Source organism: Microcaecilia unicolor, chromosome 2 (assembly GCF_901765095.1).
Source record: "Microcaecilia unicolor chromosome 2, aMicUni1.1, whole genome shotgun sequence".
In the NCBI taxonomy this organism is placed as follows: Eukaryota; Metazoa; Chordata; class Amphibia; order Gymnophiona; family Siphonopidae; genus Microcaecilia; species Microcaecilia unicolor.
Genome location: NC_044032.1, coordinates 24,461,902 through 24,606,080, shown reverse-complemented (window position 1 = coordinate 24,606,080; position 144,179 = coordinate 24,461,902). Strand labels below are relative to the sequence as shown.

General features: G+C 46.2%; 2 protein-coding genes across 3 annotated transcripts; one reads left to right on the top strand and one right to left on the bottom strand.

The window, feature by feature from the left end:
* Positions 1-50,615: 50,615 nt before the first annotated feature.
* On the bottom strand, positions 50,616-77,103 carry SIGMAR1 (sigma non-opioid intracellular receptor 1). Its single transcript, XM_030192838.1, has 4 exons — positions 76,893-77,103; positions 71,288-71,488; positions 52,486-52,578; positions 50,616-51,158 (listed from the first exon to the last, which is right to left on the bottom strand). The coding sequence occupies exons 1-4, from the start codon at positions 77,041-77,043 to the stop codon at positions 50,929-50,931; spliced, it is 675 nt and encodes a 224-aa protein (XP_030048698.1). The 5' UTR covers positions 77,044-77,103; the 3' UTR covers positions 50,616-50,928.
* A 136-nt stretch (positions 77,104-77,239) lies between these two features.
* Positions 77,240-136,244, top strand: GALT (galactose-1-phosphate uridylyltransferase). Of its 2 annotated transcripts, XM_030191882.1 has the most exons (11): positions 77,240-77,302; positions 94,530-94,699; positions 101,304-101,379; positions 102,323-102,371; positions 115,066-115,195; positions 118,766-118,822; positions 122,846-122,968; positions 130,808-130,940; positions 132,294-132,377; positions 134,431-134,585; positions 135,434-136,244. In XM_030191882.1, the coding sequence occupies exons 1-11, from the start codon at positions 77,266-77,268 to the stop codon at positions 135,500-135,502; spliced, it is 1,083 nt and encodes a 360-aa protein (XP_030047742.1). In that variant the 5' UTR covers positions 77,240-77,265; the 3' UTR covers positions 135,503-136,244. The 2 variants fall into 2 exon arrangements, with proteins under 2 accessions (XP_030047742.1, XP_030047743.1); XM_030191883.1 differs by lacking the exons at positions 77,240-77,302; positions 101,304-101,379 and having other exon boundaries at positions 94,577-94,699.
* Positions 136,245-144,179: the final 7,935 nt, after the last annotated feature.

Here is a 144,179-nt window from a genome sequence, read left to right as displayed (position 1 = left end):
GAGAGATGCTGGACACCTACTGTTTAGGAAAAGGAAAGGGAGATGCTGGACACCTGGGGGATTAGGAAAGGGAAGAAAAGATGCTGAATTAGAGGAGGAGGGATGTAGATAAATGGAGATGCTGGACTATGGGGAGTTAAGGGAAGAAGTGGAGGAGTAGCCTAGTGGTTAGTGCAGTGGATTTTGATCCTGGGGAACTGGGTTCGATTCTCACTGCAGCTCCTTGTGACTCTGGGCAAATCACTTAACCCTCCATTGCCCCTGATACAAAATAAGTACCGCTATATATGTAAACTGCTTTGAATGTAGTTGCAAAATACCACAGAAAGGCGGTATATCGTCCCATTTCTATTTCCCTTAGGGAAGTACATAAGTATTGCCATTCTGGGACAGACCAAAGGTCCATCAAGCCCAGCATCCTGTTTCCAATCCAGGTCACAAATACCTGGCAAGATCCCAAAAAAGTACAAAACATTTTATGCTGCTTATCCCAGAAATAAGCAGTAGATTTTCCCCAAGTCCATTTTAGTAATGGTCTATGGACCTTTCCTTTAGGAAGCCAGCCAAATCTTTTTTAAACTCCGCTAAGCTAATCACCTTTACCACATTCTCTGGCAACAAATTCCAGAGTTTAATTACACACTGGATTACAGGGGGAGGGGCATAGGTAAATGGTGATCCAGACTATGTGGGGCACACAGTTGAAGGTTCACCTAGGGTGTCAGACATCCTTGGGTCAGTTCTGGTTCTGGGCAAGACAGCAAGAAATAAGCAGAAATCCTGAAACATAGTAACATAGTAGATGACGGCAGAAAAAGACCTGCACGGTCCATCCAGTCTGCCCAAGAAGATAAATTCATAAGTGCTACTTTTTTTTATTTGTACTGTCCTCTTCAGTGCACAGACCGTATAAGTCTGGCCAGCCCTATCCCCGCCTCCCAACCACCAACCCCGCCTCCCAACCACCAGCTCTGGCACAGACCGTATAAGTCTGCCCAGCACTATCCCCGCCGCCCAACCACCAGCCCCGGCACAGACCGTATAAGTCTGGCCAGCCCTATCCCTGCCTCCCAACCACCAACCCCGCCTCCCAACCACCAGCTCTGGCACAGACCGTATAAGTCTGCCCAGCACTATTTAAACGTAGTCCAAAGACTGTAAAACATTAGTTCTCATCACAATATTATTTTTTGACTCAATCAGCCATTTAGTCACTTACGGGTCCTTTTACTAAGGTGCCCTGAAAAATGGATCTGTGTGTGCCCAAAACCCGCGCCTACACTACCGGCCATTTTTCAGTACACCTTACTAAAAGAACCCTGTGACTTGTCTAAGGTCATAGGGGGCAGCAGTATGAACTGAACCTGGCTTTCCTGGTTCTCACGGACCAGCTAAAAGTTAGAATCCGTAGGGGATCTTTAACGGTTGGTTTTGATTGTGCGCTCACTGGCTACTGCCATCTCGGTGAAGGGACGAGAGGGACTCCAGTGTGCTCTATGTGAAAGGGAGCAGAGGGACCCCAGGAGACCCTACCACTGCAGTGTACTTTCTGTCCTGCCTGCTGCCCGGTTCTCAGTATCACACTTATGGTTACTGCTCGCTTCATCTTTGCAATTCATTATATACTAGAGAAAAAGGTCCGTTTCTGTTAGAAATGAAATGGGCGCTAGCACATTTGTTTGTCTCTGTGTGCGATTATCTTCTCCCCCCTGCCCCCCCTCTCCAGCCACCCATACCCAGCGATTGTCTCCCCTCCCCCTCCAGCCACCCATACCCAGCGATTGTCTTCTCTCCCTTACGTTCCTACCCGTAACCTCCGCTCTCAAGGCAAATCCCTCCTTTCAGTACCCTTCTCCACCACCGCCAACTCCAGGCTCCGCCCTTTCTGCCTCGCCTCACCCCATGCTTGGAATAATCTCCCTGAGCCCATACGCCAGGCCCCCTCCCTGCCCATCTTCAAATCCCTGCTAAAAGCCCATCTCTTCAATGTCGCCTTCGGCACCTAACCACTATTCAAGAAATCCAGACTACCCAACTTGTCATTTCGTCCTTTAGATTGTAAGCTCCTTTGAGCAGGGACTGCCCCCCCTTTTTTTAAAATTGTACAGCGCTGCGTAACCCTAGTAGCGCTATAGAAATGTCAAGTAGTAGTAGTCTCCCCTGCCCCCCCTCCAGCCTCCCATACCCAGCGATTGTCTTCCCTGCCCCCCCTCCAGCCACCCATACCCAGCGATTGTCTCCCCTCCCCCTCCAGCCACCCATACCCAGCGATTGTCTCCCCTCCCCCTCCAGCCACCCATACCCAGCAATTCTCCTCGCTCCCCTGCCCCCCCCCCCCCTCCAGCAACACAGGTTGTTCAGTGGATTCTTCAGGGCAGGCAGGAAAGATCCCCAGTCTTTCCTGCCCGCTGCCAGCACTGACTCTCCCCCGGCGCTACTGCATCGCTCTTCAAAATGGCCGCCGAGACTTCAGTAGAAGTCTCAGCAGCCATTTTTAAAGAGCGATCTGGCAGCAGGGGAGGGTCAGCGCTGGCAGTGGGCAGGCAAGACTGGGAATCTTTCCCGCCTGCCCCGAAGAATCCCGTACACTCTGCAGCACTATTGGGAAGAGGAAGCGAGAGAGAGAGGTACCAAACCCACGGGTAGGGGGGTGAAGGAAGCGATGTCACACCTGCAGATTGGGGGGGGGGAAGGAACAGAGCTATCACTTTGCGCGGGGGGGGGGGGGTTGGAAAGGAGTTGCACCTCCAACGTTCTGAAGCTGTCGGGTGGCGGTTTCCCTGGCAACACGGTGACGTCACCGGAAGGCTTCAGACATTACGAACCGAGAGCTTCAGAACGTCGGAGGTGCTTTTTATTACAGTAGATAGAGAGAAAAGCCACAGTGTGGCTCCCCACTTTCTTCCTGCCACACAGACACTGGCTCCCTGATTACTCTGGAGAACACAGGAGCAGTGGCGTAGGAAGGGGGGGGGCGGTCCGCCCCGGGTGCACGCCGCTGGGGGGTGTTGGCTCCGCGCTGGTGCACTGCCCTCTCTGCCCCGGAACAGGTTACTTCCTGTTCCAGGACAGAGAGAGCAGTGAACCAGCGCAGAGCCGACACACCCCAGCAACGTGCAGTCGGGGCGGATCGGCCCTCCCGCCCGTCCCTCGACGCAGGTATGCGCTCCGGGGGGGGGTATGCGCTCCAGCGGGAGGAGGGTGCGCCGTGCTGCACCCATGGGGGGGGGTGCGCAGCGGCGACCCGCCCCGGGTGTCAGCTCCCCTCGCTACGGCTCTGCACAGGAGTAGTGGTTGACAAACTTGACTTCCAACCTGGGAGTAGTGTTCAGAATATCCTTATTAGATAGCGCTAGAAAAATGACCCGTGCAGCCACCTGCTTCAGGGGTCACAGACAAACGCTCTTTGCAAATGTAGCAATGTAAAAAATAACCTGGTGCAACTGATGGAGATCGACCTCTAACTATAGAAATAACAACAACTCTGTCACATTCTATCCTATGTATTAGAACCATCCCTCCCCTTGTTCCTTTCTCACCCAGTACTTCCCTCGCCCTTAATTGTCTTGCCTGCAAGTATTTTTAGATTGTAAGCTCTATAGAGCAGGGACTGGGGACGTGCTATGGACGTCATCTACTTAGATTTCAGCAAGGCTTTCGACACGGTTCCCCACAGGAGGCTCTTAAATAAACTAGACGGCCTGAAGATAGGACCCGAAGTGGTGAACTGGATTAGGAACTGGTTGACGGACAGACGCCAGAGGGTGGTGGTGAATGGAGTTCGCTCGCAGGAGGGAAAGGTGAGTAGTGGAGTGCCTCAGGGATCGGTGCTGGGGCCGATTCTGTTCAATATATTTGTGAGTGACATTGCCGAGGGGTTACAAGGTAAGGTTTGCCTTTTTGCGGATGACACCAAGATTTCCAACAGAGTGGACACCCCGGCGGGTGTGGAAAACATGAAAAAAGATCTGAAGAAGCTAGAAGAATGGTCTAACGTTTGGCAATTAAAATTCAATGCGAAGAAATGCAAAGTGATGCACTTAGGGAGTAGAAATCCAAGGGAGACGTATGTGTTAGGCGGGGAGAGTCTGATAGGCACGGACGGGGACAGGGATCTTGGGGTGATAGTATCTGAGGACCTGAAGGCGACGAAACAGTGCGACAAGGCGGTGGCAGTAGCTAGAAGATTGCTAGGCTGTATAGAGAGAGGAGTGACCAGCAGAAGAAAGGAGGTTTTAATGCCCCTGTATAAGACGTTGGTGAGGCCCCACCTGGAGTATTGTGTTCAGTTTTGGAGGCCGCATCTTGCGAAGGATGTTAAAAAAATGGAAGCGGTGCAAAGAAAAGCTACGAGAATGGTATGGGATTTACGTTCCAAGACGTATGAAGAGAGGCTTGCTGACCTGAACATGTACACCCTGGAGGAAAGGAGGAACAGGGGTGATATGATACAGACGTTCAAATATTTGAAAGGTATTAATCCGCAAACGAATCTTTTCCGGAGATGGGAAGGCGGTAGAACGAGAGGACATGAAATGAGATTGAAGGGGGGCAGACTCAGGAAAGATGTCAGGAAGTATTTCTTCACGGAGAGGGTGGTGGACGCTTGGAATGCCCTCCCGCGGGAGGTGGTGGAGATGAAAACGGTTACGGAGTTCAAACATGCGTGGGATATGCATAGAGGAATCCTGTGCAGAAGGAATGGATCCTCAGAAGCTTAGCTGAAATTGGGTGGCGGAGCAGTTGGGGGGAAGAGGGGGTGGTGGTTGGGAGGCGAGTATAGGGGAGGGCAGACTTATACGGTCTGTACCAGAGCCGGTGATGGGAGGCGGGACTGGTGGTTGGGAGCCGGGAAATACTGCTGGGCAGACTTATATGGTCTGTGCCCTGAAAAGGACAGGTACAAATTCAAGGTAAGTTATACACATATGAGTTTGTCTTGGGCAGACTGGATGGACCATGCAGGTCTTTTTCTGCCATCATCTACTATGTTACTATATTACTATGACTGTCTCTCTCTGTGTCAGGTGTTTAGCGCTGCGTGCGTCTGGTAGCACTATACAAATGTTAATAATAATAATAACATTCCATGTAGAAGCCCGCCCTTGCAGATGAGCAACGCGGCCGCGCAGGCTTCTGTTTGTCTGACGTCCCGTCAGACTCACAGAAACAGAAGCCTGCGCGGCCGCATTGCCTCTACATGGAATGCTGCCAGTGGAGGAGTAACCTAGTGGTTAGTGCAGTGGAACATGGAATGTTGCTACTATTTGAGATTCTGGAATGTTGCTATTACTTGGGATTCTACATGGAATGTTGCCACTATTTGAGATTCTAGATGGAATGTTTTGGCTCCTAACCACTACTCAATTCCCCTATCCTTGTTCCTTCTCACCCAGTACTTCCCTCGCCCTTAATTGTCTTGCCTGTCTGTATTTTTAGATTGTAAGCTCTATTGAGCAGGCACTGTCTCTCTCTGTGTCAGTTCAGCGCTGCGTGCATCTGGTAGCGCTATACAAATGCTCATAATAATAATAATCAGAAACACGTTATATGATCTGGATTATTAGTGAAATTGTGCGTGTGTGTATATATATATTTTGTTCTATGTAATCAGAAGGCCTTGCCAGTTCTACTTTTGTTATATTGGGAGCCACATTGAACTTGAATCCTATTTGAGATAACGTGGGATATGAATGTCATAAATAAATACTAGTACTACTACTTGACATTTCGTCCTTTAGATTGTAAGCTCCTTTGAGCAGGGACCGTCCTTCTTTGTTAAACTGTACAGCGCTGCGTAACCCTAGTAGCGCTCTAGAAATGTCAAGTAGGGCAGTCAAGATTTCCTGAATAGTGGTGTAGTGGTTAGGTGCCGAAGGCGACATTGAAGAGGTGGGCTTTGAGCAAGGATTTGAAGATGGACGGGGAGGGGGCCTGGCGTATGGGCTTCAGAATAAAAACTGCACTCTATACACGACATGCAGTGGTAGAGAAGTAACTCTGAACACGCCCTTTACCTGCGGGTAGCGTGTTCAGAGTCACTTCTTCTCTATCGCTGCATCTTCAGTTTTTATCCTGAAGTTGATCGCCATCAGTTGCACAAGGCTATTTTTACATTGCTACATTCTCAAACTGGGGCGCAGACAGACTGAGCCGGGCCCGGGGCAAAATCGTCATCGCCGCCCCTCCTCCCTCCCGCCTGCCTGAAGTACTGTGGCTGGCCGCCCCGCCAGCAGCAGGCAGCGCGGCTCCTTCCTCTGCCCAGCGCTGCCTGCCCCTGCGGCTGCTTTCCTCAGGTCGCACATGCTCAGTCTCAAAACTGAGCATGTGCGGCCTGAGGGCCCTGCAGCTGCTAGGCAGGCAATGCAAGGGGGGGGCCCAGCGCCGGAGTTTTCTCTCTCTTGCTCCTGTCAGGACACGATCACCCAGGTCCCATCAGAAGCAGGAGAGAGACCCCTGCGTAGGGCCCAGGGAATTTTGCCCCTCCCCCCTGTCGGCAGCTATGTTGTCAAGGAGTGTTTGTATGTCTGTGACCCCTGAAGCAGGCGGCTGCGCTAGTGGAAACACAGACCTGTGTCAGGTCATTTGTATGACCTTGTGAACACTACTCTCAGGTTGGAAGTCAGTCTGTCAACCTCTACCCCTGTGTTGTTCTCCTTTGAAATCTGGTAGAGGGTTTATCCTGTTCCTGCTTTTTATCTCCCTGATTATCCTATATAATAATTCTCACCTCCAACGTTCTGAAGCTGTCTGGGACCGTGGCTTCCGCCGCAGGTGGTCTGCTTCGTGCAGTAGATAACACTGACGTCACTGGCCTGGAAGCATTGAAGAGCGAGCAGGCTTAGCGAGTGTGCTGCCTTCCCTTCTGTTCGCTCTGAGCTGTGACTCTGGTCCCGCCCTTGCGGAAACAGGAAATGAGGGCGGGACCACAGTCACAGCTCAGAGCGAACAGAAGGGAAGGCAGCACACTCGCTGAGCCTGCTCGGTCTTCAGTGCTGCCGCCGGGACCCCGGTAAGAGAGGGGAAGAGGGGATTGGCGATTTTGGAGGGGGGGCGACGTGCACGTTGGGGGGATGGGGAGGACAGAGTGAAGGACAGTGACAGAGGGAGGGAGGAAGCCATGGAAATCGGAGGGGAGGAAAGGAGGCCGTGGGACTTGGAGGGGACACAGGGAGAGAGTGGGGGGGGGGGAGGAGGAAAACCTTGTTAGCGCCCATTTCCTTTCATACAGAAACGGGCCTTTTTTACTAGTCATTTAAGAAAACAAAGTGTAAAGAACACCTACATAAAGGAGTTTCCTATAATCAATAATAATAATAATTTGTAGCTAGAAAGTGCAATCTGTCAGCCTTTGATGTTACCAAGTTTAACTTGCTTTGGCAATATCATTTTGAAGGGAGGGACGTCAAGGGAAAGGGAAGCAGGATGGGATTTGATATATACTGCCTTTCTGTGGCTGTACCTGGGGCAATGGAGGGTTAAGTGAGCTGCCCAGTCACAAGGAGGCCACTTGCCCTGGTTCTCAGGTCACTGCCTTAGCCATTAGGCTACTTCTTGAGGATCCCCTCAAGGTGAGGGGCGACCAAGTCACTCAAAGGGGAGAGTCGCTTAAGTCTGCCACCGCCATACTAGGAGGTCCGAAACTTTTCCTTTCAGAATCTACGATCAGCACTCTTAGGACTATAAGAGGCACCTGTCTCCAAAGTTTACGACTGTGCTGTGTTTTAAGTGAAATTAGTGAGTTGAGAAGGAGACAGGGAAGTTGATTTCGCTTTATGCATTGCAAGGAGGGACGGCGATTCTGAATAAAACTCCCAACAAGGAACTGAGCAAATGAATTCGCAACCCCCACCACCCCCGGATCGGAGATTTCACTCTCTCTTTGCACTTCTTAACGTTAAGGTTTCCAAAGGCGAAGGGCCACTGCCACCTTGTGAATTTACCTCAGCCTTTCCAGCAGGTCCTTAGTTTTCATCCGAAGGCTGTGCATGTGCAGGTCTTGCAATCGATCTCCTGTTATTACCGTCCTCCCACTTTGAAGCATCCCGCAGAGCTGACTCAGCATGCAAAGCCTGTGCTGTTGCCCTCCGCCACCTCTACCCCCCAAAGGCGGGATAGGGCGACATCTAGTGGCGGCAACTGGAGACTGCCTTCGGGTTAATTCCGTGCAGCAAGCCTGGGACACCGGCCAAGATAAATGCTCTGCAGGAGGAGGAAGGAATCCCCGGGACTGAGCAAAGGGTGCCAAATAGACTGCGAGAGCGAGAGTAATGTGGCGAAAGCTGAGTTCTGCTGCCTCTCTTGGAATCGCAGACACTCTCGAGGCTCCTTGAATCTAAGCTGGCTTCAGATTTGCCTCAATGCAACTTGACTTAAATTTTTCGATTTCTTTAATATATAAACATAAACAATTGGTTTGGGGAGATCTTTAGGACTACTGAGGGTACTTTGGGGTTGTGTGTTTTGTATTGTTTATGTTTATATATTAAAGAAATCGAAAAATTTAAGTAAAGTTGTATTGATTGAACAACAGGGAGTACGTTAGGGTTTGGTTGAGTGTTTGTACTTTGTTTGAAAGTTTTCCCATTATTAGTTAATATTCAGATTTGTCTGACAGGTTGTTGATCTAGTTCTGGGTTTACTCAAGGCTTGCAGTGACTTCTCTTGTTTTTCTGAGAGAATCCAATAGAGAAATCAGATCTACAAGTACACTGCTTTTTGACTCCTAACTTACTCGCTCTGTCCCTTATCCTCACCTCTCTATTCCCTTACCCTTAATTGTTCTGTCTGTGTACTGTCTTATCTAGATTGTAAGCTCTTTGAACAGGGACTGTCTTTTTTTGTGTATGATGTGCGCTGCGTATGCCTTGTAGCGCTATAGAAATGATAAGTAGTAGTAGAAATGTAGAAGCCTGCCCTTGCAGATCAGCAACGCAGCAGCGCAGGCTTCTGTTTCTGTGAGTCTGACGTCCTGCACGTACGTGCAGGACGTCAGACTTACAGAAACAGAAGCCTGCGCGGCTACGTTGCTAATCTACATGGAATGTTGCTAGTGAAGGATTAGCCTAGTGGTTATTGCAGTGGAACATGGAATGTTGTTACTATTTGAGATTCTGGAATGTTGCTATTACTTGAGATTCTACATGGAATGTTGCTACTATTGAGATTCTGTTGCTACTATTAGAGATTCTCCATGGAATGTTGCTATTCCACTAGCAACATTCCATATTTAGATTGTGAGCTCTTTGAGCAGGGACTGTCTTTTTTGTGTATGGTGTACAGCGCTGCGTATGCCTTGTAGCGCTATAGAAATGATAAGTAGTAGTAGTATTGGGGAGGGGGCCTTAAAGAAAGCCTGGATCAACCTGTCACACAACATTTAAGCTAATTGACAATCATAGGTGTAGTATGCCTGCTTGCTTGGGGGGGGGGGGGGGGGGGGGGAGAGAAGACCAAGTCTGAATTTACTCTTGCAGTATCAATGGAAGTGTTTCTAGGGTTATCATATGGCTCCAGCAAAAGGAGGACAGATTGAGCCAATCCGGATTTTACTTCTCCTTGAAAGCAATGGAAGTAAAACCTGGACTGGCTCAATCTATCCTCTTTTTTTTTTTTTTTCTGAAGCCACCCAAGCCTACCCCAAAGGGCTGATGGTTGGGAGGTGGGGATAGTGCTGGGCAGACTTACACGGTCTGTGCCAGAGCCGGTGGTGGGAGGCGGGGCTGGTGGTTGGGAGGCAGGGATAGCGCTGGGCAGACTTAGGTGGTCGGTGGCCCAACTGTTTGGGGAGGCTAAAGGGGGAAGGGTTAGGGGTGGGGTCAGGGGTGGAACTTAAATCCATAATTGTCTGATAACACACAGAAAAAATAAATAAATAAAAATAAAAGTCACAATTAATACCTTTTATTAAATTTAGATATTAGATATGTATCATATGTCAAAGAATAAAGTGGTTGCTCAAAGCATATACTAACCACAATCGCTCAACTGCAAAACACTATGCACAACTTTGTGCAAAAACACACTCAGAACCTTACTGTACCATAAATATTACACTGGGCAGAAACTAATACACCAATATACCACCCATATGGAAAATGCAGACTGTCAACAATATGAAAGAAGAGATCATATCATCACAATTCTCATGTAGAGCCACAAAACACCCTAATTAATGTGGGATAAAATGCCATAAATAAGTAAATAAATATAAACTTTTAATGTTGAGCACCTGATTCTCAAAGTGGACATATTCCAAACACTACAATGAAAATAAAATGATCTTTTCTACCTTTGTTGTCTGGTGACTTTTTCTGATCATGCTGGCCGAGTATCCAATTCTGCTGCTATCTGTCCTCAGTGCAGGTCAGGAAGTCATCCTCGTTAAATATCTCCCTGGCAACCCAGGACACCTCCAGCCAACCCCCCCCCCCCCTCCTCTCCCAGCAGTAAGGTAAACAAACCATAAACCAATTTCTACAACTGATTCACAAGGCTAGAGGGCTTTCACTGCAGCTCCTGCTGTGAGGATGGAGGTAAATCAACAATTTAAACCCCTCAGAGCACAGCAGGGGAGGCTTAGCCTCTCCAAGCCTCTTATACCGGGCGCCTATGTGGGCAGTCTTATACGGTCTGTGCCAGAGCTGGTGGTGGGAGGCGGGGCTGGTGGTTGGGAGGTGGGGATAGTGCTGGGCTGACTTATACGGTCTGTGCCAAAGCCGGTGGTGGGAGGCAGTGCGGGGATAGTGCTGGGCAGACTTATACGGTCTATGCCCTGAAAAAGACAGGTACAAATCAAGGTAAGGTATACACAAAAAATGGCACGTGAGTTTAACTTGTTGGGCAGACTGGGTGGACCGCGCAGGTCTTTTTCTGCCGTCATCTACTATGTTACTATGTATAGCTGGCAACCTTAAGTACAAAGCTTGCATGAAGAACCAAAAGATAGCTGAAGTAGGTTCAGGACATCTGGAATCCACAGGAAATCTTCACTACGGTCCTTCATTCTCATGGAGTGCACATGTCATCTACTACTACTACTACTATTTAGCATTTCTATAGCGCTACAAAGCGTACGCAGTGCTGCACAAACATAGAAGAAAGACAGTCCCTGCTCAAAGAGCTTACAATCTAGTAGACAAAAAATAAAGCAAACAAATCAATTAATGTGTAGAGGAAAGAGAAGAGGAGGGTAGGTGGAGGCGAGTGGATACAAGTGGTTACGAGTCAAAAGCAATGTTAAAGAGGTGGGCTTTCAGTCTAGATTTAAAGGTGGCCAAGGATGGGGCAAGACGTAGGGGCTCAGGAAGTTTATTCCAGGCATAGGGTGCAGTGAGACAGAAGGCGCGAAGTCTGGAGTTGGCAGTAGCGGAGAAGGGAACAGATAAGAAGGATTTATCCAGGGAACGGAGTGCACGGGAAGGGGTGTAGGGGAGGACGAGTGTGGAGAGATACTGGGGAGCAGCAGATCACTACAGTTGTTCATTGTCGTGGAGGATACACGTGCACAGAAGGTGTCCACTACAGCCCCTGCTCAAATCAGTTAACCAGGAGTGCACAAACTCGCTCACTCCTGACAGAAACATATGGGACACTTTTCACCCAATAACAGAGGAGAGCCTTGACAAAATCCTAAGAGACTTTTGACCAACTATCTTCTCCCTGGACCTCTGCCCATCAAAGATAGTGCAGCAGGCAAGTATTGGCCTTACAGAAGGCACCACAAAAATTGTGAACTCCTCTCTTTCTAATGGGCAACTACCAACAGCATTAAAAAGGGCAGTAGTTCACCCTTTGCTGAGGGAAAACAACCTTGACCAGGACAAACTTGAAAATTACCGGCCAGTATCCAACAGCACATTTCTAGGGAAACTTGAGGAACAGTCTGTGTTCAACTGAGTGATTGGCTAGAAGAGAGAAACTGGCTAGATAGCGAAGATACCTGCCTGTAGCAGGTATTCTCCGAGGACAGCAGGCTTCATATTCTCACAAGTGGGTGACACCGATCCACGTCGCCTGGTCCAGCATTTTGCCAAAGGTAAAAGGAGAGCTTTGTGGAGCATGAGCAAGTGCCTTCCCGCCCGTCACACGAACATGGTCTCCTCTCCTCAGTTTAATACTAAAAGTAAAGTAAAAATAACCAAGGATTCAACTCCAAGGGGAAGTAGGAGGGATTGTGAGAATATGAAGCCTGCTGTCCTCAGAGAATACCTGCTGCAGGTAAGTATCTTTGCTTTCTCCGAGGACAAGCAGGCTCCTGTATATTCACAAGTGAGGAATCCCTAGCATCCAGGCTCACTGGCGACCAGAATTGAACACAATACTCAAGGTGCAGTCGCACCACGGAGCAATACAATGGCATTATAACATCCTCACACCGGTTTTCCATATCTTTCCTAATAATACCCAACATTCTATTTGCTTTCTGAGCCGCAGCAGCACACTGAGCAGAAGGCTCCAGTGTATTATCGAAGACGACACCCAGATCCCTTTCTTGGTCCGTAACTCCTAACGTGGAACCTTGCATGACGTAGCTATAATTCGGGTTATTTTTCCCCACAGGCATCACCTTGCACTTGCTCACATTAAACGTCATCTGCCATTTAGCTGCCCAGTCTCCCAGTCTCGTAAGGTCCTCTTGTAATTTTTCACAATCCTGTCGCGAGTTAACGACTTTGAATAACTTTGTGTCATCAGCAAATTTAATTACCTCGCTAGTTGAGGTTGAGGATGAGCCCAGGGCTGAGATGCTCAAGGTCCTGGATTATCCTTCTCCACCTAGAGAGGCTGCAATGGCTCCTTTGCATAATGTACTGAGAGAAGTCCTTATGCGAAACTGGTCATTCCCTCTGTCTAATCCCATGATCCCGAAAAAAGCTAAATCCCAATATCGGATCCACAGTGAACCTGGTTTGATGAGGTCTCAGCTACCTCACAATTCCATGCTGGTGGACTCCGCCCTCAAAAGAGCTAAGAGCACCACTATGCCTTGGCGCCCCCAGGCAGAAAATCTAGAACCTTGGACTCTTTTGGGAGGAAGACGTATCAGGCCGCTATGCTCGCTGCCAAGATCCAGACTTACCAGCTCTTCATGAGAATCCACTTGTGGAACTCGGTGAGGCAACTGTCTAGCTTGGTTGATGCACTCCCTCTGGAGCAGGCCGAGCCTTTTCGCCAGGTGGTCAGGCAGCAGAAGGTGTGTCAAAAATTCTTGGCCAGGGGTATGTTCGACACTTTTGATGTAGCATCCAGGATCGCTGCCCAAGGTATAGTGAAGCGCAGACTCTCATGGCTGTGTGTCTCTGACCTGGATCATTTGGTCCAGCAGCGGATGGCGGATGTTCCTTGCTGGGCCTGGGGGGATAACCTTTTTGGTGAGAAAGTAGAGGATCTAGTTGACCAGACCAAGAAGCACAATGATGCTATGGATTCTCTCTCCTGCCGGGCGTCTTCTGCTACTGCCTCCTCATCTAGGAGGTTTTTTGGAGGGAAGATGAGTGCTCCCTATTCCTATGCTAGATGTAGGTACACTCCTACTTCTCAGCAGCCTGGCCAGGCTCAGTCCCAGCCCGCTTGTTCTCGTCAACAACGTGCGCCTAAGGTCACTGCAGCTCCCCAGCAAAAGCAAGGGACGGGCTTTTGACTGGCTCCAGTTCAGCATAGCCTCAGTAAACGTGTGCGTACTGGATGACTTGCTGGTTGGGGGAGGTTATTGTTTTTTCACCCAAGGTGGCCTCTTATAACCTCCGACCGGTGGGTTCTTCAAATTGTCCGGTTGGGATACACCCTCAATCTGGAATCCAAGCCTCCAAATTGCCCACCAGGAGCTCAGTCCTACAGCTCCTAGCACAAGCAGGTACTTGCAGAGGAACTCTCCACCCTTCTACAGGCCCAAGCAGTCTAACCCGTTCCACCAGGGGAAGAAAGGCTGGGATTCTATTCCAGGTACTTCCTTGTGCAAAAGAAAACAGGGGCGATGCATCCCATCCTAGACCTAAGGGCCCTGAACAAATTTCTTATCCGAGAAAAGTTCAGGATGGTTTCCCAAGGCACCCTTCTTCCCATGATTCAGGAAAATGATTGGCTATGCTCTCTGGAGTTAAAGGATGCTAACACACACATCTCAATACTTCCAGTACTGCCTTTTGGCCTAGCTGTAGTTGCAGCGTCTCTACGCAGACTGGGAGTGCATGTATTTCCTTATCTCGACGATTGGCTGGTGACGAGCACCTCGAAGGAAGGTGCTCTGGAGTCCATGCGAATAACTATTCAGGTGCTGGAGCTACTGGGGTTCGTCATAAATTATCCCAAGTCCCATCTCACCCCAGTCCAAAAATTGGAATTAATTGGAGCTCTGCTGAACACTCAGTCAGCTCGAGCTTATCTCCCCGAGGCAAGGGCGGACAACCTTCTGTCCCTGGTGTCCATGGTTTGAGCGTCTCAGCAGGTCACGGCTCGGCAGATGCTGAGACTTCTGGGGCACATGGCCTCCACAGTTCATGTAACGCCCATGGCACGTCTACATATGAGATCAGCTCAGTGGACCCTAGCTTCCCAGTGGTTTCAAGCTGCAGGGGATCTAGAGGATGTAATCCAACTGTCCACCGACTTTCGGAATTCTCTTCAGTGGTGGACGATTCAATCCAATTTGACTTTGGGGCGACCATTCCAAGTTCCTCAGCCACGAAAAGTGCTGACGGATGCACCTCTCCTGGGGTGGGGAGCTCATGTAGATGGGCTCCACACTCAGGAAGCCTGGTCCTTTCAGGAAAAAGGTCTACAGATCAGTCTCCTGGAATTAAGAGCAATCTGGAACGAGCCTGCAAATAGGTTGGAAAATGTGGGATACAAGTGAAATAAATAATAATAATAATAAAAGCTTTCAGAGATCGGCTGTCCAACCGAGTAATCTTAATTCAGACAATCAGGTTGCCATGTTTTATACCAACAAGCAGGGGGGCACTGGATCTCGCCCTCTGTGTCAGGAAGCCATCAAGATGTGACTTTGGGCTCGCCATCACGGCATGTTTCTCCAAGCCACTTATCTGGCAGGCGTAAACAACAGTCTGGCCGACAGGTTGAGCAGGATAATGCAACCTCACAAGTGGTCACTGAACATGGACGTAGTCTGTAAGACCTTCCAAGCATGGGGCACCCCCTCGGTGGATCTTTTTGCCACTCAGATCAATCACAAGGTCCCTCAGTTCTGTTCCAGGCTTTAGGCCCACATCAGACTAGTGTCAGATGCCTTTCTCCTACATTGGGGGACAGGCCTTCTGTATGCGTATCCTCCCATACCTCTAGTAGGGAAGACTTTACTGAAACTCAAGCAAGACCGCGGAACAATGATCCTGATTGCACCCTTCTGGCCGCGTCAGATTTGGTTCCCTCTTCTTCTGGAGTTGTCCTCCAAAGAACTGTGGAGATTGGAGTGTTTTCCAACCTTCATCTCTCAGAACGAGGGGTCGCTTCTGCATCCCAACCTCCAGTCTCTAGCTCTCACGGCCTGGATGTTGAGAGCTTAGAATTCACCTCCTTGGGTCTTTCAGAGGGTGTCTCCCGAGTCTTGCTTGCTTCCAGAAAAGATTCCAAAAAGAGGTGTTACTCTTTCAAATGGAGGAAGTTTGCCGTCTGGTGTGACAGCAAGGCCCTAGATCCTCTTTCTTGTCCTACACAGACCCTGCTTGAATACCTTCTACACTTTTCAGAGTCTGGTCTCAAGACCAACTCCGTAAGAGTTCACCTTAGTGCGATTAATGCTTTTCATCACTGTGTAGAGTGTAAGCCTATCTCTGGACAGCCTTTAGTTGTTCGCTTCATGAGAGGTTTGATTTTGTCAAAACCCCCTTTCAAACCTCCACCAGTGTCATGGGATCTCAACGTCGTTCTCACCCAGCTGATGAAAGCTCCTTTTGAGGCACTGAACTCCTGCCATCTGAAGTACTTGACCTGGAAGGTCATTTTCTTGGTGGCTGTTACTTCAGTTCGTAGGGTCCATGAGCTTCAGGCCTTGGTAGTACATGCAGCTTAGATCAAATTTCATCACAACAGAGTAGTCCTCCGCACGCACCCTAAGTTCCTGCCAAAGGTGGTGTCGGAGTTCCATCTGAACCAGTCAATTGTCTTTCCAACTTTCTTTCCCTGTCCTCATACCAGCCCTGGCGAAAGCAGATTGCATACCTTGGTCTGCAAGAGAGCATTGGCCTTTTACGTGGAGCGGATAAAGCCCTTTAGACAGTCCACCCAGTTGTTTGTTTCTTTCAATCCCAACAGGAGGGGAGTCGCCATCAGAAAACGCAGTATCTCAAATTGGCTAGCAGATTGCATTTCCTTCACTTATGCTCAAGCTGGGCTGACTCTGGAGGGCCATGTCACGGCTCATAATGTAAGAGCCATGGCTGCGTCAGTGGCTCACTTAAAGTCAGCCTCCATTGAGGAGATTTGCAAGGCTGCAACGTGGTCATCAGTCCACACATTCACATCTCTACTGCCTTCAGCAGGATACCCGATGAGACAGTCGGTTTGGGCAGTTGGTGCTGCAGAATCTGTTCGTGGTTTAGAATCCAACTCCACCCCCCTAGACCCATTTTTGTTCTGTTCCAGGCTGCACTCTCAGTTAGTTGTTTATGGTTTCAGGTCAATCTATGTTATGACCTTGCCGTTACGAGGCCCAATTGACCAATGTTCATTGTTTTGAGTGAGCCTGGTTGCTAGGGATACCCCACATGTGAGAACAAGCAGCCTGCTTGTCCTCGGAGAAAGCGAAGATACTTACCTGTAGCAGGTATTCTCCAAGGACAGCAGGCTGCTTGTTCTCACAAACCCGCCCACCTCCCCCTTGGAGCTGTTATTTGCTTCTTTTTATGCTTTTTGATTTAACTGAGGGAACGCATTCACGCGACGGGCGGGAAATCAGTCCGCGCGTGCGCACCAGAAGACTCTGGCAAAACGTTTGTTATATTTTGCTTGCAAAATGCCGATTCCTGGGCCGACACGGACGTCGACCCACATGTGAGAACAATCAGCCTGCTGTCATCGGAGAATACCTGCTACAGGTAAGTATCTTCGCTTTTAATACAGTCTGGTTTAGTATCAAAACTCAAGAATTGTGTTTTATTGGTATTGAGTTTTATCTAATAACTTTATACAAGTATGAACTCTAGAGAGACCACGGTCAACAACTGATTGGAAAGGGATTAGTACCAAGATATCATCAGTATAAATGTATTGAAAAAAAAATGATCTCTAACAGAGAGCCAAGGGATCGTAAAAACACATAGAACAATACAGGGGAAAGGGGGGGACCCTTGTGAGACTCCACAAAGGTTAAGTCACTGGGAAGATAATCTACCATTCCATTTAACCCTTTATGACCTTTTAGTTAGAAAACCATCAACCCATTTTAGAATACAGCCATTAATTCCCATCTCCTGTAGATTTTGTAGGAGAAGAGAATGATCCACCAAATCGAAAGCAGATGATAAGTCGAATTGGAACAATAACACACTTTTCCCTTAACTCATAAATATTCTTATATGATTCAAAAGAGAGCCTATGACTGTTTCAATGCTAAAAGAAGCATGAAATCCAAGTATCGCACCAATTGTGATGTCACCAAGCCTTCCATCAGTTTAGCAAAAAATGGAATTGAAGGCATAGGTCTATAGTTGGACACCAAGGACCTAGATGGTTTTGAGTCCTTTAAAATAGGGGTTATAAGTATTTATGTCATCTTCCACATTTGCTTATTTCCGATCTGACGAAGAAGGGCAACTTTCGAAAGCTAATCAAGAAATGGATTAAGTTATGTCCAATATTTTCTTTTCCATGTTTTATTTTGTTTGATTTCTATTGATTACATGGAAAAGTGGACTAACACAGCTACCACACCTCTCTACTTAAGTATTTCCCCAAGTTTGTCAGGAAAATTGCCCAAGGGTAGTTGTGATTCAACCCAAGATAACAACTGGGCACAAAACGGTGAAGATGCTGATTTCATCCAATAAGGGGAAGCGGTGTCCGACATATAATACAAATGAAACATATTTCTTATATAAACTGGAGAATTAATTTCACTGAACGGTAGAAAAATCACTCCAAACTCGATCAGTAGGTATCCCCTCCTTTAAATGGGAATCATTGGTTGAGTCAACACCACCTGTGCCTGCCTAGTTGTTCGACTGAGGGAAGTTGTTCTGAATCATGAGTTTGGGTAGCAGGAGATTTTATAAGCGAATTCACTAATGAAAATCGTTGTTTTGTATTAAAACAATTCTTAACAATCAATTCAGTATAATATGCCTTTCTGGCTAACGATAGCCTGTTTATAATGGTCAACTGCTTCATGCCAGATATATCTTGAGAGATTGTTTTTATCTTTATGCTCCAATTGTCTTACATAGATGTTGTAGCTTCAATAAATCTGGAGTAAACCACTTAGCACTTTTCCTTCATTGCTAAACTTCTTCAGGTCCCTCTCTCAGGGTAAAGCTAATCTCCTTAGCCCCTTGTACAAAACCCCTATGCTACTGTGCTGAGGCCCCAAGCCCTGGAGATATACATGGATGGTCCTCTTTGCAGAGACCTCAAACTATTAGGCTGAACAAACACTACTACTACTACTACTATTTAGCATTTCTATAGTGCTACGAGGCGTACGCAGCGCTGCACAAACATAGAAGAAGGACAGTCCCTGCTCAAAGAGCTTACAATCTAATAGACAAAAAATAAAGTAAGCAAATCAAATCAATTAATGTGTACAGAAAGGAGGAGAGGAGGGTAGGTGGAGGCGAGTGGTTACAAGTGGTTACGAGTCAAAAGCAATGTTAAAGAGGTGGGCTTTCAGTCTAGATTTAAAGGTGGCCAAGGATGGGGCAAGACGTAGGGGCTCAGGAAGTTTATTCCAGGCGTAGGGTGCAGCGAGACAGAAGGCGCGAAGTCTGGAGTTGGCAGTAGTGGAGAAGGGAACAGATAAGAAGGATTTATCCAAGGAGCGGAGTGCACGGGAAGGGGTGTACGGAAGGACGAGTGTGGAGAGATACCGGGGAGCAGCAGAGTGAGTACATTTATAGGTTAGTAGAAGAAATTTGAACAGGATGTGAAAACGGATAGGGAGCCAGTGAAGCGACTTGAGGAGAGGGGTAGTATGAGTAAAGTGACCCTGGCGGAAGGAGAGGTGTGACCACAGCATGTTTAAAGGCAGTAGAGACAGTTGCAGTGGAAAGTGAGAGGTTGAGAATGTGGCAGATAAAAGGAATAAGAGCAGGTGAGATGGCATTAAGACGGTGGGTGGGAATGGGATCAGAGGAACAGGTGGTACATTTTGAGGAAGAAAGGAGAAGTGTAGTTTCCTCAATAGTAACTTCAGGAAAGGAGAAACAAACAGAATTCAAACTCCCTTATAACTGGTCCGTTTCTTTAATGCAAATAGTCATAATAATTAAGGGGGGGTCTTTTACTAACGATTAGCTTGAGTTATCTGCAGTAGGGCCCATAGGAATAAAATGGGCCCTGTTGTAGATAACTCGAGCTAAGCTTTAGTAAAAGACCCCCTAATAATTTATCACTGCTGCCTCATCTAAGGAGGAGGAAAGACTTCAGTATGACAGAGCTGCTGACTTAGTTTCCTAAGCAGCTACTATATAAACCACCATGAGTCAGAAAACCCATTCCATCCTATTTGTTAAACTCTTTTCTATTTTTCATTATTTTGCAGTACTTATTTCCATTGAAGTATCACAATTGTTGATATCAAGGGGATCACTTATCTTATCTTCACTTTGAAAAGGTCACTCCCAGTCGTACACCAGCGATATTGAAATTCAGCTTTTGATCAGTGGAGCTTCTCCGTTTCACTAAGGTTAAGCTTCTTCAGGAGTTACATCCCGGCTGGCAGCATTCTACGCTCAGACTGACAACTCAAGCTCGTTCCCCTGTCATTATATTCGGAGTCCTTGAATTGCTCTCAGTAGCTCTTCTACTGACAGCCTGACTCAAAGTGATTTATCGCTACCTGTCAAAGTCGAATTCTGTTGCAATTCAGTTGTTATGTAACAATTAAAGTAAAAATTAAATTGAAAATAACGTAATCTCTCCCTCAATTGCATTCCTTTACTTATGCACTATATTCTCTTCAATGAGACTAAGGATGTTCAAGTCTAACTTCCATAAATTAACTTGCGTGCAAAACATTGCATTAAAACAGGAACATCCTAGTCATTGTGGAAGGTTCAAGGCCATGCAGTCAACAACGGCAAGAAGTAGAGTGCTGAAGAAGGTGATCAATCCAAGCAATCAGATCCACCAGCGAAAAAATGTATACAAGTTCCGCTCAACAGCTCTCTGCCCAGCCAAGGAGCCATTTCACAGAAACAGTTTGATCATGAAGTCTAGCTGTTCTTTGCAGAAGATACAATTCCATTTGCAACAGTTGAATGAAGTGGCTACAGAAAGTTTTGTCAGTGACATATGCCTGCTGTCCAATTTCAAGTAGACACAATTTAACACGAAGCTTAAATGAACCATATGACATTCACGAGAACTTCTTTATTAACAGAATTACGACAGGTGGAACATGCTTCTGTAACAACAGATCTTTGGAGCAGCCAGATGTGCAGTTTTCTTGGAATGACTGTTACATAAACAAGGATACGCTATTGCACCAATCCCATGCTTTGGCCGTTTGAAGGTTTAAACATTCCCACACTGGGGAGAAGATTGCTCAAACGATGGCCGATCTGTTCGTGGAATTCCACAAACAACTAAGCTCATCTGCTGCGTTATTGAGAATGCAGCAAATATTACAAGCTTTGCATCTTCTGAATGACATTTGCACTGGTGGCAAATTAAGAGAGTCCAACAGTCAGTCACTTTCTAAGACAGAGAGGTCAAAGCTGTTGATGTTGGGTCTCTTTTTGATGCGATCAAAGATGAATCATGCACTGATGACATTGACTCCAACTGGTTTCACAAGCACAAGAGATGTGCCAATCACGCACTCGATCTTGTAGCAGCTGTTGACAGCCATGAAGCACGAAAAAGATTTGCACTACATGTAAATGTTTGACAGGGTTATGGGGAAAGGTTCTTAGCAATGCAGTAAATTGGAATATCAAACATTCAGATGTTGTTCAAGAGGTGGCTAGTATTACATTCCTCAATCCAACCTACACAAGGTGGGTTTCAGATTACTTAGCCATCAGTTGACCATAGGAGCCAAAAAATGATTGGAGATGCTCAACTCGACACAAATTACCAAGTTAGATCCACCAACTAGAAATAGATCTACCAAATAGATCTACCAACTAGAAACAGACTCAGATCAGCACGATCATACCTAAACCTACATTACCCAAACTGCAAAAGGCTAAAATACAAAACAACTTATGCATCTAGCTTCTCCTACATAAGCACACAACTATGGAATGGACTCCCGCATGCTGTGAAAACAATACATGACCACCTAAACTTCAGGAAGTCACCTTAGTCCACAAAATCATCTACGGCATAATCCCGGGATACATGACAGACCTCATCATAGGCACCCGGTATAAGAGGCTTGGAGAGGCTAAGCCTCCCCTGCTGTGCTCTGAGGGGTTTAAATTGTTGATTTACCTCCATCCTCACAGCAGGAGCTGCAGTGAAAGCCCTCTAGCCTTGTCCTGGTGTAAAAATTGGTTTATGGTTTGTTTACCTTACTGCTGGGAGAGCAGGGGAGGGGGGGGGGGGGGGTTGGCTGGAGGTGTCCTGGGTTGCCAGGGAGATATTTAATGAGGATGACTTCCTGACCTGCACTGAGAACAGATAGCAGCAGATATTGGGCCAGCATGATCAGAAAGTCACCAAACAAAGGTAGAAAAGATCATTTTATTTTCATTATAGTGTTTGGAGTATGTCCACTTTGAGAATCAGGTGCTCAACATTCAAAGTTTATATTTATTTACTTATTTATTGCATTTTATCCCACATTAAACATGAATTAGGGTGTTTTGTGGCTCTACATGAGAATTGTGATGATATGATCCCTTGTTTCATATTGTTGACGGTCTGCATTTTCCGTATGGGTAGTATATTGGTGTATTAGGTTCTGCCCAGTGTAATATTTATGGTACAGTAAGGTTCTGAGTGTGTTTTTGCACAAAGTTGTGCATAGTGTTTTGCAGTTGAGCGATTGTGGTTAGTATATGCTTTCAGCAACCACTTTATTCTTTGACATATGATACATATCTAATATCTAAATTTAATAAAAGATATTGTGACATTTATTTTTTCTGTGTGTTATCAGACAATTATGGATTTAAGCTCCACCCCTGGCCCCACCCCTAACCCCGCCCCTTTAGCATCCCCAAACAGTTGGGCCACCGACCGCCTATGGACCTCATTGATCTCATAATACAAATGACAGACTTCATTGATCTACCAACTAGAAACAGAATTAAAAACCCACCTCTTCAAAAAAGCTTATCCCAACGATCCAACAGAAATCCCCACACCTTGCAATAAAACATAATCAAAGATCGTACTGGACAATTTACTATCCTCTTTCCCTTGACCTATGATGCTTGATTCACCTCTATCTCATCTGACCACAACACAATTTTGTATTTGTTGTCAACCGAAATGGCAAACGCCTTTACGGTACTTTGTAAGCCACATTGAGCCTGCAAATAGGTGGGGAAATGTGGGGTATGAATGTAACAAATAAATAAGTTCATAAAAAATAAAATAAAACATGGTAGGTTGTGAACACAGCTGGCCAGGATGGGATAAACATAAAGGAATCCTGCTCAGAAGGAAGGGATCCCCAGAAGCTTAGCCGGTGGTGGGAGGCGGGGCGGGTGGTTGGGAGGCGGGGATAGTGCTGGGCAGACTTATATGGTCTGTGCCAGAGCCGGTGGTGGGTGGCGGTGCGGGTGGTTGGGAGGTGGGGATAGTGCTGGGCAGACTTATACGGTCTGTGCCAGAGCCGGTAGTTGGGAGGCAGGGCTGGTGGTTGGGAGGCGGGGATAGTGCTGGGCAGACTTATACGGTCTGTGCCCTGAAAAGGACAGGTACAAATCAAGGTAAGGTATACACAAAAAATGGCACATGTGAGTTTATCTTGTTGGGCAGACTGGATGGACCGTGCAGGTCTTTTTCTGCCATCATCTACTATGTTACTATGTTTAAATGTCTTTAAATGTAGAACACAGCAGGTGGTGCACACACGGAGGTCTTATGGACAAAACCTCTCCCTGCTTTAATGTCTTCTTCCTCTTCCTCTAATCTTCTTATGCTTTTCCTTCATTTCTTTCTCCCAATACATAGTAGGGAGATCAACGCATGCATGGCGTTGTGCTTTTGAGCGGCACCATTGCTCCTGCGGCCAGTTGGAAGTTCGCCCTGGCAATGCGGCCAAAAGTACGGTTGAAAAATATAAGGTATGGTAGATTGATTTTAAAAATTGGGAAGTGGGAAAAAGGAGGATTAGAAAAATAGTCAGAGAGTTGTGAGTAATGTTGATCTGCATTTTTTCAATTAAAGCCCCCGATGACACATCTAGCAAAACACAGTCTTGTGTAGGGTTTGACGGCGTTTCAAGCGCTTGGTGATTTAAGAAGCAGATTTGCCTGTGGTTTATGAAGAGAACTGAACCGAGAGAACGGAGGATGGGTAGTTTTTGCACTGAGTACGCTACATGTGAAAAACACCTGGCTACAACGTATGAAGATAATCACAGGGAACGGATTCGCTGCAAGACTGTAATGGAGATACGTGGCTATTGGTAAAATACCTGAAAGACGGACACTTATTAAGAGAGGAATTTTGAAGTCATCCATTATTTATGAAAGAAATGGTGCAGTAAACGTATTTTGAATTATGGTAAAATCTTGTGGAAGTAGGTATTAGAAATGTTTATGGGGGAAAAGTGTGAGGTCAATATTGTATGAAATCTATAATTTGTTATTGATCTATTGTTGAAAGGTTTCAATAAAGAAATGTAAGAAAAAATAAAAACAGCAAGGTAGTTAGTAGATAAATACTAATTGGCACTGTAACTAGATTGAAATGGAGGTAGTCAGGAGGTGATTTGTATGCATATTCATTAGGGATATCCTGAGAACCTGACAGGTCCTAGGACAGGTTTGAGAACCACTGCACTAGGGGGTCCTTTTACTAAGGTGTGCTGAAAAATGGCCTGCGGTAGTGTAGGCGCGGGTTTTGGGTGCATGCAGAATCATTGTACAGCGCTGCGTAACCCTAGTAGCGCTTTAGAAATGTCAAGTAGTAGTAGTAAACAAGGCCTTTTAAAAAAAGTTTTCCGAAAATGGACGTGAGGCAAAATGAAAATAGCCGCATGTCCATTTTGGGTCTGAGTCCTTACCGCCAGCCATTGGCCTAGCAGTAAAGTCTCACGCAGTAATGACTGCACGCCAAATGCCACTTGGGCGGGGCAGAAAATAAAAATTATTTTTCAGTCGTGCGTATCGGACACGCGGCAAAAATGAAATTACAAGAGCCACGCGGTAGCCGTGCGGTAACTCCATTTTGGTGCGCTTTGGGCGCGCGTAGACGCTTAACGCGACTTAGTAAAAGGGCCCCTAAATTACTAGGGATTTATTTAATTTTTATGTTCTGGGCAAGGGGGAGGAAGAGAAGTAGGATCCACTAGTTTACCACCAAGGCTTTTTGTATGTTGGGATAGAAAGAAAGGGGCATCCACTAGACCACCAGGACTTACTTGTGTGTCAGGGGCAGGGGTTTGGGTCGGGTCCAGGAGAGCAAAGAGGGAGCTGCTAGACTACCAGGGTTAATTAGGGGGGGGGGGGGGGAGGAGGGGATGCAGATGTCTCTCATCCTGTCAGTGTGTGAGCCAATCCCTGCTCACATACTGACATGAAGGGGAACATTTTAGCAATGAGCTGCAGATTACTGTGATGTGATATGAGCACTTAGTCCCCTGAAGAAGTTTGATCAAATAGAGAAACGAAGAGCCCCGTTGGGCACAAGAATGAATTGATATCTACTCCAATTTGAGAGATCGAGAGGCCAACCTGTATACGTCAAACTGTTGACCCCTGATGAAGGCTGTTTAGCTGAAACACGGACCGTGTAGGGTCCCAATAAACTTTCAATTGGTGCTTTTACTGCCGTGGTTTCAGAAGTGGTCATTTTTGGACTTGTGGCGTTCTTCCACCCTTGTGTGTGTTTTGATCCTTCTGGTTTGTTTTTGGAAGTATCGAACCCCCGTTTTTCTATTTTGACATTCTACTCTCTTTTTTTTTTACAGCACACACTTTTTAAGGCAGCAGTAATCTGTATCCTCATTGCTTACTGCATTGCGGGGTCCTTTCACTAAGCTGCGTAAGCGTCTACGTGCGCCCAATGTGCGGCAAAATGAGAGTTACCACCCAACTACCGTGTGGCTCTTGTGGTAATTTCATTTTTGGCGCGCGTATGAAAAATATTTTTTTTCTGGCACGCATAGCGGACGCGTGGCCAAGTGGCATCTGATGCACGTAGGTCATTACCGCCCAAATTCTTTACCGCTAGGTCTATGGCTGGCGGTAAGGTCTCAGACCCAAAATGGACGCGCGCGTGTCAATTTTGATTTTGCCGCGCGTCCATTTTCGGCAAAAATATAAAATGGATCGTCATGCGCCCAAAACCCGCGCCAACACTACCGCAAGCCATTTTTCAGCGCGCCTTTGTAAAAGGACCCCTAAATGTCTACAGGAAGCTCATGCTAGAAGCTGTGCACTCAGCCATCAACACACAGCTGTAACATGTGGCTTTCTGTATCAGACTCTCTTTTTCAAACTGCTGATCCTAAATAAATACAAAAGCATATAGACATGAAGTTCTGGTTGTTTTATTCTAATTAACTGCACAAAATAAGACATGGGAAAATCCCCCCACTTATTCCAGTACAAATATGCCCATTAACTCTGCTTTGGGTGAATTTCTTCATAAAGGCAGTAAATAAATCCTAATAAATAAACTACACTGTAATACCCTGGTCAGGTCATCACACACCTTTAGTGAAGCCATCACACCTGGAGCCCATGAGCCAACCAGCATACAATGAACATCCTATATAATCAAACGCACCTCCAACATTCTGAAGCTGACTGCATGGCTGAGGCATTCCTGCTCTCTGTATCCATCTCCTGAATTGACATCACGTACTTCCGGGTTCGTCACAAGCAGAAGTGACCAACCACACGAGGTTTCTCAGCTTCAGAATGTTGGAGGTGCATTCTATTAAATAGGATTGGTCAGTTCCTTTCCTATATAATAAAAGGCACCTCCAACATTCTGAAGCTGACTGCATGGCTGAGGCATTCCTGCTCTCTGTATCCATCTCCTGAATTGACATCACGTACTTCCGGGTTCGTCACAAGCAGAAGTGACCAACCACACGAGGTTTCTCAGCTTCAGAATGTTGGAGGTGCATTCTATTAAATAGGATTGGTCAGTTCCTTTCCTATATAATAAAAGGCACCTCCAACATTCTAAAGCTGACTGCATGGCTGAGGCATTCCTGCTCTCTGTATCCATCTCCTGAATTGACATCACGTACTTCCGGGTTCGTCACAAGCAGAAGTGACCAACCACACGAGGTTTCTCAGCTTCAGAATGTTGGAGGTGCATTCTATTAAATAGGATTGGTCAGTTCCTTTCCTATATAATAAAAGGCACCTCCAACATTCTGAAGCTGACTGCATGGCTGAGGCATTCCTGCTCTCTGTATCCATCTCCTGAATTGACATCACGGACTTCCGGGTTCATCACAAGCAGAAGTGACCAACCACATGAGGTTTCTTGGCTTCAGAATGTTGGAGGTGCATTCTATTAAATAGGATTGGTTAGTTCCTTTCCTATATAATAAAAGGCACCTCCAACATTCTGAAGCTGACTGCATGGCTGAGGCATTCCTGCTCTCTGTATCCATCTCCTGAATTGACATCACGTACTTCCGGGTTCGTCACAAGCAGAAGTGACCAACCACACGAGGTTTCTCGGCTTCAGAATGTTGGAGGTGCATTCTATTAAATAGGATTGGTCAGTTCCTTGAAGCACAGCCAGAGCTCAGTGTCCTGCACAGTAACGCTCAGACACCAGAGAGAGAGAGGGGGGGGGGGGGTTGACACCAGAGAGAGAGAAAGGGGGGGGGCCTGACACCAGAGAGGGGGGAGGGAGGTATCTGTCACACACACACACTCTATCTCTCTCACACACTCTCTCACAGTCAATGTCTTTCTCTCTCTCTCTCTCTCTCACTCTCACCCACTGTCTCTCACTCACTCTGCCTCACACTGTATCACATTCACTCTCTATGTGTCACACAGTCACTCACATACTCTCTTGGTCTCATACACTCAGTCTCACAGAGAGTCTGTGTCTCGCACATACTGTATCTGTGTGAAACACTCTCTCTCTCTCTCTCTCTCACACACTGTGTCTCACATACGCACTTGCACACACTCTCATTCTCACACACACACACTCTCTCTCACAGACACACTCGCACCCAGACTCACACTCTCTCTCTCTCACACACACACACACTCGCACATTCACTCTTTCTCACACACACAGTCACTCTCACATACACTCTCTCAAACATACACACTCCGAGGAAAACCTTGCTAGCGCCCGTTTCATTTGTGTCAGAAACGGGCCTTTTTTATTAGTGTGACATAAGGCACCTCAGATCCTTCAGGATCTGGTACTAGGTTACTAATGCATAAGAAGTCACCAGGAATAAAAGCATAGCAAAACGTTTCAGACCACAATGGTCACCTCCTTCAGAAATAGCTAGGAGAGAGCCAGATAGTCTCAGAAACCTACACGCTTCTGCAGTTTAGGATTACTGTTATGCTGGAACAGCCTGCAAAGAAGCCAGGAGGTCTTTTACTAAAGCTTAGCTCCAGTTAGCTGCAGCAGGGTCAATTTTATTCCTAGGGGTCCTGCTGCAGATAACTTGAGCTAAGCATGGCCGCCGAGAGACTGAACCGGGCCCGGGGCAGGGCTGCTGCTGCCACCCTCCCCCCCATCGCTGCTGCTGCCGCTTTCCCCCCCCCCCCCCCCCCCCCCCCCCCGATTGCTGCCACTCCCCCCATGATCGCTGCCTGAATAGTTTGTCTGGCGAGGATCCCGAGACCTCACCAGCAGAAGATGTCTTCCTCCAGCGTTGACTGCTGCGGCTGGTTTTCCTCTCAGGGCATGCTGGGTTTCAAAACCGAGCGTGCGCGCCTGAGAGGAAAAGCAGCTGCTCAGCAATGGGCAGAAGAGCAGTGCTGGAGGAAGCTCCAGGTCCTCCCCAGCCTCCAAGGGGGGGCCCGGTGCTGGAGTTTTCTCTCTCCTGCTCCTGTCAGGACATGATCACACGGGTCCTGTCAGGAGCAGGAGAGAGAGAGAGACCCCCTGGGAGGCCCAGGCCCATGGAATTTTGCCTCTCCTGCCCCCCCCCCTCTCGATGGCCCTGGAGCTAAGCTTTAGTAAAAGCCCCCCCCCCCCCCCACCAGTATCCTGTGGGCCAAAGAGGGGACCATAGGACAGAGCACTATATCAAAATATGCCAAACAACCACACAGGAAAAGCAGTGCCTTGCTTCCCCTCAGGGAGATGACTCCATATCTACATAAGTAATGCCACACTGGGAAAAGACCAAGGGTCCATAAGCCCATCATCCTGTCCAAGACAGCGGCCAATTCAGGTCAAGTTCACCTGGCAAGCTTCCCAAACGTACAAACATTCTATACATGTTATTCCTGGAATTGTGGATTTTTCCCAAGTCCATTTAGTAGTGGTTTATGGACTTGTCCTTTAGGAAACCGTCTAACCCCTTTTTAAACTCTGCCAAGCTAACCACCTCCACCACGTTCTCCGGCAACGAATTCCAGAGTTTAATTACGGTTCCACAGCGCTGCAGGTACACTGTCTTCTTTCCTCCAGCTACAGAGCACTCCTTTTTCCCTTCCCTTCCTAACTCTCTTCTTACTAGGAGTATCTAACCCTGCCTGACCAAATGAAGCTATCGACGTACAATCCAGAAAACATGTTGGGATTGCTCGTCGCTAATGTCAGCTAGCAGCAATATTTCCGTAATAAAAGAAATCAATAGGGAAGAGAAGAGAGCTGTCCTGGGCTTTTGATTTTCTCATTTTTAATGGAACACTTACTTACTCGCAGCGGTGTGCGGATTGGATTTTCATTATGCTGGAGTTTGCTGTAAGTGGAGCAGTATTGATAGAACTGCTGATGGTTGCAGGACTCCTCTCCATGCAAATCACTCTTTTTTTTTTTTTTTGCATTATTTCCTACCTTGTTTGTTAACTACTCAGAATGTAGGTGGGTGGTCTATACATTTTATTATTTATTTGGATTTTGCTCACACCTTTATCAGTAGTAGCTCAAGGTGAGTTACATTCAGGTACTCTGCATGTTTCTCTGTCCCGGGAGGGCTCACAATCTAAGTTTGTACCTGAGGCAATGGAGGGTTAAGCAACTTGCCCAAGATCACAAGGAGCAGCAGTGGGATTTGAACCAGCCACTTCTGGATTGCAAGACCAGTGCTCTAACCACTAGGCCACTCCTCCACTAGCAACATTCCATCTAGAATCTCAAATAGTAGCAACATTCCAGAATCTCCAAAAGTGGCAACATTCCATGTAGAATCTTCAATAGTAGCAACATTCCATATATTTATTTATTTAGATTTTGCTCATACCTTTTTCAGTAGTAGCTCAAGGTGAGTTACATTCAGGTACTCTGGATATTTCTCTGTCCCAGGAGGGCTCACAATCTAAGTTTGTACCTGAGGCAATGAAGGGTTAAGTGACTTGGCCACGATCACAAGGAGCAGCAGTGGGATTTGAACCGGCCACCTCTGGATTGCAAGACCAAAAAAATTGACTTTACTGGTTGTGGAAGATGCTGAGGGACTTGAAATGTGTTTGCCATAGAGACTTGAAAATATGTTACACAGTCCAACTTTTTTCTACTACTACTACTACTATTTAGCATTTCTATAGCGCTACAAGGCGTACGCAGCGCTGCAGAAACATAGAAGAAAGACAGTCCCTGCTCAAAGAGCTATGTAATAAAAGTGAGCCAAGTATAGGACAATCAAGCCATTGTGACATCACTGATGAGGTTGGCTCTTATTGGTGGCCTGAGGCATTATGACATCACAACATTAGCTCTGGTTACAAGAGACTACTACTACTACTACTATTTAGCATTTCTATAGCGCTACAAGGCGTACGCAGCGCTGCACAAACATAGAAGAAAGACAGTCCCTGCTCAAAGAGCTTACAATCTAATAGACAAAAAAAAAAGTAACCTGTTCCGGGGCAGAGGGAGCACTGAACGAGCGAAGCAGACAGGCGCACGGCACCCCCCCCCCAGAGGCGTGCACCCGGGTGGACCGCCCCCACCGCCCCCCCCGCCCCCCCCTTGGTACGCCACTGGTATCCTATAAACTACACCTTAGGCGCAGTTCATAGAATACGCTTAGTGCCCATCCATGCCACTAAATTTAATCGCAGGTATTTAGGCCAAGTAAAACTTGGTGTAAATGCCAGTGACTAAGTTAGGCACAGAGCGGGTGTGTTCCATATCAGCGGGCATAGATTTTAGAAATGCCCATGACCCGCCCATTCCACACCGATGGCCACGCCCCCTTTTTTGGTTCTGCATCTTAAATTTTACACGCATATAAGCACATATGCACCACCATACTGGGAAAAGACCAAGGGTCCATCAAACCCAGCATCCTGTCTCCGACAGCGGCCAATCCAGGCTTCAAGAACCCGGCAAAACCCAAAAAATGTAATAATGTTCAATGGACTTTTCCTTCAGGAATCTGTCCAAACCCCCCTTAAACTCCGTAAGGCCAGCTGCTGTCACTACATTTTCCGGCAACGAGTTCCAGAGTCCAACTACACGCTGAGTAAAGAAAACCTTTCTCCTATTTGTTTTAAATCTACCATATTCTAGCTTCATCTTGTGTCCCCTGGTTTTGTTGTTGTTTGAAAGTGTAAACAAAAGCTTCACATCTGTCCGCTCTACTCCGCTCATTATCTTGTAGACTTCTATCATATCACCCCTCAGCCGCCTTTTCTCCAAGCTGAAGAGCCCTAACCTTCTTAGTCTTTCCTCATAGGGAAGTCATTCCATCCCTTTTATCATTTTCGTCGCCCTTTTCTGCACCTTCTCCAATTCCTTTATATCTTTTTTGAGATGTGGCGACCAGAATTGGACACAATATTCGAGGTGCGGTCGCACCATGGAGCGATACAACGGCATTATAACATCCTTGTGTTTGTTTTCCATCCCTTTCCTAATAATACCCAACATTCTGTGCGCTTTCTTAGCTGCCGCAGCACACTGAGCAGGTTTTCAACGTCTTATCAACGATGACTCCCAGATCCCTTTCTAGGTCTGTGACTCCTAACGCGGAACCTTGCATGACATAGCTGTAATTCGGGTTCCTCTTACCCACATGCATCACTTTGCACTTGTCAACATTGAACTTCATCTGCCACTTGGACGCCCAATCCTCCAGTCTCGCGAGGTCCTCCTGTAATCTTTCACACTCCTCCTGCGACTTGACGACCCTGAATAACTTTGTGTCATTTGCAAATTTAATTACCTCACTAGTTCCTCCCATCTCTAGGTCATTTATAAATATGTTAAAAAGCAGCAGTCCCAGCACAGACCCCTGAGGGACCCCACTAACTACCCTTCTCCACTGAGAATACTGACCATTCAATCCTACTGAAGGAAAGCTCTGGAACGAGGGGGCATAGGATGAAATTAAGAGGGAATAGGCTTAGGAGTAATCTAAGAAAGTATTATTTCACGGAAAGGGTGATGGAAGCAGGGGCGTATCTGGAATCCGGCGGTAGGGGGGGCCAGAGCCAGAGAGGGGGGGCACATTTTTGCCTCCCCCCCCCCCCCCCCGCCGCCGCCGCCTCTCTCCACCCCCTCCCCGCCGTCAACCCTCCCCCGCTGCTTACTTTTGCTGGCGGGGGGCCCCAACCCCCGCCAGCCGAGGTCCGACCCGCAATCTCCATATTTCGTCTTCCTCCGTGGCCATGTGCTTCCAGGAAGTAACGCTGCAGTGCTGATTCGTTGAATCCAGTTCGGCGTCTGACGTGCTGCGACGTCAGACGCCGAACTGGATTCAACGAATCAGCACTGCAGCGTTACTTCCTGGAAGCACATGGCCACGGAGGAAGACGAAATATGGAGATTGCGGGTCGGACCTCGGCTGGCGGGGGTTGGGGCTCCCCGCCAGCAAAAGTAAGCAGCGGGGGAGGGTTGACGGCGGGGAGGGGGGCCAGGGCGAAATCTGCGGGGGCCCAGGCCCCTGTGGCCCCACGCAGATACGCCCCTGGATGGAAGTGTGAAATGGCCTCCCGGTGGGGGTTGTGGAGTCGAGGACTGTGTCAGAATTTAAAAAGGCATGGGATTAGCATGTGGGATCGCTTAGGAAAAGGAAGGGCTAGGGGTTACAGAGGATGGGCAGACTGGGAGTGGCAGTATGGCCTTTATCTGCCATCATGTTTCTGTTTCTACGTTTGTTGATTCTGATAACAACTTACATCCTTGGCAATCTGGGTTTCGTGAGGGCCATAAGCACCAAAACCATTGTGAGTGTTTTTCTATGGGCCCCTTGTACAAAGCTGTGGTAAAAGAGTCTCTGTAGTAGAATTGGCTTGTGGATTTGCTGCATTCCGAGGCCTCCTTTTACTGCAGCGGGTAAAAGGCTTTTTTTTTTTTAAAAGGAAATGGCCATGCAGTAAGTGAACTACTTGCCACGTGACCATTTCCCAGGAAAGCCCTTACCGCCATCCATTTAGGAGGTGGTAGCAGCTCCTGCACTAATCTGGCAGTACTGGGCAGCGTGCGGGGCTGCCTGATTACCACCGGGTAAGCCCTCAGTGCTAAAAAATAAAAAATATATTTTTTAAGTGCCAGAAATGGCACACGCTGGGGGCAGGCACTACCACCAGACTCCTGCAGCAGCCCGGCGGTAGTATCAAAATGATGTGTGACAAAGCATAAGTACATAAGTATTGCCACACTGGGACAGGCCAAAGGTCCATCAAGCCCAGCATCCTGTTTCCAACAGTGGCCAATCCAGGTCACAAGTACCTGGCAGAAACCCAAAGAGTAGCAAGATTCTAGAATTCTAAAGAATAACAAGATTCCATACAGAATTTCAAAGTGTAGCAACATTCCGTGTAGAACCCCAAAGAGTAGCAAGATTCCACTCAGAATCCCAAGTATATAAGTGTTGCCATTATGGGACAGACCGAAGGTTCATCAAGCCCAGCATCCTGTTTCCAACAGTGGCCAATTCAGGTCACAAGTACCTGGCAGAAACCCAAAGAGTAGCAACATTCCATGTAGAACCCCAAAGAATAGCAAGATTCTAGAATCCTAAAGAGTAACAAGATTCCATGTAGAGCCCCAAAGAATAGCAAGATTCCATTCAGAATCCCAAGTATATAAGTGTTGCCATTATGGGACAGACCGAAGGTCCATCAAGCCCAGCATCCTGTTTCCAACGGTGTCCAATCCAGGTCACAAATACCTGGCGAGATCCCCCAAAAAGTTCAATACATTTTATGCTGCTTATCCCAGAAATAAGCAGTGGATTTTCCCCAAGTCATTTTAATAATAATCCCTTTAGGAAGCCATCCAAACCTTTTTTAAACCCCGCTAAATTAATCGCCTTTACCACATTCTCTGGCAACGAATTCCAGAGTTTAATTACATGTTGAGTGAAAAAACATTTTCTCGGATTTGTATTAAATTTACTACTTTGTAGCTTCATCGTATGCCCACTAGTCTTAGTATTTTTGGAAAGAGTAAACAGACGCTTCACGTCTACCCGTTCTACTCCACTCATTATCTTACAGACCTCTATCATATCTCCCCTCAGCCGTCGTTTCTCCAAGCTGAAGAGCCCTAGCCAATTTAGCCTTTCCTCATAGGGAAGTCGTCCCATCCCCTTTATCATTTTTGTCGCCCTTCTCTGCACCTTTTCTAATTCCACTATATCTTTTTTGTGATGCGGTGACCAAAATTGAACATAATGTTTGAAGTGTGGTCACACCATGGAGTGATACAAAGGCATTATAACGTTCTCATTTTTGTTTTCCATTCCTTTCCTAATAATACCTAATCCTACCCAATAATACCTAATGGTACCCAATACTGAACAGGAGGTAGCCGTATAGTCCCACAAGGGGCACAATTTTACAACCAATTACTAAGGTAGGAGGAATAAACTCTGTTAAAAAGAAACCAAACCAACAAAATCTAACATTAACCTTTTATCTTTCACCATTTATTTATTTATTTATTTATTTATTTATTTATTTATTGTATTTGTATCTCACGTTTTCCCAGCTCTTTGCAGGCTCAATGTGGCTTACAATATATCATGGATAATGGAAATAGCAAGAGATATACATTTGGTTTTACAGAAGGATTTTGGGTTACATGGTCATGAAGTACAAGATAGTGGCATTACAGAAGACATTGACGGACATTAGGAATACGAGATTGTAGTATTACAGAAGACATTGACAGACATTAGGAATAGAATATACTGGTGTAAGAGAGACATTGTGAAACAATGGACGTGTTACGATATTTGTAGGTGTATTTGGAGATATTACATATTTTATTCTTTGTGGTATATCTTTTCAAAGAGATGAGTCTTTAGTAGTTTACGGAAGTTGGTCAGTTCATAGGTCGCCTTCAAGTAGCGTGGTAGCGCGTTCCAGAGTTGCGTGCTCATATATGAGAAGGTGGAGGCGTGTGTTAATTTGTATTTCAGACCTTTGCAGTTGGGGAAATGAAGGATTTTTTTGCATTCCTGGGTGGCAGGTCTATTAGGTCTGACCATCCTACTGAAAGCCTCTTTGCTCTAGTGATTTATAGAAAGTGTTTAAGCAAACTCCTTCTCTGCAATCTTCATCTAAAGAGCTATGAAATACATACCAATGTATGTGTTGGTGACACCCTGCTTCTTTTTCTTCTTATTAATTATTGTTACAGAGATAAGTAATAGTAGTAGTAGTAGTAGATCCAATCTGAGCTCATGTGCCAACTGCACCACCTAGTGGTGACTGTACAGTAGGCTCTCACTTAGCTGTTTTTGCCACTTTGATCATCCTTCTGCGTAATTGTCAATTTGGGCCTCAGAAGCTGCTTAGCTAAGCTAATTTTCAGGATATATACAGTGAATATGCATAGTAACATAGTAAAGATGTCAGATAAATACCTGTGTAGCACATCCAGTCTGCCCAACAAGACAGCCAGAGTTATACTTCGTTATCCTGTTGAAAGTATGAAGGTCATTTAAGCTTTGTTTTGATTCCATCCTCTTTTTATATGGGGATCCTCTGTGTTTAGCCCATGTGTTTTTGAATTCCGTTAGTTTCTGTCCCAACCCATTTATTCAAGCAAGCATATCCAAATGATCCAGATTAATCTTACGAACCATATACCTAACACATAACCCCCATGATAACGACATTGACCCAGACTTCATCTCCCTCCTTACTATGTAAGCCGCATTGAACATGCTTTGAGTGGGAAAGCGTGGGATACAAATGTAATAAATAAATAAATAAATCACCTCCCCTGGGTGAATATTCCAGGCATCCACCACCCTCTCCATGAAAAACTATTTCCTGATGCTACTTCTTAGTCTGCCACCCTGCAGCCTCAATTCCTGTCCTCTGGTTCTACCCAGTGGCATAGCCAGAAGGCAATTTTTGGGTGGGCCAACAGGTTGGATGGGTGGGTACTAGGGTTGCCAACTTTTTGAAAGAGAAAACTCTGCCTCCTAATGCACCCATGCCCTGCTTCACCCCATGCTCCACCCCTACTCTGCTCCCAGTAACTTCAATGAAGGTAGCAGTGCAGGCCACGCTGAGGCTAGGGGAAGTCCAAGAGACTGAACACTTCAGTCCTCATTGAGTCATGGTCCCCCAACACTCATATGCTTCCTCTATATCAGGGCTTGTCAATTCTTTTGTGACCACAGCCCCATATTAGTAGCCAAATAAAATTGTGTGAGCCCCCCTCGGAGGTGCAGAATAATTATGTACCTATGGAGATCTTATTCAAGTCGTGACCCCAAATGTGGGTTTTGTGACCCCCATTTGGGGTCCCGACCCACAGTTTGGGAAGCTCTGTCTTATATGGTTTTGAAGCCAATACATTCTGCATCCACAGAGCCCCCTGGTCCTTCCCCAACAGTGGATGCAGAGCAGAGCTAGGACATTTCCCCATAAAACTCACCATACAAATTTGTCTCTAGTGTGATCTCAATAACAGACATAGGGCCTCTTTTACTAAACTGAGCTAACGATTCCCAGGCGGCAAATGCGAAAGGGGTGCTGCGCATTTGACGCACCAGAAATCGAGGTTTAGTAAAAGAGGCCCATAGTGTAAAGTCACTCAGAACCTAAAATCTATCATGCCAGCACTAAGTTTGAAAACAAGGATTCTACCTATTATATTTTAGGGCTCTAAATATTACAATGATGCACTAAAATATCAATACATCTATTAGGAAAACTGAATGAACAAACTAAAATGCCAAATTATTACAAAATGCTACATAGAAAATTCATACTGATAGACTACCTTGCTCCAACACACAGAACACAAATGCCAAATACAGAATAGGTTACCACAAATACAAACATAAATTAAACCGAAATCCCAAGAAGCCAGACCTTTCATGTAGTACAGCACCAGAGAAATAGAAAGAGATACATTTCCTTCTATACTGTGCAAAAAAGAAAGATGGCATATGCCAGGGATGCTAAGATCTCCTGTCCATTTGACATTTCTTATTTCTCCATGTCCACCATCCATCTTCCATCTCTGTGTCCCTATCTTTCCCCATGTTCAGCATCTCCTCTCTCTGTGATCCTATATTTCCCTGTCCAGCATCTCCCCTGTGCCTATATCCCTGCATCCATCATCATCACTCTATGTCCCTATTCCCTCCCCTTATCCAGCATCATCCCTCTGTGTCCCTATACCCTCCCCTTATCCAGCATCATCCCTCTGTGTCCCTATACCCTCCCCTTATCCAGCATCATCCCTCTGTGTCCCTATACCCTCCCCTTATCCAGCATCATCCCTCTGTGTCCCTATACCCTCCCCTTATCCAGCATCATCCCTCTGTGTCCCTATACCCTCCCCTTATCCAGCATCATCCCTCTGTGTCCCTATACCCTCTATGTCTAGCATCTCCCCTCTATCTCCATATACCCACCTCCCGTGTCTGGCATTGCCCCTCCGTGTCTATATACTATCCCTATATAGAATCTCCCCCTATGTGTCCCTGTCCCTATGTTCTCACCATGGCTATCATCTCCCTTCTGTTTCTATATACCTCCCGGTGTTCAGCTTCTCCTCTCTCTTCCTTCCCCCTACCCAGAGGCAGCATAACATCTTTTCAGTTGGAGGGGCCAAACAAGCCAATATCCAGACCTGCCCCCAAACTCCTTAGCTGTTTGGGCAAAATATTGGTGGAGCCATAGCTACTGTGGCCCACCCTATTCCATGCTTATGCCCACACCTATATGTCTCTGTCCTCTCTGACCCACCCAATCCAGCCCACCCCCCCCCCCCCCCCAGAATCTGGCTTGCCTGCCCTCCCTCCTTTTCTCACTTGTGCTGTGGGTTTAGTATTTCACTCCCTGTTCCTTTATCCCCTTGCTTCAGCATCTCTTTCCCTTCCCTCTCCCCTCCCACAGGTCCAGTACCTCTCTCCCTTCCAGCTCCCTTCCAGCCAGTCATCCTCCCCCTCTAATGAGTCCAGCATCTCTCTCCCTTCTAGCCAGCAAGCCCACAGATCCAGCACCTCTCCTTTCCAGCTAGCCAGTCCTCCTTCCACGGGTCCAGGACCTCTCAGGGCCACCAAGAGAGAGGGCAGGAAGGGAAAAATTCCCCAGGCCTCCAAGGGGGCCTGGCGCTAGGGTCTCTCTCTCCTGCTCCCGACGGGACCCATGTGATCGTGTCCCGACAGGAGAGCAGGAGAAAACTCCAGCACCGGGCCCCCATTGCATTGCCTGCCAAGCAGCTGCTGGGCCCTCAGGCCATGCACGCTCAGTTTTGAAACCAAGCATGCAGGACCTGAGAGGCAGGCAATGCGGCAGCCAGCAGAGGAAAGAACAGTGCTGCCTGGAGGAAGACTTCTGCTGGCGGGGCCTCGGGATCCCCTCCAGCTAAGGTACTTGCAGTTTGGGCAGCAGCAGTCCTGGGGGGGGGGGGGGGTGGCCCTGCCCTGCCCTGCCCCACAGCAGAATCTCAGCAGCCCTGGGACCTCTTTCCCTTCCTTCCAGCCAGCCAGTCCCCCCGAGTCCACCACCTCTCTCCCTTCTAGCCATCCAGCCCCCTACCCACCACAGGTCTAGCATGTCTCTTTCCAGCTAGCTAGCCCTCAACTTCACAGGTCCAGGACCTCTCTCCCTTTCTTCCAGCCAGTCCCCTCCCTGAGGTCCAGCCCCCCTCCCCACAGGTCCAGCACTTCTCTCCCTTGTCTCCTGCGCCTCTGTCTTTCCCCCTCCCTTACTTCTGCCGTGGTGCATCCAATTTACAGTACTGGCGCTACCCGGCAGTGATTCACACACACAGGCCAGCTCCGGGGTCTCTCTTCCACATCCCACCCTAAACAGGAAGTAGCATCGGAGAGGGCAGGACACGGCTTGTGTGTGTAAATCACTGCTGGTTAGCGCCAATGTGGCAGAAGCAAGGAAGGCAAAAACCAGAAGTGCGGGACCTGCAGGATGGGAGTAGGAGCAGCAAGCTAACCAGGGATGCTGGATCACTGGTGGTCAGGGTGCACCATTTCTGGGTGGGCCACGGGCAAAAATGGGTGGGCCTGGGTGTGGCTATGCCCCTGGTTCTACCACTTCCCTGTCTTTGAAAAATATCTGTTTGTATATTAATAAATATCTGCATCATATCTCTCCTATCCCTCCTTTCCTCTAGGGCAGTGATGGCGAACCTTTCAGAAACCGAGTGCCCAAACAGCAACCCAAAATCTAATTATTTATCGCAAAGTGCCATTCCCCCTCCCCTCCCTCTCCCCTTCCCCCTCGTCCCCCCTCCACCTCCCCCTGAGTTCCAGGGTCCCCCTCCCTCCCAGTTCAACAGAATCCCCCCTCCCACAGGGTCCCCTCTCCCAGTTCCAGGATCCCCCCTCCCCTCTCCCTCCCTCCCACCCAGTTCCAGGGTTGTCATGGGAGGAACCACAATGCTGCTCATTCAATGACTCTCTCCTATCAGCATTTTCCTACTACTGTGGTAGCCAATCTTTGTGCCCCACAAACGGAACGGTGTTTTATTTAATCCTGCAGTGCTGTCATAGTGAAAACACACCAGCAACCCTACATGGAGGCTGGTCTGACAAGGAAAACCAATGGCGTCAAAGACCAAAGCTTTTCCAGAGCAGCCCACCCTCCCTCCGTCCGAGTACCAGGGCCCCCCTCTGAAATTTAAAAGTCATACCTGGTCGGGATTAAGGCATCGGCAGCAGCAGTGAAAAGCGTGCTGACTCGGTGCGCCTTCAGCCTTCCCTTCTGTCTCTCAAGCTCTGTGGTCCCGCTCTTGCGGAAACAGGAAATGAGGGTGGGACCAGAGCCTGAGAGACAGAAGGGAAGGCGGAAGGCGTGCCGAGTCAGCACGCTTTTCACTACTGCTGCTGCTGCTGCTGCCGCCGCCTTAACCCCGACCAGGTATGACTTTTAAATTTCGGAGGTGGGCCCTGGTGCTCAGAGGGCGGAGCGGGGGGGGGGGGGGCTGGAACTGGCTGAGGCGACGGCGCGCATGCCAACAGAGAGGGCTCTGCGTGCCCTCTCTGGCACACATTCCATAGGTTCGCCATCACTGCTCTTGAGTATGTATATTTAGGTCTTCAAGTCTCTTCTGATACATTTTTTGGCACAACCCCTCTACCCTTTTTGTTGCCTTTCTCTGAACAGCTTCAAGTCTTTTACATCCTTAGCAAGATATGGTCTCCAAAACTGAACTCAGTACTCCCAGTGGGGTCTTACCAAATGACCTGTACAGGAATTAGCACCTCCTGCTGGACATGCCTCTCTCTATGCAGCCTAATATCCTTCTGATTTGGGCCTTCACTTTGTCAAACTGTTCCGCTACCTTGAGATCCCCAGACACTATCACTTCAAGGTCCCTCGCCTGGTCCATGCATATCAAATTCTTGCCCATCATAACATAGAACTCCTTTTGATTTCTACATCCCAAATGCATCACTCTGCACTTCTTCGCATTAAATTTTAACTGCCAAACACTGGACCATTCCTCTCATTTTTGTAGATCACTTCTCATGTTGTCTGTTCCCTCCAGTGAGGTTTGACTGGGGGCTTGAGTAACAGCAAACCTCTCATAAAGTGGAGGAGTAGCCTAGTGGTTAATGCAGTGGACTTTGATCCTGGGGAACTGGGTTTGATTCCCACTGCAGCTCCTTGTGACTCTGGGCAAGTCACAACCCTCCATTGTCCCAGCTACATGTAAGTACCTGTATATACTATGTAAACCGCTTTGAACATAGTTGCAAACAAAACACAAAGGCAGTATGTCAAGTCCCATTCCCTTTCCCCCCTAAAGTGACTGACAAGAGGCTATACAGAGATAGGCTTACCTACATGTTGATAGTAAGTGTCACTTGAAGTGAACCCTTATAGAATTAGTTTTGAGGCCAGACTCTGGTAAATGTAGAAGGTATTCAAGCAATTTTTCTGTAGCACAATAAAAAGGATCTAGGGCTTTGCCCTCACACAGCAAACCTAAGAACTATAAGCATTTTCATACTGGGTCAGACCACAGGTCCATCAAGCCCAGTATCCCATTCCCAACAGCAGGGCCGGTCTTAGGCAGAGGCGACCAAGGCGGCCGCCTAGGGCCCCGCGCCTAAGGGGGCCCCACACGGCACGCCTGAACTCTGCCTCGCTCGTGCCTCCGCTCCTGCTCGCCTTAGTCGCCTGAGATGATCCCCATTCCCGCGGCTCAGCCGCTCCGCTCCGCTCCCGCCACCACCTGTTTCCGGACGTGAGGGCGGGAGTCACTGAGCGGGAAAACCTGGAGCCTGGTCGGAGGTGGTGAGGACGTGAGGTGAGCCATCGTTGCTGACGCCAACAGTTGTTAACTTATGCGAAATCGAATTCCATGCAGGCAGGAGATCAGGAGAAGTTTCTCTCTCATCTAACGATGCTTGCGGACGGTGCAAGGGTTGGAAATGTCTGCCTCCCTGAGAGGAATTTGGTCCAACAACATTAGTTGCTGGAGAAGCTGAGCAAGTAAGATCTTCTGGCTTGGAAGAGGCTGTTTCTAACATATCTGGGTTATTTTCACATAGATCTGCAGATATTTCTCCTGATAAAAATTTGGATGGCAATAGCAGATTTAGCTAAAACACTGCTTCCAGTAATTAATGATACGACACCTCGAATTAATCATTTGGAAGCTAGACTGCAATCACAGGAAGAAAAGATTGCTAAGCTAAAATCTGAGAATGGAAATCATGAAGTAACAAAATCTGATATAAAGTAGGTACAATCAGTTCAAACTATTTAGTAACTGATGTGGCTACTTGCCTCTCTGGTTTGATGGGTTACAGAGTAATAGGGGAATTTGAAAGTACTGGATCTTTTCTTAATATTTTTTCTTTATTCTCCTTTGTTATGAGAATTGGAACTACTAATTGTAGTGGACTTGAACGGAATAATTTCTGGGGAGGGGAGGTTTCATGATAGCATTGTGCTTATTATTTCAATCAGTTTTTTTGTACAAGTTTAGCTTCATTTTTCTTTATTTGAAATTTCATAAATAACAAAATTTTCTAAAAATGGAATAATCTTATCAATGGGGTGGAGCTAGGGTGGGGGCGGAGCTAGGGTGGGGACCCACCAAATTGGTCTGCATAGGGCCCCGCACTTGCTAAGACCAGCCCTGTCCAACAGTGGCAAATCCAGGGCACAAGACTCTGGCAAGATCCCAAAAGAATAAAAACAGATTTTTTGCTGCTTATCCCAGGAGTAAGCAGTGGATTTCCTAAGTCCATTTTAATAATGGCTTATGGACTTTTCTTGTAGGAACTTGTCCAAACCTTTGAAATTATTGGAATCTTTTCTGGAAGCAAGAAAGACATGGGAGACACCCAAGACATGGAGGGAATCAACTACTTATCTCTCAATATCCAAGCTGTGAGGGCTAGGGCCTGGAGGTTGGGACGCAGAAGAGACCCCTTGCTCTGAGTGATGAGGGTTGGAAAACACTCCAGTCTCCATGGGTCTCTGGAGGCTAGCTCCAAAAGTAAAAGGAACCATATCTGCCTTGACCAGAAGGGAGCAATGAGGATTATGGTCCCCCGTCCTGCTTTAGTTTCTGCAAAGGTTTTGCTATGAGAGATATGGGAAGATATGCATACAGAAGACCTGTCCCCAAGTGAAGGAGCAATCTGGAACAGTACTGAGGAACCTTGTTGTTCAAATGAATGGCAAAGAGATCCTCCAAGGGGTGCCTCATTTTTGGAAGATCTCCTAAGCAATGCCATGTTGAGTGACCACTCGTGTTTCATGCTGCTCAGCCTGTCCGCCAGCTTATTCTTCTTCCTGCTAGATATGTGGTTCAGCAGCCCAAGTGGAGGAGTGGCCTAGTGGTTAGGGTGGTGGACTTTGGTCCTGGGGAACTGAGAAACTGAGTTTGATTCCCACTTCAGGCACAGGCAGCTCCTTGTGACTCTGGGCAAGTCACTTAACCCTCCATTGCCCCATGTAAGCCGCATTGAGCCTGCCATGAGTGGGAAAGCGCGGGGTACAAATGTAACAAAAATAAAATAGATACTATTGGAGATTCTACATGGAATGTTGCTACTATTGGAGATTCTACATGGAATGTTGCTATTCCACTAGCAACATTCCATGTAGAAGGCTGCACAGGCTTCTGTTTCTGTGAGTCTGACGTCCTGCACGTATGTGCAGGACGTCAGACTCACAGAAGCAGAAGCCTGCGCGGCCACATTGGTGATCTGCAAGGGCCGACTTCTACATGGAATAGCAACATTCCATGTAGAATCTCAAATAGTAGCAATAGTGGAGGAGTGGCCTAGTGGTTAGGGTGGTGGACTTTGGTCCTGAGGAACTGAGTTCAATTCCCACTTCAGGCACAGGCAGCTCCTTGTGACTCTGGGCAAGTCACTTAACCCTCCATTGCCCCATGTAAGCCGCATTAAGCCTGCCATGAGTGGGAAAGCGCAGGGTACAAATGTAACAACAACAACAAGTCCACAACCTGACTAATTCCTGACACAGGAAGTATAAGTCCGTGCCTCCCTCCCTGTTGATATAATACATCACAACCTGGATGTCTGTTTGGATGAGAACAATTTTGTGCATAAACCAATCTCTAAAAAGCTTTCAGAGTAGAGGTGTGTATGGGGATATATCTGGTCCCCATCCCCACCTGTCCCCAGTCAATTCTTTTCCATCCCCACCCCATCTTCATCATATTGGTACCATTCCCTCACCATCTTCACAGTTTTCTTTCCTATCCCCATCCCACATTTAAAAGACCTTGTGAATTCAAACAAGACATAATATTGTGTCCTATAACTTGTTAAAAATTTAACACAAAATAGGCATAACTTTGTTAAATGTACAAGAAAAACATATTATTTATTAACATGGACTGAAAAAAAAAAAACCCCAACCAAACAAAAAACAATCACTTCAAATTATATAAAAACTAGTAAAAAAGCCCCGTTTCTGATGCAAATGAAATGGGGGCTAGCAAGGCTTTCTTCTGTGTGCATGTGGGAGTGTGTGTGTCCCTGCCCTCTCTCCCTTCCCCTGTGCTGTCTGTCCTCTCTGTCCCCTCCCCCCTCGGAGTCCTTCACTGTTACAGAGAGAGCGATTTGATTTCCGTGCTTTGCTGTGTTTTCCTTCACTGTTTGTGTTACAGAGAGAGCGAGGGCGGGGCAGACACTCATGGGGAAACCGGATATCTCTGTCCCTGCCCTCTGCCCTCTCTCCCCTCCCCCCTCTGAGTCCTTCACTGTTACAGAGAGAGAGATTTGATTTCCGTGCTTTGCTGTGTTTTCCTTCACTGTTTGTGTTACAGAGAGAGCGAGGGCGGGGCAGACACTCATGGGGAACCCGGATATCTCTCCCCCTTCACACTTCCGGCTGGAGGCTTCATATAGAACGTTGGTGGTGCCTTTTATATATAGAGATAATAAATCATCAGTTCTGTTCTACGTTTATTGAATGTTGGTTCTGCAACCGAAAAAGAACGTTTTGATGAAGTGCTGGTGGCAGCAGTTCCAAGCAGGGGAGCATGCAACATGTGTCAGTTTCGACCATACACTGTCCGAGCTCGATATGTGTGTATCCACTTCATCGATCACTGAAGCTATTTCCTGGCTCTTGAAAAAGTCTCCAAACAAAATCTGCCTCTGCTTCTTCTTGTTTTGATGTTTTATTGGTGGTTCAACGATTGGCTGCACCTCGACAACTGCTTGATCTCCTGTCAGTGTCGATATCTGTTTATGGCATCGTTCTGCCCTTAGACATAGGTGGCTGGAAGGGAGTGGAGGAGTGGCCTAGTGGTTAGGGTGGTGGACTTTGGTCCTGGGGAACTGAGGAACTGAGTTTGATTCCCACTTCAGGCACAGGCAGCTCCTTGTGACTCTGGGCAAGTCACTTAACCCTCCATTGCCCCATGTAAGTCGCATTGAGCCTGCCATGAGTGGGAAAGCGCAGGGTACAAATGTAACAAAAATAAAACAGATACTATTGGAGATTCTACATGGAATGTTGCTACTATTTGAGATTCTACATGGAATATTGCTACTATTGGAGATTCTAGATGGAATGTTGGTACTATTGAGATTCTACATGGAATGTTGCTACTATTGGAGATTCTACATGGAATGTTGCTATTCCACTAGCAACATTCCATGTAGAAGGCTGCGCAGGCTTCTGTTTCTGTGAGTCTGATGTCCTGCACGTACGTGCAGGACGTCAGACTCACAGAAGCAGAAGCCTGCGCGGCCATATTGCTGATCTGCAAGGGCCGACTTCTACATGGAATGTTGCGTGGTGGACTTTGGTCCTGAAGAACTGAGTTCAATTCCCACTTCAGGCACAGGCAGCTCCTTGTGATTCTGGGCAAGTCACCTAACCCTCCATTGCCACATGTAAGCCGCATCGAGCCTGCCATGAGTGGGAAAGCACAGGGTACAAATGTAACAAAAATAAATTAGATCTAAACAACCCTTCAACCTTGGATCCAGCAAGGTTGCTGCCAAGTGCGTTTCTGTAACTGTAAAATAGTGAGTCGGGTGATCTGAAAGATGATAAAGGACGCTATCACACGCTGTCTGAGCTTGCAATTGTCAGGTGACATTTCAACTGATGCTTTCTTGGCACCACCAGATCTAGTGACGGTTTACTTATCTGTTGACAGTTCTATTCTATCTTGGTTTTATATACTGCTCATTTTTCCAAATAGGTTTCTCGGCGGTTTGCAAGCCAGGATTTTGTTTAAATTTTCTTGTTTTGTGTATAAAATTATATGACCTATCCCCACTTTACTTATGAAATCATCTTGTTTTGTTAATAAAACAAGAGTCACCAGGCTTTCAGAACTTTTCACTTTTCTTTCTCTAAAAACTATGAGAACTAGACTAATTGATATTCGATTTTCATAGCAGGCAGTTCATTTGGATAAGGTTATTAAGGATATTTTAATGTCTGAAATCTCTTATAACCAATTCCACAAACAGATTTGAAAATTTGTGCTAAATAACGTTATATAGAGTATGTAGCTCAGGGATGTTCTATTTTTGTTCGGTTATGCTTTGCTATTCCTGGAAACGTCCAGTCTTCTTTCATGTGTGGTCTGTACTGAACCGAAAGGTATATGGCGGAATATAAATTTATTGTTAATGTTAAAAACAAGACAATCCACACAAGGAGGTACTCTGTCAAATGCCGGCTCACATTTATCCACGTTTTTTCACCCCTTCAAAGAAATGTAATAGATTGGTGAGGCAAGATTTCCCTTCACTAAATCCATGTTGGCTTTGTCTCATTAATCCATGCTTTTGAATATGCTCTGCAATTTTGTTCTTTAGAATAATAATAGTCTCTACCATTTTGCTCAGTACCGACGTCAGACTCACCGGTCTATAATTTCCCGGATCTCCTCTGGAACCTTTTTTAAAAATACGGTGTTACATTGGCCAGCCTCCAATCTTCCGGTTTCATGCTCGATTTTAAGGATAAATTACATATGACTAACAATAGCTCCACAAGTTCATTTTTCAGTTCTATCAGTTCGCTGGGATGAATACCATCCGGTCCAGCAGATCTGCTAATCTTCAGTTTGTAGAACTGCCCCATTACATCCTCCAAGTTTATAGAAAATTCATTCAGTTTCTCTGACTCATCAGCTTTGAATGCCATTTCTGGCACCGGTATCCCACCCAAATCTTCCTCGGTGAAGACCAAAGCAAAGAATTCATTTCATCTCTCCGCTATGGCTTCGTCTTCCCTGATCGCCCCTTTTACTCCTTGGTCATCTAGCAGTCCAACCGATTATTTTACCGGCTTCCTGCTTTTAATATACCTAAAAAAAATTTTTACTATGTGTTTTGGCCTCCAATGAAATCTTTTTTTCCGAAGTCCCTCTTTAGTGTTCCTTATCAGAGCTTTGAATTTGACTTGACATTCCTTATGCTGTTTCTTATTATTTTCAGTCAGTTCCTTCTTCCATTTTCTGAAGGATTTTCTAAGTTTTTTTTCACCGTTCTTCTTATTTTATCATAGTCTCCTTTTTTAAAGTTATACGCCAACGTATTTGACTTCCTATGTATACTTACTTTAAAGCTTGAAAAGGTTTTCTGTCAAGAATGTCTAACATTGTAGCTTCTCTTCCTGGAGAAACAGAATGGGATCTTAGACTGAGAGTGCTTTTTAAAGCAGATTCCACAACGAGGGAATGATGGGGTAACTTTTTTCAAACGCAGATTTCTGAATCAATTTTTTGGAGGCTACCTGAACTGTCAGTGGAGTTTCCCATTTTTTGAGTAAAGTATTTTACATAATTGTATGAAGCAGAACAGTGATTCCTTCTCTAGGAGGAGAGTCATAATCCAGAACCTCATCAGTAATTTGAAACGTATGACTTGAAGCATCTCATAGAGAAAGCCAGGAAAGGATATACATTCTGGAGGAGACCTATGTCTCTCCGGTGGCAGAGAAGGATCAGATGGAATGCCATAGGACTCAGCTGAGAGGTTCTGTGGGTCCTGATCAGTCTCCCAAGAGAGGGCTGAGTGACTCTTCAACGTACTGTTCATGGGAAGTATGTGGAAGAGCGTCAGGCTCTGCATTGAGCCAGGCAAAGTTCTGCCATTGTTAACGTATGCATCAGTTGGGTTCATGATGCCCTGGATTGTCGACACTGAGCCGGCATGCATCACCTCTCCTGTGACTGTCTCTCTGATGTATCCACAGGCTGGGCTGAGGCTGGTGCAAGCACCCTGTAAGCCTATATAGACTGCCTCTCCTTGAGCATAGCCCAGGTTTCCTTATGAAGAGTAGGCATTGGTACCAGCTGAGAAAGTGATGTGGGCACACCCCAAGTTATAGCCTGTGCAGATGTAAGACCTGGAAAACCTCAAAAGACTCTTGATGACAAATAAGTTGGAAAGGAGAGCAGTCACTGCAGCATAGACACTTCCCATGCATCAAGGAAGTCAATGCGGGGGAGATGAAGGCAAACAATAATGGTGATGCTTCATAGGTTTTTTTACGCTGCAGTAGAGAATAACACGGGGATGGAGACCCACAATAACTGCAGGGATGGGGACGGGGGACAGAGCACAGGGACAAACGTTTTATACTTTGAAGCCTGTTAATGAACTTGACTTATTTATGTTTGAGTGACAAAGACCATATTTAGATTTTTTGGAAAAACAAGCTAACATGCTGGCCACAACTAGCAAAGTTTGCATGAGGGATCTTGTACATCCTGCTACCAGCACATCTTCTAAGAAGACCTCTTCTATTGCAGGAAGGACTGTGGAAGCCAGGAGAGCAAGACTGAATCTTGAGATTGTTGATGACTTGTTATTCATTCACAGGTACCAACAGTACTTCATAAGGCATATTTCTCCCCTTTAGGGCATACAGAACCAGGTTGTATTTTATACCCCTGAACATTTTAACAGGGTGGATTAGGATTCCTTGGGGTAGTAGAAATCAGCTATTGTTGGGGTTGGCAGGGTAGGTGGTGGTGAGGAGGATTATTATAGCTGCTCGCTGTTATTATTGTTTTCTATTTGTAATTTATACACAACAGTTGCACAGTATATTGTTCCTTTTTATACTTTAATAAAAAGATTTAAATAATTGTTCGAGGCTTCTGCAGATGAGGACAGAACCCATGGGGATGGAGACAGAACCCACTGGGACAAACTTTGTCCCCGTGTCATTCTCTACGCTTCAGGTTCCTCGATGCACACAGTACCAATGATGAGGAAGAGAAGTCCTTACACACATGCAATACAGAGTCCAATATCGGATATGCTTGATGTTGATTTGGTGCATCCGAAGCAGACACAGATGCAGGTTCTGTTTCGAGTACTGAATCCCCTGCAATGCTCGATGTCAATGCAGAACCAAATGTTTTTCACGCTGGACTCTGCGGGCTTTAAGGGTCCTCGTTTGCATCCACAAGCAGAAGCTACACTGTATGTCTCAGTGCTCTGGATCCAAGCACTGAACACACCAATTACGGGGGCTTGTGCCTGAAATAGTCCAATTTCATTGAGTACACTTCCTAAAGTCACCTTGGCACCCTTGTAGACATGGAGGGAAAAATGACCAACATGAAATCAAAAGGCTCTATGACCCAGGGAGCTCGAGTAGTTGTGTACCTTAAAATGGTTGATGCTTCCCAGGTAAGGCACAAGAGGCCTCAAAAGGCTGAAATTGGAAAAATGACGAACTGAAAAAAGTATAATTTATATAACTTAACACAGACAAAGAATATGAAGAGAAAAAAATCCCAAAAAAAGGCACACAAAAAAAAAACCCCTTTTGAAGCGCTGAGGAAAGATTAAAAAAAAACCCCACCTCTAAGCTCCATGGAAAATGACAGACTACTCGTGCCTCAGGCAGGAAGGCATCCGCTCATACACAGTGGGGGAATGGCCTCAAAGATTTAAAGTGTCCGCACTAGCTCCGTGGATGACATCACCCATATGTGAGAATATTATGCCTGCTTGTCCTTGGAGAATGGTATCTAAGCTAAACAAAATTTGCAAATTAATCAGGCTCTTACACAAATTAGATCGCTCAAGATCTGGTGGGGATATCACGAAAAGCAGTTTTGCTTTGTGACAGAGGATGGGATTGTAGAATCATAGCAATGGCCGATGAACAAACTCATGACAAGATTTGAACCCAATTTGTGGAACCCTAAGGTTCAGACAGGTATTGCATGAGAATACCCCATACTACAGTCGTGTGTGCCTTCTGATCCTTCCCCAGCTTGTGCTGAAAAGAATAAAATCACTTAGCAGTAATGCAAGGTAGGTTTTATTTTACACATCATAAATGAAAATGACACTGCCCCTGTCTTGGGATGGTCACTAATGGCTCCTACACGCAGGTCCATGAATTTGTGGGCCACAGGCCACTGCAGACCACATAGGAAGCAATGAGAGTTTCTCCACAGAAACCTAGAGCTTTCCAGTAACGCTTCATCATGTTTACCCCCCCCCCCCCCCCCCCCCCCGGATGCTAGGCAACTTTTCTAACTTACAAAATCCCTCTTCTGTAAGAAATATTCAGGTTGGCTAAGCCCATATCGTGATTCAAAATGAAAGAAGGCTACAATTCCTGATCAAAACAAAAACCACAGACGCAAGTTACAGAAGACTAAACAACCCCACCAGGAAACATCCGATTCTGTTTTTTTCTTTTGTTTATACAACCGGAGCAGCAATGGCTGGGTGTATACATGTATCTGTGTATATGAATCACTTATATAAACACACAATGGCACAAGATCCCATGCTCACTTCAGAACAGGTTTCTTCAAAATTAAACATTCAATCCTTTCAGCAGAGCACTGAAACATGCAGTGGCGTTCCTTGGTCAGCTGCCACCCGGGGCAGTTCGCTGCTGCGCACCCCACCTCTACCGGGGGCAGCAGGACCCCCCCCCCCCCCCCCCCCAAGGTGTATTCTTCTTACCTGCTGGGAGCAGCTGCATGGCTGTTGGCTCCGCAGGTTCCCGGCTCCCTCTGCTCTGGAACAGGAAGTAACAGCAGAGGGAGCAGGGGAACCAGCAGAGCAAACAGCCGCGCGGCTGCTCCCTGCGCCCCCCTCCTGCAGCGTGCACCCGGGGCGGACTGCCCCTACCGCCCTGCCCTCGGTACGCCACTGGAAACATGTACACCTACGGTAAATGTGAATATACAGTATATTCCCCACAATACATAAATATACTATACAGTATTTGTATAAAACAGTCTGCATTTTTGTATTGCTTTTCTTTGATGATGCTTTGTGAAAACAGTCCAGGTTTCACAGGCAGGGGGAGGGGGGGGGACACACAACACAAGCACACAGGTTCCACTGTCAGCAAACACACAGGCGTAAGGAGACATTGTGAGTTTCACAAGATGTTACATGGTCTGCGCAGGGTGTTTTGATCCCCCTTGGAGAAGAAAATTGATTCAGCATTGGTTGGGAAAAATGACTGCAGTGAATTCAAGCCTGGTAGGTCTCGATGCACACCTAGTGCACAATAGAAGAAGAGGGAGATGATCTTTCTAGCGTACAGCAATAGCAGCTACGTTTCAGAAGAACCCCATCTCCGTGAGGTAAGTGCTGGCTTCAAGAAGCAAGCCCCTTGTATAGACTCGGATGGTGTAGAAGAGAGTCAGGAAGTCCTGAGTACTGAACAGTGTGTCTCCCAGAGCAAATCCCAATGTGGAAGGAATAAATCCACGGCCATACTCCACCATCCACGTGCCAGCAGTCCACTGCACCGCGGTGGCTTCCCCTGCTTTGTGAATTATAGTGTCGCCTGCATACACACAAAAAACAGAAAAAGGCAGGTGTCAAAGGTTAACGACTCTTGGAAGGCAGGTATCATGCTCTCTTGACAAAAGTTTAAATGAAGGAAGTGAAAAATGTGACAATTAATAGCCTCCTACGGACAGGGACTAAAATGCTTCAGGTTGCGGCTCTGCCCCTAACACTAAATGTTATTACCAAAAACACAAGTTGCAGCACAACCCCTCCAACCTTGATTTGCACCTTATTCCCATTTTTTTGGGGCTCCATCAATTTGACCTTTAAAAACAGACATGAGTAAACATTAAAAAAAAAATAAATCTAAGTCTTATTTTCCAAAAGCAAGGGGGGGCAACCATGGTCCTCGAGGGCCACAACCCAGTCAGGTTTTCAAGATAGATCTCATGCATATTCATGCCTTTAAATAGACAGCAAGAATAGGATAATATTTAGGTTGAGCTCAGCAAGTTCAAGATTACATTGAGCCGTTTTGCCTATAATCCGGTGGCAGGGGAAGTTCTGGGCTGCAGCAGTTTCTATTCTTCTCAGCATCCCATGGTGAGTGACTGCTCCTGGCCACAGTGGTCTCATCTCTCACTGGCAACGTTTTCCTGCTAATGCCATAAAAGGCTGCTCATATTAAAGAGCTTGTTTGTGGGGTTCTCCAGGGCTGAATCTGTTCTGAAAGCACTCCCTTATAAACCTACAGGTTCTTTAAACCTCTTTTCTTAACAGCACAGTCAGTATTGTACATCACCTTCCCTGGGAGACATGGACAGGACCTGATCTCACGGGTTTGGTGGATGCTTGGAATGCCCTCCCGTGGGAGGTGGTGGAGATGAAAACGGTAACGGAATTCAAACATGCGTGGGATAAACATGAAGGAATCCTGTTCAGAAGGAAGGGATCCTCAGGAGCTTAACCGAGATTGGATAGCAGAGCCGGTAATGGGAGGCGGGGATAGTGCGGGGCAGACTTATACGGTCTGTGCCAGAGCCAGTGGTGGGAGGCGGGACTGGAGGTTGGGAGGCAGGGATAGTGCTGGGCAGACTTATACGGTCTGTGCCAGAGCCGGCGGTGGGAGGCGGGGATAGTGCTGGGCAGACTTATACAGTCTGTGCCCTAAAGAGCATAGGTACAAATCAAAGTAGGGTATACACAAAAAGTAGCACACGAGTTGTCTTGTTGGGCAGACTGGATGGACCGTGCAGGTCTTTTTCTGCCGTCATCTACTGTGCTACTATGTTACCAAGTTTATGTCAAGAAGAACTGGGCATCAATTACCACCAGCTGGAGCTTTTGTTGAATGGAAATATCAGTATGAAAAGCAGACTCACCTGGATAATAGACATCACTTTTGGTTGTCCCTTCCTTCCACCGCCTGAAGGTCCCTGAAATGACGGTGTCCGAGATCTCCACCCAGTATCGCCCTGTAACAGACATTATCATTGCCATCACTAATACTATAAAAAAAAACATTTAGCTGTGAATGGGAAAATTAGGTTCTTACCTTGGTAATTTTCTTTCCTTTAGTCATAGCAGATGAATCCATTACGAGTGGGTTGCATCCATCAACCAGCAGGGGGAGATAGAGAGCACTGAAAAACCATAGTGCCTCTTGGCCAACTAGCTCCATCTGCCTCTTCAGTATTTGAAGCTTCCAAAGCAGTGTTACACCGCAAAGCATAACAACATGAACTTTCCTCACAGCGGATGAACGCCCCAAAACTGGAGCTATAATTCAAAGGAGGGAATGAACTCATCCTCCTGTAACTGAACAGAAATCCTGAAGACTGTTTTCCAACTTCTCCCAATGAGGAACATATCTACAGGAAAAACTGAACATAAAAGTAACATAAATCACATAATGAACCACCGAGGGAGGGCTCATGGATTCATCTGCTATGACTAAAGGAAAGAAAATTACCAAGGTAAGAACCAAGGTAATTTTCCCTTCCTTGTCATCAAGCAGATGAATCCATTACGAGTGGGATGTATCAAAGCAATCCCTAGATAGGGTGGGAACAAGTCACACCACGCGCCAGCACTTGTGCTCCAAAAAGCGCGTCTCTCCTGGCAGCCACATCCAGCCTGTAATGTTGGGCAAACGAGAGCTTAGAAGCCCAAGTAGCTGCACTACATATCTCTTGAAGAGAGAGTTCTCCAGTTTCAGCCCAAGAGGAGGAAATTGCTCTTGTGGAATGTGCCTTAAAGGCTTCAGGCGGAGGCTGGCCAGATAGCAGATATGCTGAAAAGATAGCTTCTTTGAGGCAACGGGCTATAGTGGCCTTAGACGCTGGAGACCTTCTGCGTGGACCTGACAAAAGAACAAAAAGATAATGCAACAGAGCCCTTCGCACATCCAGAAGGTGTAACTGCCCATAGGCTTCTGGAAACTCCTCTTTAGAAAAGGAGGGCAGGAAAATAGGCTGGTTTAGGTGAAACGATGAAACCACTTTAGGCATGAAGGAAGGCACCGTACGTACCATTACTCCAGACTCTGAGAATTGCAGAAATGGGTCTCGACAAGACAGCGCCTGGAGCTCAGATACCCGTCTCGCCGACGGCCACCAAAAAGACCGTCTTTAAGGTCACATCCTTCTCCGAAGCTCGCCTAAGTGGCTCGAAGGGCGAACACTGAAGGGCCTTTAAAACTAACCCCAGGTTCCAAGCCGGACACAGAGCACGCACGGGAGGACGGAGCCGAAGCACCCCTCTAAGAAACCGTGTCACATCCAGGCAAGCAGCCAGAGAGAGGCCAGCGACCTTCCCTCGAAAACATGCTAAGGCTGCCACTTCAACACGCAGGGAATTATAGGCCAAGCCTTTTTGTAAACCATCCTGCAAAAAGTCAAGTATCGGCGAGACAGAAGCCCGCATGGGTTTAATCGCTTTAGAAGCACACCAAGCCTCAAACGGAAGTGGAATGCTTGCGGACCTGTAGGAGAGTGGAAATGACTTTACTGGAATATCCCTGGTCTCTCAATTGCGCCCTCTCAACAGCCATGCAATAAGACCAAAGCGGCAGGCGTCCTCCATGGTCAACGGGCCCTGTGACAACAGGTTCGGTACCAGAGGTAACGGCAGAGGATCCTCTACCAGCATCTGCCGGAGGTCTGCATACCACGGCCTCCTGGGCCAATCCGGGGCAATGAGAACCACCTCTCCTTGGTGGAGCCGAATCCGCAGGAGTACTCGCCCTATCAAGGGCCACGGAGGGAACACATACAGGAGGCCCTGAGGCCAGGGTTGAGCCAAGGCATCCAACCCTGCCGAGCGAGGATCTCTGCTGTAGAAGCACGGGACTTTGGCATTTGTGCTTGACGCCATAAGATCCATTACGGGCTTTCCCCATTTGGCACATATCTGCAGGAATACTTCGTCTGCAAGTTCCCACTCCGCTGGGTCGATCTGATCCCTGCTCAGATAATCGGCTTGCACGTTGCTCTGACCTGCAATATGAGCTGCTGACAGAAACTGCAGATGAAGCTCGGCCCAGTGGCAAATCTATGCGGCCTGCACTGCTAGTGCTATGCACTGAGTGCCTCCTTGGCGATTTATGTAGGCCACTGCTGTCGTGTTGTCCGACAGAACTCTGACAGCCAATCCTTCCAGGGTCAATTGAAAGGCCAGAAGCACCTGGAAAATCGTTTCCAACTCCAAGCGATTGATGGACCACTCCGACTCCTCAGGAGTCCAAAGACCCTAGGCATGCCTTCCCTGGCCCTTCAGGCTGGCATCTGTTACCAAAAGGCACCAATCGGGGAGCGCCAGTGGCATTCCTCGCCGTAGCATGCTGTCTGAGAGCCACCACTCCATACTGAGCCGGGCCGCAGGGAGCCACGCGAGTCTGCATTGATAATCCTGAGATATTGGAGACCATCGTTGATGCAGGGAACACTGCAGAGGTCTCAGGTGCACACTCGCCCATAGCACCACTTCCAAAGTGGCCGTCATCGACCCCAACAGCTGGACAATGTCCCAAGCTCGTGAGCGAGGCATCCTCAGGAGCAGACGGACCTGGTTCTGAAGCTTGCACCGCCTTTGCTCGGGTAGGAAGACCATCCCCGAGGCTGTGTCGAACCGGACCCCCAAATATTCTAGAGATTGAGAGGGGGGTCAGGTGACTTTTGGCTATATTGACGACCCAGCCCAGAGATTGCAGTACTAAGACCACTGGCTGTAACCTGATGACTCTCTTCTGCAGAGTCTGCTCTGATGAGTCAGTCGTCTAGGTAAGGGACAACCCGGATACCCTCTCGCCTGAGAAAAGCAGCTACTACCACCATTACCTTGGAAAAGGTTCGGGGAGCAGTAGCGAGGCCAAAAGGCAAGGCCCGAAACTGGAAATGTTTTCCCATCACCGCAAAATGCAGAAACCTCTGGTGCGGGGGCCAAATTGGTATGTGCAAGCTTCTTTCAGGTCCAGAGACGTGAGAAACTCTCCTGGCTGTACCGCCGCTATGACGGAACGCAGGATTTCCATGTGAAAATGCCGCACGTTCAGAGACTTGTTGACTTGTTTTAAGTCTAGGATAGGTCAAAAAGACCCTCCTTTTTCCGCACCACGAAGTAAATGGAGTAACGGCCAGAGCGCATTCGGCGGGAGGCACGGGGGAAACCGCCCCAATGTGAATCAAGCCTTGCAAGGTCTCCTCTACCGCTGCCTGTTTGTCGGCAGAACCGCATCGGGACTCCACAAACATGTCTCTTATCGGGGCATGGAATTCTATTCTGTAGCCTTCTCTGATCAGGTCCAAGACCTACTGATCTGAGGTAATCTTGGCCCACTCCTCGAGAAAGAGGGAAAGTCATCCTCCTATCACAGGAATCAAGGAGGGGGCCGGCGCACCATCATTGAGAGGGTCGCCCTTGAACTCCAGGTCTTGAGCCTGCTGCTGCGGAACGTTTGTCCGAGCGAAAGGAGTTCCTCTGCTGAAGACGGGCATGCGAAGTGAACCCAGCAGAACGCTCCGGGCGGTACCTTCTAGCGAGGTCTGTAAGAGGAGGGAACCGCCTGACCCTTGGAAGAAGGCCGCGGCCTATCCTCGGGTAAGCGCTGGGGTTTGGCATCCCCCAGGCCTTTCACAATTTTCTCCAACTCCTTACCAAACAAGAGAAGGCCTTGAAAGGGAACTTCACCAACCTTTGCTTAGAGGCCCATGTCAGCTGCCCAATGCCGTAGCCACAGAAGACGGCGAGCTGCCACAACTACAGCCATCTGTTTAGCCGAAGCTCTGACCAGATCATAAAGGGCGTCAGCCAAAAATGACAAGGCCGACTCCATCCGCGGTGCCACCTCCGTAAGGGGCTCCGCTCCATCTCCGGGCTGTTCCACTGCCTGTTGTAACCAAGCGAGGCAGGCTTGGGCAGCGTAGCAGCTGCATGCAGATAACCGTACGGATAGGCCTGAAATTTCAAAGGACCGTTTCATAGCTGCCTCCAGGCGACGGTCCTGCATGTCCTTCAGGGCAACTCCTCCTTCCACTGGGAAGGTAGTTTTCTTTGTCACAACCGTGACTAGGGCATCCACTTTAGGCACTGGTAGGCGCGCCAAATGCTCCTCACTTAGAGGGTTTAATTGCCCCACAGCCCTGGCGACTTTCAAAAGCCCCTCGGGGTCAGCCCATTGAGCCGTGATAAGCTCTTTGATGGAGTCATGCAAAGGAAAGGCTCGCGCAGGCTTCTTAGTACTTGCCATCCTCGGATTACCGGAGGAGGTCTCAGTACTCCCAGGGTCTTCTATAGAGAGGACCTGCAAGGCATCAGTAATAAGCGCTGGCAGCTCATCACGGTGGAAAATCCTCACCGCGGAAGGATCATCTGGATCCGGTGCCAATCCTGCACCATCTTCTGGCTCTCCAGACCACGAAGGCCTGCCAGACCCCTCAGTCCTCACATTCCGACCACGGGGGAGGGGGGGGGAAGGGGGTGCGCCACTCTCTGAAGGGGAATCCACCCTTCTGCACTTGTCTTGCGGCCATCTGTCAGGGAAAAACGCGCCTGACGGTAATCCAAGGCCAGACTCCACTGGAGGGAATACAGAAAGCAGGGCTGCAGAGGACCCCTGCGGAAGAGCTCTTTTTAACATGTATGCATTATGCAACAATAAAACAAATTCAGGGAAAAATGGCTCACCCTGGCCTCCCGGTTCCAGTCTGGGGGAAACAGCTCTACATGAGGCGCCCCTCCAGGCTCAAACCCTTCCGCCTCAGTGGGGTCGCGGCATGCTGTTCCAAAATGGCGCCCGCTGCCAGCTCCACGGAGCGGGAAGGAACATCGCTCGCCATGCTCGGGCCGGCTCTACCGTCTGAAAAGCACGCCTTACAGAGCCCTGCTGCAGATTTGCGCTTGCCACAAACGGAACAGCGCTTTACTTTCTCAGCAGCCATCGCCAAAAGCGGTGAAAATTCAAAATGGTGGATTCGCGCCAAAATCGTCCCGAACGCGGGCCCTCCCCGGAGGAGCTACAAAATGCTCTTACCTCACCAGACCGAGTCTCCGAGCTCCAGTCATGCTGCACAATCAGAATAAAACCTCTTTTCTGGGATCGCAGCGCCAAAGCGCTACGCGACTTTTTTTTTTTTTTTTTTTTTTAATGCTGTGAGGAAAGTTTGAGGCAACAGCGAAAGAGGCAAATTTCCAACTCCAGCGGATCAGTAGCGTGGGAAAGACAGGGAAAGGGCGAACCTAGGTGCCTGCATCCACAGCGTGGGCAAAGACAGGGACAGAGCTTGCCTATTTGTCTACTTCCACATCGGGGACCGGGTAAGGCAGGGAAAGGGCTAACCTATTTGCCTTTAAAGTGGGCACCATCAGCCACAACACCCCTGCTACAACTGGCAAAAGCACAGGAGCCACCCCAGGCAGATTTTCTGAAGGAGCTTGAACAAGCTGCAACCACCCTGCTGGGGAGATAGAGAATACTGAAGAGGCAGATGGAGCTAGCTGGCCATGAGGCACTATGGTTTTTCAGTGCTCTCTATCTCCCCCTGCTGGTTGATGGACACAACCCACTCGTAATGGATTCATCTGCTAGATGACAAGGAATATAGTGTTTGTATATATGCACTTAATTGCAACAGACCTCGATTCTTCAAATCCATAGCAGACACCCTTTTCAACTAGTACCTAAATCCCTATCATTTTAGGAGGATATTTTAACGTATCCCTTAATCCTCTATTAGACAGACAAATCACCTAGCTCAGCCAAATACTTTGGAGGATTTAGATTTAATATTTAGAGACTATTACATCCTTCTACAAAAGAGTTTACCTTCCATTCTATTCCCCATATTCACAAATAGATTTAATATCAAGCTCCCTTGTTCATATGGTTACAGCAGCTTCAATTCTTCCTACCACTTTCTCAGATCATGCTCCAATATCTTTACATTTAACCTTAAATGGGACCAGTAATTTTCAACCTCCCTCATTTCACAGCACACTTACAAGATGAACAAATTATCAAGGCACACCACTGGAATCTAACCCATACCTGCACGTCCTCACTGAGATCCATTCCAGCCTCACCCATACCTGTAACTGTCAGAAGTATTTCAGTAGCATAATTAAATGAAAAGACAACAATATACCTGCTACTGGGAAACTGGAACAAAAATGGACTGTTACAGATTCCTACACAGACACCACATGCCAGCAGAATCCTTTACCTTAGTTGTAGATGCAGAACATGACTCTTAGCTGATATAAAATAGGGAACTGCAACATGCATGCAGACAAAAACTGAAGGCAGAGATACAGGACTCTGTATGTTATGCAACACCAGAGAAACAGAAAGAAATGCATGTGCTCCTTTTACAGTGCAAAATAAAAGCCAACAAATGTAAATTCTCAACACCGACATAATTCAATCACTAAACTGAAAATAAAATCATTTTCCCTATCTGTGTAGTTGGGTGATTTTATTATTGCACTCATCATGTCCCCAATCTTTGCTTCCGTTTTCCTCTGTCTGTGCTCTTAACTCTATTCCCAGGGCCTCCTTTCCATTTGCAGTTTCTCAGCTCCTGCCCGATGTCTGTTTGGTGTTGATCTTTCATGTTCAGCTTTCTTCAATTTCTTTGCCTCCTTCTCAAATCTACCTAGTCTCCCCTTTTCCCTCCCCTATAGGTGCAGCCAGTCTCCCCCCTTCCTTATATAAGCAGCCTGTCTCCCCTCTACCATGGGTCTAATCCATTGTCCTACTTTCCTCCTTCCACAACTCGGGCCTCTCCCTCCTCTCCGATTCTCCAAACTTTGACTGCTGGCAGCTATTAGAACAGGCCTTCCCCTCTGCTGCAAAAGGAAGTTGCATTAGAAAGACTGACCCCAGGGTTGGCCAGAATGAAGGGCTGTTCTAATACAGTCGAATCATAGCACAGAAACAGTATTAATCACCCTTATGACTAAATTTAAACAAATAATTGCGACTGGCAACAACATACTCCTCCTACAATTTGACATGTCAAGTGCCTTCGATATGGTTGACCACGGAATCCTATTACACATACTCGAATACTTTGGCATTGGAGGAAATGTCCTGAATTGGTTCAAGGGGTTCCTAACCCAACGTTCGTACCAAGTCACATCAAATTCGACCACGTCTAAGGCATGGACACCTGAATGTGGAGTACCACAAGGATCACCTCTTTCACCAACCATTTTCAACCTAATGATGATCCCACTGGCAAAACTCCTATCAAACCATAATCTCAACCCCATATATCTACGCTGATGATGTGACAATATACATCCCTTTCAAACAAGACATTAATGAAATATTCAACGAAATCAATCAAAGCCTACACATCATGAACACATGGGCAGATGCATTTCGTCTGAAATTAAATGCAGAAAAAACTCAATGCCTGATACTCACCTCCCAATACAACACAAAGGAATTTACCACTTTAAACACACCAAACCTAAACCTTCAAATCTCAGAAACGCTAAAAATCCTTGGAGTCACTTTCGACCGCCATCTAACGCTCGAAAATCACGCAAACAACACAACTAAAAAGATGTTTTACTGCATGTGGAAACTGAAAAGGATAAGACCATTCTTCCCAAGATCCGTCTTCCGCAGCCTAGTACAATCCCTCGTACTCAGCCATCTGGATTACTGAAACTCACTTTACGCAGGTTGCAAAGAGCAAACACTGAGGAAACTTCAAACGGCCCAAAATACGGCAGCCAGACTCATCTTTGGAAAGCCAAAATATGAAAGTGCAAAACCACTACGAGAGAAACTGCACTGGCTTCCATTCAAAGAACGCGTCACTTTTAAAGTATGCACATTAGTCCACAAAATCATTCACGGCGAAGCCCCAGCCTACATGTCTGATTTAATAGACTTACCACCCAGAAACACCAAAAGATCATCCCGAACCTTCCTCAACCTCCACTTCCCCAATTGCAAGGGCTTGAAATACAAGACGCTACACGCGTCAACCTTTTCTCATATGAGCACGCAGTTTTGGAATACACTGCCGTGCAACTTAAGAACGATCCACGAGCAAGCTTCCTTCCACAGATTATTGAAGACCCATCTTTTTGAAAAAATTTACGGAAAGAGCCAAAACACAAAGTCCACACTCACTGTTCACTAATGCATCATACATCCACTTCTGAACTCTCATCCCCCGTAATCCTACATCACTCATACCTTTACTCACAGAAATATGCATACCATATGCCTTTATGCCTTATTATCGCCCTTCAAGCTCTCATTGTCTTCTTCCAACGTTTCAATGTTTATGTCCCATTGTTACATTCCTTAACGACACTTCGATTGTCTCGCATAACTCTGCACAATGTAATTCATAACCAATTTGTAACAAATTGTATTTCCATCATTCATCTCATGTTGTAAGCCATACTAAACCCGCAAAAAGGTGGGAAAATGTGGGATACAAATGCAATAAATAAATAAAATACCTGCTGGCAACCGCAAAGTTTGAAAAACAGTGGTAGAGAGGAGAGAGAGACCTGAGGGGTAGGAGGAAGACCGCACGATCCGGAGGAGATTCTTGGACTCCCCTGCTGCACACCTTGGGAGCAGCGGCACACCAGTTGAAAAACACTGGATAGGACATTAACAGGTCCTTTTACTAAGGCGCGCTGAAAAATGGCCTGCGCTGGTATAGGTGTGAGTTTTGGATGAGTGCATGTCCATTTTCCAGCGTGCCTGTAAAAAAAGGCCTTTTTTAGGGGGTGAAAATGAACATGCGTTAAAATAAAAATTGGCACGCATCCATTTTGGGCCTGAGACCTTACCGCCACCCATTGACTGAGCGGTAAGGTCTCACGCGTTAACCTTGCTGGTAAGCGCCAGTGTGCGTACGCTGCCAATTACCACCCAGTTAGCGCCATGCGGTAAAAAATAAAAAATATTTTCCGATGCACGCAAAAAATGGAATTACCGCTCGGGGCACGTGGTAGCTGGGTGGTAGTTCCAAACTGATGCACGTTGAATGCGCATAGGCACCTATGCGCCTTAGTAAAAGGGCCCCTAAATGAAAATAGTATCTGGAGATTTAATACTAAAATGATAGATGAAAAGGGATTTAAAGTACACGTACATAAGGGTATTCAGGATTTGTGTCAATTCAACAAGAGTTATTAATTTATTTTTAGAACATTTATACCCCGCCTTTTGCCACGTGAAGCAGCCCCAAAGCGGCTTACAATGAGCTAAAGAAAATCAATTACAATGACAGAAGAAGGCATAAGGGAAGGGAAGAGAAATACAATACTTAGTTAGGGAAAAGGAAGCAAAAAGAAGAGAAGGGAAGGGAAGGGAAGGGGGAAGAAGTCCAGAATCAAGCAAAGATAAACAATACATCCTTAAATAGTTGGTAGGATGCATTAGGGGAATAATAGGATTCACCATCAAATGGCACAAGGAAAAAAAGAACTACAAAACTTGGAAATGGCGATTAGAAACCTATAACAGATGTATATTAAAATATTGTTCCTACAATTCTTTTCAAAAGTTATGCAAACTAAGGGCCTCTTATCAAACTGTGCTAGTGTCTCTCTGTGCAGTAACGTCAACAAAGCGCATTCACTCTGAATGGGCTCCATCACCACTGCTGCAAGGGAATCGTTGGTGTGGCTTGATAAGAGGCCCTAAGATCAGAATATAATGAAATTCATAGTAAATTGGCATATCAACTGAAAACCCCGGGCGCCAGGTATTATTCACAAAATAATAAAATTGGGAGATTACTTACGAATGATTTAAAAGGGAAAAGGGCAAAGGCCAATGTTGTGTCTCTAAAAAGATGACACTTGTTTCATGAATTGTTTTACTCTTTTGAGCTAAACTTCCCTGATGGATATTGATAATTTTTCATTAGAAGAAATTCACGTAGTTATAAAATCCCTCCCGCTGAACAAAGCTCCTGGTCCTGATGGGCTTTCAGCAGGAGTAATATAAAACGTATTAAAGATTTAACACCCATTTTTCACTTCTTTTATTCTCACATCATTGAACACCAATTTATTACAGGCTCACACTCAAGCAAGAAATGAACATTAGCTACTCTTCATCACTTCCTATTAATAATCTTACTTTAGCCACTATGTTTTCTTTTATACAATTGTCAAAAATTATACCACTTTGAAAGTCTGCCATCAATGACATTGCTATTTGGAACAATGAAGATATCAAGGTGGATGGCAGACCTATTAGTTGGCAGGCATGGGAATCTTGTAATGTTTGGTTTCTAAGTCAACTAATCTCAACTTCATTTTTCAAGAAATTTGCACAACTGCAGCAAGAGTTTGATATCCCCAACTCTGTTTTCTCAGTTTTATCGTTGGTTTCAATTATGTCACACTCTGAAACAAATAAGGGCTCTGTTTACTAAGCCACGCTGTAGGAACATTAACTTTTTAGAGCATACTAAAAAGTTAGTGTGCCTACAGCGCGACTTAGTAAACAGGGCTGTAAAAGAATTGAAACGTCTTGCTCAGTTGATGTCTTTATTAATAAACATGTTTTTTTCGACTCAAAAAAGTTTCGATTTTTTTTTTTTATAAAGCTCTCCAATTACACAAGAGGAACTTTTGTGCTTGTACTCAAGCGGTCTGGGAAAGAGGCAGTAATATCAGCTATCTCAGGAAAAATGGCACAATTTCTGGACCCATGGTCCCAGAGCCCTTATCTTCAATAACTCAATCTATGTACTTTTTTAGAACACCATGCGTTGTGGACTTCCAGGAAATCCAAGCTTAGTGGATCCTCGTCTTCAGATCTTTGTTGGTCTTGCCACAAGGTAACTGAACTGTATGAAAGCGACAATTTTACAACTATACTGGTGGGACATATGGGACAAGATTAAGAAAATATTCAACTTCTCTAAACGCCGCACTATAAAACATATTTGGAAATCACTATCCATTCCTTCTTATCAATAGATAAAGCTTTGACTTTATTATTACAGCACTGAAATTAGTTGTTAATCACTGGAGGGCCAAGGGGTATAAGAGGCCCCCTTGGCCCTCCACAAATTCACAAAAGTAGCCATAACTAGGTTAAACAGGATAGGAGAAAGAAGGGAGCCCTGTGGGACCTCACATAATATCATCCAGTTCTTAAAAACGCCACCATCCTGTTCAACCGAGTATGATCTATCACACAGAAAGCCACAAAACCAGGTAAAAACTGTTCCAGACATACCAATCGAGACTAATATAGCACCAAGTAAGCAGCACTTGATGACCATGAACCAATTCTGTTGGAAACTCAGCCAGCAATGTCCCCAATAAGTTTGCTGTGCTAAAACCCTTCCGGAAAGCTGACTGTGTGGGAGAAAGAATACAGTGATCTTCCAAATAAGCAGACAGCTTTTGGGCTACAAGACTCTGTGATTTTAGCAAACAGAGGAATGTATGCAACAGGTCTATAGTTAGATGGTTCCATGGTGTTCTGGGTAATATCCTTTGGTATTATGTTATTATTATTATTATTTATCGCATTTTTACCCCACTTTTTCCCACAGAATGCGGGCTCAAAGTGGCTTACAGTAGACTGAAAAGGCTAGCGCCCATCCAGTGGTTATACAAATACAATATTTAAATAGACAAATAACTAAAATAGAGAAAGAAAGAGTAGAAACGAATGAGACTAAAATGGTCAATGTAAAGCTGCTAAAGAGCAATGGATTTCACGTGACAGCCAAGACTGAGCTCCAAAGGATGAGAAGGTGTTGACTGGCGACAAAACACGGTAGATAATCTGTACTCTACATCCGTCCACTCCGCCCTCCAAGAATTATATTGCTTAAAGTCAGGTATTTCCTCTCTGAAAACAGTTCAGACAATGAGGAATGTCACCAAGCCACAAACTCTGGAGGAGCACATGCAAACATTCTCCCCGTCTCCTCAGCTCGAAACCTTGGGGTCATCTTTGACTCTTCTCTCTCCTTCTCTGCTCACATCCAGCAGATCACCAAGACCTGTCGTTTCTTTCTTTACAACATCCGTAAAATCCGCCCCTTTCTTTCCGAGCACTCTACCAAAACCCTCATCCACACCCTTGTCACCTCTCGTTTAGACTACTGCAATCTGCTTCTTGCTGGCCTCCCACTTAGTCACCTCTCCCCTCTCCAGTCGGTTCAAAACTCTGCTGCCCGTCTCATCTTCCGCCAGGGTCGCTTTACTCATACTACCCCTCTCCTCAAGACCCTTCACTGGCTCCCTATCCGTTTTCGCATCCTGTTCAAACTTCTTCTACTAACCTATAAATGTACTCACTCTGCTGCTCCCCAGTATCTCTCCACACTCGTCCTTCCCTACACCCCTTCCCGTGCACTCCGCTCCATGGATAAATCCTTCTTATCTGTTCCCTTCTCCACTATTGCCAACTCCAGACTTCGCGCCTTCTGTCTCGCTGCACCCTACACCTGGAATAAACTTCCTGAGCCCCTACGTCTTGCCCCATCCTTGACCACCTTTAAATCTAGACTGAAAGCCCACCTCTTTAACATTGCTTTTGACTCGTAACCACTTGTAACCACTCGCCTCCACCTACCCTCCTCTCCTCCTTCCCGTTCACATTAATTGATTTGATTTGCTTACTTTATTTATTTTTTGTCTATTAGATTGTAAGCTCTTTGAGCAGGGACTGTCTTTCTTCTATGTTTATGCAGCGCTGCGTATGCCTTGTAGCACTATAGAAATGCTAAATAGTAGTAGTAGTAGTAATAAGGAAAACCATTTCAAGAGAGCATCAACTCCTCATAGTTTACTTCGTGGTTCCCAAACCCAGTCCTGGAGGCACCCCAGCCAGTCAGGTTTTAGGATACCCACAATGAATATTCATTGTGGATACATTGAAAACCTAACTGGCTGGGAGGCATCCAGGACCAGGTTTGGGAACCACTTGTTTACCTGAATAATCTTGCTTATTTTTGTTTTGGGGGGGGGGGCCAAAGCTTGGCTGGTAGGACGATTTATACCAGTAGTATCCAGAAGACACTGAGACTTTGAGAGGCCAGTATAAATATTAAACAATTTTTTTTAAAGATCTGGAGTATGGGTTCCTATTTGTTCAGAATACCTCAACCTAGCTTTTTTTTTTTATCCTCTTTAGAAGTCTCCTGGCGGACTATTTTCAAATCTGGATTGTGGGTTTTTTCTCCAGTCTCTCTCATCTTTGACAACTTCTTGAGATACAATAATCCAGAATTAAACCAAGGATTTACCTTCTTTTTAGAAGTGCAACGTTTAGTTAAGGGAGCAATATTGTTCAGAAGTTCATATAACAAGTATGCTAAATTTTACTGCTAGTTAGTTAATTGTTACTTAGATATACTGAAGGCCGCTCCTTTGATGTTTAGGCACCAGCTTTACTTTTGGCTTGAAACATTGCTTCTCAAAAGGGCAGTTCCCATCAGAGCTAGGAATCTGATAGTTCAGATTCCTCGATATTAAGAATTAGTTTCAAATTATTAGCCAGTTGCATCCAATTCTCTGTAAATATTACGGAAGTTACAGTCGCTTCTCAATTAACTCACTACGTAGATCGTTACAATGTTTTGCAATTTCCCCAATCAGATTGCAGATCTAATTTTAATACTGAAACATTGGTAGGGTCAGTGATGGACACGGTTCATTTATGGCTTAGTGAGGATAAAAAAAAAAAAGTGTTTATTCTCCAGTTTGACTTGGTGGATCATGACATCCTTCTGCAGATCTTAGACAGTATTGGGATTTCAGGCCATGTAAACTCTTGACTTCAGGGCTTTTTGAAAACTAGAAGCTATAGGGTCAATATGCAGTCTTCTTGATCAGATGGGTGGAGTAACCCATGCGGAGTTCCTCAGGGTTCGCCACTTTTATTCAACCATTATCTGAATTCTCTCAGTTTTGAATTTGAAAAGAAGGGAAAACATAGTTGTGCAGATGACATAATAGCTCTTATTCCTGTGCCAACCACGGTTGCATCTGAAACTGCAGTATTACATAAAAAATTTTTTTAATTATTTATTTAAATATTCCAATATATCACCACTTAAAGTGAATATGCAATCGGCATTATTTAACATCAGGAAAAAAAATAATAAGTATATATCTTTACAGCCCGTTTGTCCACAAGTTAAAGAAATTTGATTCCAAGATTAAGGAAATTCAAAAAAGAAAGAAAGAAAAAAAAATACAAAAATTATCAATCAATAGATGCTTCCTCTGGTTCAGACCCCAGCCTGCTGATTAGGGAAGGTTTACTATATTCACATCAACTCTTGCATCAATAAACTCTTTCAACTGTTTTGGATCTACAAACTGAAAATGTTTACCCTCAAGCACCACATTACAAAAACAAGGAAATCGCAAAACAAAATTTGCTCCCAATGCCACCACCCTGGGGCGAAGTTCCAAAAAGGCCCTTCGTCTCATCTGTGTAGGCCGTGAGAGATCTGGAAAGATACGGACCTTTGAGCCCAAAAACAGATTTTCTAAATGTCTCAATGAAAGCCGTAGTACGGCATTCCTATCAGGCTCCAGCGCAAAAGTGACAAGCAGAGTTAACCTCTGAGTAACTATTTCTAATGAGCTTTCTAGGAATGAGGTAAGATTCATTCCTTCCCCTATTACGGGGGGAGGGGGGGGGGGTCCTACCACCACTCCAGTACTCCCGATGTAATAAGCCCGTATAATGGGAGTGAGTGAGTCCTTGTCCATTCCCAGGATGTCCACCAAGTATTTTTTAACCATCTCCAAGGGAGAAATTAAGAAACCTAAGGTTAAGTCTTTTAGTCCTATTTTCCAGGTATTCAAGTCGTTTATGTAGGAAATTATTGTCTTTAACCAGAGCTGTTTCTATAGATCCCATTTCTTGAATTTTGATATCCACATGTTCCAATTTCTGGGTTTGCTGTGCAGTCACTTGTGTTTGAAGCAGGGCAGCCTCAGAAAGAACTTCAATATCAGAAGAATTCTGCTTTAAAGTAGTTTGCATAGAGGTTTGGATATTGTAAACCATATCCCATAGTGACTCCAGCGTCACAATTGCTGGTCTAATCACTCCACTAGCCACAGGAGGAGATTGAGATAGACTATCAGCACAAGCTAACTTGGAAACAATAGCTTGAGGCAATACCTTTGAAGCCTGTTGTAGTAATGTTTCCCGAAGTTGAGAATCTATCTCCGTTGCTGCAGTCACACCCTCAGACAGGACCAGCTGAGCCACTTCGGCGTCTGTCTGTTTGAACAGCCAGCAACTCTCCTCCAGGCTGGGGAGGTGCAATTCGCTCCACAGGGCTCAGGGAAGCCCCGTTTCCACTCTCGATCGACTCCGAAGGGCCGAGAGCTGCAGAGGGGGTCGAAGTTCCCTGAGGACCCGGTTGCTGCCTGGGAAATTGCAGGGTTGTGTTTCATCGTTGAGGAGGTCACAGGAACCGAGGGATATTCCTTTACCTTCCCCCTCCGCTTCCTCATCGTTGATGAGGCTACAGAGGCACCGAGGAAAACTCACAAACACAGCAGCCTCCAGGAGCAAACACAGGTGTGTGCCCATTCACAGCGCCATCTTGGAATCATCAGGGTATCTACATAAAATTATTGCTACTTTAGAGCTTTGGATGTTTATGCATAAGTTTAAACTCAGTACTGAAAAGACTAAGCTCTTACTTGTTAATTGTTCCTTTGGCCTGTTGAATCCAGTTAAATAAATCTAAAAGAGTACGATTATTTTGGGTATCATTTTGGATTCCAAATTTTCTTTGCAGCCTCGAGTGAACAGGTTAGTACAAAGAGCTTGTTTTCTTATGTGCAAACTTTGATGCATACCAAAGTATTTTGAAGAAGAGCAGTTTTGTCTTCTAGTACAAGCTTTGCTGTTGTCTTATCAAACATATAAACGGCAAGTGACCGACTCACCTGCAAATGCGCAGTAGAGACTTCCCTCTCTGTCCCGCCCTCGCGTCAAGACGTGATGACGTCAGAGGGCGGAACAGAGAGGGAAAGGGAGTCGGAGTCACTGTCTGTTGGACGCTACCGCCTGGAAACGAACATCGCGCGCACCAACCTCCACCCTCCCCCCCCCCCATCCCCGCCGCCGCTCCCGCCCTCCTCTGTATCTGGCCCCCTGCACTGACCTGACAGCGCCTCTCACCTCTGTGTGGAAGCGCTGCAGGCAGCAGCAGAGCTTCCACATGGAGGTGAGAGGCGCTGTCAGGTCAGTGCAGGGGGCCCGGCACGGAGGGGGGAGGGAGTGGCGGCGGCGAGGAGGGTAGCTGGAAATCTCGCCCGTTTTAATGGGCTTAACGGCTAGTTGCAATATTTATTTGAACTGTCCTGTTTCTGCTGAAAAAACTCCACACAATTCAGAATTCCACTATGCGTTTAAAGTTTCTTTGAAAAAGATCTAATAGAATTTCACTATTTTATATTAAGGTTCCACTGGTTACCAACGTTGGCAAGAATTCTGTTCAAATTTTTTTTTTTGTTATATACATTTTTATATGGCTTTGCTCAATTCTATTTAATTGACTGTTTAAGATTGGTAATCTTAGCTAGATCCTCAAGGTGTATTAATTTGTTTGCCTTCCCTTCTGCAAAGGGTAAGTGGCTTAGGGCCCTGTTTAATAAGGCGTGTTAGCATTTTTTTAACGCGCCTACAACTACTGCGTGCGCTGTGTAGATGCCTACACAGTTAACGCACATACATGGTTAACGCACGTTAAAAACACTTGAGCCTATAACACGGCTTAGTAAACGGAGTCCTTAGTTACTTGGAGCATTTATTAGCGTTTCAAGTGGCAAAGTTTAGTAAGGATCTCTCTCCTATCTTATTAAACGCTAATGGATATTTTGATTTTAAGCATCGGATCAAGTCATATGTCATCAGTTAGTGTACAAATTTTTGCATTAGGCTCTTTTTTTGATTAGCTTTTTCTTTTACCTACCAACACAGCATGACTATGATCGAAAAGGACAACACGCAATCTTCAGCCATTCCAACCCTCCACTTATACCTCATACGATCACTATACAACTTTGTATTTGTTATCCACCGACTGGGCAAACACCTTTGACTGTACTATGTAAGCCACATTGGGCCTGCAAATAGGTGGGAAAATGTGGGGTACAAAGGCAACAAATAAAAATCTAACATATAAAAGGCGAGTGTCGTACTCACTCGCAAATGCGCAGTAGAGACTTCCCTCTCTGCCCCGCCCCTGCATCAATGATGAGGGGGGCGGGACAGAGCGGAAAGTCTCTACTGCGCATGCCGCAGACGTACTCGCAACCGCTCCGCCCTCCTCCCCCCCCGAGGTCACTGCTACCGCTCCCCCCACCCGGAGTCGCCGCCGCCGCCCCTCCACCCGGCCTGAGCACTGTCTTGCTTATTGAACTTACATCGTACCACGCAGACGCAGCAGGCACATCAGCAAAGCTGCTGTCAGGACAGGCTTCCTTCTCTGCCTGTGTCCTGCCCTCGCTGCGTTACGTCAGGAAGCCCGTCCCGATGGCAGCTTTGCTGATGTGCCTGCTGCGTCTGCGTGGTGCGATGTAAGTTCAATAACAGACAGTGCTCGGGCTGGGGGGGGGGGGGCGGAGCAGCGGCGACCTCGGGGGGGAGGGGGCCTCGGAACCCCCCCCCATTCCAAAACTAGCCCGTTTACACGGGCTCAACGGCTAGTAAATAAATAAAATGCTGTCAAAATGATTGTATTTCCTGGTTGTGGCCAGCCTCTATGATTATTAGAGTGGAGGAGTGGCCTAGTGGTTAGGGTGGTGGACTTTGGTCCTGGGGAACTGAGTTCGATTCCCGGCACAGGCAGCTCCTTGTGACTCTGGGCAAGTCACTTAACCCTCCATTGCCCCATGTAAGCCGCATTGAGCCTGCCATGAGTGGGAAAGCGCAGGGTACAAATGTAACAAAAATAAAATAGATACTATTGGAGATTCTACATGGAATGTTGCTGCTATTGGAGATTCTACATGGAATGTTGTTATTCCACTAGCAACATTCCATGTAGAAGGCTGCGCAGGCTCCTGTTTCTGTGAGTCTGACGTCCTGCACGTACGTGCAGGACGTCAGACTCACAGAAGCAGAAGCCTGCACGGCCACATTGGTGATCTGCAAGGGCCGACTTCTACATGGAATGTTGCTAGTGGAATAGCAACATTCCATGTAGAATCTCCAATAGTAGCAACAGTGGAGGAGTGGCCTAGTGGTTACAGTGGTGGACTTTGGTCCTGGGGAACTGAGGAACTGAGTTCGATTCCCACTTCAGGCACAGGCAGCTCCTTGTGACTCTGGGCAAGTCACTTAACCCTCCATTGCCCCATGTAAGCCGCATTGAGCCTGCCATGAGTGGGAAAGTGCGGGGTAAAACTGTAACAAAAATAAAAATAAAATAAAATTATATCTTCACTGAACTACAAGGCTATTGCGGAATATAAAACAAATTATGTTATGTTATGTGGAAGTGTATTTTCAAAGCACTTAGACTTACAAATAAGCCTGTTCTCTTCCACCTGGCTAAAGGGCGGGAAAGGAGTGGCATGCGACTATTGTGCCTAATGGGAATGCCAGCCCTAAGTACAGGCTAATCAAAGAGGACGGTGGGGAGAAGACATGTGGTAGGGAGAGAGAATATGAACCAAATCAATGTCTTTTACCTGAATGTCCCCCAGTGTCGACAGCAGCACCAAACAGCAGCACATATTCTGTAAGCGAGGCATGTAGAAGGCACATGGACCCCATCCACCCCCCGGCATTCACAAACACCCACTGCAAGTTCTCATCCTGCAGTATGTGACCTGGATGCTTCTTTCGTAGCTCTGTAATGATCTTGGAGAAGGCCACCTCATAGTCCAGACCTGAAATGAAATACGGGATTTTCAAAAACCTTTAACCTCCACATTTTCAAAAATTCATGGAGTACCACCACCACAATGATTTAACAAGGTTCTAACTCGCATATGGGAACATTTTTAAAACAATTTTCAGAGGCAGGAGGGGTTGAGTGGAAGCCAGAAGAATTGGCCACGAGCATGACTGCATTTGACCTGAAAATAGGCACCCCACTCTTCTCAAGTTACCATTAGGTGTTGCTGATTAAATGCACACTAGATTGTGAGGCATCAGCCAATCCTGCTACTCCACTTGCTCACAGATCCCACAACCTACCAAGCAACTTTCAGTAAGCAGCAATCTACAGGTAAACGTCTCATAACTTCTCATGAAAACAGTGCACAATCATCAAAACTTCAAGCGAACTTTAAAGATGTGTTTTGCAAGGCCTACCCTACTGATTCTACTTAAAAGCATCAACTCTACAATGCATCTTTACATACATTGCAATGGACATTTTATTTCTTATTTCCTTGTCCCTTATTGTACCCATTTACCCCTACCTTCCCCTTTTTCTAATTGTATTTGTTTAATACCTACCGTATTTGGCGTTCACCATTACGGTATTTTGTAAGCCTGCTAATAAGTGGGAAAATGCGGGATACAAATGTTGCAAAATAAATATAAGCTCTTCTAAAAATTAAAAAAAATGTAATAAAAAATATATATTAAAAAAAAATGTGAAGCTCGCTGAAGTGCGTCACTGCACACAGCTTTAACTCAAAGAAGCATTAGAGAGAGTTATCTAACATGGCAGAAGATGTAATAGCGCCAAATGAGTATGGCAACAGAATTATTTTAACTCCTTATACTCTTATTACTACACTTCATTGTGGCGGGGGGAACAGGGGTTGGTGGTTGAGAGGCTAGGATAGGGGAGGGCAGACTTGTACGGTCTGTACCAGAGCCGGTGATGGGAGGCGGGACTGGTGGTTGGGAGGCGGGAAATACTGCTGGGCAGACTTGTACGGTCTGTGCCCTGAAAAAGACAGGTACAAATCAAGGTAAGGTACAAATCAAGGGCAGACTTATACGGTCTGTGATGGAGATGGGAGGCGGGAAATACTGCTGGGCAGACTTATACGGTCTGTGCCCTGAAAAAGACAGGTACAAATCAAGGTAAGGTACAAATCAAGGGCAGACTTATACGGTCTGTGATGGAGATGGGAGGCGGGGAATACTGCTGGGCAGACTTATACGGTCTGTGCCCTGAACAAGACAGGTACAAATCAAGGGCAGACTTATACGGTCTGTGATGGAGATGGGAGGCGGGACTGGTGGTTGGGAGACGGGGAATACTGCTGGGCAGACTTATACGGTCTGTGCCATGAAAAAGACAGGTACAAATCAAGGTAAGGTATACACATATGAGTTTATCGTGGGCAGACTGGATGGATCGTGCAGGTCTTTTTCTGCCGTCATCTACTATGTTACTATGTATGTTACTAATTGCACCCAATGCACCTCAAGAAACTGACTCACAACCCAGAAAGACAGAACACAAAGCAAATATTATAGAACCCACATTACGGCTCTTTTAGAACCAAGGAGCAGCTTTAGTGAAGATCTACAACCATACCTAAATGTCTTCATCTGCTATAAAAAATGTACTAAGTCTAGGGGGACCCAGAAAACAACAAGGCAGACGATCTGCAAAATCCAACGTGGAAAACAAACCAGCAGATCAGTATAATATCCAAAAAGCTTTATTGAAGCTATCATATATGAACCAATTGCCTGACACAGGCCGTGTTTCGCCCAACAATAGGGCTGCTTCGGGGGCTAAAATGAACAACAAATATATCAAATTATAAAACATAGAGAATTCAAAAAACGCCCGAATTGCACCTCCCAGCCGACAGCGCCGATTTCACAGTCTCCTGAAGAGCTTGAGGAAAACTGCCTTTTTGTTTTTCAAATGTGAGCTTTTCAGCCGACTAAATATCAGGGAGGAAATGGGGGGAGGGACTTGGCCCCCCTGAGTGTAGCACCCCCGAGGTGCTAAGAGACCCCCATGGGCCTCTGCCTCTCAGCAAACAGGGTTTTTTTTTATTTTTAAAAAAGAGGCACAGAACCCAACAAATAGAGCTAGACAAAGAATTCCTTTACAAAAAGAGAAATAAAATATAGAATAGAAAAAGAATGAGACTGAAGGGCTCACCAGCTTCCACCTGCTGGAGACTGAGATTACTGGGTCTTTCTCTAGCTGGCAAGGGCTCTTATTAGCTTGCTAGTCACAGTTTTTTTTCTCAGTCGTGCACAACCTATCAGTCACATTCTGGGCCAGTCCGGAGGGACGCTAAGGAAGAGACTAATACATGTAGGTCAAATCCGCAGTGCTTCTGAGTGCAATAACAACCTGACCATGTACCTTTAATTACAACTATCTGGGCCTTTTAACCCCCTATAGCCCAGCTACTGCATCAATAACCCTCACCCATTAACCTTACTCCCTCTAGAACCCAAAATGCATACATCCTAAGTCTGGTCAGTGGATGTCATGACTGAAGGATGGTTGGGACGACTCTTCCTTGCAAACTGCAAATGCTAGATGTATATATATTTACTAACCTGGTTTGTGCATCCATCAATTAAACGCCCTGCAACAAGAAGGGCCGCACTCCCCCACCCCCCCTGGATCCAGCACTCATTCTCCCCCAAAAGAGCACCTTCATCCTGGATCCAGACGTCATTCACCTCCATAATTGCTGCATCTACCTGGATCCAGCACCCTTTTCACCCCAGAAGAGCTCCTTCACCCTGGATCCAGACTCTGCAGTACCTGAGGTTACTATAACAGGACTGAATTAAAAAGCTAGTATTATCTGCCTGAAGAACAGTTTTAAGCCTTTTGGACCCACTATTCCATATCACCTTGCTGCAGTATCTGCCACTACAGGCACAATGAACAGCTGGGAAAATGGAACTAGTAAAACTTGACTTGGGGGGGGGGGGGGGGGGGGGGAGAAAGCAAGAGACCACGTACCAGACATTGGGAACTATGGCCCTTTTTGGTGTTATTAAAGTATAACCACTAGTTAATAAAGTGGAGGAGTGGCCTAGTGGTTAGGGTGGAGGACTTTGGTCCTGGGGAACTGAGTTCAATTCCCACTTCAGGCACAGGCAGCTCCTTGTGACTCTGGGCAAGTCACTTAACCCTCCATTGCCCCATGTAAGTGCATTGCGCCTGCCATGAGTGGGTAAGTGCGGGGTACAAATGTAACAAAAAAATTAATATTCTAACCGTGTATTTACCCAATTATTTATCCCTGAATTTATTGAAAACAGAGGTTACTTTGATAACTGGATCAAGTGAGGAAATGGTTTATAATCCTGCTGTGTTTCAGGGGATGCAGATTCCAGCTAAGAACCAGATTACAAAATTGGATGTTGTCATTGATTCATAGTTGCAAACACATAGTGGAAGCGTGGCCTAGTGGTTAGAGCACTGGTCTTGCAATCCAGAAATGGCCGGTTTAAATCCCCTGTGATCTTGGGCAAATCACTTAACCCTCCATTGCCTCAGGTACAAACTTAGATTGTGAGCACTCCTGGGACAGAGAAATATCCAGAGTACCTCAACATAATTCATTTTGAGCTACTCCTGAAAAAGGTGTGAACAACATCTAAATAAATATTTGATATTCTACATGGAATGTTGCTACTATTGAAGATTCTACATGGAATGTTGCCACTTTTTGAGATTCTGGAATGTTGGTACTATTTGAGATTGTAGATGGAATGTTGCTAATGGAGGAGTTGCCTAGTGGTTAGAGCACTGGTCTTGCAATCCAGAGGTGGCCAGTTCAAATCCCACTGCTGCCCCCTGTGTTCTTGGGCAAGTCACTTAACCCTCCATTGCCTCAGGTACAAACTTAGATTGTGAGCCCTCCTGGGACAGAGAAATATCCAGTGTACCTGAATGTAACTCACCTTAAGCTACTAATGAAAAAGGTGGGAGCAATATCCTAATAAATAAGATATGGAATGTTGCTACTATTGAAGATTCTACATGGAATGTTGCCACTTTTGAGATTCTGGAATGTTGGTACTATTTGAGATTCTAGATGGAATGTTGCTAATGGAGGAGTGGCCTAGTGGTTAGAGCACTGGTCTTGCAATCCAGAGGTGGCCAGTTCAAATCCCACTGCTGCCCCCTGTGATCTTGAGCAAGTCACTTAACCCTCCATTGCCTCAGGTACAAACTTAGATTGTGAGCCCTCCTGGGACAGAGAAATATCCAGTGTACCTGAATGTAACTCACCTTAAGCTACTAATGAAAAAGGTGGGAGCAATATCCTAATAAATAAGATATGGAATGTTGCTACTATTGAAGATTCTACATGGAATGTTGCCACTTTTTGAGATTCTGGAATGTTGGTACTATTTGAGATTGTAGATGGAATGTTGCTAATGGAGGAGTGGCCTAGTGGTTAGAGCACTGGTCTTGCAATCCAGAGGTGGCCAGTTCAAATCCCACTGCTGCCCCCTGTGATCTTGAGCAAGTCACTTAACCCTCCATTGCCTCAGGTACAAACTTAGATTGTGAGCCCTCCTGGGACAGAGAAATATCCAGTGTACCTGAATGTAACTCACCTTAAGCTACTAATGAAAAAGGTGGGAGCAATATCCTAATAAATAAGATATGGAATGTTGCTACTATTGAAGATTCTACATGGAATGTTGCCACTTTTTGAGATTCTGGAATGTTGGTACTATTTGAGATTCTAGATGGAATGTTGCTAGTGGAGGAGTGGCCTAGTGGTTAGAGCACTGGTCTTGCAATGCAGAGGTGGACAGTTCAAATCCCACTGCTGCCCCCTGTGATCTTGAGCAAGTCACTTAACCCTCCATTGCCTCAGGTACAAACTTAGATTGTGAGCCCTCCTGGGACAGAGAAATATCCAGTGTACCTGAATGTAACTCACCTTAAGCTACTAATGAAAAAGGTGGGAGCAATATCCTAATAAATAAGATATGGAATGTTGCTACTATTGAAGATTCTACATGGAATGTTGCCACTTTTTGAGATTCTGGAATGTTGGTACTATTTGAGATTCTAGATGGAATGTTGCTAGTGGAGGAGTGGCCTAGTGGTTAGAGCACTGGTCTTGCAATCCAGAGGTGGCCAGTTGAAATCCCACTCCTGCTCCTTGTGATCTTGGGCAAGTCACTTAACCCTCCATTGTCTCAGGTACAAACTTAGATTGTGAGCCCTCCTGGGACAGAGAAATATCCAGCGTGCCTGAATGTAACTCACCTTGAGCTACTACTGAAAAAGGTGGGAGCAAAATCTAAATAAATAAAAGTGGTCAGGCCACGACCCCGAGCTCTGCAGCACACCCTGACCCAGGCCCCTCTGCCTCTTACCCGCGTGCTTCCGGGCCAGCGAAGCCACCTCTTCGTGACAGAAGACGTACGACTTGGTGCTGAGCCAGAAGCGGACGAGATGGAGCAACAACAGACCGAGCGCGAGCAGCACCAAGGAAGCCCGCAGAGCGCGGGAGCTGAGCAGCGACATAACCGCCGCCGCGTACAACGTCCAGACAGCAGCTGAGCTGACACCACGCCCCCAAAGAGATCCGCTTCACTTCACACTAAGCAGCAGGCCGGGCCGGGCCACGCCACAACGTACTACGTCACAAATCTCTCATCCAATAGCAAAATCGGGCGGCTGAGGCCACCAATCCAGAGCCGCGCTCCGCCTTCCTCTTGGGAGACGAGGAGAAACAGGAAGTCGGCAATGGAGTCCACCACCACCACCACTTTCCAGTCTAGCGGTAGTATAATAATTAAAGTATTGATGCTGATATCTGGTTCTGCGCCTATCTCCTTATGGTTTGTAGCTCAGAGGCTCCCTATGAGCTTTCTGGGATATGTAGCTCTGTGCTTCTCGTTCTTTGAGTATTGTAAGGTCTGGAGTTCTGTGTTTCCATCTCACTAGCCTTGTGGGATATGTAGTCTCTTCCTTTGACTCCCCCTGAGTGTTTTAAAGCTTTGCTGCTCTCTCCTAGAGTCTCTTGGGACATGTAGTTCTGCGTCCCCTTTTCTCTGATGGTGTAATGCTGAGGACTTAGGGGTATGTTTACTAAGGTGCGCTATAGGCGTGTTAGCATTTTTTAATGTGTGTTAAACACATGCGCCCGTAGAAACGTGTAGGCACGTTAGCGTTTAACACACCTTAACTTTAAAGGCACATTAAAAACACTAACACACCTTAGTAAGTGCAGTGGCGTTCCTAGGGGGGCTGGCACCCGGGGCGGATCGCCGATATGCAGCGCCCCCCCCCCCCCCCCGATGCAGCGCGGACACCCCCGCGAAGGAACCACCCCTCCGGGTGCACGCCGCCGGGGGTGGGGGGGGGGGGAGGGGGTGCCGCGCACGCATGCACGCGCCTGTCCTCCGGTGTTCCATGCTTCTTCTCTGCCCCGGAACAGGAAGTAACCTTGACTGTAAAAACATACAACACAGGGGGGTGCCTCACGAGTCCCACCCCCACGGGTCTTACTTTGGTGCCTTAAACACAGCCGCACGACTTATCCTGGGGAAATCACGCTTTGTTCCTTCGCAGCCACTCCGTCTTCAACTAAGTACATAAGTACATAAGTAATGCCATACTGGGAAAAGACCAAGGGTCCATCGAGCCCAGCATCCTGTCCACGACAGCGGCCAATCCAGGCCAAGGGCACCTGGCAAGCTTCCCAAACGTACAAACATTCTATACATGTTATTCCCTGAATTTTGGATTTTTCCAAGTCCGTTTAGTAGCGGTTTATGGACTTGTCCTTTAGAAAACCGTCCAACCCCTTTTTAAACTCTGCTAAGCTAACCGCCTTCACCACATTCTCCGGCAACAAATTCCAGAGTTTAATTACACGTTGGGTGAAGAAAAATTTTCTCCGATTTGTTTTAAATTTACTACACTGTAGTTTCATCGCATGCCCCCCTAGTCCTAGTATTTTTGGAAAGCGTGAACAGACGCTTCACATCCACCTGTTCCACTCCACTCATTATTTTATATACCTCTATCATGTCTCCCCTCAGCCGTCTCTTCTCCAAGCTGTATAGCCCTAGCCTCCTTAGTCTTTCTTCATAGGGAAGTCGTCCCATCCCCGCTATCACTGGCTCCCTATCAAGGACCATATAACATATAAAGTCTGTTCACTTACACACAAGATAATATATGGAGAAGCCCCTGAATACATGCTTACACTAATTGATCTGCCCTCTAGGAATGCCCAGAGCTCTGCAAGGACTTACCTCCATCTTCATTACCCCACCTGTAGGCATGTAAAATACAAGACTCTTTATGCTTCGTCCTTCCCCTTCATCAGCACAAAATCCTGGAATGTCCTGCCACGGCAGCTTAAGGAGCTCGTTGACCATCAGCAGTTAAAGAAGTCCTTAAAGACCTTCTTATTCGCCAAGGCTTATTCCCCTGGCTACTCCTCTGTTTAACCTGTACCATTTGTTGGCTCTTCACCCCTGTCCTTTGCCCGTGTCATCCCGTGTACCTTCCCCTCCTGTCACATTCTGTTTCTGTGCCATCTCTATATTGAATTGTATACTCTTGACTTAATGTAAGCCACATTGCGCCTGCTTATGTGGGAAAATGTGGGGTACAAATGCAACAAATTATTATAAACTAGTAAAAAAGGCCCATTTCTGACACAAATGAAACGGGCGCTAGCAAGGTTTTCCTCAGAGTGTGTATGTTTGGGAGAGTGTATGTGAGAGTGACTGTGTGAGAGACAGAGTGAAAGTGTGAGTGTGTGTGTGTGAGAGAGTGAGTCTGAGTGTGTCTGTGAGAGAGTGTGTGTGTGAGAATGACAGTGTGTGCAAGTGCGTATGTGAGACAGTGTGAGAGAGAGAGTGTGTGTGTGTGTGTGCGAGAGAGAGAGTGTGTGTGAGACACAGATTCTCTGTGAGAGTGAGTGTATGAGACCAAGCGACTGTGTGAGTGACTGTGTGACACATAGAGAGTGAATGTGATACAGTGTGAGACAGAGTGTGTGAGAGTGAGAGTCAGAAAGACATTGTATGTGAGAGAGAGAGTGTGTGTGTGACAGAGATACCTCCCTTCTGCTACTCCCATCTTGAGAGTTGCGAGGCACTCTCTATTCTGTATTGTATCTTGTTTCTTTAGAGTGTTTTCCTCAAGAAGGTTGAAGAAAACAGAAGATGGCGTGTTGACTATCTAACATAGTAAATGACTGCAGATAAAGACCTGTACAGTCCATCCAGTCTGTCCAACGAGATAAAACTCATTTTTCATGGTATGTAATACTTTATGTGTGTACCTGAGTTCCTTGCCATTTTCAGGGCACAGACCATAGAAGTCTGTACAGCTCTGTTCTTGTACTAAAAGTTCTGACGCTAACTTTGAAGCCCCTTAAAATTTACACTCCAGCCCATCCATATCTATTCAGTCACGATCAGGGCACAGACTGTAGAAGTCTGCCAGCAGTGGTTTTGCTTCCCAATTACTGGTGTTTGCCACTCAATTGCCACCACGCATGTTTGAATTCCATTACCATTTTCATCTCCACCACCTCCTGTGGGAGGGCATTCCATGTATCCATCACCCTCTCTGTGAAAATATACTTCCTGACATTACTCCTGAGTCTGCCCCCCTTCAACCTCAATTCATGTCCTCTAGTTCTACCACCGTCCCGTCTCCGGAAAAGGTTTGCATGCGGATTAATACCTTTCAAATATTTGAATGTTTATATCATGTCGCCCCTGTTTCTCCTTTCCTCAAAGGTATACATGTTCAGGTCAGCAAGTCTCTCCTTGTATGGTTTGCAACATAAATCCCATACCATTTTTGTAGCTTTTCTTTGCACTGCTTCCAGTTTTTGTTTTTTTTTTTACATCTTTAGCAAGATACGGCCTCAAGAAAAATGTCAGGAAGTATTTTTTCACCGAGAGAATGGTGGATGCTTGGAATGCTCTCCTGCGGGAGGTGGTGGAGAGGAAACCGGTAACAGAATTTAAAAAATGCGTGGGATAAACATAAAGGAATCCTGTTCCGAGGGAATGGATCCTCAGAAGCTTAGCTGAGATTAGGTGGCAGAGCCGGTGGTGGGAGGCGGGGCTGGTGGTTGGGAGGCGAGGATAGTGCTGGGTACACTTATACGGTCTGTCCCAGAGCCGGTGGTTGGGAGGCAGGGATAGTGCTGGGCAGACTTACATGGTCTGTGCCCTGAAAATGACAGATACAAATCAAGGTAAGATATACACAAAAAGTAGCACATATGAGTTTATCTTGTTGGGCAGACTGGCTGGACCATGCAGGTCTTTTTCTGCCGTCATCTACTATGTTACTATGTTATAAGAGCTTACAGCAGGGCTTTTTTTGAGGGGGTACTCGGGGGTACTGAGTAACGGCACCTTTTCCATTGTGTGCTAAAATTGACCTATGGTCCCCATGTTTTAATGAAACGGCTGAGGCCCTACACACCAATTCTGCATGTCATAGATTCTGTGACTAGTTGCAGGGGGCCTGGCTATTGTGGGGTGAGTACCTCAATTATCACCCCACACCTGAAGGGTGGCCTGGCATTTGAGTACCAGCACCTTTTTCACTAGAAAAAAACCACACTGGCTTACAGTCTCAATGAGATAGTGACTTGTCCACTGTCGCTAGTGAGGGGAAGTAGGGTTTGAACTCTGCTTTCCCTGGTTCTCTACCAATTGTGGTGGTAATAACTGGGTCATATCTCCCAGTTTTAGGTTAATTGTGGCTATCATAGGTTTCAGAACTAGAAACATCACAATTTCTGTGGGGTTTGCATCACTTTAGGCACTGGCTGACCTCAGAAGCTATTACCAGCCTTATAGATGCTTTACTTGGCCCAGTGTTTCTGGCAGCTTTAATTCACCTCTCTTTGGCAACAGCTGGCAAGAAAGCCAGTTGGCATTAGGCATGCTGCAGCCAAGATTAATGGTGGATACTTGGATAGCATTTGAAAACCTATGAAAATGATGGTGCTTTTTTAAATACTGAGGGTTCTCCAAGAAGTAGGCCTTATTCTCACATGTAGGTGATCATCCATGTTGCCTAGTGTGGAACGCTTTAAAAGCGTAATATAACTTTGACATGTGACGGCGGCGTCACCGTACGTGCACGAGTGCCTAACTGCCCAGTGCAAGACTGTGGGACCAGTAGTCTTCTTTCATCCCCTGTGAGGAGAAGATGCGCTGCCTCACAGAACCCTCACTGTATCTAGTGCGGTTTCAATTTTGATTCAGGTTTTTGTGCTTCCCTGTGAGATTTTTCTCTTGGGCCATCTTGGGTTCCCTCCTACCCCAATTGAGGTTTTTTTTCCCCCCTTTTCCCTTACGTTTTAATTTCTTTAAGGTTTTATTTTTTTTTTCATGCTTAGTAGGCCCTCTTAGGCCTGAGGTCTGGTCAGGCTTTTCTTTCTTTCTTCTTGGTGATATGCCCCCCCCCCTTTTTTTTTTAAGGTCACCATCGAGTCGTTTCATTTGGCCACAGCTGTTTCCTCTTCCATATCATCAAATGTTTTTGCCAGTAGTTTCAAACACTGTGCCTGGTGCAATCGGATTATCTCTGTTAAGGACACCCATTCTTGGCGTCTCAGTGTTTGGGGCTGGAACATACCCCTTCTAACTGTGTTCTTTGCTTTCGTATTACAGGCTAAGAGAGACTGTTTGGAGACCAGTATGAATCCTCAGCATTGGCATTGAAGTCGAGCCTTGCATTGTTGCACGCTGCTACTCTGGGAATTTTCAGCCTTGGTGTTACACTCTTACCTTGTTACTCCTGGCGGCGGCCATCTTGGGAGCTTCACCGGAGAGGCGGCCATCTTGAGTAACTTCCTCATGGGCGTACCCAATGAGATTCCTTGCCTAGCAGCTGTGGCAGGGATCCTCTGACGGGAGGCTTACTTAAGAGCGGAACACTGTCAATCATTTTGCTTCGGCTTCAACTTTGGTGGAGTTTGTGGTGTTTCCTGTTTTCTGGTGTCGTAGCGAATTTGACCATTGCCTGAATCCTGACCATCTCTCTTGTTTGCTGTCAGCCTCGACCTCTGCCTAACTTCTGACCGGGTGCTTGGCGTGCCACTACTTCCGGCGGGTCGACCCTGAGTCCTGGGGGCTCAACCCCCGGGGGAAGGGGTCGCTCCAGGTGAAGGTTCGTAATTGTCCGGCCGCCTTGCGGAGCTCGGGTCCGAGTTCGTCGCATCTGTGCGTCGCTGGGCACAGGAGCTCACTAGCGCAACACTTGGTTTGATTGTAAACTGTGGTTAGCTGTGTCTTAAAATCTTCCTGGTAAACTGCTGACTCTACTAGGGGAAAGACTACGCAAAACAGTGTATTTCAATAAGTGGCTTGAATCTTGCTGTAAAGGTTTTAGATACATATGTGTAGGAGCATGGGGTAATATTTGGAGGAATAACAGGCTGTACTGTAATGATGGGCTACATCTTTCTGTGATGGGGGAAAAAGGATCCTTGGGGAGAAATTCAAACAGTATGTTTCTAGACATTTAAACTAGAAGGCGAGGGTGGCAAAAGGAAACAAGGGAATTCAGAAAGTCACCCCCAGAATAAACAAGATGGCAGAGGGCAAGGTCATACAAAGCACATGGAAAGCAATGAGCACAAATGCTCATAGTCTAGGTAAAAAGGTTCAAGACTTGGAAGCCCTGATGGTTGTAGCTATTACAGAGACGTGGTTCAATGATCCCCATGAATGGGACCATACCGAGCTATATCCTTTTCAGGAAGGATAGAGAGGGCCGAAGAGGTGGAGGAGTGGCTTTGTATGTGAGAGACAATATTAGAGCGGCTGAAATGAGAGGAACATGGGGGGAAAGAAGAAACTTTTTATGGATCGACCTGAAAAGAGAAGATGGAACCTATATCAAAAGGGAGTTATCTACAGACCTCCGGCACAAATGGAGAAACTAGATAAGGATCTGATAGAAGATATTCAAAAGATTGGTATGAAAGGGGGGGATACTATTGTTGGGAGATTTCAACTTGTCTGATGTGGATTGGAAAGTCCCGTCTCTGCAGAATCGGAAAGAAGTAGGGAGATTGTGGACGCCTGTCAAAGTGCCTTGCTCAGACAAATGGTGACGGAACCCACGAGGGAAGGGTCGGTACTGGATTTAGTGCTCGTGAATGGAGGAAGTGTTTCCAATGTCCGGATGGGTGCCCACCTATGTAATAGTGATCTTCAAACGATATAAGGGCAAAGGCAGAGAGCGGATGCACAAAACTCACTGGATTTCAGACGTACTGATTTTGATAAAATGGGGGAATATCTAAAGGAGTTGTTTGCATGGGAAGGCATAGGAGAAGTGACAAATCAGTGGTCAAAGTTAAAGGCTGCTATAAATATGGCAACTGATCTTTATGTGAGGAAAGTAAACAAAAACAAGAGAAACAGGAAGCCTATATGGTTCTCCAAACAAATAGCTGAAAAAATAAGAGCAAAAGAGGCTTTGTTCAAGAAATATAAAAGAACGTAACAAGAGGATCATGGAAAAGATTATTGGTTAAACTCAAGGCAGTGAAGAGAGAAATATAGATAGCAAAAGCGTGAGTGGAAGAAAAAAAGTAAGCGCCAGGCTCAAGAAAGCAGGGAGGCACTTGAACTGAGTTTGCTCCCAGGAAGACCACAAACTATTTTTAAGCAAACATACGTCAGATTATTTGGATATATGGGTTAACTAGGAAAAAATGCCCGTTTCTGAGCGCAATGAAACGGGCGCTAGCAAGGGGCCCCCCCCTCCGAGCTACTTGCCTTGTTGGGGGTTGGCGTTCGCCTTGCGTTTTGGCCCTCCGAGTGTTATAGCTCCGCCCTCGACGTCATTACGTTTTGACGTGACGGCGGTGCAGACCCTCCCTCCGTCCCTCCGAGCTATTTGTGTTGTTCGGGGTTCGTGTTCGCCTCGTGTTTCGGCCCTCCAAGTGTTATAGCTCCGCCCTCGACGTCATGACATTTTGACGCGAGGGCGGTGCAGACACTCCAGGGCACACCGGATATCTCGGGCGCCTCAACATCCGTGGAGGCTTCAGAACGTTGGGCTTGCCTTTTATATAGAGAGAGATTATTATTTTGTTACATTTGTATCCAACATTTTCCCACCTATTTGCAGGCTCAATGCGGCTTACATAGTAGCGGCGTTCGCCGGTTCCGGTCTGAACAAATACAAAGTGTGCACAAGTACAAGGTGTGGTTGTGGTAGAATAGGGTCCATATATGATAGATATAGCATTAAGACTAAAAGAGTTTAAACAGATAAGAACATTGAAGTGCCATTTGATTATATATTTTGCAGTTTTGTCGATACGTTCCCTTGAAGACGCCGTCGTGGTGAAACGTGGCCCCACGTCAGGAATAACAATGGGACATTGATTTTAAAACAAAGATGTCACCAACACTAGGCTGAAGTTTGATCAGCTACAACACAACAAGACCCACCACTGTAAGTCCAGTGTAAAAAAGACAAGTGGACTTCTCTATACACTATTAAGACTGAGGTCAATAAGTTTTGGTTTTTTTTCTTCAATATGGAAGGCAGGTAGTCAGGAACAGTGCTGTGATGGTTAAGGGTTGTTGCGCTGCTGGCTGATATCGTATTTTACAGTAATCTGGCACAATAGCAAACACTGAGCACTGCATAATTACAAATAAAAGAAACCCATAATATAAACCATTTATAAAGCAGAAGGTTTAGCCAACACCGGTGCAACTATTACAATCATAACTGATCTTTCAGCACCAGCTGGTATAGAAGAGATCCCTAAGTGACGTGATTATCAGATACAGGAACACAATGGCAGCCGGGTGGGACTCTAAATCGGGTTTGACAGAAGAAAGGATTCTAGAACTCATGGCTAGTCTGAGGTTATTTGTTACCCCAGAGGATTGTATGGCTACCGCTTGGTTGCAGATTCAAAAACTTAAACAGAATTGTGATTCGGAATCATTTTCATGCTAAGACACTGATTCAGTATTGCCATGCCATGCGAATCCCGAGGGGATTAAGATTGTATAAGGAACCACGATTCTTGGAAGACAAGGAGTATGTTAAACAATGGAACAAAGTATTTTCTAGATACTCCCTGGATTCGATGCTGTTGACAGTGGATAAGCTAAATAGATTAAAGAACAACAAGAAGAGTTAGCAGCAGTACAGATGTTGTTGAAATCAGGGTTACCAACACTGGAATATGATCAACTCCAACAGCATGAGAACCAAATGACAAAATACTCATCAGAAATCCGGGCTCAAAAAAATAGCTAAGTTTAAGCGAGACGAACTAGACTACACTAAGGGATATGTGTTCCCATGGATGGACATGGGAAGAAAACCTAGACGCCCTAGAAGAAATAAGCGAGTAGCTTTCAGCACTTCTAGTGGGTCCTCGAGTGCTTGAGTGACGACAATGGATCCTCGGGACCAGATGCGATAGCACCATCAGAGATGGATTCCCCACAGCAACCTTTTTTTACAACCCAAGCATCCTTTAATTCAGCCATTACCCGAACAAGTCCCTCCCAAGCAACTATGGGCCAGACGTCAAAAGACCAACAGGCAGTAGTTCATAACTTATCCTCCAAACAACTAACGTGCACCCAACTACAAGTATTAAGTCTGGGTTTATCATTCGTACCTACCCACAGATATGACTCGTATCAGACTAGAAGGCATTTACATCATTTCTTTAGAACTTTGAAACTACGCCTGTTTTTTGACAACCCCCAATGCAATGAGGAACAACAGAGTGAAGGAGACACTTCCTTCATAAGCAAACATCGATTGCCATCGATTTGGCTACCTCCGGGTCCCCCGGATCATACAATAGAGACATTTTCCCAATTAGTATTGAAAGAAGTGGCAATCATAGAACAGGAGCGTCACACCCCTGTAGACAATTTGACCAAAGACCAATGGAGAGCTTTAGTGGATTTCCAAGAAGACCCTACATTAGTCATCCTTAGAGCTGATAAGGGGGGTGCAATAGTTGTACAGGATAAACACCAATATACATGGGAGGCTCAGCGCCAATTATCAGATTCCCTCTACTATAGGTCTCTCTCATCTGATCCGACTCAGCGATTTTTCAATTAGAATTATGCAGTATTCTTTTAACAGCTAATCAAAAAGGGATCATTACTTTGAGGGAATTCAAATATCTCTATAGATCCTTCCCAGTGGTACCAAGGATATATTTCATAACAAAAATCCATAAATCATTGAGTAACCCTCCCGGTAGGCCCAAAGTATCGGGTAGGCAATCTTTATACGAACACCTATCATAATATTTGGACCACTTTTTACAACCAAGCCTCCAGGAAACACCTTCCTACTTGAAGGATTCTACACATTTGCTCCAAGTTTTGGACACTATTCAATATCAATCTGGTACAAATTACACCCTTGTCACTTTGGATATCCAGGCTTTATAGTTCAACATTCCTCAACAAGGAGCGCTAGATATTTTAGAACTATATATTCATAAATTGGAGATATCTGCAGATAAAACAATTCTTGAAGGCAATAGGACAACTTGTCCTACAAAGAAATTACTTTTGTTTTGAGGACTCCTTTTACCTGCAGACGACAGGGGTCGCGATGGGGGCCACGGTGGCTTGCCTGTATATGGCAGAGTTCGAAAAAGCACACGTATATCCGACGAGACACAATATACATATCAAGGTATGGCGGCGGTTTATAGACGACATATTACTGGTTTGGAGTGGTACTACAGTTGAATTAGATGATTTTTTTTTTTTGAATGATCTCAACATCAGTGACCCTAATATAAAATTCACGTCACATATTGGACACCAAGACGTGGATTATTTAGATGTTCATATAACATTAAATCAAGACAGGATGATAGCATCCCTATTCAAAAAAACCTATGGACAGGAACACCATATTACACTACTCTAGTTGTCACCCCTTACCATTGAAGAACGGGATTCCTATGGGGCAATTTCTCCGCATTAAGCGGTTGTGCAGTGAAGAAGATTCATTTAAACAACACGCTCAGCAAATGGCTAACAAATTCAAACAACGAGGCTATCCTTAGAGTAATTAAGAATGCCCGTAAAAGAGCACAGCATACCCACAGGCAATGGTTACTGGAGCCTTGTTCTAAAGATAAGAAAACCTTCAAAGCATTAGTGCGTTTTATCCTACTCATCTAAAGACATTTAAGATCACCAAGATCATCCATAAATACTGGCTGATATTATAGCTCCACCCTCAGTTCAAGGACAGACCGCAGGTTGCATATAGGAGGGCCAGAAATATGGGTGAGGTCTTGCCCATTTTTAGACATATCAGCACTAAGTCTAGTCAAGAGGAATGGGGGCACAAGAGCCGTCAAAATTGTATTTACTGCACATACGCTGTGGGGGTAAAATTTGTGATCAGCCCCGCTACTGGCAAGCGGTTTGATTTGAGATAAAAAAAAACAGATTGCAACATAGCACAAGTAATATATGCAATTCAATGCCCGTGCCAGAAATGGTACATCAGGCAAACCAAACGTAAAGTCAAACAACGCATAGGGGAACATCTGAGCAATATACGACTGAATAAAACAGAAACACCATTAGTAGCACATTGGATTTCTCATGGTCATCTGGAATCGGATTTAAAATATGTCATTTTGACCCACGTGCAATTGCGGTGGGGGGGGGGGGGGGGGAGATATAACAGCTTTATTACATCAAGAACAAAAATGTATATACCGATGGGATACAGTACAACCAAGAGGACTTAATAAGGAAATAGAGTGGTTAACACTTTAATTCAACATTGGGGCCAACACAGCACGTTGATGTAATTAGTAGGATTATGAACAGCTGAGGTTTTACGCATAAAAGCTGCGTCCAGAGTAAGCGCCAGGCTCAAGAAAGCAGGGAGGCACTTGAACTGAGTTTGCTCCCAGTAAGACCACAAACGATTTTTAAGCAAACATACTTCAGATTATTTGGCTATATGGGTGTTAATTAACATTAAGACTAAAAGAGTTTAAACGGATAAGAACATTGAAGTGCCATTTGATTTATATATTTTGCAGTTTTGCCGATACGTTCCCTTGAAGACGCCGTCATGGTGAAACGTGGCCCCACGTCGGGAATAACAATGGGACATTTGATTTTACAACACAGATCACGCCAACACTGGGGTGAGGTTTGATCAGCTACAACACAACAAGACCCACCACTGGACTTAAACATGCATGCAACGATAAGTGGACTTCTCTATACACTATTAAGACTGAGGTCAATAGCCTTAAGTTGTTTTTTCAATATGGAAGGCAGCTAGGCAGGAACAGTGCTGTGATGGTTAAGGGTTGTTGTGCTGCTAGCTGATAACGTATTTCATGGTAATCTGGCACAATAGCAAACACTGAGCACTGCATAATTTAAAAATAAAAAAAACATAATATAAACCATTTATAAAGCAGGTTTAGCCAACACTGATGCAACTATTACAATCATAGTTAAATTTTAATGCCAAGAAGTGCAGAGTGATGCACTTGGGGTGCAAAAACCCAAAAGAGAGATACTGAAAATGAGGGGAGAGATTAATAAGCTCGACTCGGACGAGAGACCTTGGGATGTTAGTGTCTGAGGATATGAAGAAACAATGTGACAAAGTGACAGCCTTGGCCAGAAGGATGCTAGGCTGCATAGAGAGGGGTATAAACAGCAGAAGAAAGGAGGTGTTGATGCCCCACTTGGGAGTATTGTGTTCAGTTTTAGAGGCCATATCTTGCGAAAGATGTAAAAAGACTGGAAGCGGTGCAAAGAAAAGCTACAAAAATGGTATGGAATTTGCGTTGCAGACTGTACGAGGCAAGACTTGCTGACCTGAACATGTATACCTTGGAGGAAAGGAGAAACCAGGGATGACATGATACAGATGTTCAAACAGTGATGTACCTACTGTAGGTCAGCTGCCATCCGGGGCGGATCGCTGATGCGCACCCCCCCCCCCCCCCCCCCCAGGTGCATTCTTGGCTGCTGGGAGCAGCTGTGCGGCTCTCGGCTCCCTGCTCCCTTTGCCCCGGAACAGGAAGTAACCTGTTCCGGGGCAGAGGGAGCAGGGAAACAGCAGAGCCGACAGGCATGCGGATGCTCTCTGCACCCCTCCAGCGTCGTGCACCCGGGGCGGACCGTCCCCACCGCCCTGCCCTTGCTACACTGCTGCGTTCAAATATTTGAAAAGTATTAATCCTCAAATGAGGTTGAAGGGGGGCAGACTCAGGAGTAATGTGGAAAGGGTGATAGATACATGGAATGCCCTCCCGCGGGAGGTGGTGGAGATGAAAATGGTAATGGAATTCAAACATGTATGGGATAAACACGAAGGAATGGATCTATGGAATCTTAGTGGAGATTGGGTGGCAATGCCGGTAATTGGGAAGCAAAACTGGTGCTGGGCAGACTTCTACGCGCTACGTCCTGATCGTAACTGAATAGATATAGAAAGTTCAGGAACAGTGCTGGGCAGATTTTTACGGTCTGTGCCCTGAGAAAGGCAAGGACAAATCAAACTCGGGTATACATATAAAGTATCACATACCATGTAAAATGAGTTTATCTTGTTGGGCAGACTGGATGGACCATACAGGTCTTTAATCTGCCGTCAGTTACTATGTTACTATGATCCCTATGGCTTCTAGGCCCTTATCAGCCACTGGGAGTGTTTGAGGCATATTTTCAAAGCACTTTGGGAGGCTAAGTTCCATAGGTTTCTATGGAACTTTGGGAGGCTAAGTGCTTTGAAAATGAGCCTATTTGTGTAACAAGCAGGTCTCCACCCGCCTCGATGTCTGTCTACCGCTGTGCAGGATCCCTAGGACTGGTCAGCATTGGATCCGACACTGAGTAGGCATGGGGATTCGATGTCCTCATTGGCACCGAGTAGCATCGATGACCAATTCATCGATTTCCCCCTTGACACGTGGCACCGGGAGCACAGGGGGGAACCTGCGGAGGTGCCGATACAGCCAGGACCAGGTACTCACACTGATCCCTGATAGTTCAGAAAGCTGCTTATCAACCGATGCCCCAGCTTTTCCAACAGCTGTCGTGTTGTCATCTCAGACGAGACTACTACTACTACTACTAATCATTTCTATAGCGCTACCAGACATATGCAGTGCTGTACACGTTATATGCAGATATTTTCTCTGTCCCTAGAGGATTCACAATCTAAGCTTTGGTACCTGGGGCAATGGAGGGTTAAGTGAACCCAGGTTGCCAGGATCAAAGCAACGCTGCACTAACCATTGACAAGTTCCCCCCTTGTAGTTGTAGGCTGATTTCTAACCTTCCTCATGATCAAGGATACCCCACGAGGTGAGATTTTGCGTGGAGCCCCAGATCTTTGTCGATTGACAGTCATTTTGTACTTCTTCCATTTTCTTACTATGGCACCAACAGTTGTCTCCTTCTCGCCCAGCGTCTTACTGATGGTTTTGTAGCCCATTCCAGCCTTGTGCAGGTGTATGATCTTGTCCCTGACATCCTTAGACAGCTCCTTGCTCTTGGCCATTTTGTAGAGGTTAGAGTCTGACTGATTCACTGAGTCTGTGGACAGGTGTCTTTCATACAGGTGACCATTGCCGACAGCTGTCTGTCATGCAGGTAACGAGTTGATTTGGAGCATCTACCTGGTCTGTAGGGGCCAGATCTCTTACTGGTTGGTGGGGGATCAAATACTTATTTCCCTCTGCAGAATGCAAATAAATTCATATACTTTCCACAATGTGATTTTCCGGATTTAATTTGTGATGTGCTATCTCTCACTGTTACCAATAACCTACCCTTCAATTATGGGCTGCTCATGTCTTTGTCAGTGGGCAAACTTACAAAATCAGCAAGGGATCAAATACTTATTTCCACCACTGTATTTCTTGCCCCACACAGACCCTTTTTGAGTACATTCTACAACTTTCTGAGCCTGGCTTTAAGACCAACTCTGTAAGGGTTGGCTTCGGTGTAATTAGTGCTTACCATCACTGTGTAGAAAGTAAGTCCATTTCTGGACAGCCTCTAGTTTGCTTCACGAGAGGTTTGCTATTGTCAAAGCCCCCTTTCAAATGTCTGCCTGTGTCTTGGGACCTCAGTCATCCTCATCCAGCTGATGAAAGCTCCTTTTGAGCCACTGGATTCCTGTCATCTGAAGTACTTGATTTGGAAGGTCATATTCTTGGTGGCTGTTACTTCAGATCACAGGGTCAGTGAGTTTCAGGCCTTAGTAGCAGATCCACCTTACACTAAATTTCATCGTAGTCCTCCGCACACACCCTAAATGCGGTTTCAGCCTAATGCGGTTTCTGAGTTGGTTGTGCTTCCAACATTCTTTCTTTCCCAAACCTTATGGCTAACCTTTCAAAAGCGCACTGCACTTGGACTGCAAGCAAGCGTTGACCTTTTATTTGAAGTGGACTAATCCCTACAGACAATCCACCTTGCTTTTCAGTTTTTAAAAAAATCCCAACAAGGATGGGGGTTGCCATCGGGGAAACAATGCACAATCTCCAATTGCTTAGCAGATTTGCATTTCTTTCACTCATGCCAAAGCTGGGTTGATTCTTGAGGGTCATGTCAAGGCTCATAATGTCAGAGCTGTGGTTTTCTCAGTAGCTCACTTGAGGTCGGCCTCCAGTAGAAAACATTTGAAAGGCTGTACGTGGCCATTGGCCCACAAATTCATATCTCGCTATTGCTTAGAGCATGATACCCGATGCTTTGGTCAGTTTGGACAGACAGTTCAGCAGAATTTGTTTGGGGTTTAGAAGCCAACTCCACCGCCCAGGCCCATTTTTGTTCGGTTCCAGGCTGCACTCGCACAGTATGTATATAGTTTCCAGTTAGTTTGTTTTTTGACCTCACCATTGCGACGTCCTATTGTCCTACTTTTTTCAGTGAGCCTAGTAGGTAGGGATTCCCACATGTGAGAATAGTTGTCCTCTGAGAAAGAAGGGATACTTACCTGTAGCAGGTACAGCTAACAGGAGAGTATAAGTGATTCATTATCAAACTCCTCGATACTGGTGATAGAGATTGTAAATATGGATCCCAAACAGAAAGGTCATTTGTTTCTCTTTTTGCAGATAGTTTTGCATCGCTCACCTCCCACAATGCCAGACTGTGGTCGCTGGAACGCCATGTCCAAAAACATGGAGACTCTGGATTTACCCAGGAGCACAAGATGCATTTCCCCCCTCTATTATAAACTTTCAAAGTAGTGCCTTCTCCGTCTTGCTCATTGTCCCCGACCTTCCCGAGAACTCAAATAAACCCAAGTCCACTGTAAAATGAATACGATTGTTTAGTAAAGTATTCCAAGAGCAATTTCAGACCAAAAATGTTGTATGAGGGTACAGTCCTACATGTGTGATAAAAGGTTTGATTGTCACCTCTGTCGCACCTGACACATTGTTGGAGAAGACAATCCCCCCTGCCCTATACATCTGCACCTGAGTAAAATATGCCCAAGGTAGCATTTATGTTTACAGTATTAGTATTGTTTTCTAACCTGTTCAAAAAGGCATATCCTACCCACCCAACTTAAATGCCTGTACCCTGCAACACAACGAAACCAAAGCTCCTAATGGACATATAATAACTCTTCCTCTCTATGATTCTCTTCCTCTCTATGACTCCCTAATGTGTCTGTACACACGAACCTTATTCTACCTCAACGTTACTGTATTTGTTCATAGCGATATTGGCGAACGCCTTTACGGTACTATGTAAGCCACATTGAGCCTGCAAATAGGTGGGAAAATGTGGGATACAAATGTAACAAGGGGAGGTGGGAGGGTTATGTGAGAATTGTATTTGTATTTATTTCATTTGTACTCCGCGCTTTCCCACTCATGGCAGGCTCAATGCGGCTTACATGGGGCAATGCAGGGTTAAGTGACTTGCCCAGAGTCACAAGGAGCTGCCTGTGCTTGAGGTGGGAATCGAACTCAGTTCCTCAGTTCCCCAGGACCAAAGTCCACCACCCTAACCACTAGGCCACTCCTCCACTGTTGCTACTAGTGGAATAGCAACATTCCATGTAGAAGTCGGCCCTTGCAGATCACCAATGTGGCCGCACAGGCTTCTGCGAGTCTGACGTCCTGCACGTATGTGCAGGACATCAGACTCACAGAAACAGAAGCCTGCGCAGCCTTCTACATGGAATGTTGCTAGTGGAATAGCAACATTCCATGTAGAATCTCCAATAGTAGCAACATTCCATGTAGAATCTCCAATAGTATCTATTTTATTTTTGTTACATTTGTACCCTGCGCTTTCCCACTCATGGCAGGCTCAATGCGGCTTACATGGGGCAATGGAGGGTTAAGTGACTTGCCCAGAGTCACAAGGAGCTGCCTGTGCCTGAAGTGGGAATCCAACTCAGTTCCCCAGGACCAAAGTCCACCACCCTAACCACTAGGCCACTCCTCCACTGCTCTCCTATCCTGATAGCGCTACTATTTTACTGCTGGTCCTATGCTCTTGCGGTGTGCAGGAGGCACTTGCACATGTGTGGTGGGATGCTGTCACGCGTCTTAAAGCTGTATTATGCTTTTTAAGTGTTTCACACCAGGCGATATGGATAATGTTGCCCACATATGAGAATGAATGGCCTGCTGTACTCAGAGAATACATGCTCCAGGTAAAGTATCCCTGCTGTACAGCTGGAGACAGCAGCCGTTTGATTCTGTCTGATATGTGCAGAGTGACAGCTACACCTTTTAAAGGGGCAATAGCGCCTTTTTTTTTGTGAGGTAGGAAAGAGCCGGGGTAAAGAGGTCTGTGTGTTGGATTCCATATGGGAATTTGTGTTATCTACCCAAAAGTGGACAAGTTGCCTAGCATCAACTGTCTTCCCCTATTTACTATATTGACATTTGAGCCCATTGCAGGTTGAAGTTTATGTGAATATATGACCCTTAGGTCCATTAATATGAAATGGCTCTTTTCCATATGTAGAGCACCAGCATATCCGCTATAACCCACTGCGGAATGAGTGGGTGCTGGTATCGGCCCACAGGATGAAGCGACCTTGGGGAGGCCAGCTGGAGAAACTGCCCGAAGAAGATATCCCCCGCTACGATTCCTCCAATCCACTCTGTCCTGGAGCGAGAAGGGCAAATGGCGAGGTAATTTTGCATGCCTTTCGTCCAGGAGATTTTGGAATTTAAAATGCAGAACCACAACTTTCCTAAAACAGCTGCTTCACCTGCATGGTCTTGAGACCTGAATTTGATTTGAGCCTGGTGTCTGCAATACTCATGGCTCCCATAAAAGGGTGAGAGCATTAGCTGTTGCCTAATGGTGACACCTAGTGGCAAGACTAAGGATGGCATGCATGCTAGCATCCAGAGCATCATTTCCTACACTTTTATCAAATATGTCCTAATTTTAAAACTTATAACACTAGATGCTGACCAAAACAAAATATCACACCTCCGTTCATCCCCAGGCCCCCAATCATCCAAAGCTGAAAAGAGCCAATGCAGGACCCATGAGTCGGTGTATTAAGAGACTAGCCCTGTGCATGGAGTTTGTGCTCTTAACTTGCAGGCCTGTGCAGAAAAGGGATGGGAACTGAATGTTCACTAATTCGGAGTCTCTGTGTTGAATGTTGCTGCTAGTTGGAAGTTGAGGAAAGAGGAGATCTCTGCAGATTTGGAGATCTTCTTATGACTCATTGAAAATGTCTGGCTTCAGTCTGAGCCCTCCCTCCCTCTGCATGGACATGTAATATTGCTGTCATGCCTGAACTAGATGGGTGGTGGGAGAAGGTTAAAAATGAGGTCCTTCAAATAATAGCAATAAAGCTGAAAGTACCAGAGTACGATGCAGGCTGGCTCTGATGGAGAGGGAAATTAGGAGCAAAAAGCTACCTGGGATTCTTCCAGGTACTTGTTACCTGGATTGGCCAGTGCTAGAAGCATACTGGGCTAGATGAACCATTGGTCGGACCCAGTATGTCTATTCTTGTATACCAAACCAAAATGAATCTTTTCACCCCCCCCCCCCCCCCCCCCCCCATTTATGCTTAAGCTATGGGACCCGAACCCAACATACAAAGTGGTTTCTGATAGCAACCAGAGGCTGTTTAAATATAAATAACTAAAACTTGGGGACATGAAGCCTGTCTCATTCCCACAGCAGTACCAAAGATGTCACGTGAATTCTGCTTTTCCTTCCGTTCTTTGCAGACAGGGATTCTCTCTGCTTCCAGATTTTTATTTTTTTTACCTGCATGAATTCCCCCCCCCCCCCCAATCCCATGAGTATGCTCCATGTATTCCCCCCCCCCTCCAAATGAGGCTGCTCCATGTATGCACTAATCTGTCTGTAAAGAAATATTTTGTTACTCTTGAGTTGATCCTCTTTGAACTGTGTATAATGTCCTCGTGATTTTTAGAAATTCTTGTCCACTGAAATAAGGTTAATCTTCTATATAAATAAAATCCCCCTCAGACATTCTGAATCCCCCTCAGACGTTCTGAAGCTCACCTCTCTCCAACTGTGGCTCCTGACCTAGGCTATTCGGACTCCCGCACAGCCACGCCCATCTGCGCCCTAGGCCACGCCCCATCTGGACATAAAAAGCACTCTCAACGTTCCATTGACCACTGACGTCAATGAAGCCAGTTCGTTTGTTCGAAGCTCTGTAGCAGCAGATGTGGGCCCCGCCCTCGCGTCAAACGTTATGACGTTGAGGGCGGAGCACATTCAAGGAGCCAATCAGTAGCCGAAAGCAGGAGAGAGGCCAGGTTCACACTCTCGCACAGGACGAAGACGGAGGGCGGCAACACGGCGAGCAAATGGCTGCGGCGAGTGTCCAATGTGGAGGAGGCGGGTGAGGGCTCGGGGTCGAGGACCACTGGCGACTCGGAAGCGGGGGGGGGGGGGGGGGGGGGGGGAGGAAACAGCACTGACTACGACTCCAGCGCAGCCGTCATCCCATTCACTGAAAACAAAAGAAGCAAACCTATGACATGCTTCAGGACGTTTAATACACAGGAGTGGAAGTGACCCAAGCAAGTGTACGGTAAGCAAGGAAGCCCATTGGTTAATCTCTGTTTCAACTCCCCCACGCAGCCGTCATTGCTATACACTCACAAACAAGCAAACCTAGGAGCTGCTGCTTCACATTGTCGTTTTTAAATTGAGGACAAAAGGAGAGGGGACACAGACAGACCCTGCAACTGGGAGAAAGGGACGGGGGGAACCCCCCTGGAGCTGGGAGGGAGGGGGGAATCCCCCCTGCAACTGGGAGACAGACCGGGGGGGGGGAGACCCTGGCACATACTCTCATTCTCACACACACACTCACACCCAGTCTCACTCTCCCTCTGTCACACACACACACACACACGCGCGCACATTCACTCTCTCTCACACACTCACTCTCTGAAACATACACACTCCGAAGAAAACTTTGCTAGCGCCCGTTTCATTTCTGTACGAAATGGGCCTTTTTTACTAGTTCTCTATGTTTTGTAGTATCCGAAGGTCGTCTTATTCTCTTCCTTCCAGGGACTTAGACAGACACCTAATTTTGGGTGGGCCTGGGCCCAAGATGGGTGGGCAGAAGAACTCCGCCTTGTCTCACAAGTGATTTGGTCTCTCCCTCTCTTCCTTGCATGTCATATGGTCTCTCAAACATTCCCCCCCCCCCCCCCCGGGGCATACGTTTTTAAATAGCAGATTTTCACCGGCAGCGCGCAGCAACTAATACACACTGCTCATGTTGGCTCCACAGCATGTATCAGTCTCTGCTCTCCAGGGCCATGCCGATGAGGTAAGCGGGGTAAGCGCCGCAGGGGGGCGCCATCTTTGGGGGGCGCCGCCACTGCGTGCTTACCTTGCCCCTCCCGCTCCCATGTAGGAACTGCCCGCCCTCTTCTCCCCCCCCCCCCAAGATCCCTTTCCTTTTTTTTTTCTTTTAAATTTACCTTCCTCCGGCAGCGCAGCGTCAGTGAAGGAGGCGGCGTTCCCAGTCCCGACGTCTCTAGCCTTCCATTGGTTCGCTCAGTGTCCCGCCTTCTTCTGACGTCATCCTTGACATCATCCTTGACGTCAGAAGAAGGCGGAACACTGAGCGAACCAATGGAAGGCTAGAGATGTCGGGAGTGGGAGCGCCGCCTCCTTCACTGACGCCGGAGGAAGGTAAATTTAAAAGAAAAAAAAAAGGACAGGGCTCTTGGGGGGGGGGGGGGAAGAGGGCGGGCAGTTCCTACATGGGAGCGGGAGGGCAGGGGAGAGAGGAGCATAGATGGGAGGGCAGGGTTCATGGAAGGGAGAGAGGGGAATTGCTTGATCGGGATGAATGGCGGGGGCAGGGGACAGGTGGGCATGGATGGGTGGGAGGGTAGGGCTCAGGGAGAGAGGGGAATCGCTGCCTTGGAGCCAGGCGGGGGGGGGGGGGGGCGGCGGCGCCAACTGGTAGTCTGCAGGGGGGGCGGGCGCCAGAGACCCTTGGCACGGCCCTGCTGCTCTCTGCAGGTGAAGATCTGTTATTTACAAGGAATGCAGGAGGGACAGTTGTTGGGAGTTTTTGGCTGGTGGGGCATGGGAATCTCTGCGCTGCTACTGGGTTGGCCCGGGCCCACTCTTGGCTACGCCACTGTTTCCTTCTCTCTAAGAGGAACATAAAATTTAAGTATTCTACTTGTCTAGCAACATTTTCATATAGCTCTGTGTTAAAAGTGGGCCTGGCGCCCTAGGAGGTTTTGTTCTTCCCAATTCATTGCTCTCTCATGCGCTTTGAGAACACGGATTGGTGCTTCTCTCAATTTTGCATTCATCCCCTGATACCTGTGTTCTACTTATGTCTGTAGTGGGCTGTAGCAGTGGCGTAGCCAGACCTGACATTTTGGCTGGGCCCAGAGCTAAAATGGGTGGGCACTATATATATATATATAGGCATGAGTAGAGTGCCCTACTTCTAGCATTTTTCCTCTCTCTCCCTCCTTTCATCCAGCATTTCTCCTGTTTCTCTCTCCATCTGACCAACCAGGGTCTCCCCCTTGCTCCCCTTCCTTCTCCCCAACAGCTTGTCTCTCCCCTGCCCTTTTCCATGTCCCCTCTTTCTCCCACCATCTTTCTCTCTGTACCCCTCTTCTATCCAGCATCCCAACTCTTCTTTCTTTCCATCCAGCTTCTCCCCTCTCACCTCCATCCAACATGTCCCCTTTCTCTCTCTCTCCCTTCCACCAACATCTTCCCTTGCTCTCCACCTTCTGTCCAATGTCTCCCTCCTTTCATCCATCTCCTCTCTCTTCCTCCTTTCATCCAGTGTCTCCCCTTTTTCTGCCCCCATCCAACATCTTTGATCTCTCTCCCCCCCCCCCCCATGCAACATACACCCTGACACACTTTCTTCCTCTTCCCCTTCCAAACAAAATATTTTTTCTATGCTCCTCCACCCCAGCATTTGTTGGTTCCACGTACCTTAGTTCCCCAGGCACCCAAACGGCTGCTGAGATCAGCCACGGAGCTCAATTGCATCCCTTCTACATCCTGCCACTGTGAGCAGCCTCAACAAAAAGAAAATGAAGCGCGGGGCCGCCGCAGCCTTCAGGCATGTGCTGTTGGTCTGCCGGTCCTCAGCCCTCGGAACAGGAAATTGACGTCAGCGGGGGCAGAGGACAGCAGAGCCAACAGCGCATGCCTGAAGGCTGCTGCGGCATGTGGCACCGCGCTTCATTTTCTTCTTTTGCTGAGGGCGAGGCTGCTCACAGAGACGCGGCGGTAGCGGCGGAGGATCATCTCAGCAGGAGACTTTCCCGCTTTGGCGGGAGTGCGGGAGATGACCTGCCAAAGCGGGAGTCTCCCGCTGAATGTGGGAGACTTGGCAGGTGGGCGGGTCTGAGCCAAAATTGGGTGGGCCTGGGCGCCCCTGGGCTGTAGGTGTCTAGTTTCTACCCTTTCACAGCTTCTCTGTTTTTCTGCCTTCATCACTTGTATGGGTGTATTTTCTCTGGAGTGTGCACATTACAAGAGTTGAGAAAGACTTGGCTTCTCTTGGTGTGGGATTTTGTGTTTATGCCTTACTACGTAGAGGGGCATTTTCGAAAGAAAAGTCTAAGTCGGAATTTGGACGTCTTTGTACAACATCCAAATCCAGAGGCAGGGAAAACCGTATTTTTGAAAAAAAGATGGACGTCCATCTTTCGTTTTGAAAATACCGTCAAGGACGTCCCTAGATTTGGACGTCCTTGGATTTGGATGCCATAGTAACATAGTAGATGACGGCAGAAAAAGACCTGCACGGTCCATCCAGTCTGCCCAACAAGATAAACTCATGTGTGCTACTTTTTGTGTATACCTTACCTTGATTTGTACCTGTCCTTTTCAGGGCACAGACCGTGTAAGTCTGCCCAGCACTATCCCCGCCTCCCAACCACCAGTCCCGCCTCCCACCACCGGCTCTGGCACAGACCGTATAAGTCTGCCCAGCACCATCTCCGCCTCCCGCCACCGGCTCTGCCACCCAATCTCGGCTAAGCTCCTTAGGATCCCATTTTCGAACACAGACATCCAAATGCAAGACATCCAAAACAGAGGAGGAGTGGCTTAATGATTAGTGCAGCGGGCTTTGATCCTGGCAACATGGGTTCAATTCCCACTGCTGCTCCTTGAGACTTTGGGCAAGTCAAATACGGGAAGGGCATTTTTGGATATGACATCCAAGTCTGAAATTGGATGTTTTTTGTAAAACGTCCAAAATCAGAACAGGAAAGGTCATCTCTTCCTTTTGAAAGTGCTGTTTGGATTAATGTTTTGTGATTTGGAGGAGGAAGGGGAGGTGATCCCCAGAGTCCCTCCAGTGGTCGCCTGGTCATTTGGGGCACCTCTTGTGTGGAGTAGCCTAGTGGTTAGTGCAGCAGACTTTGATCCTGTGGTCTAGCTCAAAATGTCTAAGTTTGTCTTGGATGTCTTTGTTGTGTTCCATTATCGCTGAAAGACGTCCATGTCTTAGGAATGCCCAAGTCCCGCCTTGAACACACCCCTGGCATGGCCCTTTGAGATTTGGACATCCTTCTGACAGACTAGGAGACGTCCAAAATCGGGTTTTGATTATACCTATTTGGACGTCCCTGGGAGATGGGACGTCCATGTTCTGATTTATGTTGAAAGATGGACGTCCATCTCTTTCGAAAATGAGCCTGATAGTAACATAGTAGATGATGGCAGAGAAAGATCTGTACGGTCCATCCAGTCTGCCCAACAAGATACTCGCGTGCTACTTGATATGTATACCTTACCTTGATTTGTATCTGCCATTTTCAGGGCACAGACCGTAGAAGTCTGCCAAGTACTAGCCCCGTCTCCCAACCACTAGCCCCGCCTCCAACCACAGGCGCTGCCACCCAATCTCCGCTAAGCTTCTGAGGATCCATTCCTTCTGAACAGGATTCCTTTATGTTTATCCCACGCATTTTTGAATTCTGTTACTGTTTTCATCTCCACACCTCCCGCGGGAGGGCATTCCAAGTATCCACCACTCTCTCCGTGAAAAAGTACTTCCTGACATTTTTCTTGAGTCTCCTCCCCCCCCAACTTTATTTCATGTCCTCTAGTTCTACCGCCTTCCTGTCTCTGGAAAAGGTTTGTTTGCGGATTAATACCTTTCAAATATTTGAATGTCTGTATCATGTCACCCCTGTTTCTCCTTTCCTCCAGTGAACCCATCTGTTAGCAGATGAAGTGACTCTGCTTCTCTGGTCTCCTTGTTTTATAAAGGTGAATCCTGTATACGAGGGCACCTTCCTGTTTGAAAATGACTTCCCAGCCCTGCAGCCTGATTCTGTAGAACCTGGTAAGAAAACATTGGTTTCAGGAATGGGAACCCAGTGTGAGCAGGAAGTTGACTGGGGCTTGGGCCTTGGGTGGTTTTAGTCTGGACTTTGGAGCAGTGACCAAATGTTTTGGGGACAGTGGGGATAATTTGTTACTGAGCCCTGGTGTCAAGCTTTGCTTTGTCAGTTTGGCATGACCTGACCCTCCGCTGGTGTCCTGAGGTTGAGCCATTTAACTGACCCTATAGCTGGGGCAGATCATTACTGAAGGCCCTAAGAGGGGTCGGTCTCTCTTTGGGAACTTTTTCAGGAGCAGCTGAGGATTTGGGGCTTTTAATGGGGACGTTTGGCGGGCCTGTGGATAGGTTGGGGTTGTTTTGTTCGGCTGTGTGAATTGTTTAAGCAGCTAGATTGCCCCTTCCTAGAGTTATATCTTCCAGTGTTCTTCTCCCCAGAAACCTTTGCCAGTCAGTTGGTATGAAGGAGTAACCTGGTGGAGGCAGGGGAGTATTGCACAGTATTATAACATTTTCTGTTAAGTGAGCTGGGTGGTAAAATCAGCCAGGTGGTACACTCATTCAAAAGGTCCTGGGGAGAACGCTGTCTTCTGTAGTTTACAATTTAAAAAACAATAATCCATGAAGTCGGATCATTATTTTGATTATATCTTGGATACATTTTTATATATTGTAAATTGCTTTGGGTTGACCATTTTGTTTAGGAAGGTGATCTATAAGTGTAACAAAGACTTGGTTCTCCTGTTGAGCTGCCATTTCTCAGAGCGTGTTGATTAAAACACTGGGGATAACTGTAAAAACTTGATTCTGCATGTCAGAGCTGATTGTGGTAGGAAAAAAACCTTGAAAAACTGAGGTGTGCTCCCAGAAATGAGGTGAGAAATGCACCTCGTGAACATCTCCAGGGCTCCCATTCATTCTTATCTCACTGTGCTTGTTTTCTCAGGTCCCAGTGAGCATCCTTTGTTTAGAGCGGAATCTGCCAGAGGAGTTTGGTAAGTAACATAGTAGATGACGGCAGAAAAAGACCCGCACGGTCCATCCAGTCTGCCCAACAAGATAAACTCATGTGTATACCTTACCTTGATTTGTACCTGTCTTTTTCAGGGCACAGACCGTATAAGCCTGGCCAGCACTATCCTCTCCTCCCAACCACCAACCCCCTCTTCCCCCCACCGGCTCCACCACCCAATTTCGGCTAAGCTTCTGAGGATCCATTCCTTCTGCACAGGATTCCTTTATGTATATCAAAACATCAAATCTCCTGAAATTACCCAAACGTTTTCAGTCTCGGCTCCCTTGATGCCTGGTATAGCTGCACAATCTCTCTGAACATTAGTGTAAATGTTTAGTTTAGGAATGTGGTGGCAGTGCAAATGGCGGCCATTTTTTTTTAAACTTTCCATGTTTATTAAAATTTTATTTATGTTTCAACAATTTTTATTGATGACCTGTCAAACAGTAATAGATAACATATTCAATCCAACAATTTGCGATCCATTTTTTTCAAGTTACAACGTTAAAGATCAATGGAACAACAAAGTTTTTATGTTTTATTTAACTCCCCCCCCCCCCCCATCCCGCTCCATATCATTCCTTCTAAATCTATGTGTTACTAGGAGTGACTCTACTTTTCCCACAGCTATCCACCCTCACCCAGAACCCGATAGCTCCCCAAGCTGATTAAGAATAGCGCTGCGGGCCCTAGGTGCTAGGGTTTGGATATACCTTTCTCAAGTTAGATAGAGAGGTGTGGTAGCTGTGTTAGTCCACTCTTAAAGGTTATCAATAGAAATCATGTTTTATTTTGTTTGATTTCTATTGATAACCAAGTTAGATAGAACTTTCATTGCAGTTTAAATTTTAAGTGCGAATCTCGAAGTTCCATGTAGTCTATTGTGCCATTGCCAATACGAAGGGGCATCCGACTTTTTATTTATTAAAAAAAAAAATCCAAAGAATCATAACAGTACAACCAATACTGAGGAACAATAGTACAAACTAAAACCCCCAAATATATCCCCCCAGGCCCCTCCCTTCCTCATTACATGCTGCCCCAGCTGGTCCTAATGTTTCAGGATGACCGTTTTGAGAAGTTACATATCTAGGTGTTCTCCTTGCCACAGCCAGCCTACTGGCAGGGATTCTGTGACGTGACGGTTCCCAATTTGTCTCTGTTTGGGATCTTGGCCTATATGGTACATTTTCTGAATTTTCTCCTTCTGGTGAGAGACTACAAAATTGAGAGCATTTGCTCCTTTAGCTTTCACTGGTGAAGGGATAACAACTAAAGTATTTTCATCAACTATTTTCAAGCTCTCACTTGTTAGATATTGGGCTGGAAACTATGATTTTGTAAAAAGCATAAGTACATAAGCGTCTCCATGCTGGGACAGACTAAGGGTCCATCGAGCCCAGCACCCTGTCACAGACAGCGGCCAAAAGAACAAACCATTTGTCCCACCCATCCTAGAAATACTGTATTATTCCCCCGTCCATTCAATAACATTCTATGGCTTTTTCCTCCAGGAAGCCGTCCAACCCTTTTTTTGAAGGTCAACTGCCTTAACCACCTTTTCCGGTAGTGAATTCCACAGTTTAACTACGTGTTGAGTGAAGAAAAATTCTCTAACTTTTTTTATTTTCCCCCATAAATATTTGAAGGAGTAGATTTTCTAATAATGCTATACACCACCTTTTTTTAAACTTTTTTTTTTTTTTTTATATTTAAATCTGTTTATTGACTGAAAGATCAATATTAACAAAGCAGGAAACTTCAACATAAACACTGTCCCAGTACAAGAGATCATGCAGCATGCCCACAGTCAACAATGGATTTTCTTTACCCCCAGCCACCCCATCCCCAGCCCAATACCCCAGATTTGGCCCTCCCTTCACCTTACCCTTACCAATTCCTTGAGATTCACCAGTAGCACCTCTCCCTACCTCCACATATCCCACCCCTGCTCTCCTTTACAAGCCACTCTAGGAAATAATGCTTTCAATTGGTGCTTAATTATTCAGGATTTTCCTTCTTGCTGTGGGCTGCAACGTACACAGGAATCTCCCCCATGTCTGCCTCCATCGCCTTCCCCCCCATGGAATTAATGTCTCTGAACTCGCACCTCTCTAACTTCATCAGTTCAATCCAGTGGCGTAGCTACGTGGGGCCTGAGAGGGCCTGGGCCCCCGTAGATTTCAGTGGGGACCCACTCCCCGCCAGCCAACGTCCTCTCCGACCGTAGAACGCAGCGGCAGCCGGCAGAGAAAAGTCTTCTTCCTTGCATGCTGACGTCCTGCACGTTGTACGTGCAGGACGTCAGACTCAGAGAGCAGAACGTTCTGTTCTCTGAGTCTGACGTCCTGTACAGCATGCAAGGAAGAAGACTTTTCTCTGCCGGCTGCTGCTGTGTTCTACGGTTGGAGAGGACGTCGGCTGGCGGGGAGTGGGGTCCCCCGCCAGCAAAACGGAAGGTAGGCGGCGGCGGGGGAGGGTTCGCGGCGGGAGGGGGGTCGGCAGAGACGGGGGGGGGCAACAATGGCGGCGGTGGGGGGGGGGGGGCTGGGGGCTAAAATGTGCCCCCTCCCCTAGAGCTCTGGACCCCCCTCCCACAGAAGTCTGGCTACGCTCCTGGTTCAATCATAAACGATCTCCACTGACTTACAGCGGGACCCTCTGCCTCCCTCCAACACACCAATATAGTCTTTTTCCCAATTACCATCAGTCTCTTAAGATATGTTCTAGCTGCTATGATTTTGTAATACTTATTGAATCATGATGAGTAATTGTGAGAATGTTAAGTACGGGGCCATAACCACATCCTAGACACAACCATGGCACAGCATCCCTTCAAAATCCACAGTCAAACACAGGGTTTGATTCTGGTTCTGCATTGCATCTTTTTGAATTTTCTTTACCAAGGGCCTCTCATCTACCCTGCACGTCCGAGACTTGTGCCTCAGCCGAAGTTTAGTTTAGGCATCACTGAAACATTTTCCTTAAACCAGTGATTCCCAAAACTGGTCCTGGAGGCACCCCAGCCAGTCAGGGTTTTTGGGATATCCACAATAAATATCCATCCAAATAACTGCCTGCAATTAGTTTTATGCAATAATATTTATTCAAATTGTCATATACAAAATTACCCAATTCAGGTTTTTCACTTTTAACTTAACCTACTCTCACTCTGCCATACTCCATTCATACATCTAAAATAACAATATCACATATACATTTGTCAATTTGCATAAATATGCTGAACTTCAAGGAGGCTATGAGGCACCAGAGCAGAATTAATCCCTCTATCTTTTTATTTATTTATTTTTTTTGTTACATTTGTACCCCGCGCTTTCCCACTCATGGCAGGCTCAATGCGGCTTACATGGGGCAATGGAGGGTTAAGTGACTTGCCCAGAGTCACAAGGAGCTGCCTGTGCCAGGAATTGAACTCAGTTCCTCAGTTTCCCAGGACCAAAGTCCACCACCCTAACCACTAGGCCACTCCTCCTCCACTGTTGCTACTATTTGAGATTCTACATGGAATGTTGCTATTCCACTAGCAACATTCCATGTAGAAGTCGGCCCTTGCAGATCACCAATGTGGCCGCGCAGGCTTCTGCTTCTGTGAGTCTGACATCCTGCACGTACGTGCAGGACGTCAGACTCACAGAAACAGAAGCCTGCGCAGCCTTCTACATGGAATGTTGCTAGTGGAATAGCAACATTCCATGTAGAATCTCCAATAGTAGCAACATTCCATGTAGAATCTCCAATAGTAGCAACATTCCATGTAGAATCTCCAATAGTATCTATTTTTTTTTTGTTACATTTCCCACTCAGGCTCAATGCGGCTTACATGGGGCAATGGAGGGTTAAGTGACTTGCCCAGAGTCACAAGGAGCTGCCTGTGCTGGGAATTGAACTCAGTTCCTCAGTTTCCCAGGACCTAAGTCCACCACCCTAACCACTAGGCCACTATCCTTTTTCCTGCCACTGAATCTGGTGTCTCCTAAAATTCAGGTTATGTCAAAAGTTTAAAACTGAGACGATATGCTCCCAGATCAGACGCAGTATCCTTTGATGTCCCTGCCGTTACTTCTGGTGACCTTCGTACTCCCCTGGTGTCAAGCTGTTTCAAAATGCTCGTGATTTCTCTCCGATCAATAAATATCCATGAGAGATATTTGCAAACACTGCCTCCACTGCATGCAAATGTCTCTCTTCATTGTGGGTATCCCGAATACCTGACCGGCTGGGTGACTACAGGATCAGGTTTGGGAACCACTGCCTTAAACTATGTTTTTTTCCCCTTTTTCCTGGGCTTCCTCTTCACCTTTTGGTTTGAACTGTTCAATGATTCGTGCCCTTTTACTGGCAAAAAATTAAAACGAGGATCCACTTAGAAGGCAGACCTCTCTGTGCAGGCTGGCCTCGCCTTTTTAGGAAAACAACAAGGCAGATGATCTGCAAACTCCAAGATGGAAAGACAATAAAGCAGATCAGTAGAAGAAAACCATAAATTTATTGAACAAAAAAACCAAATATTCAAATCAGCCCGACACAGGCCCTGTTTCGCCCAGCAGGGCTGCGTCAGGGGCTACAAGATAAATGACATAACGTATAAAACTTTAAATATGGTAAACTAAAAATTAAAAAATGTATATAAATATACACACATAATTAAAATCCAAAAGTCAGAAAACATATAAATGAAAATATCATGTATGTATACTCAATACAAAAGCAGTTAAAAACATTTTATACAAAAACATATATAGAAAAATAATTATGTTTCAACAGTTTTATTGATTATAAACATAAATTATCACAACAATAGTCAGGGGTACACACAGTGTTACCTCAAGACTTCCAATCTTACAAAACAATGACAACATCCATCATCAAACTTTTTACAACATTTTCTCCCCTCCTCCCTCCCACCCATCCCATCTATCTCCTAGCCGAGCCTTGTGTTCTTATAGACTCGGTGGGATCCCTCCCTTCCCCCCCTCATAGTTACCTCTAATACTTCAACGCTGTTTCCCCAATGACATTACCAGATAGTTACCACATTCCATTTGAGGAAATACCTGTACTTGTCCATGTAGAAACAAATAGCTAACACATTTGGTTATCCTCTGTCATCAAACGGGTATTGTTTCCCCCCCCCCCCCTTCCTGGGTCCATCCACTCGTTATCTTTCTGCAATCAGTAATGCTCTGCCACTTTACATCATTTAAATTCCAGAGCTATTGCTCATACCATGGCACTTCTGATATATAACTATTCATTATCCGTTATATTGTCATTTTGGGCTTTCCTCTCTTTCCCCCTTTCCCCCTGAACCCCCATCCTTCCCCCCCCCCTTTCCTTATCCCTCCCCCCTCCCTTTAACCATTGTTGAAGGGTACATGTTTTGTCTCACAATTTAGAATAGTAATGGTATGAGCCGCAAATCATTTGTTTATGTTTACCCCCCTCCCCCTCTTTTACCAGGGAACTCGTCCACCCATTAGTGATATCTGACTTTCGATTTTATCTCATGTTTCTAGTTATATGCTTTCCATGTATACAGGCTAGCCCAATGTGTTCAGAACGTGGCTCCGTGCTCGTGGTGATATTTTGTGTAGGTATGCCCCCCAAATTTTTATAAATCGTTGACGCCTCTTTGGTGTATTACGGGCGTCCTGCATTTCCCATAACATAAGTTCATGGAGCCTATTTCTCCAATACCAGTATGAGGGTCCTCTATCTGTTGTCCAGCAATTTAGGATACATTTTTTCCCCAGAATACAAAGTTTACTAAGAAACATCTTTTCTTCTAACGTTCCTTTGTGCCATGTCGTCATAGAGCTCAGTATCACCCTTTCAAAGGACAGGTCCACCCGATATCCTAAAACCCAACCCAGAAACCTGGAGAGGGCTGTCCAGAACCCCCGTATCTCTCTACATTGCCACAAACCATGACTAAATGATGCGTTTACTTCTGCACATTTGGGACACTTATGTGTTTCTACCACTCCTGCATGCCATGCCTGTTTAACTGAAAAATATGCTCTATGTATGGTACGAAAATGGCACTCCTGCAACTCAGCACTATGCACCACCCTTATCCCTCCTTGGAGCGCCGCTAATATCTTCCCTTCTGTTATTTGGTCTTTCACCTCTCGACTCCATCTTTCCACTACCATCCTAACATCTCTTTTTGGTTGCTTCCCCTCCAGTACCTTGTGGAACCCTGACACCGAGATCTGTCCTACTGCATCCCCAGCTAGAAGCTCCCTAATGTCCTTCCCAAAGCCTGGTAGGAGACTTGCGGTGGGGAGCTCATGTATGTAGTGTGAAAGTTGGAAATAGGCTAATTTCGCCAACATTCCCCCGGCATAGTGCCTCTCAAACTCTGAATAAGCCATAACGGTCCCATCCGCTTGTAGAAAGTTTTCCAATAGTATGACACCCTGCTTCCCCAGATCTTGAAAAAATTTACTTTCTCTCCCAGGTGAGAACTCCGCATTACCCATAATTGGCAGCAGCACACTACTCTCTGAGCTGTGCTTCCAAAGTTTTGTTATCTCTTTCCATAGATATCTTAAAGGCTGTAAAAGTGGACTATGCTTTACGTGCTGTGGAAGATTTCTGACTTTTGCATGTAATAAGTAATTGAAATGCCAGGGGCTGAAATGCAGTCTCTCTAATTGTACATCTGTGTAATTGTTCGTGCCCATGACCCAATCTCCTAAATGCCTTAAGAGGCATGCTTGATTGTATATGCGCATATTAGGAATCCCCAGGCCCCCGTTCGCCTGGGCCCCATTAAGATACTCCCATTTGAGTTTTGGTTTCCTTCCAGCCCAACAAAATCGTGCCACCTGTCTCTGGTGTACCCGAAGATCTTTTTTCCATAGCCGTATTGGTAACACCTGCAGGACATATAACCATTTCGGGAACACCAGCATGCGATACAAATGGATCCGGCCCAAGAGTGTCAATGGCAGAGAGCTCCACCTGTTTAACTGCTCCCCCGTGTCTCGCAACAAGTGCGGAACATTGGCAGCGTATATCTGAGCCGGATCCAATGTCAATTGAATGCCTAAGTATCGGAATGACCCCGTCGCCCACCGTAATGGGAACTGCTCCCAATCTGCCTTCCTAACGTCTGAACTCACTAAGGCCTCCGATTTTATCAAATTTAAATGAAATCCAGAAAAGTCCCCATATTCCTTTATACTTTCCATTAGGTGCCCCAGAGAATTCATGGGATTTGTTATTAACACCAGTAAGTCATCTGCAAAAGCTGCTATTTTAAATTCCCGGTCTTGTATCTGTACACCTTTTATGTCTACGTTATTACATATCTCCCGTATCAACGGGTCAAGTGTTAGGACAAAAAGTAAAGGTGAGAGAGGACAACCCTGGCGTGTACCTCGAGCAATGGGGAACCAGTCCGAAGCTAAACCATTGACAAGGACTCTCGCTCTTGGATCGGTGTACAGGGTTCTAATCGCCTGCACGAAGAACCCAGCCATTCCATATGCTTTTAGTGTTTCTAGTAGGAATCCCCAATCCACCCGATCAAAAGCCTTTTCGGCATCAAAACTAATTAACATGGTTGACTGTCTTTCCCTGTGTGCTTTCTCTAACGCTACAAGTATTCTCCTCATATTCTTTGCTATTTTCCTACCCTGGACAAATCCTGCTTGTGGCTCTTCTACCAAAGAGGGGAGGTATCTGGCCAATCTATTAGCTAGCAATTTGGCCAAAAACTTGGTTTCTGAGTTTAAAAGTGAGATTGGTCGATATGACTCCGGGTGTAGAGCTGTTTTACCAGGTTTAAGCAGTACTGTTATATGGGCCTGGTTCATATATAGTGGTAAAGATCCTTGTTGAACAATTAAGTTAAATACCTCAGTCAGCACCGGGCAGATTTCTGCCTGCAATAACTTATAAAACTCATTCCTCATTCCATCAGGGCCCGGTGCCTTCCCCAAAGGACTTTGCTTGATCACCCACATAACTTCATCTACAGTGATATCTGCATTCAACACCCTTAACTCCTCCTCCTCTATTTGAGGTAAATCAACACTAGCCAAGTATGTCTCACCAGGCCTGACTAGATCCTCCTGCCATTTATACAACTGTTCAAAGAAGTCTTTAAATACTCCCGAGATTTCACTGTCCTTGTGCACTAGTGACCCCCGGTGGTCCCTTAGTGAGAGTATCTTTTGATTACCTACTTTTCTGCCCATGACCTTCGCCAGGAAGCCCCCTCCCTTGTTTGCAAATTTGTAAAGCTGGTATTTATAGTAAGCCTGGGATTTTTTAACTGTGCGGTGCAACAACTCGTTAAGGCTCTGTTGGGCCTCTAAAAACTGCACTCGGAGGCTCTGAGTATGTCCCGCGCCGTACTGACGTCTCAATTTGGTCACTCTCCTTTCTAATCTAAGAATTTCTTGTCGCCTCATTTTCCGCTTAAAGCTTACATAAGCTATAATCTCCCCTCTAAGCACTGCTTTAGCTGTTTCCCAATAAAGCACCGGGTCCGTCCTATGATTCTCATTATTAATGCCAAATTCTTCCCAGCACTTAGTCAAATGGGGTAAGAATTGCCCATCCCTATAAAGCCAGGTTGGGAATCTCCACATGTAATCCTCTCTTATCCCTTCGTCCAACTCCAACCTCACCATTACCCAGGCATGATCGGAAACCACTATTGGCCCTATTTTTGCTGTGTCCACCTGTGTGAAGATGTCTGTGGTTACAAATATATAGTCGATACGAGACAAAGTAGCATGGGCCCTCGATAAATGGGTATAGTCCCTCTCAAGAGGGTTAAAAGTTCTCCACACATCTACTACTGCAAAAGCTTCCTCCAGTGCTACTATTCCCTTCCCTGGCCTAGCTCTCCCTTTCCCACCTGAGCCAGACCTGTCCAGTGTCGGGTCCGCGACTTCATTAAAGTCACCCCCCATTATGATCGGGGCTCCTCCTAACCCTTGCATAGCACTAATGAGCTGTGTATAAAAGCGCTGGTCAAATGTATTTGGCGCATAAATATTGCAAAGCAAGATTGGTTGTCTGTCCAATACTACAGATGCAACGCGTATCTACCCCCAGCATCTCCTACCACCTGATTGACTTTCACATGTATACCTTTCCGTACTAGTGTAATCACTCCTCCTTTCCCCCCCACTGCTGGGGATTCAAAATGTCTCCCACCCACCATCGTTTCAATTTAGCATGTTCTATACCTGTCAAATGTGTCTCCTGCAAAAATGCAATTGATGTCTTTTGATCATTAAGGATTTTTAGAATTTTCTGCCGTTTAATGGGCGAGTGGATGCCCCCTACATTCCAAGTTACTACTTGTAATGGAGTCATGTAATCTCTACTCGTTCGTTAATACTGCCCTGCATTCTTCCCGCAATCTTTGCGGAGAGGTGTCCCAGCCACCACCCCTCCCGCTCCACTTTCCAATCTGTCATTACTCTTGCACCACACCATATGTCAATCATACCATCACTACATGTATACAAACACCATGTTCCCTTCCCAAATCTTGTCTCTCCCTCCCACCCAACCCCTCCCCTCCCTCTCCATCCCTCCCCTCCCCCCTTCCCCCCTCTACCCCTCCCCCCTCTACCCTCTTTGTCACTCTCCCAAGCCCCTTCCATGCCCTTGACTTCTCTCGCCCTTTGAAGCCCCTAAGTTATCTGTAACCATCTGGACCCTTAATCTACACCCCTTAAAGCAATCAACGGCATTGTAAGTCCGGGGTTCCTATGACCCCATCCCCCAACATGTACCGGAGTCCCTTGGACTCGTCCCATATTAACCTTAACTGCTGAACAACAATAACCTTTAGATCTGTAACTTGAACTTTCAGTACATCTCCCACCATATACCATAGCATGCGGGTATGATCCCCATGTCCTCTTTCACCAACGGGAAGACTCCCCTAGGTGTCTGTCTCGGCTCGGACTCTACTGCAAAGTCATGTGTCTGGTTCTTTCATTTCCACGTCTAGGAACTTTTGAGCTTCTTGAACAGTTTGGAAGGATCTCCACTGGTTTCCATGCTGAATCTTCAAAATAGCTGGGTAAAGTAACATAAATCTGGTGCTCTTGGCAACCAGTGTGGAGCATATGGGATGAAAACGGCGTCTTTGTTCCTGTACTCCTGCCGAGTAGTCCTGAAAGATCTTTATTGGGGAACCCTCATATTGAAGAGAGTCGCGCCTCGCCCGGAATCCTCGCAATATTTCTTCTTTATGCAGGTAGTTAAGCACTTTAATGATGACAATTCGCGGTCTCTGCAAATTTGGTTGCCAACGCCCTAGCCTATGGGCCCGCTCGATGCACAACTCCCCTCGGCTGTCTGATAGGGCTAACTCTTTTTTCAACCACTGTTCTAGTAACTGTCCAAGTAGCCTTTCTGGGACCTTTTCAGGAATGCCCACAATTCTCAAGTTGCATCTCCTGGCACGATTTTCCATGTCTTCCATTTTTTCTTGTTGCAACTTAAGTTGAGTCCTGAGCCTGGCAACCTCCTGTGTGTTCTGGGAGCTGGAGTCCTCCACTGCTGCTATCCGGTTCTCCGCCTCTCCTACTCTCTTCTCCGTTTCGGCCCCTGAGGATTCTAAGTTCTTTAATTGTCCGGCCAACAAGTCGAATCTTGGGTTGAGAGCTGCGCTCACCGCTGCTGTTATTTGCGCCAGTTGTTTATCAGTGAATTCTCCCTCAGCTGTACCTTTCAAATCCGCCATTTTATGGCTGGGCTTAGGAGATGAGGGTCTTTCTTTATCAAATTTTGTGCCTCTACGGGTGATTCCAGAAGGCCTGGGTTTCAAATATTGCTCCATACATTCAGCAGCACTGCTCTCGGACACTCTCCCAGCGCTTCGACAAACAGCTCGATTGCTATTTAACAATTGGCCTCTGCCCAAGCCTCGTTTATATTCGGGGCCTCAGGTGCCGTGGAACAGTTATACTGGGCCTTCAACCCACCACCTCGCGTTATCGTATCTGCATACGCAGAGTTGTCACTTTAATTAGCAGGCCAATTCAGGCGCATAAAAGCAGTGCAATAAGTCCACTCTGCTAAAATTTCTTCCCTCTAACCCGGGAATGTATCTGCCAGTTGTGCGAGTACAGCCGCTGAAAGAGCTTGCCCCTTAGCTGATGTTCCTCCACTCCTCCAGCTCCTGAGATGCCCTTTTCTACCACTTTTGCCACAGCTGGTCTGACGGCTCCTTGCCCCGATCCCAAGAGCAGGTACTCACTGTCTCTGTTCCTGCAGCAGCATCCGGCCTTCCCCCTTCCGTCGGGACTCCCGTCTCTCCTGTTAGCCACCTAGTATATTCTTTAAAAGCTCCGGGCACTCTCTGCCGCCGCCATCTTGGAACCGCTCGATTTCATTTCAAAGTTGTTTTTCTTTTATGTTAGAGATAGCGCCAGCAGTGCCGCTTCCGTGCTCGTCTGTGCCCCGGGCGTCCTCCTTGCTCACTGGGTCTTTTGAGAACGAGTCCGTTGATTTTAAAATCGGGGCTTCATTTGGGCGGAACGGAGCTCACAACGCGACGTCCATCTCGCTGCTCGTCTCCACTGGAAGTCTCATAGAAAAATAATTAAAAATTAATATGAAGCAATTATTATACTTAGAGATTACCAATACCAAAAGGTAAATATCCCACATTCATTAAAAATAATTGAAAAAATCAAATTAGTGAAATAATATTCCTCTGTTGTATTAAATAAATCATAAACGTCTAGTGGTTTGGTCTAAACATAGACATCAATTGTAATCAAGAATTGATTAAATAATTAAAAAATGTTAAATAAAACACCCACCTACACAGTTTTCTTTTATTGTCAGGGTTAATGAGATATGTGTACTGATGTAAAAACTGAAAAACAATCATAGGACAATCAAAAATATAGTTAAAAACATTATATATTGAATATGAATAAAAATATACATAAAACATAATGAAAAAAAATCAAAAAATGGCCTCACGTGTACAGAGGTCTTCTAAAATGTAATTAAAAAAACAGCCAAATAATCATTTTATTTATTTTTTGTTACATTTGTACCCCGTGCTTTCCCACTCATGGCAGGCTCTATGCGGCGGGCAATAGAGGGTTAAGTGACTTGTCCAGAGTCACAAGGTGCTGCCTGTGCCGGGAATCGAACTCAGTTCCCCAGGACCAAAGTCCACCATCCTAACCACTAGGCCACTCCTCCACTCATGTTTTCTGACTTTTGGATTTTAATTTTGTATGTATTTATATACATTTTTTAATTTTTAGTTTGCCATATTTAAAGTTTTATATGTTATGTCATTTATCTTGTAGCCCCTGACGCAGCCCTGTTGGGCAAAACACGGCCTGTGTCGGGCTGATTTTGAATATTTGTTTTTTTGTTCAATAAATTTGTGGTTTTCTTCTACTGATCTGCTTTGTTGTCTTTCCATCTCACCTTTTTAAGGCCAGAGAGTATCAGGCTGCCAGACTTGAGCATTCATCAGCTTGCTGGCACAGCTGCTTGGAGGGTGAGGCATGGGCATAGGACGTACCTTAGTAGTGGAAGTCTGCAGAATGCCCTGGGTACTGGCAAGCTGTGTAGGACTTGTGCTTGGGGGGGACAGAGGCTGGGAGATGTGGTATCTCTAGTTTCCTTCTTTTGTTTTACAGCAAGGTCATGTGTTTTCACCCATGGTCTGATGTGACGCTTCCCCTGATGTCGCTGGCAGAAATCCGAGTGGTCATTGACAAGTGGGCAGAGGTCCTGGAGGACCTGGGGAGCACTTACCCATGGGTGCAGGTACAGGATGTTTCTGGGTACTTGTGTACTATAGTTAGGGTTACCATATTTTGTCACCCAAAAAGGAGGACACATGCCCTGCTCCTGTCACATTTTCCCCTCCCTCCCCCGTCACCCCCCTCCCCTTACCTTACTACTGCCCTGGTGGTCTAGTGACCTCTTCGGGGCAGGAAAGAGCCCCCTCTTTCCTGCCCTGAGCGCTGCCCTGCATGCGTCCCTCCTGTTGCTGATCTCGGCGCCGATTCAAAATGGCCGCCGAGAGTTGAAGTCTCGCGAGGTCAATTCAACTCTCGGCAGCCATTTTGAGTCGGCGCCAAGAGAGCAGTGGTGTGCTGGAGTTGGCTTGCAAGAGCTGGTTGTTAGTTTTTAAAAGAATTTTTTGGAGCTGGTTGTTAAAGTAGCTACTTTAAACTGGCTCCCAAAATTTGGGATCTGGTCCTCTCCTGGTGGTGTCCTTCCCTGTGGCTTGGGCATCTTCTCTCACCACTGCCTCCCCCCTCCATGCAACACCTCTCTGCTCTTTCCCTCTTCGTTCCCCCCCCTCCCCCCCCCCCACAATCTGTACCTCTTCTGCCATGCCTTATTTATTTATTTTTTTTTTTAGGCAGTGCCGCCACCCGTCAGCAAGAGTAGGCTGCTTCAGCCAGTCTTGGGGGCCCTGTGGCTGAAGGAAGACAAACCCCCCCCCCCCAGATTGGTTGAAGCAGCCTGCTTTTGCTGATGGGTGTATCGCTCCATGGTGCGACTGCACCTCGAATATCGTGTCCAATTCTGGTCACCGCATCTCAAAAAAGATATAATGGAACTAGAAAAGGGTACAGAGAAGGGCGATGAAAATGATAAAGGGGATGGGACGATGTCCCTATCAGGAAAGGCTGAAGTGTCTACGTCTCTTCAGTGTGGAGAAAAGATGGCTGAGGGGAGATATGATAAGAGATCTATAAAGTAATGAGGAGTGGAACGGGTAGACGTAAATCGCTTGTTTGTTCTTTCCAAAAATACTAGGACTAGGGGACATGCGATGAAGCTATAAAGTAGTAAATTTAAAATGAATCAGAGAAAATATTTCTTCACTCAATGTGTAATTAAACTCTGGAATTCGTGTCAGAGAATGTAGTAAAAGCAGTTAGCTTAGCGGGGTTTAAAAAAGATTTGGATGGCTTCTTAAAAGAAAAGCCCATAGATCATTATTAAAATGTACTTAGGGAAAAAGCACTGCTTATTTCTAGGATAAGCAGCATAAAATGTATTGTACTGTTTCGGGATATTGCCAGGTACTTGTAACCTGGTTTGGGCACTGTTGGTAAACAGGATGCTGGGCTTCATGAACCTTCAGTATGTCCCAGTATGGCAATACTTATGTATTTATATAATTAAAAAAAAAAAAAACAGTGCCTGGTATGTAGGGCCTATCAGTCCACCTAGGTTCTCTAGTGGTGGCATAAATGCAAATTGGGGGAGATGAGATGAAGGAATTCCTTTAGGTGAATGACAGCTTTACATTCATCTGGGTTAGTTTCATTCTGTTCATATGCAGCCAGTTGGAGATGGTAGAAAGTTTATTGTTGATCATGAATAACCTGAAGATATGTTGGGATCTATGCAGGTGAGAATTTGAATTTGCATAGGAAGTTGAGATCAAACTGTTCAGAGGTGCTTTCAAAATATTGAGAAAGAACTGGCACCAGGACTGAACCCTGTGAGACTCGCGTATAAAGGTATATGAAGTGGATACCTCATCTTGCCAATGGACTAGGAATGTCCTGAGTGTAAGAACCAATTAAGCACTATATCTGAAGGTCCTATTTCTGATCTGCCTTTGAAAGCTAATCATAAAGTATTACTTTTATTGGACTGACATCTTATTTTCTTTGGTTGTTTTATTTCTATTACTAGTAAAAAAGGCCCGTTTCTGTTTTAAAGGAAACGGGCGCTAGCAAGGTTTTCCTCGGAGTGTGTATGTTTGAGAGAGCGTGTGTGAGAGTGACTGTGAGAGAGAGTGAATGTGCGAGTGTGTGTGTGTGACAGAGAGAGAGTGAGAGTGGGTGCGAGTGTGTGTGTGGGAATGAGAGTATGTGCCAGAGTGACTGTGAGAGAGAGTGACTGTGCGAGTGTGTGTGTGTGACAGAGTGAGAGTGGGTGCGAGTGTGTGTGTGAGAATGAGAGTATGTGCCAGGGTTCCCCCTCTCTGTATCCACCCCAGCGATGCTGTTCTCTCCCCTGCCCCCCTCCGGCCACCCAGGGAATCGCTCGGTGCCTGGAGGGGGGGGAGGGGTAGGACCAGCGCAGGACAACATCCCCCGGGGGGGGGGGGGGGGGGACTCACTGGACAGAACACGCGCTGCAGCTCATTCTCTTCTACCCAACAGCCCCCCTGATCCCGCCCCCTCAGCCACCCCTGCAGTGCAGACGGTACCCGGTACCTCACCTCCTGCTCCAGCGCCTCCGGACCGCTCCCTTTCAGCACCGCAACCCTTACCGGCCAGTGCGCTGCTCTTCACCTCCAGGACGACGACGGCTTAGTTCTCCCGTCCTCCTCCTCCCCATCCCGGCCGAAGCGCCGCTGGGCCGCCTCCTCCTCCTCCCGCCCTCTCTCGTGCGCTACAGTACCTACCGCCGCAGCCCCCAGCCACTGCGCATGCTCCCCGTGCACGCGCGCAACCGCTGCAGTACTCCGCGCGCCACCCGTCCGGGAGGGACGTGCAGGTTGCTTCCGGCTAGGGATTTGCAGTTGGCTCCTTGAATGTGCTCCGCCCTCAACATCATAACATTTGACGTGAGGGCGGGGCCCAGAGACTGTGTTTTTCGAGGCTTCAGAGCTTCGAACATATGAACCTTGGCTTCAGTGACGTCAGAAGCCAATAGGACGTTGAGGGTGAGTTTTATATATATAAAGATGTTCTTAATTAAAAGATAGTACTGAAGGGCTCTTGGCTCATTTAAAAAGGTCCCAAATGACCTCCTGGGCAGAGGCCTAGCAGGTGGCATGGAGGATATTTGTACTTTATGTCGGGCATTACAAAATCAATGTTTGGGCCAGGGGTGATAATACCTTTGGTAGAGTAGTGTTGGAGGGAGCTTTGTTTTGTAGGGAAAAAGCTTTTGTACTTTCCTTTGGCTGGATTTGTTTAGTAAGATGAAAAAGAAGGCAAAATTCAAAATGGGCAAGACCAACATTTCATTTGCTTGATTTGTGCTAGACCAGTCCAGGGCTCACCCAGGACGACTGGTATTCAGGAAATTTGTTGGGCAACATGTCTTGCTTTAAAAAAAAAAAATCTGCAAAAGGTTCCCTCCAGTGGGGACATTTCTTGGTGGGTTTTTTTTTCTCTCCTCTGTACATACTCGTCTTTGCATTCACATACTGACAAGTTCCAGGTTGCAACACTGTGATGTCACTAGAGTCTTCAGCTTCTCTTCATCAACTACTGTCTACTGATAAGGCGATATAACCTGTCCTGGACTAGTCTAGCAGGAATCAAGGAAAGAAAATGATCAGGTAAGGCTAAATGTCATCTTAACAAGCTGCCCTTCTAATTCATACTTTGTTCTCCATTTTGTTTCCTATAGATTTTTGAGAATAAAGGTACAATGATGGGCTGCTCAAACCCCCATCCACACTGTCAGGTAAGAAGAACTGATGGCAAAGGGACTTTGTTCCCCTCCTGGGTCTGGGTGCAGATGAAGGAATAGTTGGGGGCAGTTCAATCCTGGAAATTACTAAATTTGGATGATTGGAAGAATTTTTTTTAAGTCAGTATCTTTAATATTTTGATATGTTTAAATGCAGTTGGTGAATGGCCAGTAGGATGGCGCCTTGTAGACTGAGACCTTATATAGAATATTGTGTACAATTCTTGAGATCGCATCTTCAAAAAGATATAAACAGGATTGCGTCTGTCCAGAGGGTGGCCACTAAAATGGTCAGTGATGTTAAGTCATAAAGTATATGAGGACAGACTTTAAAGATCTCAAAATGTATACGTAGGTATTTAAATGTCTATGACTCTCCCAATCTACTATAATAATTTGCACCTCCAACATTCTGAAGCTGACTCCGTGGCAGACTGCAGTGAAGGGTTCGTAACTCTGTAACCATCTCTCTCTGTCCTGCCTTCACGTCAAAACGTGATGACATCGAGGGCGGAACAGTGAGAGGGAAGGGAACGCTGCAGAGTTGCTAGGCAAAGGAACACGACATCACCAGCATGAGGGCAGGGCTTTCAATAACGCGGCCACTTCGACGGAGGTAATCAGGGGAGCGAGGAGAATCGCTGGGTGGCTGGAGGGGGGGCAGGGCAGAGAGGAGAATCTCTGTGTGTGTCTCTCTCTCTGTGTGTGTGTCTCTCTCTCTCTGTCTCTGTCTGTCTGTCTCTCTGTCTGTCTCACAGTCACTCGCACCCAGTCTCACTCTCTGTCACACAGTCACTCTCACACACACACTCGCACCCAGTCTCACTCTCTGTCACACAGTCACTCTCACACACACTCTCTCAAACATACACACTCCAAGGAAAACCTTGTAGCGCCCGCTTCATTTGATTGAGAAACGGGCCTTTTTTACTAGTATGACATAATGCACTGGAGGCAACTCTCTTTCAGTTGAAAGGAAGCTCTGGAATGCGGGGGCCTAGGATGAAGGTGAAAGGGGATAGACCTGAGGAAATACTACTTCACAGAAAGGGTGACGAATTCATGGACTGGCCTCCCGGTGGAGGTGGTGGAGATAAACTGTATGTGAATTTTAACATGCAGGTGGTTCTGCACTACATGGGCTTTTGGCTGCATTTAGAAGCAGAGGCATTTTCAACTCTGCATGATATTTCATGCAAATGGTACCATGGAAAAGCAGATGCGAACGTCCGTGCTAAAAGTGTGCATCTATTTCACTTTGAAAAAAAATGCAGTTATCAGTGGTTGAAGTAAAATCAGACTTTTATCCTAGTGCAGATAATTTGAAAATTGGCCCTGCATCTTATCTGAGCCGGGCATCACTAGAAAGCGGTAGCCCATTCGTGTCCATCAGTCTGTGCTTTCAGCATGGCTACCCTGATTCTGTCAGTGGTGCTGCTCTTCATTTTGTCCAGAAGATGGCACTATGCCCTTGCAAATGCATTTAATTTACAGAACTGGGATGGGATTTGATGTACTGCCTTTCTGTGGTTACAATCAAAGTGGTTTGCATATTATTTACAGGTACACCTCATTAAGCAAAACCAGAAAAGACTTGTGAGCTAAAACTTTAGATTGCTTTTGTAGCTGGTTTCATGTAATATCAATACAAATCAAACAAAATAAAACATGGAAAAGAAAATAAGATGATACCTTTTTTATTGGACATAACTTAATACATTTCTTGATTAGCTTTCGAAGGTTGCCCTTCTCCGTCAGATCGGAAATAAGCAAATGTGGTAGCGTCCTGTCAAATGCTTTGATGTCCCCATGCATTCCTCCTACCCACCCCCATCCTCCCACCCTGTCAGACTGTCATAGTAATGCTTGAATGTTTTCACTTATATACACTGTCAGCTAGCACATTTGCTTATTTCCGATCTGAGGAAGAAGGGCAACCTTCGAAAGCTAATCAAGAAATGTATTAAGTTATGTCCAATAAAAAAGGTATCATCTTATTTTCTTTTCCATGTTTTATTTTGTTTGATTTCTATTGATAACCTTAAGAGTGGACTAACACGGCTACCACACTCCTCTACTTAAGATGTAATATCAAGAGTTTCAAGTCATTACACGCCACTTGCACGCCCATTCTCCCAGTCTCGCAAGGTCCTCCTGTAATCGTTCACATTCCTCCTGCGACTTGACGACCCTGAATAATTTTGTGTCATCGGCGAATTTATTCCCATCTCTAGGTCATTTATAAATACATTAAAAAGCAACGGACCCAGCACAGACCCCTGCGGGACCCCACTAACTACCCTCCTCCACTGAGAATACTGGCCACGCAATCCTACTCTCTGCTTCCTATCTTTCAACCAGTTCTTAATCCATAATAATACCCTACCTCCGATTCCATGACTGCAATTTCTTCAGGAGTCTTTCGTGCGGCACTTTGTCAAACGCCTTCTGAAAATCCAGATATACAATATCAACCGGCTCCCCATTGTCCACATGTTTGCTTACCCCCTCAAAAAAATGCATTAGATTGGTGAGGCAAGACTTCCCTTCACTAAATCCGTGCTGACTTTGTCTCATCAGTCCATGTTTTTGTATATGCTCTGCAATTTTATTCTTAATAATAGCCTCCACCATCTTGCCCGGCACCGACGTCAGACTCACCGGTCTATAATTTCCCGGATCTCCTCTGGAACCCTTCTTAAAAATCGGAGTAACATTGGCTACCCTCCAGTCTTCCGGTACTACACTCGATTTTAGGGACAGATTGCATATTTCTAACAGTAGCTCCGCAAGTTCATTTTTTAGTTCTATTAATACTCTGGGATGAATACCATCAGGTCCCGGTGATTTACTACTCTTCAGCTTGCTGAACTGACCCATTACATCCTCCAAGGTTACAGAGAATTTGTTTAGTTTCTCCGACTCCCCCGCTTCAAATATTCTTTCCGGCACCGGTGTCCCCCCCAAATCCTCCTCGGTGAAGACCGAAGCAAAGAATTCATTTAATTTCTCCGCTACGGCTTTGTCCTCCTTGATCGCCCCTTTAACACCATTTTCGTCCAGCGGCCCAACCGACTCTTTGGCCGGTTTCCTGCTTTTAATGTATCTAAAAAAGTTTTTACTATGTATTTTTGCTTCCAACGCTAATTTCTTCTCAAAGTCCTTTTTTGCCCTCCTTATCTCCGCTTTGCATTTGGCTTGGCATTCCTTATGATCTATCCTGTTACTTTCAGTTGGTTCTCTTCTCCACTTTCTGAAGGATTGTTTTTTGGCTCTAATGATTTCCTTTATCTTACTGTTTAGCCACGCCGGCTGACGTTTAGTCTTTTTTCCCTTTTTTCTAATACGTGGAATATATTTGTCCTGAACCTCCAGGATGGTGTTTTTAAACAGCATCCACGCCTGATGCAAGTTTTTTACTCTGCGAGCTGCTCCTTTCAGTCTTTTTTTCACCATTTTTCTCATTTTGTCGTAATCACCTTTTCTATAGTTAAACGCTAGCGTACTTGATTTCCTAGTTTCACTTCCTTCAATGCCAATATCAAAACCGATCATATTATGATCACTGTTATCAAGCGGCCCTCGTATCGTTACCCCCTGCACTAGATCATGAGCACCACTAAGGACTAAGTCTAGTATTTTTCCTTCTCTTGTCGGCTCCTGAACTAGCTGTTCCATGAAGCTGTCCTTGATTTAGAAATGCTAAATAGTAGTAGTAGTAGGGTTCTACATGGAATCTTGTTACTCTTTGAGATTCTGAATGGAATGTTGCCACGATTTGGGTTTCTGCCAGGTACTTGTGACCTGGCGTTGGCCACTGTTGGCAACAGAATACGGGGCTAGACGGACCATTGGTCTGACCCAGTATGGCTACTCTTATGTTGCCTTATTGGATATTGATGGTTTTTCTGCATGTATGATGGATCTGATTTTGCATCTTCTTGTGTTTTGTTTTGTTTTGTGTTTTTAAAGGCAGTTTATAGTTGATGTCTCATTTCTCCTTTCTTCCCTGCTTAGATTTGGGCCAGTAACTTCCTCCCAAATGAAGCCAAGACAGAGGATCAGACGCAGAAGCAGCACCAGCTGAAACATGGCGTGTCGATGCTAGTGGAGTACGGCCAGCAGGAGATTCTGCGAAAGGTGCGTTATCTATCTGAGGTGTTGTGCTGAGAGAAAATGTAACTGCCGTTCATGTTTCGTGTGATTTTTATGATGGAAGTTGGGCCTTCCTGACTGAACTGTGTTGGGGTGGCAGATATTCAGGTTGAACAGACTGTAATGAGAGGAGTGAGGATCAGTCCTTCCATTGGATTTGCTTCATTAGGGATTCAGAGAGATAGGAAAAGGAAATAAGCTTGAATCTAACCAGTTCCCCTCGTCTCTGTGGCTCCTGCACTCGCTCGACCCTAGAGTGCATAAGGGCAAAGTTGCCAACTCTTCCGCTTTAGGAGTGGGGGGGCACATGCTCACAATTTGTTCCATGGTCTTTATTTACCAGTTTTGTATCTGGGATATTTTATTTGGTGCATTTGTACCCCACATTTTCCCACATAAGCAAGCGCAATGTGGCTTACATTAAGTCAAGAGTATACAATTCAATATAGAGATGGCACAGAAACAGAATGTGACAGGAGGGGAAGGTACACGGGATGACACGGGCAAAGGACAGGGGTGAAGAGCCAACAAATGGTACAGGTTAAACAGAGGAGTAGCCAGGGGAATAAGCCTTGGCGAATAAGAAGGTCTTTAAGGACTTCTTTAACTGCTGATGGTCAACGAGCTCCTTAAGCTGTCGTGGCAGGACATTCCAGGATTTTGTGCTGATGAAGGGGAAGGACGAAGCATAAAGAGTCTTGTATTTTACATGTCTACAGGTGGGGTAATGAAGATGGAGGTAAGTCCTTGCAGAGCTCTGGGCATTCCTAGAGGGCAGATCGATTAGTATAAGCATGTATTCAGGGGCTTCTCCATATATTATCTTGTGTGTAAGTGAACATCTCTGCCCAAATATTACTCTATTTATTTTATTTAATATTTTTTTTTTTGGGGGGGGGGGCATGTAAAGGTCCAGGGGCACAGCAGTGGCGTAGCCAAGGGTGGGCATGGGTGGGCCCAGGCAAACCCAGTAGCTTTCATGTTTCTTTTCTCGAAGGTCTGTTCAGCACCAAGACGCTGCCGACTCAGAAGCCCCGTGCTGCTCTCTCTTGCCAATACGGCAGAAAAGAGGCAAAGATAATTTTTCCTGAAAAAAAACTTCAGTTTACTCTGTGATCTCCTTCCCCTGGCCAATTTCAGTGCAGCTACAAAAATCAATCCATTTATACTTCAGTGCAGATGCTGGGGCAAGCTGGTGTGTCACCCCAGACCATCAGCAAAGGAATGAACACTGAGGCTCACAGGGTACTTGCGTGACTGGGATCACAATTCTAAACTACATGATCAACAAGGATCTATATTTATTTTTTATTTTTGTTACATTTGTACCCCGCGCTTTCCCACTCATGGCAGGCTCAATGCGGCTTACATGGGGCAATGGAGGGTTAAGTGACTTGCCCAGAGTCACAAGGAGCTGCCTGTGCCTGAAGTGGGAATCGAACTCAGTTCCTCAGGACCAAAGTCCACCACCCTAACCACTAGGCCACTCCTCCACTGTTGCTACCATTTGAGATTCTACATGGAATATTGCTACTATTGGAGATTCTACATGGAATATTGCTATTCCACTAGCAACATTCCTTGTAGAAGTCAGCCCTTGCAGATCAGCAATGTGGCTGCGCAGGCTTCTGCTTCTGTGAGTCTGACGTGGAATAGCAACATTTCATGTAGAATCTCCAATAGTAGCAACATTCCATGTAGAATCTCAAAAGAGTAGCAACTCAGTTCCCCAGGACCAAAGTCCACCACCCTAACCACTAGACCACTCCTCCACTGTAATGTGGCTCTGTGCTCTCCACTCTGATTTGCACTATAATCTTGATTTCTTGTGTTGGTATTGGTGTTCATTAAGGTCAATTTTATACTATTCTATTTAAGTGTAGCAGATCTGCTTCAACAATAGTATACTGATAGCATCCAGGTCTGCACACACCTTTTTTCTGATTTTGCTGAATTGTCAGTGTTCTGTGCCTTCATCTGCTGGATATAACCCACTCATCTGGACTCATCTAGCATGATTCAAGCACAGGAAACTAGCAGGTAAAAACAAATTTGATCATTGCAGGCTTGTGATATGGTTTTAATTAAAGATAGGTTTGTGGATCGTTGTAGAACGGAGGCCTTTGAGAATTATGCTAGGTTTCTTAGTTTTTGATATTTTGTAAACTTTCCAGTGTCTTCCTGGAAGCTGAAATTCAGGCAGGCCAGATGTATGTAGGTTAGTCATTACCGAGGACACTTGGTTACATGTACTGTAGAACCAGATAGAATTTGGGCTATAACAATGTTCTGTTTTAAATATGTGGCGTTTACAGGCTGTAAAAATGTATTTTCCTTGTTCAGAAGCAACTCCAGAGAGCCACAAAGTCTTTTTAGTTAAAGCATGTGGCTGTGGTCTCAATTGGGGCCACCTTTTTACCTTTTGCTTTTTTGTGACATGTGTTTCAGCTTAAAAAACATGTTCCTTTTGACTGAACGCAAGCCAGCTGCAGGATTTCCTGGATAATCATGCACCTGTACTGAGATTGAAGGGGGGCAGACTCAGGAAAGATGTCAGGAAGTATTTTTTCACGGAGAGGGTGGTGGATGCTTGGAATGCCCTCCCGCAGGAGGTGGTGGAGATGAAAACGGTAACGGAATTCAAACATGCGTGGGATATGCATAAAGGAATCCTGTGCAGAAGGAATGGATCCTCAGAACCTTAGCTAAAATTGGGTTGCGGAGCAGGTGGGGGAAGAGGGGTTGGTGGTTGGGAGGCGAGGATAGTGGAGGGCAGACTTATACGGTCTGTGCCAGAGCCGGTGATGGGAGATGGGACTGGTGGTTGGGAGGCGGGGAATACTGCTGGGCAGACTTGTACGGTCTGTGCCAGAGCCAGTGATGGGAGGCGGGGAATACTGCTGGGCAGACTTATACGGTCTGTGCCAGAGCCGGTGATGGGAGGCGGGACTGGTGGTTGGGAGGCGGGGATAGTGCTGGGCAGACTTATACGGTCTGTGCCAGAGCCGGTGGTGGGAGGCGGGACTGGTGGTTGGGAGGCAGGGATAGTGCTGGGCAGACTTATACGGTCTGTGCCAGAGCCGGTAGTTTGGAGGTGGGGCTGGTGGTTGGGAGGCAGAGATAGTGCTGGGCAGACTTATACGGTCTGTGCCAGAGCCGGTGGTGGGAGGCGGGACTGGTGGTTGGGAGGCAGGGATAGTGCTGGGCAGACTTATACGGTCTGTGCCAGAGCCGGTAGTTGGGAGGTGGGGCTGGTGGTTGGGAGGCAGAGATACTGCTGGACAGACTTATACGGTCTGTGCCCTGAAAAAGACAGGTACAAATCAAGGTAAGGTATACACATATGAGTTTATCTTGGGCAGACTGGATGGACTGTGTAGGTCTTTTTCTGCCGTCATCTACTATGTTACTATGTTACTGGTGGTGACCCTGCAGGGTTGTGGTAATGGTGGGATTAGAGGCTTTAATATCCTTGACTGTTGCATTTTTAAAAAAAAATATTTCTTGTATAATGTTTCAAGTGATGGTTTATTCTCTCTCTCCCCCTCTCCCTTCCCCTTTTTTTGTGGTCTTTTTTTTTTTCTACAAAACTGGGAGTTTTTTGGTTTATGGTGATCTTTAGTTTTTATTTGGCATCTTTGTATCAAGCTTAGCTTGTTTTTCTTGTAAAGCTATGTTTCCCCCCCAACCCCTAGTTTAATACAGTAGGGTACAGCCAGTATGTTTTCAGGAGACTCGCAAGATATTTTGCGTACTTTTGAAGGAAGCGCATGAATTTTTGTTGTAGTTCATGTCGAAATGCTTGCATTTTGGTATCCCTGGTAAAATATCAAATTTTATTTATTTATTATTTTTGTACATTTATACCCCACGTTTTCCCCACAGTTTTTTGCAGGCTCAAAGTGGCTTACAATGCACTGATAGGCTATTGCCATATCAGAGGTGATACAGTTATATTAAATTAGATAGAATCAAAGAAACAGAGAAAATAGATAATAAGGAAAGGTGAAAAGAGTCTAAAAAAAATGGTCCTTAAATATGTTGGTAAGAAGGACTTCAGGTGATATGTTGAAGCCTTGGAGTAGGCTGAACCTCTTTTGGCTGCCTGTGCTAAACTCAATTTATTAGGGTGAGATAAGCAGTGAATACTACTACTACTACTATTTAGCATTTCTATAGCGCTACAAGGCATACGCAGCGCTGCACAAACATAGAAGAAAGACAGTCCCTGCTCAAAGAGCTTACAAGCTAATAGACAAAAAATAACGTAAGCAAATCAATTAATGTGTACAGGAATGAGGAGAGGAGGGTAGGTGGATGCGAGTGGTTACAAGTGGTTACGGGTCAAAAGCAATGTCAAAGAGGTGGGCTTTCAGTCTAGATTTAAAGGTGGCCAAGGATGGGGCAAGACGTAGGGGCTCAGGAAGTTTATTCCAGGCGTAGGGTGCAGCGAGACAGAATATAAGCGGATATTTCCATGCATGTTGATTTAGAGGGATTTAGGGGGCAGTCTTAGACCAGTTTGAGCCTCACTTGCTTACTCCAGTAATTTGTAGTTAAGTGGCGAGTAACTTCCTGCCACTGTTGAGCACCTGAGTTTAAGGAACTTTCAAGTTGGTCACTTGCTCACAATAAAAATGGTGAGCTGTTGATAAGGCTTTCGTGTATACATTAAACTGGAGTGAAAACATTGTTTTCTTAGGCATGGTAAGATTTGTGTAGTCACATGTGCGAATGAAGAAACAATCTGAAGAGCAAACTAAAAACACCTCTACCAAATCTGCTAATGGCACACCACTTTAATTCCTTGCTCAGACTGGTGCTAACTTACTAATGTGTACATTATTTTATTTGTTTGTTTTTTTTCTTACATTTGTACCCCGCGCTTTCCCACTCATGGCAGGCTCAATGCGGCTTACATGGGGCAATGGAGGGTTAAGTGACTTGCCCAGAGTCACAAGGAGCTGCCTGTGCCTGAAGTGGGAATTGAACTCAGTTCCTCAGGACCAAAGTCCACCACCCTAACCACTAGGCCACTCCTCCACTGTTGCTACTATTGGAGATTCTACATGGAATGTTGCTATTCCATTAGCAACATTCCATGTAGAAGTTGGACCTTGCAGATCACCAATGTGGCCGCACAGGCTTTTACATGGAATGTTGCTAGTGGAATAGCAACATTCCATGTAGAATCTCCAATAGTAGCAACATTCCATGTAGAATCTCCAATAGTATCTATTTTATTTTTGTTACATTTGTACCCCACGCTTTTCCACTCATGGCAGGCTCAATGCGGCTTACATGGGGCAATGGAGGGTTAAGTGACTTGCCCAGAGTCACAAGGAGCTGCCTGTGCCTGAAGTGGGAATTGAACTCAGTTCCTTAGGACCAAAGTCCACCACCCTAACCACTAGGCCACTCCTCCACTGTGTGCTTATGTATGAAAAGCTGGATGTATAAGTTGATTTATTAATCCTTATTTCTAGAGTGCTATATGAATCCAGTGGGTGGTGGCACTGTTGTACTTTAAAAGAACTTCCACTGTAAGTGATTAAGGGGCAATTCTAGAAAGTGTGCTAAAAGTTAGGTGCCAGTTCTCTGAAGGCATCTGGGTGCCCAGATTCTGTTACAGAATACCAGTGTAAGTCAGCATTCACATAATAACTTTTACGCCATTTGTTGATAGCGGATGTAAATGTGGCACCTTAGCGCAGTGGTCTTCACTATTGCTCGGCTAACAGTGAATACAGGGATAGAAAAATGGATAGGATGTACAGGAAAGGACATTTAAAAACTTTATCCACAGATCCTTGAGCGTGACCCTATATTTATAGGTCACAGTTGCACCTCACACTAACTTCTCAAGCTTTGCGCCACACTTAATAACGAACAAGGAATAGAGGCTTCATACTGGTGTATAAAAAAAGTATTGACGTGGAAGGGAGGGCGGGGGGAGGGGGTGTTCGGGGATAAAAGAAGAAAATGATTTGATGTATGTGGACGGATTGCAAGTTGTCTGTTGTATTAGGAAGGTTATTTGCTGGACATTATGTATATATGTTTTACGTCAATAAACAGATTTAAACATAAAAAAAGTATTGACGTTATTCTCTGGATCGTTGTTGTACTAAGTCTCGCTGCTGATCACTGCAAATAAATAAATATTGTCTACAACAGCTAAGGTGGACTGTAGCATCAGGTAACTATGATTTGTATTGCTTTGCATTTGTCCGCATTAAATTTCATCTGCCATTTGGATGCCCAGTCTTCCAGCTTCCTATGGTCTTCCTGGAATATTTGCAGTCTGCTTTGTGCTTTGACAACTTTGAATAGTTTTGTATCATCTACAAATTTAATCACCTTCGCCCATCGTTCCGATTTCCAGATCATAAGTGTTACATAGCACTGGTCCCAGTACAGAACTCTGTGGCGCTCCACTATTCACCCTCTTCCTTTGAGGAAATGAACCCTACCCTCTGTGTAGTGTTCAGTAACTAATTCCTAATCCACAGAAGGACATTGCTTCCTATACCATTCCTTTTTTTTTTTCGTTTGTTTCTCAGGGGTGTCTCATGAGGAACTGTCAAAAGCTTTCTGAAAATCTAGATCAGCCTTGCTCATGGTACCTGAAAAGCAGGGAGAGCACAGGCTGAGCATCATAATCCGCTTTCCATGAACAGGGAAAATGGGTGAAATGATTTTTGAGCATCTCGAGGCAATGTACAGAACAGACATGAATCCTACTAAATAACTAAAGAACTGACTAGTAACAAGGAGCATATACTGTAAACGGGTTTTAAAACCTAGAAACCTTGGTAAATGTGTTTTTGAAGAGCTTTTTTTACACCCTTAGGAGACTGCTGCTACTACTGGGTTATTCCTTTTGGCTTGCTGCCCAGATCCCACTTAGGGCCAGATGCACCAAACAATCGTTAGAGCCCTTCCCTTAGCGAATCGGTAAGGAAAGGGAATGCAAATGACTGCTCATTGTAGCTCACTTGCATTCTCTATTCCATCATTAAACAGTCGGCCAATCGGGCCGATCAAGCATGCGCAGAGCAGCCAAGCGTTATGCTGGCTGCTCTGCGTATGCCAAATATGCCTCCCTGTTCCGCCCGAAAAAAACCCGTCCATTTTGGCCGTCGTTCCCCCCCGAAGACGCCGCGCAGCTCACCCCCTCCGATGCGGCTCGATCCACAGGACATTGCAGTTGAGGCCGCCCATTTTGGCCGTCATTCCCCCCCTTGCAATAATAAAAATCTCTTTTTTTTTAAAAATTTTTTTTTGGGCAGTGCTTCACTCAGCTGAGAGACCAGGAAGTCTCTGAGCCAATCACAGCGCGTTTAGCTACTTGCTCGTTAATGGCTTGTTAAGTTTAGTTGCATCTGCCTTCTAACTCTTCCAGGATTTCTGTCCCCTTCTTATCTGTCCCAGCCATCATGTCTATATTGTTTGTGCTGTAAGCTGTATCGAGCAGGGACTGTCTCTCTGTGTCAGGTGTTCAGTGCTGCGTGTGTCTGGTAGCGCTATACAAATGTTAATAATAATAATAATGTTCTTCTGTTTTCTGTTATCCAGCTGTATTATCAATTTAGTAAATATGGTCTAGTTTAGGGATGATAAATATAGGCACCTGGATGGGTACTTTTCCTCCTTTCTCTGATCCTTTTACATATTCTTCCCCCCCCCCCCCCCCCCCCAATAACTGCCAGTCTATGGGGGATACACTGTTCGAGGAATGAGTGGAAGACATTAAGGAACAGGATTTATACAGCTCTGAAATTTTTATATCCATATAATGTTGCTCTGATCTGTTGCTGACAGGAGCGTTTGGTGGTTGAAAATGAAGACTGGCTGGTGGTGGTACCGTACTGGGCAGTTTGGCCTTATCAGACTCTCCTGATACCCCGACGGCATGTGCTGCGTCTTCAGGACCTCAGTGATCAGGAGAGAGACAGTAGGTAGCCCTTGGTTATAAATTAAGGGGAAGAGTAGCCTAATGGTTAATGCAGCGGACTTTGATCCTGGGGAACTGGGTTCCATTCCCTCTGCAGCTCCTTGTGACTCTGAGCAAGTCACTTAACCCTCCATTGCCCCTGGTACGAAATAAATACCTGAATCTATGTAAACCACCTTGAATGTAGTTGCAAAAACCTCAGAAAGGCAGTATATCAAGTCCCATTTCCCTTTCCCCCTTTCCCTTATGACATCACAATATCAGAAGGGAGCCAAGTATCGGGCAATCAAGCCATTGTGACATCATTGATGAGGTTGGCTCTTATTGGTGGAATGAGTGGAGGAGTAGCCTAGTGGTTAGTGCAGTGGACTTTGATGCTGGGGAACTGAGTTCGATTCCCACTGCAGCTCCTTGTGACTCTGGGCAAGTCACTTAACCCTCCATTGCCCCTGGTACAAAATAAATACCTGAATCTATGTAAACCACCTTGAATGTAGTTGCAAAAAACCACAGAAAGGCAGCATATCAAGTCCCCATTTCCCTATTTGAGATTCTACATGGAATGTTGCTAAGTAGCCTAGTGGTTAGTGCAGTGGACTTTGATCCTGGGGAACTGGGTTCGATTCCCACTGCAGCTCCTTATGACTCTGGGTAAGTCACTTAACCTTCCATTGCCCCAGGTACAAATAAGTACCTATATATACTATGTAAACTGCTTTGATTGTAACCACAGAAAGGTGGTTTATTAAGTCCCATGCCCTTCCCTTTAATATCTGTGTGTTAAAAAAATAGTTTAAAAAAAAAATCTAATAAAGCTTCTTTTGGCTGTACTCCATTTCAAGCTTTTGTTGATCCTTAAGTCTGAAAGCTGTTTTGTATGTAAAATAAGTTGTTCTCGGTTCACTTCCCAGTAGGCAATTGTCCACTAAAACCACAATTAGTTTGACAGTAGAAGTTAAAGACTGCCTGAAATTGGAGACTGAAGCAGGGCTGACACAGACTAATGTAGCAAGCAAGGAGGGATATTAGGACACCTATTCTCTGGTTAAATTGAGGTCTTCCCTGGCAACTTTCAGGAGTACTAAGTATAGTAGGAAAACGCTGTCCACATTTCTACATGGAAGTGTAGAGAATTGGGACAGCGGGCTTGGAACTAAAGAAAGCAGAATTCGTATCCTGCTTCTCCTACTGATTACAATTATGTCTCCTGTTGCCTCAGGTAATCAGATTGTAAGCTCTTTTTGGGCAGGGACTTATTATGATGGGGAGAGATCTTTGAATAAGATGAGCGAGGAACAACTCAGAAATAACTTCAGGTCTTAATACTGATTTTGTCACTTTCTCTCCTTTCAGGCCTGGCATCTATAATGAAAAGGCTGCTCACCAAATATGATAACCTGTTTGAGATTTCCTTTCCTTATTCCATGGGGTGGCATGGTAAGAAGGTCGGTGGGTGGGAGAGAAGGGTATCATCATGACTCCTCCTAATTTTACATCTTTCCTGAACTGAAACCAAAACGTTCCTTTTCCTCACACCTAAAGGCTTTACAAGGAATAGAAATTGCAGAGGCCTGGACAGGCTGTTTCTAGTGTTTTTCTGTATTATAAAAATGATGCTGTGAGACCTCACTGTCTGATTGTATCATGCAGCCTCCCTGGTGGCATTTTCACGCTCATATCCCCTACGCTAGCTAATGTTCTAGTTACTTTCTACACTTGAGCATCAAGGTTATTTGTGGAAGAAGTAACCCCCCCCCACCTCCCACAAGTGCAGTTGGCCCATGGTCTGTTGCATTGGAGCCGACTCTGTGGGTGCTGTGGGTTCTTGAGCACCCCCAATATTGAGAAAATTCCTTGTATGTGTCCAGGGAGGTGTAATTTCCATTGGGCTTAGCACCCCCAATAATTTTGAAAAGTTGGCTCCTATGGTCTGTTGCCTATGTGAGGCATTCTAGGAGAAATATAGTTTGACCTGGTCACTGCTGAGATTTCTGCTTCAAGCGTTTTGGTTTAAGTCGTTGCTTTTCGGACACGGTGTGGATGGAGTTTGAATGAATTCTAGGAAAAATCGGTTATTCTCGTGTGACAAAAGTGTACAACTGGACATTGACAGGGGTCGCGATGAAAGCACACCAGCTAAATAATACTTCGGTTACCTTTCCCAAACAATATGAGCTGGATTTAAAGTAATCGCTTCAAGCAGAAACTCCTTGGATTTCTAGCACTGTACCTTGGCAGGCTGTGAGTAGGTTTCTACTTCTCTTCTGCGTGAGGTCTGTCTTCTGGGTTTCCAGTGCCCTCATGGGTGCGTGGTTGCGTTACTGAAGATGGGGAAGATGCTTTTATTGCACTGTGTGAGCTCCCATGAAAGAGTAAAGCTATACAGTATATGGTGTTTGGTCTGCTCTGGTGCTGGGTGAAGCAGGGGCGTAGCCAGACTTTGGCGGGAGAGGGGGTCCAGAGCCCGAGGTAAGGGGGCACATTTTAGCCCCCCGCCGCCACCACCACCTTTGCCCCCCCCCCCCCGCCACCGTCGCCTACCTTTGCTGGCGGGGGACCCCAACCCCCGCCAGCCGAGGTCCTCTTCTTCCGGCAAGGCTTCGTTTTGTTTCTGACGTCCTGCGGTCCCCCGCCAGCAAAGGTCGGTGACGGCGGGTTGGCGGCGGGAGAGGGGGTCGAGAGGGTCGTCGGAAGGGGGGTCCAGGGCCAAATCTACGGGGGGCCCAGGCCCCGTGGCCCCACGTAGCTACGCCACTGGGGTGAAGTCTTTGCTGTGTAGATTTTCACTCTTGTATTGGTGAATTATGTAGCTCATACTTTATTGCAAGTGTGTTTTGCTCTGGTTCTGCAGGATTTTTGCTCTCTTAGGGGCCCTTTTACTAAGCCGCGTATGCGTGCCAAAATGGAGTTACCACCCGACTACCGCGTGGCTCCTGTGGTAATTTCATTTTTGGCGTGCGTCCGATACGCGCGTCTGAAAAATATTTTTTTATTTTCAGGCACGCGTAACGGACACGCGCCAAGTGACATATGACGCACATTGGTCATTACCACCTGGATTCTTTTACTGCTAGGTCAATGGCTGCCGGTAAAGTCTCGGACCAAAATGGACGTACGGCAATTTTGATTTAGCCGTGTGTCCATTTTTGGCAAAAAAAAAAAAAGGTCTTTTTTACAGGCATGCTAAAAAATGGATCAGCGCACACCTAAAACCCACGCCTACACTACTGCAAGCCATTTTTCAGCGCGCCTTTGTAAAATGACACTTTAAGGTGCCTAATCTAGAAACAACGTTTTTGTTTTAAACTATGCCAGCTGTCATTTCATACGTGCACTTTTTCTAAAAATGAAACTTGCAGCAGCACATGGTTTGGCACAGCGCTAAACATCTGTATGCTACTTGAAAATCTATTTGATTCGCACCGATGTGCGTCAACTGTTGCTTCTGCGTTGTTGCCTTGACACTCTCGTGATTCTTTTCCTCTGACAGGTGCTCCTACAGGCTCTCACCTGGGAGAAGACTGCAGCCACTGGCAACTCCATGCTCACTACTACCCACCCCTTCTCCGTTCTGCCACAGTTCGTAAGTTCTTCGTGGGCTATGAGATGTTGGCGCAGGCTCAGCGGGACCTGACCCCAGAACAGGTGGGGAGAGTCGGCTGTGAATTGGAGGGCATGCGGTTTTGTTGGTTTCTGGGAATACATGTTGGCCTTGTCAAGTTAACTAGTTGTTGCAATCATAGAAGCGGAATTTTATGATATGGTGTGTGGCCAAAATGATCACCAAGGGATGCTAATTGCTGACTTCTGTTTGGTTCAGGTGCCTTCTTTTAGACACAGTTCTCATCTGAATGAGCGTCACTGTTAGTACTAAAGCACCTGTACCATCAGGGGCATAGGCAGACTTCGGCAGGAGGGGGGTCCAGAGCCCGAGGTGAAGGGGCATATTTTAGTCCCCTGCCGAGAGTCTCGACCCCCCCCCCCCCTGCCAAACCTCCCCCGCCGTCACCTACCTTTGCTGGTGGGGTCAGCCGAGGTCCTCTTCTTCCGGCGCAAGGCTTCGTTCTGTCTCTGTGAGTCTGATGTCCTGTACGAAGCCTTGCGCCGGAAGAAGAGGACCTCGGCTGACCCCACCAGCAAAGGTAGGTGACGGCGGGGGGGGGGGGGGTCGAGACTCTTGGCAGGGTCGTCGGCAGGGGGGGGTCAAAGGTGGTGATGGTGGCAGTGGCGGGGGGTCAGCGGCACCGGGAAGGGGGCTAAAATGTGCCCCCTCACCTCGGGCTCTGGACTCCCCTCCTGCCGAAGTCTGGCTACGCCCCTGCTTCTCACCACACTGCATTCCAGCTTGCAGTTAAGAGGGTTAATGAGTGTGAGTGTCTATTTTCCAGAGTTTTTAAGCAGAGCACAAAAGAGGGGCATGAGGAGTAAGATCAAAAGAGGAAGGAATGGGAAGAAAAATTGGATAAACTCTTAAACTTCTTGTGGTCCACTAGGCAGCGGAGCGTCTGAGGAACCTGCCCGAGGAGCATTATAAGCTGAAGCAGACGGGGACCGCACAGTAGGAAAGACTTGGAGGAAGCAGTTCATCCTTGGCGGCAGACTGGCAAACGAAGCAAGAGCCTCAGTCGCTGGGCAGTGGGTCAAGTCTCATGATTTACTAAAATTTTATGTCTGCTGATGGCTTTCAGCCGGCAGCGCGAAAGCGGTTGGAGTATTGGTTTCCATACATTTCTTATTTGAGATCTGTTTTCAAGCTGTAACAAATCCAAAATGACTTTCAAAATCAGAATCGAAATGGGATTTTGCTGGGCTTTGCTGCTTGAAACGTGAGTGGGACTTGTACACGCCTGGCAAACTGCTGCCTCACAGTTCTGGGTCTTATTCTTAAGTCTCTGTGTGTGAGGTTCCAGGACCTTGTAGTGGACCCAGACAAGCCTCTATCGAGCAGCTTCTGACAAAGAACTCGTGGGAGGCAGTTTACATCCCATGTCCATGAGGGCTGTACCTTGAACAAAGTACTTAATCTCCCTGTACAACTGATTGTGAGATCTTAAATGACGCACTTAATCCGTCTGTGCTCAGCCAGTCTGGAAGCTCTTTAGGGGGGTGGACACAGGCACAATCATGGATTATACCGTGCTATGTACACTGATTACATAATTCAATTATAAAGAGTGAAAGTAACTTCCTTGTTTGTCGTCGTGGTAAGACACTCACACACTGAAATATCTTACACGTGGACGTTGAATTCAGCATTTGTGAGACCTGTGGGGGAAAGAAAAGCAGTGGAGTACTTGGATTGAGTGCTGCAGCCGTTTGGGGGGTGGGGGGTGGGGGGGGGGGAAGAACTAAAGAGATAGCATTGTGCATGCACACAGCCAGAGAAATTTTAGGGCGATTTTGTCTGCTGATATCAAGGTAGGGAAAGAATGACGTGGTCAGAGCCAGAGATATGCCCTATTTTGTATCAGGGTCTTAAATACGGTATCTTCAATAAAATGTTTTGGATAATATACTGATCTGTTTGCTCATTTTCCTATTTTGTATCAGGGACGGGTATAACAGAAAAAGAGAGTGAGTGTGCACTTTATTTCTTTAGCTGCATTTGTATCCCACATTTTCCCACCTATTTGCAGGCTCAATGTGGCTTACACTATGTTGCCATGGCATCATCATTAACAAAGTACCGTATTTTTCGGACTATAAGACGCACTTTTTTCCCCCAAAATTTGGGAGGAAAATGGGGGGTGTGTCTTATAGTCCGAAGGTAGCGATTTCCCTCCCTCCCTCCCTCCCCCCGAGTTCGGGATCACCCTCCCCCCGGCCCTGTCACCACTTCTCCCTACTCACGTCACGCGATCTTCCCTGGTGGTCTAGCGACGTCGGGGCAGGAAAGACTTCACTTCTCGGCGGCCATTTTGAATCTCGCCGAGACCGTCAGGCAGCATACAGGAGGACGGAGAGCAGCGCGCTGGGCAGGAAAGAGGGGGCTCTTTCCTGCCCCGACGTCACTAGACCACCAGGGAAGATCGCGTGACGTGAGTAGGGAGAAATGGTGACAGGGCCGGGGGGAGGGCGATCCCGAACTCGGACAAGACGCACCGGAGCACCTAGGTTTTAGAGGAGGGAAAAAGGAAAATTTTTTTTTTCCTATTTCCCTCCTCTAAAACCTAGGTGCATCTTATGGTCCGGTGCGTCTTATAGTCCGAAAAATACGGTAAGTGGTTCAGCATACTGTTACAATTAATGTTGTAGAGCAATTAATGCCCTACCTCCAGGCTGCTGCGAGAGCCTGGCGATAGTGTCAACTCCTGCCGTGTGGCGTTTCCAGCTTCAAAAAATAATTTTGAATATTTTTAGCGCCGAGGGCTTATCCAGCGATAAATGCTGCTCGGTTAGCGCAGGAGCCCTTACCGCCTCCTGTCAGGAAGCGGTAAGGGCTCCCCCTGGAAATGGCCACGCGGCAAGTGTTACACTTAACGCACTGCCCAGGGGCGTAGCCAGACCTCACGGTGGGAGGGGGCTAGAGCCTGAGGTTGGGGGCACATTTTGAATGCTGTCCCGCTGCCCCCCCCCCCCCACCGCCTCTCCCCCTCATTGCTGGCAGGGGTCCCCAACTCCCCCAAGCCGAAGCCTTCAGCGCAGTCTCCGGTACAGTGAACGCGAAGGAGACCGCTGAGCGTCAAGAGGAGCAAGAAGAAAGAAGAGCAGGGGGGGCAGGCAGCGAATGCGGCTGTGCCGGAGACCGCGCTGAAGAAGGCTTCTGCTGGCGGGGGTTGGGGACCCCCGCCAGCCAAACCAAGGACCCAGATGAAATTTGCAGGGGCCTAGGCTCCTGTGGCCCCTGGCACTGCCATTTCCATTAAAAAAAAAGTCCTTTTACCGGTGGCGGTAAAAGGAGGCCTTGGCAGGTGGCAAACCCGTGCGCTGACGCCACCGCAGGGGTCCTTTTTAATGCTGCTTGGTAAAAGGACCTCTTAACTTGCGCTACAGAAGGAAAATGAATAAAATGCTGATTATGAGAAAAAAAATGACCCATCCTGCCTCTTGCTAAGTTAATCAGAGTAGTTGGATATCATGAGGCAGAGCCATATAAAATTTTGAATAGGAAAACCTGCGGCTTAAATTGAACTCTAGTCTCAATAGGAACCCAGTGCAATTTTTGAAAGTAGGGAGAGATCTTATACCTAGAAATAGAAAAAAAAAATCAATCTCGCTGCTGTGTTCTATACTCTGCAGTCTTTTTACCAAATATTTAGAACATTCCAAATACACAATATTACATAGTAACATAGTAGATGACGGCAGAAAAAGACCTGCATGGTCCATCCAGTCTGCCCAAGACAAACTCATATGTGTATACCTTACCTTGAATTTGTACCTGTCCTTTTCAGGGCACAGACTGTATAAGTCTGCCCAGCAGTATTTCCCGCCTCCCAACCACCAGTCCCGCCTCCCATCACCGGCTCTGGTACAGACCGTATAAGTCTGCCCTCCCCTATCCTCGCCTCCCCCTCTTCCCCCCACCTGCTCCGCCACCCAATTTCAGCTAAGCTTCTGAGGATCCATTCCTTCTGCACAGGATTCCTCTATGCATGTCCCACGCATGTTTGAACTCCGTTACCGTTTTCATCTCCACCACCTCCCGCGGGAGGGCATTCCAAGCGTCCACCACCCTCTCCGTGAAGAAATACTTCCTGACATCTTTCCTGAGTCTGCCCCCCTTCAATCTCATTTCATGTCCTCTCGTTCTACCGCCTTCCCATCTCTGGAAAAGATTCGTTTGCGGATTAATACCTTTCAAATATTTGAACGTCTGTATCATATCACCCCTGTTCCTCCTTTCCTCCAGGGTGTACATGTTCAGGTCAGCAAATCTCTCTTCATACGTCTTGGAACGCAACTCCCATACCATCCTCGTAGCTTTTCTTTGCACCGCTTCCATTTTTTTAACATCCTTCGCAAGTTACCGAGGGTGGGGTAGTCCTTCTGCGATAGTATTAATACTTGTACTAATAAAGCAAAATCCTGTACTGCAAAATATTTACCAATTGCCCTTAGCTTACTCAGAAGACAAAAGGAGTTTTTAATCATTTTATTAATCTAGGATTCCATTGTCCATTGATTATCCAATTAGACTCCTAATGCGTGAGCTGATAGATCAAAAATGTAATTATCATTCCCTAGAGAAACACATAAATCCTTTTTGGTCTTATCTTTGTTCATTTTCAACTTGTGGGAAGCTACCAAAATACTCAACTCAGGGGCGTAGCTACGGGGTGGGGTGGGGGACAGGGGCCCGGACCCCCGCAAATTTCATCTGGGCCCCTGGTTTGGCTGGCGGAGGTCCGCAACCCCCGCCAGCCGGTCTTCAGTGCAGCCGCGTTTGCTGTCTGCCCCCCTGCTCTTCTTCTTGCTCATCTTGTGCATGCTGATGCTCAGCGGTCTCTGGTGCAGCCGCGTTTGCTGCCTGCCCCCTGCTCTTTTTTTCTTCTTGCTCCTTTTGTACACGCTGACGCTCAGCAGTCTCCGGCACAGCCCCGTTCGCTGCCTGCCCCAACTTTTTTCTTCTTGCTCCTCCTGTGCACGCTGATGCTCAGCGGTCTCTGGCGCAGCCGCGTTCGCTGTCTGCCCCCCTGCTCTTCTTCTTGCTCATCTTGTGCATGCTGATGCTCAGCGGTCTCTGGTGCAGCCGCGTTTGCTGCCTGCCCCCTGCTCTTTTTTTCTTCTTGCTCCTTTTGTACACGCTGACGCTCAGCAGTCTCCGGCACAGCCCCGTTCGCTGCCTGCCCCAACTTTTTTCTTCTTGCTCCTCCTGTGCACGCTGATGCTCAGCGGTCTCTGGCGCAGCCGCGTTCGCTGTCTGCCCCCCTGCTCTTCTTCTTGCTCATCTTGTGCATGCTGATGCTCAGCGGTCTCTGGTGCAGCCGCGTTTGCTGCCTGCCCCCTGCTCTTTTTTTCTTCTTGCTCCTTTTGTACACGCTGACGCTCAGCAGTCTCCGGCACAGCCCCGTTCGCTGCCTGCCCCAACTTTTTTCTTCTTGCTCCTCCTGTGCACGCTGATGCTCAGCGGTCTCTGGCGCAGCCGCGTTCGCTGTCTGCCCCCCTGCTCTTCTTCTTGCTCATCTTGTGCATGCTGATGCTCAGCGGTCTCTGGTGCAGCCGCGTTTGCTGTCTGCCCCCCTGCTCTTCTTCTTGCTCATCTTGTGCATGCTGATGCTCAGCGGTCTCTGGTGCAGCCGCGTTCGCTGTCTGCCCCCCTGCTCTTCTTCTTGCTCATCTTGTGCATGCTGATGCTCAGCGGTCTCTGGTGCAGCCGCGTTTGCTGTCTGCCCCCCTGCTCTTCTTCTTGCTCATCTTGTGCATGCTGATGCTCAGCGGTCTCTGGTGCAGCCGCGTTTGCTGCCTGCCCCCTGCTCTTTTTTTCTTCTTGCTCCTTTTGTACACGCTGACGCTCAGCAGTCTCCGGCACAGCCCCGTTCGCTGCCTGCCCCAACTTTTTTCTTCTTGCTCCTCCTGTGCACGCTGATGCTCAGCGGTCTCTGGCGCAGCCGCGTTCGCTGTCTGCCCCCCTGCTCTTCTTCTTGCTCATCTTGTGCATGCTGATGCTCAGCGGTCTCTGGTGCAGCCGCGTTTGCTGCCTGCCCCCTGCTCTTTTTTTCTTCTTGCTCCTTTTGTACACGCTGACGCTCAGCAATCTCCGGCACAGCCCCGTTCGCTGCCTGCCCCCTGCAGCGAACGCGGCTGCGCCAGAGACCGCGCTGAAGAAGGCTTCAGTTGGTGGGGGTTGGGGACCCCTGCCAGCAAAGGTATTTGTGGGGGGGGGCGAGGAGGTGAGGCGGCACTCAAAATATGACCCCACCCTCGGGCTCTGGCCCCCTCCCACCATGAGGTCTGGCTACGCCCCTGGCTCAACTGTATCTAAACACAGCCTTAAACTTTTCAAATCTTCATTGTCATTGGTCGATAAAGGGTACAGAATATTAATGTAGTCAGCATAGATATAACCATTTGCCTTAAGTTTCTCCCGTTCACTCCCTAAGGATTGCATTAAGATGTTGAACAATACAGGTGAAAAGGGTGACCCCTGAGGGCCACTACATTTTGGGGCCCTTTTACTAAGCCGCTTAAGTGTCTACTTGTGCCCAATGTGCTCCAAAATGGAGTTACTGCCCAGCTATCGCGTGGCTCTTGCGGTAATTTCAATTTTGGCGCGCATCCAAAAAATAATTTTTATTTTCAGATGCGCGTATCTGACGCGTGCCAAGTGGCATTTGATGCATGTAGGTCATTACCGTACAGTTACCACGTGAGACTTTACCGCTAGGTCAATGGCTGGCGGTAAGGTCTCAGACCCAAAATGGACGCGTGCCAATTTTGATTTTGCCGCATGTCCATTTTCGGCAAAAATTTTAATAAAGGCCTTTTTTTACAGGCGTGCTGAAAAATGGATCGGTGTGCACCCAAAACCCGCACCTACACTACTGCAAGCCATTTTCCAGCGCACCTTAGTGAAAGGACCCCTAAGTTTTACAGATAGTGGATAACAATCAATCTTTTTTTTTTTTTTTACTTTATACGATCGTTACATAAGTAATGCCACACTGGGAAAAGACCAAGGGTCCATCGAGCCCAGAATCCTGTCCACACCAGCGGCCAATCCAGGTCAAGGGCACCTGGCGAGCTTCCCAAATGTACAAACATTCTATACATGTTATTCCTGGAATTGTGGATTTTTCCCAAGTCCATTCAGTAGAGGTTTATGGACTTGTCCTTTAGGAAACCGTCTAACCCCTTTTTAAATTCTGCTAAGCTAACCGCCTTCACCACGTTCTCCGGCAACGAATTCCAGAGTTTAATTACGCGTTGGGTGAAGAAAACTTTTCTCCGATTTGTTTTAAATTTACAACACTGTAGTTTCATTGCATGCCCCCTAGTCCTAGTATTTTTGGAAAGCGTGAACAGACGCTTCACATCCACCTGTTCCACTCCACTCAATATTTTATATACCTCTATCTTTATCATGTCTCCCCTCAGCCGTCTCTTCTCCAAGCTGAAAAGTCCTAGCCTCCTTAGTCTTGTGTCAATAAAATCCCATCTATCTACTTAAGGGAAATGGGACTTGACATACAGCCTTTCTGAGGTTTTTCAACTACATTCAAAGCGGTTTACATATATTCAGGTAATTATTTTGTACCTGGGGCAATGGAGGGTTAAGTGATTTGCCCAGAGTCACAAGGAGCTGCAGTGGGAATTGAACTCAGTTCCCCAGGATCAAAGTCCACTGCACTAACCACTAGGCTACTCCTCCACTAGCAACATTTCATGTAGAAGCCTGCCCTTGCAGATCAGCAGTGTGGCTGCGCAGGCTTCTGTTTCTGTGAGTCTGTTGTCCTCACAGAAACAGAAGCCTGCGCGGCCGCGTTGCTGATCTGCAAGGGCAGGCTCCTACATGGAATGTTCCTAGTGGAATAGCAACATTCCATGTAGAATCTCCAATAGGGAAATGGGACTTGATATACCGCCTTTCTGAGGTTTTTGCAACTACATTCAAATCGGTTTACATATATTCAGGTACTTTATTTTGTACTAGGGGCAAGGGAGGGTTAAGTGACTTGCCCAGAGTCACAAGGAGCTGCAGTGGGAATTGAACTCAGTTCCCCAGGATCAAAGTCCACTGCACTAACCACTAGGCTGAATGGAAAAAGGCTTGTTGATGATTTAGCTTTCCTTCCATCAATCTACTCCAGGATCATTCTATGTCAAGTGGTCTGATTTCAGAGAAGTGCCCTGCTTGACCATCACGGATTTCGATGAAATTTTCTGTGAACATTCATACATGTCCCCAATGAACATTGGTAAAGTTTTACGTTCGCCAATACAATACTTGCTGAGATATATAGTAATCTGTGTGACCCCATACTGCAGCCTTCTATGGTATGACTCTGAGATTTCGGCAACTTTGAGACACTGTATTTTGTTGAGAGAAACAAAACTTGGCCATGTTGTACAACTTTTTGGGCTCTATTAAAATAATAAAAAAATCTTCATGAGCGATTTCCATGAAGAAAATTTGGAGCAACCTTAGTCTGAAAAATTTGCGGCTCGAAAAAATTGTAAAGTTTGGCATTTTATATCTCTGGAATTAAAGGTGTGATAAACATGAAACTTTGCACACAACAACTTATCAACACAAGGTTTTCGAATATAAAATTTCATTCTCCTAATATTTTCCATTAGTTCACAAATTGAGTGTAAAGTTGATGATTTTTGCAAAAACACCAAAAATAGGGTATTTTTTAGCCCACTTTTACAAAAAAAAAAAAAAAAAGACCTTCTGGAAACTCTTTTTAATCATTTTCATTAGAAAGAGCATGTTTCAAACCCCTTAAAAAAGTAGGGTTGGTTTTTTATCGCTGGCATATAAGGCCCTAGAAATAGGGACAAAGTTGAGGAGAATTCTAAAACCTTATCTATCCCACCATACATAAGGCTATTCTCATTGGTGTCACTCTCCCTGCTACCACCTACTCCTTAGAAAGTTCTGCTGGGTAATGCAAAAAATTACTTTGCCTCCCTTAGTGCAGTTTAACATAACTGTTCCGATGCAGCCAGCGTTTTGCAGCTCCCATGCTGCTGCATTAGGGAAGTCTTCAATTCTGCTGTCCGGCACAGTTTCTTCAACTCCGTGTGAAAGGGTTGTGCTGGATGAAATTCAAAGATAAGTACATGCCCCTGCTGTTTAACAGACCAGAATATTGAACTATATTTAGAGAATGCTGTGATAAGATTTTTCACATGTACAAACTGCTGGATTAACTGAATTGTATTTATGGATATTATGAGGTTTTGAAGCTGCAGGTTCCTGGCCAGATGAAACAAGGGGAGGTTTTTTTTAAGCTCGTGATTGAAAAGTAGGGAGCAGTAACAGTAGCTACCCCATCTTTATGAGGCTTTCTCCTACCCCTGAGCAGTATTGGTTGAGATACTGGAGGTATATGATCTTACGTGAACTGCCAGCACAGAGAGAAATTAGAAGTTACAGAATTACAGTAGGATTTTGATTGGAGAATCATTGTACATATGTTTTGCAGTTACTGGGTTGGCAGCAAGTTTTTAAAATTTATTAGCGTTATTGCTTATTGATGCAGACTCCTATCGCTCTATTATGTATATTCTATTTACATGCACTGCTGTGGTGCCAATCAGAAACAATTACTGAAAACCCTGCAAAAAGGC

Excerpts from the sequence above, each read along its gene's own strand:
- SIGMAR1 (XM_030192838.1), bottom strand. The coding sequence starts at position 77,043 with ATGTCGCTGCTCAGCTCCCGCGCTCTGCGGGCTTCCTTGGTGCTGCTC. Across the intron at positions 52,579-71,287 it reads CGACACTGGGGGACATTCAG|GGCGATACTGGGTGGAGATC; the intron begins GTAAAAGACATT and ends TGTCTGTTACAG. Across the intron at positions 51,159-52,485 it reads AAGTGATGTCTATTATCCAG|GCGACACTATAATTCACAAA; the intron begins GTGAGTCTGCTT and ends GTGTGTATGCAG.
- GALT (XM_030191882.1), top strand. The coding sequence starts at position 77,266 with ATGGAGTCCACCACCACCACCACTTTCCAGTCTAGCG. Across the intron at positions 122,969-130,807 it reads AGCAGGAGATTCTGCGAAAG|GAGCGTTTGGTGGTTGAAAA; the intron begins GTGCGTTATCTA and ends TGTTGCTGACAG. Across the intron at positions 134,586-135,433 it reads GGGACCTGACCCCAGAACAG|GCAGCGGAGCGTCTGAGGAA; the intron begins GTGGGGAGAGTC and ends GTGGTCCACTAG.